This window comes from Lithohypha guttulata (genome assembly GCF_036872675.1).
Source record: "Lithohypha guttulata strain CCFEE 5908 chromosome Unknown scaffold_7, whole genome shotgun sequence".
Taxonomy (NCBI): Eukaryota; Fungi; Ascomycota; class Eurotiomycetes; order Chaetothyriales; family Trichomeriaceae; genus Lithohypha; species Lithohypha guttulata.
The window spans coordinates 1-136,456 of record NW_027042756.1 but is presented as its reverse complement, the minus strand read 5'-3'; the positions used below and the strand labels follow the sequence as shown (position 1 = coordinate 136,456).

General features: G+C 48.4%; 44 protein-coding genes across 44 annotated transcripts in view; 24 read left to right on the top strand and 20 right to left on the bottom strand.

Annotated features, from left to right (window-relative positions):
• The window catches only part of LTR64_007894 (uncharacterized protein), a gene marked incomplete at both ends in the record, with an annotated part of 1,149 nt that extends 67 nt beyond the window's left edge, over positions 1 to 1,082 (top strand). Inside the window, 2 exon segments of the mRNA XM_064902210.1 lie at positions 1 to 513; positions 529 to 1,082. The exon segment at positions 1 to 513 is cut by the window's left edge and continues 67 nt beyond it. Of these exon segments, the coding sequence (XP_064751184.1) occupies positions 1 to 513; positions 529 to 1,082 (1,067 nt within the window).
• An 897-nt stretch (positions 1,083 to 1,979) lies between these two features.
• On the top strand, positions 1,980 to 3,248 carry LTR64_007893 (uncharacterized protein; the record flags this gene model as incomplete). Its single annotated transcript, XM_064902209.1, has 2 exons — positions 1,980 to 2,083; positions 2,135 to 3,248. The coding sequence occupies 2 exons, from the start codon at positions 1,980 to 1,982 to the stop codon at positions 3,246 to 3,248; spliced, it is 1,218 nt and encodes a 405-aa protein (XP_064751183.1).
• Positions 3,249 to 3,468: 220 nt separating this feature from the next.
• LTR64_007892 (uncharacterized protein) lies at positions 3,469 to 5,086 on the bottom strand (the record flags this gene model as incomplete). The annotated part of the gene is made up of 2 exons (XM_064902208.1): positions 3,469 to 4,963; positions 5,025 to 5,086. The coding sequence occupies 2 exons, from the start codon at positions 5,084 to 5,086 to the stop codon at positions 3,469 to 3,471; spliced, it is 1,557 nt and encodes a 518-aa protein (XP_064751182.1).
• A 1,602-nt stretch (positions 5,087 to 6,688) lies between these two features.
• LTR64_007891 (uncharacterized protein) lies at positions 6,689 to 9,559 on the bottom strand (the record flags this gene model as incomplete). Its single annotated transcript, XM_064902207.1, has 1 exon — positions 6,689 to 9,559. One exon carries the CDS (start codon positions 9,557 to 9,559, stop codon positions 6,689 to 6,691), a length of 2,871 nt encoding a protein of 956 aa, XP_064751181.1.
• An 876-nt stretch (positions 9,560 to 10,435) lies between these two features.
• LTR64_007890 (uncharacterized protein) lies at positions 10,436 to 11,359 on the top strand (the record flags this gene model as incomplete). The annotated part of the gene is made up of 2 exons (XM_064902206.1): positions 10,436 to 10,633; positions 10,700 to 11,359. 2 exons carry the CDS (start codon positions 10,436 to 10,438, stop codon positions 11,357 to 11,359), a joined length of 858 nt encoding a protein of 285 aa, XP_064751180.1.
• Positions 11,360 to 11,789: 430 nt separating this feature from the next.
• Positions 11,790 to 13,573, top strand: LTR64_007889 (uncharacterized protein; the record flags this gene model as incomplete). The annotated part of the gene is made up of 2 exons (XM_064902205.1): positions 11,790 to 12,519; positions 12,579 to 13,573. 2 exons carry the CDS (start codon positions 11,790 to 11,792, stop codon positions 13,571 to 13,573), a joined length of 1,725 nt encoding a protein of 574 aa, XP_064751179.1.
• Positions 13,574 to 14,203: 630 nt separating this feature from the next.
• LTR64_007888 (uncharacterized protein) lies at positions 14,204 to 15,181 on the bottom strand (the record flags this gene model as incomplete). Its single annotated transcript, XM_064902204.1, has 1 exon — positions 14,204 to 15,181. One exon carries the CDS (start codon positions 15,179 to 15,181, stop codon positions 14,204 to 14,206), a length of 978 nt encoding a protein of 325 aa, XP_064751178.1.
• Positions 15,182 to 16,110: 929 nt separating this feature from the next.
• Positions 16,111 to 18,324, bottom strand: LTR64_007887 (uncharacterized protein; the record flags this gene model as incomplete). Its single annotated transcript, XM_064902203.1, has 2 exons — positions 16,111 to 18,109; positions 18,161 to 18,324. The coding sequence occupies 2 exons, from the start codon at positions 18,322 to 18,324 to the stop codon at positions 16,111 to 16,113; spliced, it is 2,163 nt and encodes a 720-aa protein (XP_064751177.1).
• Positions 18,325 to 20,696: 2,372 nt separating this feature from the next.
• LTR64_007886 (uncharacterized protein) lies at positions 20,697 to 23,747 on the bottom strand (the record flags this gene model as incomplete). The annotated part of the gene is made up of 2 exons (XM_064902202.1): positions 20,697 to 23,268; positions 23,332 to 23,747. 2 exons carry the CDS (start codon positions 23,745 to 23,747, stop codon positions 20,697 to 20,699), a joined length of 2,988 nt encoding a protein of 995 aa, XP_064751176.1.
• Positions 23,748 to 24,841: 1,094 nt separating this feature from the next.
• On the bottom strand, positions 24,842 to 26,485 carry LTR64_007885 (uncharacterized protein; the record flags this gene model as incomplete). The annotated part of the gene is made up of 2 exons (XM_064902201.1): positions 24,842 to 26,228; positions 26,331 to 26,485. The coding sequence occupies 2 exons, from the start codon at positions 26,483 to 26,485 to the stop codon at positions 24,842 to 24,844; spliced, it is 1,542 nt and encodes a 513-aa protein (XP_064751175.1).
• Positions 26,486 to 28,827: 2,342 nt separating this feature from the next.
• On the bottom strand, positions 28,828 to 30,412 carry LTR64_007884 (uncharacterized protein; the record flags this gene model as incomplete). The annotated part of the gene is made up of 2 exons (XM_064902200.1): positions 28,828 to 29,048; positions 29,098 to 30,412. The coding sequence occupies 2 exons, from the start codon at positions 30,410 to 30,412 to the stop codon at positions 28,828 to 28,830; spliced, it is 1,536 nt and encodes a 511-aa protein (XP_064751174.1).
• A 3,816-nt stretch (positions 30,413 to 34,228) lies between these two features.
• Positions 34,229 to 35,467, bottom strand: LTR64_007883 (uncharacterized protein; the record flags this gene model as incomplete). The annotated part of the gene is made up of 2 exons (XM_064902199.1): positions 34,229 to 34,491; positions 34,651 to 35,467. 2 exons carry the CDS (start codon positions 35,465 to 35,467, stop codon positions 34,229 to 34,231), a joined length of 1,080 nt encoding a protein of 359 aa, XP_064751173.1.
• A 1,069-nt stretch (positions 35,468 to 36,536) lies between these two features.
• On the bottom strand, positions 36,537 to 39,158 carry LTR64_007882 (uncharacterized protein; the record flags this gene model as incomplete). The annotated part of the gene is made up of 1 exon (XM_064902198.1): positions 36,537 to 39,158. The coding sequence occupies one exon, from the start codon at positions 39,156 to 39,158 to the stop codon at positions 36,537 to 36,539; it is 2,622 nt and encodes an 873-aa protein (XP_064751172.1).
• Positions 39,159 to 39,745: 587 nt separating this feature from the next.
• Positions 39,746 to 40,799, bottom strand: AQY1_2 (Aquaporin-1; the record flags this gene model as incomplete). Its single annotated transcript, XM_064902197.1, has 2 exons — positions 39,746 to 40,664; positions 40,774 to 40,799. The coding sequence occupies 2 exons, from the start codon at positions 40,797 to 40,799 to the stop codon at positions 39,746 to 39,748; spliced, it is 945 nt and encodes a 314-aa protein (XP_064751171.1).
• Positions 40,800 to 41,938: 1,139 nt separating this feature from the next.
• Positions 41,939 to 43,498, bottom strand: PRP21 (SF3a splicing factor complex subunit; the record flags this gene model as incomplete). The annotated part of the gene is made up of 1 exon (XM_064902196.1): positions 41,939 to 43,498. One exon carries the CDS (start codon positions 43,496 to 43,498, stop codon positions 41,939 to 41,941), a length of 1,560 nt encoding a protein of 519 aa, XP_064751170.1.
• A 2,146-nt stretch (positions 43,499 to 45,644) lies between these two features.
• PMT1 (Dolichyl-phosphate-mannose--protein mannosyltransferase 1) lies at positions 45,645 to 48,512 on the top strand (the record flags this gene model as incomplete). The annotated part of the gene is made up of 2 exons (XM_064902195.1): positions 45,645 to 47,969; positions 48,018 to 48,512. The coding sequence occupies 2 exons, from the start codon at positions 45,645 to 45,647 to the stop codon at positions 48,510 to 48,512; spliced, it is 2,820 nt and encodes a 939-aa protein (XP_064751169.1).
• A 1,277-nt stretch (positions 48,513 to 49,789) lies between these two features.
• LTR64_007878 (uncharacterized protein) lies at positions 49,790 to 50,890 on the top strand (the record flags this gene model as incomplete). Its single annotated transcript, XM_064902194.1, has 2 exons — positions 49,790 to 50,183; positions 50,289 to 50,890. The coding sequence occupies 2 exons, from the start codon at positions 49,790 to 49,792 to the stop codon at positions 50,888 to 50,890; spliced, it is 996 nt and encodes a 331-aa protein (XP_064751168.1).
• A 288-nt stretch (positions 50,891 to 51,178) lies between these two features.
• CDC45 (DNA replication initiation factor cdc45) lies at positions 51,179 to 54,536 on the bottom strand (the record flags this gene model as incomplete). Its single annotated transcript, XM_064902193.1, has 2 exons — positions 51,179 to 51,988; positions 52,116 to 54,536. 2 exons carry the CDS (start codon positions 54,534 to 54,536, stop codon positions 51,179 to 51,181), a joined length of 3,231 nt encoding a protein of 1,076 aa, XP_064751167.1.
• Positions 54,537 to 59,764: 5,228 nt separating this feature from the next.
• On the top strand, positions 59,765 to 61,329 carry LTR64_007876 (uncharacterized protein; the record flags this gene model as incomplete). Its single annotated transcript, XM_064902192.1, is given in 2 exon segments — positions 59,765 to 59,837; positions 59,855 to 61,329. The coding sequence occupies 2 exon segments, from the start codon at positions 59,765 to 59,767 to the stop codon at positions 61,327 to 61,329; spliced, it is 1,548 nt and encodes a 515-aa protein (XP_064751166.1).
• Positions 61,330 to 67,146: 5,817 nt separating this feature from the next.
• On the bottom strand, positions 67,147 to 68,384 carry LTR64_007875 (uncharacterized protein; the record flags this gene model as incomplete). The annotated part of the gene is made up of 3 exons (XM_064902191.1): positions 67,147 to 67,696; positions 67,749 to 67,980; positions 68,057 to 68,384. The coding sequence occupies 3 exons, from the start codon at positions 68,382 to 68,384 to the stop codon at positions 67,147 to 67,149; spliced, it is 1,110 nt and encodes a 369-aa protein (XP_064751165.1).
• Positions 68,385 to 69,721: 1,337 nt separating this feature from the next.
• On the bottom strand, positions 69,722 to 71,026 carry LTR64_007874 (uncharacterized protein; the record flags this gene model as incomplete). Its single annotated transcript, XM_064902190.1, has 1 exon — positions 69,722 to 71,026. The coding sequence occupies one exon, from the start codon at positions 71,024 to 71,026 to the stop codon at positions 69,722 to 69,724; it is 1,305 nt and encodes a 434-aa protein (XP_064751164.1).
• Positions 71,027 to 77,348: 6,322 nt separating this feature from the next.
• Positions 77,349 to 78,356, top strand: LTR64_007873 (uncharacterized protein; the record flags this gene model as incomplete). Its single annotated transcript, XM_064902189.1, has 2 exons — positions 77,349 to 78,030; positions 78,058 to 78,356. The coding sequence occupies 2 exons, from the start codon at positions 77,349 to 77,351 to the stop codon at positions 78,354 to 78,356; spliced, it is 981 nt and encodes a 326-aa protein (XP_064751163.1).
• Positions 78,357 to 79,015: 659 nt separating this feature from the next.
• On the top strand, positions 79,016 to 80,707 carry LTR64_007872 (uncharacterized protein; the record flags this gene model as incomplete). The annotated part of the gene is made up of 2 exons (XM_064902188.1): positions 79,016 to 79,578; positions 79,615 to 80,707. 2 exons carry the CDS (start codon positions 79,016 to 79,018, stop codon positions 80,705 to 80,707), a joined length of 1,656 nt encoding a protein of 551 aa, XP_064751162.1.
• A 1,156-nt stretch (positions 80,708 to 81,863) lies between these two features.
• Positions 81,864 to 82,745, top strand: LTR64_007871 (uncharacterized protein; the record flags this gene model as incomplete). Its single annotated transcript, XM_064902187.1, has 1 exon — positions 81,864 to 82,745. One exon carries the CDS (start codon positions 81,864 to 81,866, stop codon positions 82,743 to 82,745), a length of 882 nt encoding a protein of 293 aa, XP_064751161.1.
• A 3,689-nt stretch (positions 82,746 to 86,434) lies between these two features.
• On the top strand, positions 86,435 to 87,205 carry LTR64_007870 (uncharacterized protein; the record flags this gene model as incomplete). The annotated part of the gene is made up of 1 exon (XM_064902186.1): positions 86,435 to 87,205. The coding sequence occupies one exon, from the start codon at positions 86,435 to 86,437 to the stop codon at positions 87,203 to 87,205; it is 771 nt and encodes a 256-aa protein (XP_064751160.1).
• A 589-nt stretch (positions 87,206 to 87,794) lies between these two features.
• MRL1 (Cation-independent mannose-6-phosphate receptor CI-MPR) lies at positions 87,795 to 88,903 on the bottom strand (the record flags this gene model as incomplete). Its single annotated transcript, XM_064902185.1, has 2 exons — positions 87,795 to 87,980; positions 88,031 to 88,903. 2 exons carry the CDS (start codon positions 88,901 to 88,903, stop codon positions 87,795 to 87,797), a joined length of 1,059 nt encoding a protein of 352 aa, XP_064751159.1.
• Positions 88,904 to 89,367: 464 nt separating this feature from the next.
• Positions 89,368 to 90,846, top strand: ERG24 (erg24, C-14 sterol reductase; the record flags this gene model as incomplete). The annotated part of the gene is made up of 1 exon (XM_064902184.1): positions 89,368 to 90,846. The coding sequence occupies one exon, from the start codon at positions 89,368 to 89,370 to the stop codon at positions 90,844 to 90,846; it is 1,479 nt and encodes a 492-aa protein (XP_064751158.1).
• A 2,181-nt stretch (positions 90,847 to 93,027) lies between these two features.
• Positions 93,028 to 93,423, top strand: LTR64_007867 (uncharacterized protein; the record flags this gene model as incomplete). Its single annotated transcript, XM_064902183.1, has 1 exon — positions 93,028 to 93,423. The coding sequence occupies one exon, from the start codon at positions 93,028 to 93,030 to the stop codon at positions 93,421 to 93,423; it is 396 nt and encodes a 131-aa protein (XP_064751157.1).
• A 719-nt stretch (positions 93,424 to 94,142) lies between these two features.
• On the top strand, positions 94,143 to 94,766 carry LTR64_007866 (uncharacterized protein; the record flags this gene model as incomplete). Its single annotated transcript, XM_064902182.1, has 1 exon — positions 94,143 to 94,766. One exon carries the CDS (start codon positions 94,143 to 94,145, stop codon positions 94,764 to 94,766), a length of 624 nt encoding a protein of 207 aa, XP_064751156.1.
• A 3,055-nt stretch (positions 94,767 to 97,821) lies between these two features.
• Positions 97,822 to 99,777, top strand: LTR64_007865 (uncharacterized protein; the record flags this gene model as incomplete). Its single annotated transcript, XM_064902181.1, has 3 exons — positions 97,822 to 98,262; positions 98,321 to 99,113; positions 99,164 to 99,777. 3 exons carry the CDS (start codon positions 97,822 to 97,824, stop codon positions 99,775 to 99,777), a joined length of 1,848 nt encoding a protein of 615 aa, XP_064751155.1.
• Positions 99,778 to 100,395: 618 nt separating this feature from the next.
• LTR64_007864 (uncharacterized protein) lies at positions 100,396 to 100,891 on the bottom strand (the record flags this gene model as incomplete). Its single annotated transcript, XM_064902180.1, has 2 exons — positions 100,396 to 100,470; positions 100,517 to 100,891. 2 exons carry the CDS (start codon positions 100,889 to 100,891, stop codon positions 100,396 to 100,398), a joined length of 450 nt encoding a protein of 149 aa, XP_064751154.1.
• A 441-nt stretch (positions 100,892 to 101,332) lies between these two features.
• LTR64_007863 (uncharacterized protein) lies at positions 101,333 to 103,015 on the bottom strand (the record flags this gene model as incomplete). The annotated part of the gene is made up of 1 exon (XM_064902179.1): positions 101,333 to 103,015. The coding sequence occupies one exon, from the start codon at positions 103,013 to 103,015 to the stop codon at positions 101,333 to 101,335; it is 1,683 nt and encodes a 560-aa protein (XP_064751153.1).
• Positions 103,016 to 104,750: 1,735 nt separating this feature from the next.
• LTR64_007862 (uncharacterized protein) lies at positions 104,751 to 105,392 on the bottom strand (the record flags this gene model as incomplete). Its single annotated transcript, XM_064902178.1, has 1 exon — positions 104,751 to 105,392. The coding sequence occupies one exon, from the start codon at positions 105,390 to 105,392 to the stop codon at positions 104,751 to 104,753; it is 642 nt and encodes a 213-aa protein (XP_064751152.1).
• A 312-nt stretch (positions 105,393 to 105,704) lies between these two features.
• HIS5 (histidinol-phosphate transaminase) lies at positions 105,705 to 107,018 on the top strand (the record flags this gene model as incomplete). The annotated part of the gene is made up of 2 exons (XM_064902177.1): positions 105,705 to 105,775; positions 105,824 to 107,018. 2 exons carry the CDS (start codon positions 105,705 to 105,707, stop codon positions 107,016 to 107,018), a joined length of 1,266 nt encoding a protein of 421 aa, XP_064751151.1.
• Positions 107,019 to 107,662: 644 nt separating this feature from the next.
• Positions 107,663 to 110,158, top strand: LTR64_007860 (uncharacterized protein; the record flags this gene model as incomplete). The annotated part of the gene is made up of 2 exons (XM_064902176.1): positions 107,663 to 107,759; positions 107,802 to 110,158. The coding sequence occupies 2 exons, from the start codon at positions 107,663 to 107,665 to the stop codon at positions 110,156 to 110,158; spliced, it is 2,454 nt and encodes an 817-aa protein (XP_064751150.1).
• Positions 110,159 to 110,960: 802 nt separating this feature from the next.
• On the top strand, positions 110,961 to 111,659 carry BLI3 (BLI-3 blue-light-inducible Bli-3 protein; the record flags this gene model as incomplete). The annotated part of the gene is made up of 3 exons (XM_064902175.1): positions 110,961 to 111,004; positions 111,048 to 111,198; positions 111,240 to 111,659. The coding sequence occupies 3 exons, from the start codon at positions 110,961 to 110,963 to the stop codon at positions 111,657 to 111,659; spliced, it is 615 nt and encodes a 204-aa protein (XP_064751149.1).
• A 1,078-nt stretch (positions 111,660 to 112,737) lies between these two features.
• Positions 112,738 to 113,748, top strand: LTR64_007858 (uncharacterized protein; the record flags this gene model as incomplete). Its single annotated transcript, XM_064902174.1, has 2 exons — positions 112,738 to 113,022; positions 113,068 to 113,748. 2 exons carry the CDS (start codon positions 112,738 to 112,740, stop codon positions 113,746 to 113,748), a joined length of 966 nt encoding a protein of 321 aa, XP_064751148.1.
• A 581-nt stretch (positions 113,749 to 114,329) lies between these two features.
• Positions 114,330 to 116,210, top strand: SPB4 (ATP-dependent rRNA helicase spb4; the record flags this gene model as incomplete). Its single annotated transcript, XM_064902173.1, has 1 exon — positions 114,330 to 116,210. One exon carries the CDS (start codon positions 114,330 to 114,332, stop codon positions 116,208 to 116,210), a length of 1,881 nt encoding a protein of 626 aa, XP_064751147.1.
• A 3,408-nt stretch (positions 116,211 to 119,618) lies between these two features.
• Positions 119,619 to 123,232, top strand: PMC1_2 (plasma membrane calcium; the record flags this gene model as incomplete). Its single annotated transcript, XM_064902172.1, has 2 exons — positions 119,619 to 119,657; positions 119,705 to 123,232. 2 exons carry the CDS (start codon positions 119,619 to 119,621, stop codon positions 123,230 to 123,232), a joined length of 3,567 nt encoding a protein of 1,188 aa, XP_064751146.1.
• An 830-nt stretch (positions 123,233 to 124,062) lies between these two features.
• On the top strand, positions 124,063 to 125,372 carry LTR64_007855 (uncharacterized protein; the record flags this gene model as incomplete). Its single annotated transcript, XM_064902171.1, has 3 exons — positions 124,063 to 124,305; positions 124,349 to 124,680; positions 124,727 to 125,372. 3 exons carry the CDS (start codon positions 124,063 to 124,065, stop codon positions 125,370 to 125,372), a joined length of 1,221 nt encoding a protein of 406 aa, XP_064751145.1.
• Positions 125,373 to 125,924: 552 nt separating this feature from the next.
• LTR64_007854 (uncharacterized protein) lies at positions 125,925 to 128,628 on the top strand (the record flags this gene model as incomplete). Its single annotated transcript, XM_064902170.1, has 5 exons — positions 125,925 to 126,396; positions 126,442 to 127,354; positions 127,403 to 127,513; positions 127,563 to 127,870; positions 127,919 to 128,628. The coding sequence occupies 5 exons, from the start codon at positions 125,925 to 125,927 to the stop codon at positions 128,626 to 128,628; spliced, it is 2,514 nt and encodes an 837-aa protein (XP_064751144.1).
• An 11-nt stretch (positions 128,629 to 128,639) lies between these two features.
• On the bottom strand, positions 128,640 to 129,813 carry LTR64_007853 (uncharacterized protein; the record flags this gene model as incomplete). Its single annotated transcript, XM_064902169.1, has 2 exons — positions 128,640 to 129,331; positions 129,378 to 129,813. 2 exons carry the CDS (start codon positions 129,811 to 129,813, stop codon positions 128,640 to 128,642), a joined length of 1,128 nt encoding a protein of 375 aa, XP_064751143.1.
• A 1,309-nt stretch (positions 129,814 to 131,122) lies between these two features.
• LTR64_007852 (uncharacterized protein) lies at positions 131,123 to 132,124 on the bottom strand (the record flags this gene model as incomplete). The annotated part of the gene is made up of 2 exons (XM_064902168.1): positions 131,123 to 131,288; positions 131,337 to 132,124. 2 exons carry the CDS (start codon positions 132,122 to 132,124, stop codon positions 131,123 to 131,125), a joined length of 954 nt encoding a protein of 317 aa, XP_064751142.1.
• A 3,559-nt stretch (positions 132,125 to 135,683) lies between these two features.
• Positions 135,684 to 136,404, top strand: LTR64_007851 (uncharacterized protein; the record flags this gene model as incomplete). Its single annotated transcript, XM_064902167.1, has 2 exons — positions 135,684 to 135,835; positions 135,891 to 136,404. The coding sequence occupies 2 exons, from the start codon at positions 135,684 to 135,686 to the stop codon at positions 136,402 to 136,404; spliced, it is 666 nt and encodes a 221-aa protein (XP_064751141.1).
• Between the last annotated feature and the right edge of the window lie 52 nt (positions 136,405 to 136,456).

The window sequence follows — 136,456 nt, the reverse complement described above, 5'->3', positions numbered from 1 at the left end:
TACAAAAAATCACCTCTCAGTTCGACAACAACTACTGGCAGGAACACGATCAGACATCAACAGATCCACATGAACTACACGCTGCACTGGCCAAGGACGGCTGGCTAGGTATTGCATTACCTGAGGAATATGGCGGTGCGGGCCTCGGAATAAGTGAAGCCACTTTGATGATGCAGACGATCGCGCAAAGTGGTGCTGGAATGGCAGGTGCTCAATCGATACATGCGAATGTCTATGCTACACAACCACTTGCGAAATACGGGAACAAGAAGCAGATAGAGCGTACGATTCCGGGAATTATCAATGGGCAGTACAGGACTTGTTTTGGTGTTACGGAGCCGAATACGGGTCTCGATACATTGAGACTGAAGACTTTTGCGAGAAAGGAAGGCGACAAGTATTTCATTTCAGGCCAGAAGATATGGATCACCTGTGCTCAAGTGGCATCGAAAATGATCTTGCTTGCCAGGACGACCCCGGTCGAAGAAGTGAAGAAGCCGAGTGAAGGCCTAAGTATGTTCTGTATAGATCTGCCGGAAGAAGCAAAGAGGACACCAGGATCTGGTCTTGAGCTGAGGAGGATTAAGAAGATGGGCGGTCGTGCTGTGGACGCGAATGAAGTCTTCTTCGACAACTACGAGGTTCCTGCTGACACACTTGTTGGGAATGAAGGTCAAGGTTTCAAGGTCATTCTACATGGAATGAATGCTGAGCGTTGTCTTCTTGCTGGTGAAGCGCTGGGTTTGGGCTATGTCGCGCTAGAAAAGGCGGCGGCGTACGCGAAAGAAAGGAACGTCTTCGGTCGACCGATTGGCAAGAATCAGGCGATCGCGCATCCATTAGCCGACGCCTACATGAACCTGGAAGCAGCGAAACTAGCAACATACCATGCTGCAAGACTCTATGATCAGAGTGGTAAGGATAGCTCGATCAGCCAGATCACTATCGGCGCCATGGCAAACGCAGCTAAATACTTGGCTGGTGAGGCAGCCTTCAAGGCCTGCGAAAGAGCTGTGATGTGTCATGGTGGGATGGGAGTAAGTGACTTCAGCGAGATAATGGTCCGAGCTAATCTTCGATAGTATGCGGCTGAATACGACGTTGAACGATGGATGCGGGAGTGCTTCGTACCACGACTGGCACCAGTGAGTCGAGAGATGATACTGAACTATATAAGTGAGAGAGTGCTGGGACTGCCGAAGAGCTATTGAGCTATCCTGTGTTGAATGGCATACATAGCACGCCTTTGGAGTGTTTCAAGCTTGTCTCTTAAACTCGCGTCAGGGGGATGACAAGGAGATCTCGACGACGCCGAGAAAGACGCGATCCCATGTGAGCAGCGGTGTTGCGAAACCAGTGTCAGGAAGGCGTTTCGACCACCAAGCTTTTAACCGAATTAGACTCAGCTCATGAGTGCTTGGCATTCATCACACCAGATCTCACGACCACGCGTACAAGGAACGCGTTCTATGCTCTAAGGGACGCGAGAAGAAGTCCGTTCAAAGACCGTCTCTGACCCGTTGTCCATACAACGTGAATATTTGGACATTTCGCATGCGCGTTGCGACTGTCTAAAAAAGAAATAGACGAACCGTGAATGATCTGTGATTACTGAGATCTTTTTAGCTTTTTAAGCTTTTCACTTCAACGTAGTGCCGTCACAGGCTCGGGAGAGTGCAATGGTTCCTGCTTCTGCACCAATCGAAACACTTCCCAGCGTGCCGATATACGAGGTTATGTCATTGCGCTATTAGTATCTCCGCTGTCCGTGTTTATCAGCAACAAATGACAACGTGGGCATCATCACTTTCATCACCCAAACGTTGATCGACAAGTGTCGTCACGTACTTGCAAGAAAGCAATATGGTTGAAATAGTGCAGCTGTGCGTCCAGGCGCATGTGTCCCTACACAAGGGTATCAAATCTGTCCTGAGCTGCTGGTCTCGTTGCCCATAGTCGACATCAACAACAGACTCATCATGAGTGAAGAGGACAACAAAACTCTGCGCGAGCAGGAAAGGCAGAGCGAACCCCGAGTACGCCCAGCATGGAGAGCATTGGTTCAGGATTTTGAACCATTATGGTATGGTAGCCAACTCAACTGGCTGAAGACCACGCACTGACTGCAGAACAGGTTCACCGAATGCATGAACGCAGGTATTATCGCGATCCTGCTACACCAGCTACCTTACCAATTCCCTGGCCTCGGTATATTGTCGATTATCGCCTTCATGATTGATTTCCTCATCTTCATCGTCTTCTCCTTGACAATGCTCACGCGATTCGCGCTGTACACTCGGCAAGCATATTGGGAAATCACAGACAATGTTCAACAACTTGCCCAAATGGCATGCTGGACTATTGCGTGGTTGACACTTGCAGCCCTGGTCAATCTGATTGTCAGCCAGGCAGGTTGGGGTGGACATGCTTTCACGATCGTAGGATATGTCATGTGGTGGTTCGGTGCGGCATGGTCTATACTGACTCTTCTATTTGTCTTCATTATCGTCATCCGACGACAAAAAGGAGAAGCTGAAGGAGGACAGCTACCACCAATGATCCTGCTGCCTATCGTCAGCATTGCGACAACAGCGACAACTGGTGGCTTGATCGCATGCTATAGTGCCGGCATCTCAGCTCGCATGGCTGTTCCCGTCATCATCGTCTCCTTCCTCTATGTCGGTATCGGCATGTTCATGGCGACCTTCCTGTACACACTCCTACTCCACAAACTCCTCACGACTGGTTTCCCGGCACCTATGCAAATCGCGTCCATGTTCTTGTTCGTCGGACCTATGGGTCAATCAGCAGCAGCACTTCAGCTTCTCGCTTCAGCGGCAAGCACGTATGGCCGTTTCGGAGGCTATAGTCAAGGCATCTTCTTGCAAGCTTCAGCAGCGACACCTCTCAATGCTGCTTGTGTCCTTCTCGCACTGCTGCTCACTGGTATGGCAACTGTTTGGGCATTTCTGGCACTATTCGCAATGCTTGAAAAGGCTTTCAACAAGAATTTGTCCTGGTCACCAACATGGAACAGCATCATTTTTCCTCTTGGCACACTGACCACTTCGACATTGCAATTGAGTATTGAGATGGACTCGCCAGCATGGAGGACGATCACTACTGCCTTGGTAATCATTCTCGTGATCATGTTCTTTATCAATTTGGGCTTTACCACTTGGAACATTATTCAAGGAAAATTGCTGATTGTGAAGGAGAACCCAAGAGTTGAGGAGAAGTCGGAATAGGTCTCATCATAGTCTGATCGTCTCTGTCTCTAGGCCTTGACTCCAAATGCTGGGGTAATGATCACCAAATTTCTTCTTCTTATCTCTGCTTGTTCTCGTTGTCGTGTATTAATCCAGAAATCTGTATATTCAAGTTGATTGACAGTTGCGGCGGAGCTTACAATACACATCTCCAAATGATGTGAAGAGCGAATCGTAACGCACGCATCGTATTCCCACGTTACGCAAAGGCCAGGACTGTTCTCTTGTGAACGCCAAACATGTCACCGCCGATCCATGTTTTCACTTGTGGATCTTCAGAAAATTCACCGCCTACGCTGTTCACTGCAAGCACAAAATCTTCCTGCTCGTGCGATAGGCCAGTTTGCGTCAGGGATTCCGTGAGCATCTTGTGCACATCACTTCCATTTCCACGTACGCCTTCCATGTCAACTTCTGTCGTTTTTCGAGGGACAAATGAATCTTCGTCATTGATCTTGATGCCCTCCAGGCTGGTCACAATAGCATGTAGCTGTGTTCTCGAATGCTCGGTCTTTCTGTACTTCATCAGTTCCAGTGCTCGTTGGCGAAGAAACGGTATCGGGGTAATGATGGCAACGAAATACGCAACGGGAGTGATGGTCATGTGATGGAAGTATGTTGATGACGATGCTGATGGATAGATTATTGATACGGTGTTGGAGAGATGGACAAGGTTGGCAAGAATCTTCTTTAGAAAGGAGGTGCTGTCAAGCCTCGTGTCTGTTGCGTTGATAGTGAGATCTAGCCAATTGAGAGCGATATCGCAGTAGTCGGTCAACGCAGGAAGCCGGCCAGCGCACAGCCTATGCGATTGTGGTAGATGTGCTCGAGTAATGTTTCGTGCTGATTGGAGATACGCCTCTACCTGTTTTTGCTTTCGTTGCAGCCTACGCATTGCCGTCCTGAGCTGCAATTGCAATGCTAAGTATGTATCTTTGAGTGTCACATATACTGCACAAAGTCCGCGAAAGACTGGTACCTCCATATCCTGGTCCGAGAGACGTGGTAATGTCTCAGCATCGAGTTCGTCCAGTGATGTAAACAGTAATCCAACAGTTCGCATGCCGATGGGAAGAATAACTTCGAGAGTCTCGTCGTTCGTGGAGACGTTGCCGTCGTGACCTGCAGTAAGCAGTGGGGCCAGGAAAGTGAAGACAACTCGTAGTAGTCGTATGCCAGCACGAATATTGTTCTGCATGAATTCTAAGGTCGAAAGCAATACACACATTACAAGCACGACTTTTTGGTGGTCGAATGATGGCTTTGTTTCTTCGCGACGCAGAGCTTTTGCGTGCCATCGTAATGCTGTCAGGTGTTCTTGCGCTGGAGTCGGAAAGCCATGCTTACGTTCTTGTACACCATACTCGAAAAACTGACCGATTGCGAGGAGCCCATATCGGACATTGGCGTGATAATCGGCTAGTTTGGGTATCAATATATTCCAGAAACTGTGATCGAAGGTGCCGGAAAAGACTGGAGCGACTTGGTCGAGATAGTACGCCCATGCACGAAGCTCTGCAGGAGAGTCAGTCCAAGACACAGAGGTAATAGCTGATGGTAGCTTAGTTGGATCTGGGTTATTCCTATGCTCAATCAAAATGATAGTGGTCGGAGGTGGTCCGTCACAGACACGTCCAGTGCTTGAGCACCGTTGACATTGCGGCTTGGTCTCATCGCACTTGATGCGCCGTATCCTGCGACCGATCAATCAGCGATGTGTGGCCTCGGTGTAGTTAGGCGATGTGGCCTACGTACTTGCAGGTCTTGCAGCCTCTTATCGACTTTGTGTGTTGAGCACGTCTCCGCTTCGTAGCCATTCGCCGCCTGAGATAACGTGATTGGTTGGTTTGTGTCGCACGTCGAAACGAGTAAGATGTTTGGAAAGAGTTCAGATCTCAAGCTGGGTGATAGTAGCGATAAATTGCATGTTACTAAAATTGTCTTGTAGTATCCCTGTCGTAGGATCCACCTAGGTCAAAGGCGGAGCACGGATAGACGAGACTCTTCTCCGTGATTGGCTTGCTCGTGTTGGTATCTTCTTTGAGAATAGTGTTAGATACAGGAATGGTACTTACCAGCAAAGACCAGGCATCCGTATGCCAAAGAGCATAAGTAATTTTCCAAGGCCAGCAGCTCGGCACACATCTCAATGGTACATCTCATTTGAAGGATAGCCGCACATGTGCCCAATGTCTCCGAGCTGCTGTACTTGGTGGCTGGTATAAGATACCCCCTCCTGCACAGTAGGCATTGTAAATTGTCTTCTTGTAGTCCCCAGCAAACTCCATTATTCGTTCGTATAACAAGGCGCATCTTTCCACCACTTTTTCGACTGTCATCACACTTCTCGACCATGGCCGAAGCGTTGGATCCCTCGGTGGTGATTGTCCTCGTTCTTCTTGCTGCAGCATTCCTGGTAGCCATGGGCTATGGTGTTCACCGAACCAGTGCAATGAAGGTCTTTAGCAAAGGCACTTGGGGAGAGACGAAATTCAATGAGAGGAATGCTGAACAAGATCAGTACATGATAGATGTCAGGATGGCATATCGTGATGCCATGCTGAGAGAGAACAGGATGCAAATGTCGGGGCCCATCAAGCACGAAAGCTTCGCCAGCTCTAACCCTTAGGCATAGTCGGCAGCGATCTGCCGATCGAGAAAAATTCTCGCTACAGTGTCGTCGCTTAGCATTCGACCGTTCGAGGCAGTGTCTCACATCGAGTTGAGCATATCTGCATCCTGGAGGTCAGCAGAAGTATGATTGTCAGTTGCCTGGCACAGCCTGGCCACAATTCGGTCCATTGGTTCGCGCGACATCGAATATGCTCATGGATTACAGAGGCACTTCTCGTGATAAATCAAGCAATCGTCATGATCGTCGCTGAGGGCTGTGGCAGAACGGGAAGGGCTAGGAACGAGATCGCTGTGCTGCTAGGCAGAGTCAACAAGTCGATAAGAACTTAGCTTGAGTATCCAGGCAAATGGATTAAGCTGATACACATAAACGCACACCACGTTCTCGAGCAATACGCGGGGCTAGGTCAAATTGCTGGCATCAAGCTCAACACGATCTTTCATGAAGTGTGATGATACATCCTGAAGGACGAAAGTCGAGGAGGACAGTTTGACTTAGAGGAGTGCAGCTCGGTCCACTTGCCATATAGGAATCTGGTGAACAGTGATGTAAATAAAATAGCAATGATTCACTTTGGGGAAAAACCAACAAAGACGATCAACTTTGCAATCGTAGCAGAGAACTCCATAGTGTAATTGCGATGCTCGTCTCGCCAGCAGCGCCATCCTCCCGTTTCGCTATTCTAACATCGACCATGCCCAAGATAGCTCATGCTTCGTCAAATCAGATACTCTCATCACAAACATCAAACATCAGGCATACATCGCAGCTCTACATACTTACGCTATCGATTGTTGAAAAACCAGCTACTCCTCTTGTTACCTGTGTTGCCCACTTCGCCCGCAGTCAAAGAAGATAAGTACGGTATCGATGGTCCTGTAGCTCCGTTTGAGCTTCCATCCGTTGTGGTTGCAGCACCACCTCCTCTCAGTGGTTTTGCAATCCTCGCACCGAAGCTCAATCCACCGTATCCAGCATTTCCTGCAGCAGGCTGTGCCATCATTTCGTTCCTGTTAGCCTGGCTTGCTTTGGCAGACTCGAGCCGTTCCTTCACAGCTTGCAGTTGTGCTTCGAAGCGATGGTTTGCCTGAGTCAATTTCTCCTGACTCTCGCTTAGTAACTGCTCCAGACTCACGATGCGATCGTTGCGAGCGAGTAGCTTGCGCTCTGCTATAGCGACCTCCTTCTTCAGTGATGTGTTTTGATCTACGAGCTGTCGCTGCACCACAGTGAGTTGCTCGAGATTTCTCTCAAGGAAGGCCATTTTCTTCTGTTGTTGCTTGTTATTGCTTGAGCGCAAGACGTTGTTGTATTGTTCACGTGTTTCGTCCAAGGAGATCTCAAGCTCAACCACTCTTTCACACCGGTTTTGGAGGTCGCGCATAAGGTTCTTCTTCATCATGTCAAAGTCAGCCATTTGTTGTTGAAGGGATCGAGAAGCACCATTGGCGGAACCATTGGTTTGTGCATCTAAGATTGACTTTTGTAATTTGACCATTTCCTCCTCTTTAGCTGCAAGCTCATTCCGAAGGTCGTCAATCATATCACTTTGTGTCTCGCCTTTGTCGGCGTACAGACGTGTAAGACGGTCTCTAATCTCGTCGCGATCAGTTTCACTCAAGTTTCGCGAAAGAAGCTCTTCGTGCTCTTTCTCAAGATCCATCAGCCTCTCCTCCAATTCGATGCGTTTGTTGTCCTGCTCGAGAGACATGTCATGCCTTCGGTTCAGAGACCACTCAGCCTGCTTGGATAGTGCTTGCGACTCCATGATCTTTGCTCTTAAACTGGCTAGTATTTCTACTGGCAGACCTCCATTTCTTTGGTGTGTTTCTTCTAGGCTGTCGACTTGATCGAGCATATCCTGCATTCTGCGCTCGTTCTCAGAGAAGGCATTGTCACCAAGATCGAAACCAGCAAGCATCTTGGCCATTCGTTCTTGCTTCTTTTTGTCCTTCTCTTCAAGCACAGCAGTTGTCTCTTTCGCGCTCATCTTGAGGGTTAGCAGGTCTTGTTGTACAGCATGAAGGTCTCGATCCAGTTCGTCGTTGTCGGCACGTAGTCGTTCCATCTCGATCTTCTCGTCGCCACGTTCGAAAGATATCTTTTGCAGTTCCATCTGTGCTCTATTGAGTTTGTCTGCGATTGACTCGTTCTCTTTGCTCATTCGGGCTTGCGTTTCGTGGTACGATCGCATTTCTTCTTTGATCTCCTGTAGCGCACGCTCAGCAGCCGCAGCTTGATTCTCTTTCTCGGTAAGCTGATCCTGCAGCTCATTTTCACGTCTTATATACTCTTCCCTTTCGTCTTTCTCTAGTATGATACTTGGTGTGCTAGCTCGATCGCCTGTTCTCGAGTCTGGCCTGGACGGCGTGTCGGATCTGAGATGGTCGGAGAGGAGGCGTGAAGGGGTATCAGGTCGCTCGGCTTTCGACTTGGTTTCGGATTTCGTACTTACACTCGATGGCGCACTTGGTTTGGCCCACTGCTCTTGCGGGACAGTCTGACCACTACGCCAAAGAGATACTTCCGCATCAAGTGATTTGATATACTGCTTGAAACTGAGGATCTGGTGCTGAGAAGCTTTAAGTTTCTCCTTGAGCTCTTCGGGACTCAGCTGAGTATTGACCTTGGCCTTGTTCTTGATGCTCTTGGCTCGAGTACCAAATCGGAGGGTACTGATGGTTTCGGCGTCGTTGTAACTGCTCGGCGAACAGTTGATGATGAGAGATGTCCTTGCGTTTCCACCTAACGATTCTTTCAAGATCTTGGTCAGTTGAGAATCACGGTATGGGATGTGTGAAGATTTGCCATCTGTAAGTGCATTGATGACATTTCCAAGACAGCTCAAACTCTTGTTGATCTTCTTTGCTTCTTCCAGCGTCTGACCGGTTGCACCAGTTTTGCCTACTTTTTCTGAGCCAGCCAAATCGACCAGATATAACATGCCTTTCTTTTCCTGCTGCGTCGATTGATGTTTCTGGTTGACGGTCAGGGAGAAGATCGAGTGGGATCGAGAAGATTCGAGGTTCATATTCGTAGAGGCAGTCACTCTTGCTTTCTGGCCGTGAGTCATTGCCTGAAAGACTTCGTCGGCTGACTGTACGTAAATCTCTCGTAGACCCTTGACTATAAATCCACCACCTTCTTTCAGCTCGTTTATAGGGAGATTGTTGTTGACTGGGTTGAGTAAATCTTTGACTCTTTCCATGTAGATTTCCATGTACGACACAGCGACAGTGTATAGGATGTCAGGGTTGCCCCAAACATTGATCGCCTCGAACATCTGTTCGGCGATTCGTGGGATAATACCCATCTTTTCAGGATCGGTCATGTCTCCCATCATGGTATACGACTTTCCAGCACCAGTCTGACCATACGCAAAGACGGTTCCATTATAGCCATTCATAACATCTGCAACTGTTGACCTGATGGAAAAGTCAAAAATTTCGGCTTGCTGGGACTCCATGGGAAAGACTCGATCGAATGTGAAGGGCGCATTTACTTCATTGGAACTGACAGTCACGGTATCGACGCCTTCGAACTGTACCACTGTTTGGCCTCCATTTGCAAGCTCAATTTTGTTTTGCGGTCGAAAGCGAGCAACGACTTTGATGTTGTTGCCGCCTCCAGCTCCCGAGCTGCCACTAGATGCCATGTTGGCGACCTGCGCCTGGCAGGCAGACGATATAGAAACTCAGCAATGTCTATGGGAACGATCGTGGCTCGAAAGGTTGCTCTCTGGGCATGGAACTGGTGGGCCGCTCAACGTCGCAGGATCGCGGGTATAGGGAGGTTCTTTGCTGTTAAAGATGTTTGCAGGACATGCAGCCCAGATCGTAACAAGTAGAGCAACGATCGTGCTGCAAAATGCAGTGCGACGTCAAGGGACAGGTGGTTGTCGTGGTTGGCAGCGTGCTGCAATGTTGACACTCCAGTCCAATCACTAGTGGCCGACGCGCTGCGACTGGCCCGAAACACTCTCGCAAAGAGCCGCTCTTGGAGCCTACCCACCCCGATTAGGCCCTGAGGGTCTTCCCTGACAACCAAACTTTCGGCCAAGTCTTTCAGGGGAAACCACGGCTGAGCACGTATTTGCATGGCTGCCCCAGGCTCACTATTTGTGCTTTCCACTTCATTTTCACAACTCCAACTTCTCCTCCAACTCAACTCGTGAGCTCGAGTTGATGATTAGACCTTGACAGCAGAGCAGCAACATGGCGTGAGGTTCATAAGTCTAGCTCGATCTGCTTACCAAATTCCTTGCGTGGGGTTGTTCTGATCTTCCAGCAACCCAGTCAATCAGTGCCCTGCCTTTCTCCCTATATATAGCTTTCTGGCTTGCTGTGTGACTTTTACTTGTTGACTAACTGTATAGTCACCTCAAGCTGCTAACACAACATGACAGAAAGGGTGGAAACCAGAAACTTCTTTCCTGACCTAACACGAAATTCTACCCCCACATCTTCGGGTTCGCAGCTAGTCAGCTACACTACTGACCATGGCAGCAACTCACCAATAGTCATGTTTATCCATGGCTATCCTCAATCAGCTTTCGAATGGCGTTTTGTTAGCTGCCCACCATCCGCGTCAGTCTTATGCTGACAAGTCAAGGTTATTCCAGCTCTTCAGAATCAATATTCTCTATTCGTTCCTGAACTACCTGGTTATGGAATTAGTTCACCTTCCAAAGACAACACGCGGATTGGAATTGCTGGTGCCTTGGTTGAAGGTGAGCATCTACTCTTGCCTACAATTCTTCAAACTAAGGACTTAAGCTATGTCGAGCATATTCAAGAGCAACAAGGACTCTCCTCGAAACGTCATAGCTGTGGGACATGACAGAGGGGGACGTATCGTTCATCGATTGGCCGTTTCGAAGTCAAACTTTCCTCAAATCAATCTACTAGGAGCAGCTATGTTCGATATTGTGCCTACCAAAGCACAGTGGGACGAGTTCAAGAATCCTGCCATCTGTCAAGGCTATTTCCACTGGCCCCTACTCGCCAATGTCGATTCTGCTGTCCAAATGATCTCTAAGTACGGTGGTGGTCAATGGGCGAGGGACGCTCACAAACGCATCAGTGGGGGCGAGGCTGACTTGCAAACTATCTCAAAGGATGGAGCACTCGATGTGTACGCTGCATGTTTTGAGAAAGAAGAGACACTGAGGTACAGCTGTGAAGACTATGCGTATGGCGCTGCACCAGAATATCAAGATCAAAAAGCCGACCAAGAAGCTGGTCGCAAGGTCGATGTTCCATCCCTTATCATGTGGTCCAAAGCCAAGCTCGGTGCGAGAATCGATGTGGCAGGTACTTGGAAAGAATGGATTGCTCCTGGAGCTGATCATACAGCTATTGGTGTTGGTGATGGTCATGGTCACTACTTGCCCGAGGAAGCCTCGAAAGAAGTTATTGAAGCGACAACGAACTTCATCAAGAAACTGACGAAATAGTGATCTTAGTCCAGTATCAGTACTGAAGAGAATCCACACGACGATACATTGGGTATTCCCAAACACAAGGTCTCATCCACGCTCTGCTCAGTCCAGCCGTTTTCGGATTTGACCCGGTTCCTGGCTTACGTAAAATTAGCTATTTCATACCGAGGCTCCACAGGATCGTCATGCAGCGGAATTGACCACTGCCGCTTTTTACGATCTTTCCACTTGGCTGATTGCTCCTCGAAACTGTCTATATCGCTATTCTATGCTGACAAGAAGCAGATAACCACTGATACTCTTGGTTACTTGAAAAGCACAGTTCTGTCACCAGCAACAATACCTTGCACATCTCGTATATCGCATCCGTAGACCTACCCGAGAACGAGTATCACTACTGGCCAACCCATCAAAACCATTTAGCTCATGTGTATCGCCTGCAAACATGGCGTCGACGTTGAAGGAGCAAGTCAACGGTACTGATTTGCCGACCTGGAGAAAACTTGCTCTTCAGCATCGCAAAGATCAGCTGGCTACAATACCACTCGAATGGCAGTTGGAAACGACTTCAATCCCTAGTTCAATCGATCAGAAATCGGCTGTACCCATCATAGAGGCTCATTTATCCGCTGAAGAACTCCAGATTACGTCTCTTTCGACGGCCCTCCTAAACATACAGTCGTGGATCAGAGACAGGAAATATACAGCGGTACAAATAACGTCCGCATGTTGTCACCGCGCTGCTCTTCTCCAGCAGACTACCGGATGTCTAACCGAGATTCTTTTCTCCTCAGCCATACAAACAGCCAAAGCTCAAGATGAACACCTCAACACTACTGGTCACCTTCTCGGTCCACTCCACGGTATTCCTATATCCATCAAAGACAATCAAGATATCGTTGGCATTGATTCGACCTTGGGCTGGGTTGGTCTGGTCGGTCGACCAGCCAAGGCATCGGCTCCTCTTGTCGAGAACCTCTTACAAGCCGGCGCAATCTTGTATTGTAAGACAAATATTCCACAATCTTTAATGATGAGTGATAGCTACAACCATTTGTACGGCCAATCTGTGAACAGTCTCAATCGCAATCTGATTTCAGGAGGTAGCTCAGGTGGCGAAGGTGCTCTCGTCGCTGGTGGTGGGTCAGTTACAGGTATCGGTACCGATATTGGAGGTGAGTTGTTGCCTTTCAAGAGCACGAACTTTATAGCATTAGCTAACTGATCGATTCAGGTAGCGTTCGTATCCCAGCAACTCTTCAAGGTCTCTATGGCCTCTCGCCATCAATTGGTCGTGTCGGCAATCGTGAAAGCACACGCAGAGATAAATATGTCGTTCCACCTGTGAGTGGTCCACTGACTCGCGACATCGAAAGTCTCGACGTTTTCATGTCTTCCTACCACTCCACGCGGCCCTGGCTCGATGACCCTGCTATTCTTCCTATCCCGTGGCGTCAGGATATCGTAGACAGCTATGCCAGTCTGCAAATTGCTACATCATCACAATCGAGAACAACGAAACGGCTGAAGATTGCCTACATCACTAATGACTCCGTCATCCGTCCTCAACCACCTGTCGTCCGAGCTGTCGAACATACCATTTCGAACTTCCGCCAAGCTGGCCACGAATGCATATCCTGGAACGATATCGCCTCCAAGCACCACGCCACAGCATACTCTCTCTGGCTCCGGGCAGTCCTCGCAGATGGAGGAGAACGCTTCGCTGCTCTATGTCAACAATGTCCCGGTGGTGGCGAGCCCCTAATACCTGGCATGCTTGTCGGCAAACCATCAGACACCCTCGATAATGCAGGTCGTCAAGCACTGTACGATGAGATCTGGTCCTTTCAACGCACGTACATGAAACTTTGGCGCGACCAAGGTATTGACGCGCTTGTCATGCCTGTCACGCAATGGGTCGGACTGAGGCCGAAAATGTGGGTTGAAGCAGACATGTACGTTGGCTACACGAGTATTTGGAACTTGATGAACTGGACAAGTTTAGTGATACCGAGTATCAAGGTAGATAGGAAGCTGGACGTCCTAGGTGATGAGTGGAAGGCATACCAGGGCGTGAGCAAGAGTGATGAGTATAATCACAAGCATTATGAGATCTTGCTGAATGATGGAGAATTGGACGATATGCCAGTGGGTGTGCAGATTGTGACGGGAAGACTTGAAGAGGAGAAGGCGGTGGGAATTGCGAAAATGCTCGCGAATGTATCGTAGCATGCTCAAGTTTGATGCGTTGCACAATACAAATTATCTGTTGAAGCACGGTTCCAGAAATTCCAACAACAGTATCCAGGCACTAGCAAAGGCACATCGTATTGGAGTAGCGCCACCACGCGTACGGAAATAGACATGCAACTCAGCCGAGTTTCCCGATCAAGTCTAAGTGCTTGCTATGTTCGGTAGTTTAGAGACAATATTCGTAGCCCAGATCTAGCGTTTGTGCCTCACTCAATGAAGACAGGCATGATGGCGCAACTGGATTATGAGCAGCGACTCGAATTCTTGGGCTTAGCATTTACTCGATTAGTTGCATGATGGCTGTCGCAAAATGTTTGTGCTCCTTACATAAGTCAATCTACTTCACATCATTTTACATGCAAGCAGGAGGCTAGCAAGACAAATTTTGTTTTTTGAGTTTGCTAACTTGTGTCTCGACGCTATCGTCGTTCCAAAAGTGCTAAATACAGAGAAGTCTAACATAGCAAACGTCGACGCTGTCGTCGAGTCGCGGGTCAACAAAGCACAGCACCAAACAGATTCACGGCACTACAGCAGCTGCCATGCTGAAGCGGAAGAAGAGAGCATGCGCACCCACCATCGACGTCTGGATGAGCCATGAGTTGCCTATTCTTCGTGACAGACAAACTTTCTGCCTTTCATGGTAAAGGTGGTAGACGGAGCTGCGCTGGTGGAAGTGAATGAGGGAGCTGGGTTTGTAGTTGGTGGAGCATCAGTCGTAGTCGAGACGACAGCGACCTTCGTGGTAGCAGGTCTGGTGATGGAAACGGGTCTAGTGCTGGTAGCTAGAGTAGTGGATGAAGGACGTGGAGATCGAGATGAACTGCTGGGCACTGGAGGAGATCCTGAGTCGTCACTAGATCCACCAGCCATGACTGCTGGGCCAGGAATGTCGTATCCAGTCATGGTAGTATAAATATTGACGAGAATGCCTGGCTCAGTGGGACTATACAGCTGAGTTCCTGGTGTGCCGGACGAGAGACTGTTGGTTCCTGAACCACTGACTTCGATATTGATGCACTGAGGATAAGCTTGAGCACCACCTTGCGAACCAGCACTGTGCAGGGCGATAGTCTCATGTCGGAGGACATACTTTCCTGGTGCAACACTGGACGGAATGGTGACAGTCCATTTGAAGTTATCAGCGATCAAATCATCAGAAGCCCAGCGTTGAGGATTGGCCGTGATCAAACCAGCTTCGTCGATCTTTGTGAATCTTAGTTGACTCTTATCGATGGTAGCACAATCGTCACCACAAGGAGCAAGGTAGTCGAGCACAGGACCTTTGTGAGATTCTGGCCAGGTATTCCATGTGACTTCGATTGCAGAGCCTGCAGCAACTGCGACATATTGTGTTCCTGCGACGGCACTGTTGTGACAGATGATGTCTGGGCCAGTCAAGCTTGAGGCGAAGCCAGTGTCGCCGTTGTTTGCTTTCCAGCCTGGGCTTGCTTCGGAAGACCAATGAGATTGACCTGCATATGACTTTCCACCAGCTGATATGCCCTGGATAAAACCGTGGGCAGCAGCATTACCAGCGAGGAGGACCGTGCCCAGGATAGCAGCTTGTTTGAGGAACGACATTTGGTATTTTCGTGGTTTAGAGTCGATGCGAGACTGAGAGAATGTCCGGAATGGGTTGTAAGGAGTGTGAGGCTCTACCAGAGAAGCCTAGAAATGAATGTGATTGAACGAATGAAGGTCGAAAAGACTCAAAGAAAGACCGGCTTTGTGGTGAGCGATGTTGGATGAACGATGGAAATGAGTTGGAATGCAAATTCACGCGCAATATGTACTTTACCTACCTGTATGCATAATCAGATCGACCTGGAAGGCCTTCCTTGACGGACACATTACACAGTGCCCTGGGCGTGGACGCAATATTGGACAGGGAGTTTCATGATTGGAAGAGAGATGAAGGGGCAGCGTGTTGACGTTTGGCCTGAGCACGAAAGTGTGCAGGCGAGGCAGTATCGAAATTTTTACCAGGATTTCCGAACTCGGCGTCGGTAGGCCCGGCAGATAATCGTTTCAGAGTGCCGTTCAGCGATATTTAAGGAGAGGTGAGCAACGACAGGACCTTGCTTGGTACTGCGAGGTTGCCGCCTTGACTGGCGAGCCAAGACGCCAAACATTATGGGCAAGAATCTGTAACAGGATGACTTGGCAGATCTCCTGAGCAGGGAACGGAAGCGCTTCTAGTGTAGGATGGGACAACGTTTTCACACGACCATATGTCAGTCGAAAGCAAGAAGGAACAGATTAAGTCATTATGCTGTCCAGGAGGACGCCTTCGTTCATCTATACAAACGAGCGAGCACCTAGCTTCGCTGGGGTATCATCCAGAATTCCAAATCAAAACGCCTCTCTTTGCCCCGTGTAAGGCCCCAAATATCTATGCATCTTGCCTTCTCGAGGATCAAGTATTCATACATCATAACAATGCTCATGATTCATGCTTCGTAGTCCATGCATCTCAAGATGCTCCAATGTCCAATGTCTGTATTCAATATTCAGTTAACGGCACCATAAGTCCATCCGCCAGCGTTCTTAATCGCCTGGCGGCCTATAATATCTTCCACCACCTCGACCTGGTTGAGTCCATCACCAGTGCGAATCCAATTAGCACTGGATGTTCTGACTCTCAACCGCTTCAGTCTTTCCGGATTGGCGGCAAAGACGTCGTCCATAACGATGGGTCTGATTCGGGGGAAGATGCTGTCCGCATTGATTGCTTCTTGTTGAGATAGCATGCCAAATACATGGCCGGGTGTGGCCCAGGACGCAACTGATCTGTCTTTGCCAGAGTCATCACTGGAGTCTGTGTGTATTTCAGGAAGCGACATAGGAGATGTCGCAAGCTTCTGCATGTTCCTCATGGGTGCTACGACATCCATAGAAGAAGTCTTGCTAGGAGCCTGGGTTGCAAAGGGAATCTTTTGTGTAGCAAAGTGGCCCATCTGTGGCATTTGTGTTGGAGCTCGTGAAGGTTGTGGAAAGCCATGAAGAGTAGAAGGACCAGCTTGCGTGCTGGTGAAGATAGAGGGCTTCTTGTTCAAGCTAGCTACTCGAACAGGAGGCTTAGAGAGATTACTTGGGTATGCAGGCAGCTCAGGCTCTGGCTGCTTTTGAAGGCTAGGTTGTCTCAGATGAGCACCTAATCGTGGAGGTGTAGACTCTTCTTGTATCATATCCTCGTGCAGATCTAGTCTTGCAGGAGGTCGTGCAGGTATGTTTTGTGGTTTGGGTACAGCTGACTTCACAGCTGGCCTAATTTGTCGCATGGATTGCATCTCACGGAATGCTGCTTTCTTCGCGTCTGCTGCAGCCTGTTCACGCTCTTGACGTTCTTCAGACTTGCGACGCTTGACTTCAGCATAGTCAAGATCTTCCAAGTGGCTTTTTCTTTTGCCAGCGACATGGTCTTTTGCTTTCTTGAAAAGCTCTGCTTCTTCTTCGAGCTTGTTACGTTTGAGCTCCTCGAATTTCTGGTCACGCCTTTCCCTGAGTTGCTGTTTGATAGCAGCATCTCTAGCGGCAGCTTGTTCGTCAAGCTCTTTTTTCTTTTGAGCAAGTGAGAAGGCCTTTGCTGCATTAGCTTGGCCTTTAGTAGTGGATTTATTGAAGGTGTTGATGGATTGTATGCTAGCTTTCTTGCTGAGCTCGGGTTTTACGAGACCTGGTCGAACATTCTCCAGGTTGTGGGCAGCAACAGGAGCAGAGTTGACAGGTTTTGAGGTCGACAGTGTCTTGATCTTGATGGCAATAGGTTGTGGTTGAGTCTTAGATTTGGCAGCAGCCATAGCAGGTCTAACTGGGCGTCCAAGATTCTTTGGAGCTCTCAGTAGAGAGGAGGCAGGTCTTTTGATGGATGGTCGTGGAATGACAGGAGCAACAATCTCTTCATCGACCTCTTCTTGAGGTTCTTCTTGAATTTCTTCTTCAGTGTCTTCTTCGACATCTTGTTGAGCTTCTTCGATGGGCTCGTCCTCGGATTCTTCTAGAGGATCTTCCTTAGGCTCTTCCCAAGGGTTTTCTTGCAGCTCTTCTTCGATAGCAGCTTGAGGTAGTGTGGGTGACGAGGTTTCGTAGGCAGCCATTCTTTGCTCATGGGCGTCCAATTCTGGAGCACGCAGATATACCACGTCTGACTCGCTGGACAATCCAAGGCTCATCTCTGAGACAGGCTCAATATCCATAGGTGTAGTGGCTTCGCCATCTTCATGTATAGCCGCGACATTTTCTTGTGTCGTGCCATTGTCTTCTTCTGCGGCAGGATCGTAGATAGGAGAATCGTGCATAGGAGTGTCTTGTAGAGGAGCATTGTCCGGAATGGCAGCTGGTGTAGCAGTCTCTCTTGTTGGAGTGCTATTTGTAGAGGTATCACGCGTAATCGTGTTTTTCAGAGGAGATGAGTGTTCGATGCTGTTACGGATGGCTTTATCTGCCAAAGGACGTGCTACTGTATCGCCCTGGCGTCTACCAGGGGTTTTGAAGTGTGCAAATACGTTGCTACTACGCGTTAGAGACGTTTTTTCAAGCGAATAGCGGGTTAAAACGTACCTGGCCTCATCTTTGAGGATGCCAGAGAGGTGTTCGTTTAGCCAAAGCAATTGTGCTTTGACGGGAAAGGCGGATTCTTGCTTTTCTTGCACGAAAAAGGCTTCTGCTGCAGCTTTTTCATTGGAAATCCAGGGAACGGTCGCGACAAGGAGGTTTGTAGCCATTTTAGCTACTGGCAAGAAGAAAGCGGGAGAGAAGGACAGAAATGCCTTATAGGCAAGCAAGAAGGAGAATCGGGAGAATGTCTTCCATGGGAAGACGATAAAGAGCTTCAGAAGAAGCAAGGCAAACCACTAGAATGCCATTTTCGTTTGTTTTTTGTTTATTTTTAGTCTAAATTCAGTTAGCACGTGCAACTGAGGCTCAACTGATTAGGAAGTGCTGACTAACAGAGGCGGAACAGAATTCGAAGTGAAACTTCGCAAATTGGAAGGTGCGAGTGTCGATGAGCAGGACTCGAAAGTCAAGGAAGTCACGACCGAGAGAAAAGCTCGTCGGGCGCGTCGCGTAGGGTGGGGCCTAAACAATGGAAACACGTTATCTCCACCACGGTTACTGTGTTTTCGTTAATCCCCAAGGCTCTAACATCCTGTGGAAAGCTAGCCGAGCATTGACGATGTGTTGCGTGAACAGCACTCCTGGGAGGACGCCCGTAACCAAATCACGAACTCAATAATAGCATATGACTACCACGAAAGTAGTTCCGGGAGGGCACCTGTGCTGGATTTATGAATTTTGAAACATGCTATATCTCGTTGGAATAGCACTCTCGGGGGGACGCCCATTATCAATCTACGAATTTCGAAATCGTACATCATTGTCACACAAAACAGTCCCAGGAAGGTATCCGTTGTTCATTTGTCAATTCTGAAATATAGTACCCTCTGGCCTGAAAATATACTAGGGAGGGCACCCTTGATCAATCCGTGAATTCAAAAACATGGTATGCTTTTTCAGAACAGTAGTCCCTGGAGGACGCCCGCAGTCTATTCATGAATTCTCAAGATGTGGTTTTCCTTAACACCTGCTGGCACGAAAATATTCTTAGGAGGGCACCCGTGATCAGTCTATCAGCCTGGAAGTGTGTTGTCAAACTCAGCAATCCTAACTCCTCAAACAAAGTCTGGGGAGGACGCCCTCACTATTCTATGTCACTTTCTTTCACCTTTTGTTTGTGCTCTACTGCCTAATCGTAGGGACCTTGTTATCTTCGCGATTAAATCAGCCCAGTTCCTTTCCTCCTTTTCATGTTTCCAAATTTCTCCCTCAATCGCACCAAATATGGCAGTGAAAGACAATATCATCGAGGCACAGACAGAGTAAGTGTTCGGATCAATAACGATCTTTCCAAGTCATTTGAAGGCCAAACCGCTAAACAACCAGACTCCTCCGATATCCTGAGTCGAGCGACATCACAGTCAAATGCTGTGGCAAAGAGTGGAAGACTTTCAGGGCCTATTGCTAGAGCACCCCGGCTTCAACATCGCGTTGATACAAGAATTCATAAGGCAATAACAACATGTCTGGGACAAACGGGCTCAAGCTGCACAACTATTGGAACGCCGTAATCGACACGGAAGAGTTATGGATTAGAATTGTGTTGTTGCACTTGGTCTTCACGTTGCTCCGTCAACACAACCTCTACTTGACTGAGACTAGACGGAGGCACATTACCAGCAAGAGTAAACGGTTGCGGACACTTGCGCCAGGCTAGTGCAGGCATGGCATAGAGAGGATGCGAATTATCGTTTCCTTGAAGTTGAGGACGTGGCAGTGGTGGGTGAAAGCCACCAAAACCTGTTTACATCTTGGTTAAGCGAGCAATCTCGTCTCCCACTGGCGCCATCATGTGTGCCACGCAGAGGGCGGGAGGAGTGGTCACCCAAAGTACACAAATACACCAAAGTGAGCGGGGGCTTCTTCCGACCGTCACGTGTATGCCTGAGGCGTTTCTCGTTCGCATACTAGTATGAGCAACGTGCTCGCAGTAACGTCGAGGATACCTTCTCTATGTAAAACGCGAATGAGATACGACTTGTTCTTGGAATCACTGCTCTATGCTATTGATTTTCATTAGGTGTACCAAGTCGCTACAGTGGTTTCGATTAATCGGTGTGACAGCGTTGCCAAGACCCGTGCTGTGGTGCGACTGTGATAACATTCACCCTGCGATTTTATTTGCTGCTTCAAAGTGCTTCAAAGTGATTCAATTCTGATTCACCACATGCTACTCAATGCTTCTCATTTAACTCTCTACCCTCTGGACGAAGTAAAATTAGCCTTAAGTTAGCTGGCAGCAAAAACAGCACCGACATTCGGTGCCACTGTTGCAATCCACGTCGTAGCTATTTGGCTATACTACGCAAGGCAGCCTTCGTCATGCTGTTGTTCTGCCGCATCGGTAGCCGGTTTCGGCTCGGGAACAGTACGAAAGTAGCGGCCATTTGACTGTGATCAAATGTATCTGCTGAAATGTTCTAGGATATACAGCTATTGACTGTTATCCTTAGCACATGATGCGCTACACACTTTCTCATCAGATTGTCAAGCTCCATCCTGATCTCCACGCGTGACCTCCAAGCACACTTCGCAGCCCGCGAATGACTATCTTTTCGTTCTCAGCGACATAGTCCATCGCAGCCGTTGTGCCTCTTCCATTCACGACATTTCCATTGATCAACACGTCCTTGCCTGCCGGTGGTGCATTCACTCCCAGCACTGTGATGTTCGCTATTGGTAGATCCAAGCCGGTGTAGCTTCCTTCAACAAAGACATCGAGTCGTATCTTTGTAACATTTTGTCCATTGATCTCGGATACTGCAGCCTGTGCACCAAAAGTGACGAGCTTCGTAGCGCTGGGCTCGATACTGACTCCGTCGTCAAGGTACAGCGTGCCATTAGCACGACCAGCGTGATCCATGACAATGATGAGACTCCAGTCACCCGTTCGAGCATCGCGAGTTGTCATGCGCATCGCCTGGGTCGCGAGAACGTGGCCACCACGTATGTACACCGGGATATGACCCAGTGGTGCCTCAATAGTAGTGTTCTTCCTGGCTGTGCCGGGCACTGAAGTCTGATTGTACCAGTCGTAATAGACCTCTGTTCCTTCCATGAGACCAGGGAAGACACCGTCCACAGTAGTATAGCCCTGTGTCAATACAGGTATGACTAGGATGGCAGGACCGAGGAAGAATTGTCGGTCTGCATCGATCAGGTATGGATCATTTGGAAATTCCCAAGCCAGAGCTCGCATGACCGTATCGCCACGAGAATGAGCATAGTGAAACAAAGTGTACATGTATGGTAACAGCTGGAAGCGTATGTCCATCGCAGTCTTTGTCGCTTCGACAACACTAGCCCACTGGTATGGTTCCTGAGGTAGACTGCCAATGCTGTTGTGATTGCGATAGAAAGGAAAGAAGGCTGACAGCTGCATCCACCTATTACAAAGTTCTTCGTCTGTATTTCCAATAAAGCCACAGGTATCAACGCCGAACATTGGAATACCAAACAACGAGAATGATAGAGCCTGCGGAATTGACCAGTACATATGTCGGAATTGTGCTCGATTATCGCCACCCCAATGGCCAGAATAGTTTCCACTGCCTACGAAGTTCGATCGGCCGATGATGAAGGGTCGTACAGTAGGATTGGTATTGAGGATGGCTGAGTAGGTATTCCTGAGTAATAAGTGACCGTAGAGACTGTGAACATCGTACTCTTGAACACCGTTGTAGTGAGTCGCATTTGGTGCGACTGCATGTACCGCAAGATCGCCATGGACATGGTCGATCACATAGGGTGGATGGTCAACATTGCGAAGTCCCGGAGTCGGTTTCGTACGGAGGTAGTTTGTCGTGGTTGAGGTAGGAGCCGAAGTCGATGAGCACGATGCAGCTTGTGCCGACGATGCTATCGAGGCCACTGCGGCGGCGGTCACATTTGTCACGTTGAAGCCCTCGGGATAATCGTAGACAACCTCACACTCTTCACCCTCAATTTTAAACCATGGATGTACGGGGTTCCTTTCCAACTGTCCAGATCCGCAAGAACCAACACAGAACGAAGACACTTCGCTCATGTCAATCCACAGCCCGTCAAATGGAATCTTGTTGTACCAATCTGACACCGACTTTTGCCACCACGCACTGGCACGAGAGGTGAGCCAATCCGGAAACACAGTATAGCCGGGCCAAACTTGTCCAATGTACAAGGAGCCATCGGGATTCTTCAAGAAACAGTCACTGTCTCTGCCATCCTCGAATATTTGGTATGCATCGGAGACGTTCTCGGGGTTGGGTATGTAGATTGCCGCATCCACTATCGGCACGTAATGCTGTCCGTTCTTGTGCAACTTGCTGAGGAATCGAGCACCATCAGCGTATGGGAAGCGTATAGGATCGTTTTCGAAGTCTCGATAGCCCTTCATGTAGTCAATGTCGTTCCAAATAGTCTCCAGTGGTAGACCAAATTTAGCAAAAGTGTCGACAGTCTCTTCTGTCATTGACCAGTTAGCATATCCCCATCTACATTGGTGGTAGCCGAAAGTCCAATACTGTTGCATCGCAGGTAGACCGATCTGGTGTAGGTACTGGCTTGTGACTTCGGGCTGCGATGGTCCCGAGAAGAAGTAAAGGTCAATTTCACCACCTAGAGCCCGCCAAGTTGTGTTCGTGTCGTGCATGAGGATTTCTTGAGCGTGAGCATTTCTCAAATAGACCCCGTGGGAATTGGACGTGTATCTTGTCGCTGCATCGATGTGGTCACTGCTGGTAAGGAGACGTTGTGTTCCGGTAGCTGAGTCTAGTTTGTAGTATTTGGTCTCGAGGTAGAAGGGATGGCTTCCATACATGTTTCTGTCGATCGGATCTGCAGTGTCGGCGGCATAGATTGTTCTGGTCAGACCAGGTTGCAGACGTAGACCTCGAAAAGCTTCACCAAGACCGTACATGTTGTAACCGCTATCCATGGATGTGACAAACTCGATGAACTGATTTTCATACACCAAACGAGCACCGTCAGTTGAAAAGACAATCTCATCTGTGGCTATCCTCGTAATGTTGAAACCAAAGGTAGGGTAATTAGTCCAGCTAAAGTCGAAATCGCTTTGGTCAAGGGTTATGTGCTCGGAAGATGGTCGTGGTACTAGATGCTCAGGTAATGCATACCAAGACTCGTTCACGGCGGTAGTGTAGGATGGCTTGATGTTGATATGCAGTCGTGACTTTGCTTGATACTCGACAGTAAGGTCAAGGTCGTGGATATCGTCGCCATAGAGGTTGCAAGGCTCGCCGGCCAGAGTGAGGTGTGCGGTCAAGCTGGATGGACTTGTATCGAGGCGGCTGAGTATGTAGCCAGGACAGACTGTTTGAGCATCAATAGCAAGGGGATCTTCGATGTTGGGTATCAGCGGGGCGCCATGGTCAATACTAGCAGGAGGAATGTATTGAGGTTGTGGAGGATCCAGTGAGAAAGCTGCCATTGGTTCGACATCAATGACTGCTGCGATATTACTACTATTCGCGAGTAGGGATGTCCACGTTAGAACTCGTTGCCACCATTCTGTCGAGCTTGAGGTCGCCATGTTTATGTTTCTGATTAATTACCATTGACGGATAAGGGCAACCAGGTCGCACGGCCGACGTTCAAGCCGTACGGCACGGCAAGCATAGATGCGCGTAGTCGGTATCAAGTTTCTCGTGCGGTTGTCAGGGGACGTAAAGGTGAAAGTGAAGGCGAGAAAACATCTCCATAAGAAAAAACCTTGATGGTTTCGTCCAATTGGCGGGAGCGACACCTATTCGAGCATACGAGTAGCATAGGCAGGTACGAATCGCTCAGAGATTTCGAAAGGCGACAACTCATATATACCATGCTATGGAAGTCACTCAGAAGTCAACACAAAGCGATCACAATACTTTATCCGATTGCTCGTTTGTAGAGAGCCTGTAAGTGGCTGGAAAGCTGATACAAGACTTGAACAAGCTCTATTGGCCCATTTAGCAGCTTCACCACGGCCTTAGGAGCCACTAAAAACACCTAGAGGCTGCAAATTTTCATGCCTCAGGCAGCCTATAAGTAATCACGACCAACTTGAATGTTCAAAGCCTGTCCGTGCTTGAAGTTGAGGACTGCAACAAGCCTTGTTCCCATCGACCAAGATTTGGTATCCTCAAAGATGCGACTACCATCGCAATCTATCAGGAAGCAATATCCGACCCTGACGACTGCCTCCTCCACGCGAGGAGAGCCCCACTAGCAGCATCATGACCCGAACGACTCAACAAGCAATCAATCCTGATACACGAACGATACAGGCAATGACAGGCCAGCAGCTCGAATGATTTAATACCGTTGATGAGCTAAGCCTCTTACGTTGCCATGTTGCCTACCAACAACCACCTTGTGCCTTATTGCACTCCTGCATATCCATCATGAACACGAGAAATGCTCTAAGAAACGAAATGGAGAGCTATAGCCTGGAGGTGAAGAGCTATGGACGCGCCGTATCATTATGACATGATTGCTGCGGGCCATATATGCTGAGCCTGCCAATGCTTGTTTGCAGCAACAAGTGCAAGTGTCGGGAATATGATGGTCCAAATATGTCAATAATAGCGGTGCTCAACTGCAGGCCTAAAATACCTCTCTTTACGCTCTTTGGGAATCCTACGTACCTCAGTTCATCGCATGTTGATCTGCAGTGGCAGTCAATGATCCCGCTTGCGCCTTCAACGGCACCTGCTCAACCAGTTCTGACTTCTTTGAAGGCTTCTTTCCACGCCTCGACCAGCGGAGTCCTTGTGTGAATTTCTGCCAACTGCTTCTACCAGGGATTCTCTCCTCCAGGTCCTCTAGACGAATTCGACCACCGACCTCATCTGTCCGGTGTTCACACCAACACTTTGCGCTTTTGACATCCCAATATTTCTCGATATGCTCTCCTGGCTTTTCTACCACAGGATGTTGAGCTTTGAAATCTTCCACAAAAGTCATGAGGTCGCTACTGCTAAGGATCATGGCCCACCAAAGCAGACCTCGGGGCTCTTCCTGCAAGCTGGATTTTCTGCGCTCGGCATGAACGAAGATACCGATTGTCGACAGCATCATGGAGAAGAGCAAGAAAATTAGCACATAAGCAATCGGCAGACTAGCAAACAGCCTCGTAACATCTGAGAACAGTTGAGCATCGAGCATCCGCACCTCCCTTGGCTGTTGCATGAGCTCAGTCGTAGCGAGTGCGGCGAAAAATGTCGAATACACTGTTTCGGTAGCCTGCAGTAGCGCTCCACGATCGATCAGTACATCAGGCCTCAGTCTCCGAGCATACCCGTGCACCACTCTCCCAAAACTGTCTGCCTCTAAAACACCTGAGCCTTCTTGTGTCCGGGTCAAACTCAGACCGTCATGAAGCGCACGAAAGGCAGAGCTGACTGCGCCTGTCAGTTGAATATCGTCCTTGCCCTCTTCATGCTCGTCGCTCACGATATGCTTGGCCACAGAGTTGTCAAATGACATTGTCAAAGCCCTGCTTGTACTCCAGTACGTTGGGAAGCATGAAATTACTGTCAGGTTGGATAGCTTGTTTCCGCTAGCAGCATCAAAAGCTGCTGCAAAGATGCCGATACGATCTTGCGCATCCGAACTGCCGGTGCAGTGCTGCTTCCAGGTGTATGTATACAGGAGACGTGACGACGTAATTGGCCATGGGTCGATATCATCAATTTCGCAGCCGCGATCGGCGAAATTGATTAGGATAGAACCCAAGACCGAGTTGGCTGCATACGTAGCGTTGACCTGAGAAGACGGTACCAACACGCACTGTGGCTTGACGCCATACGCCACGTTCGACACCAAGATGTCGCCTGTAACTTGGTGTGAGGGTACCAATGTTTCAAAACTTCTGTTTGCTGTCATCCATACAGGAAGACCTGCTCCATATCCCCAGATTGCGTTGGAGAGATCTAGCGCAGCCAGGATACTGGTGTCCCGTGTCAGAAGCGATAGATCCAGTACACCCGTTGTTTCGAGTTTCACGTCCGATGGCACTCGTGCTGTTGCTACACTGAAGAGATTGGAAGTAAGTGGCACCAGCATAATACTGGCAAGTAACTGAGTAAGCAAGGCCGCGCATAGGTGAACATGACGGTTTTTCCCAGCAACCCACCAGCTGTAGAAAATTGGATAGGACAGATAATCCAACAGGATGGTGAGCTTAGCGTTGGACCTGGACTCCTGCTTATCGGCCTTCAGCTCGACGAATGGTTGGCGCTGAGCAGCTGACGTGACTATTGCACTATAGAGCAGACTGAAAAGAGCCATAACAACTGCAGGGACCGCTGACCACTCTAGCCGACTGCTGATTGGTATGCCCCGTAAGGTACCTATGGGATCTCTGCTCACATTTACGAAGCCATCCCTTCTTTTGGTGAGGATTGCGGTAGTAGCAATTCCAGCTATCAATCCTGCTTCAACGCACAATGCCAAAGCCAATGTCGGACGCTTCAGCTTCCATGACCTCCAATCACGACGCATTGTGCTTTTGGCAAGAAGAATTCGCTGGCGACTGGGGCGGATAGGCTGTTTCACTAAGAAGACGTGTGTGATAACAATTCAAGTGCAACATGAAGAGAATTGAACGACACAGGCGGAACCTTCCTAATCTGCGTCTTCAGACTGTATTCTGTCCCAGATGTCTGGAGCTGTCAGCCTCGTCTGTGTGATCTGCCCGATCTGCACGTTCGCGAACGCTCTGGGCGAGCCTCTTCCATCATGCCAAGCAGAAACACGAGATGTCGTGCGAGTGCGACCAATTAGAAAGGTTGCCTATGCACGTACTACCAGATTGTCACATTCAGCTGTACCAATTCGGCACAGCACAGCTTTGAGATACAGGACAAAAGCAGGCACGTATCTCAATTAGGTGAACTCTAGGTGAAGACATTCGGCAGGGACCATCATCTGATAGCTTCTGCTCAAACCTGACAGGCCAGTCATCGCGAACGCCACAAAACTTGACAGCTGTCGTCCCATTCCACCGATTGATCATGATTGCGGAGAAGATAAGCAGCTTGAGTGGTGCTCATATATGGCACAAGTCTCAGCTCATTGCTTGATTATGCTACGGTAGTTGTCAAGCAAGATCTTTCCTCACTTTTCCCATAATTTAGCGAACCCCCAATTTGAGCCGTCATGAGATACGTGTGGCCGATTTCATCCTTTGTTGTGTACGCTGGCTATGCAATGTCACAGCACACGCAAGACCCAAGACGGTGTGTGGCCGGTAGTGGTATAACCACATTTCAAGGCTGCCACGAATGGGATCGGCTCGTCTCATCGTGTAATCAAGTCGGCGCGTGCACCATCAATCCCACGACGACTGGGTGCAACAACCCATCGGCCTTTTTCAACTGCTACTGCGGTCAATCTTACCTCAATGCCATATACCAGTAAGACCTCATCTCCCTTTCTGCGAGGACATCAGTGGCTAAGCTTCGATGTTGAACAGATGCAACAACGAAGAGCGATTGTGTCTTGGTAACGACGAACTAGATAAAGACTTTATGACCGCCTCCTCGTTGTGGCATAGCTGGTGCGATCCGATAGTGAATTACTCACCAACCACACCAATTATCTCATCAATTACTGCGCCTTACAGCCCCAGCTACTGCCGCACGGCCTCTTCAGCATGCTATAGTATGATTGTCTCACGAAATCGCTGTACAGGCGACGGCAGCGACAGCGATAGCAATCTTCTCTCCGTCAGCTCTTGTCTGTGCGCGCCAGAGGTTTTGTCGATGGAATTCACCTGCAGCGTTCTAGGGAATGTATCATGCATCCAGATACCTGGCCACCTGGATCAAATGTCTGGATATAGGTATTGCAGCAACATCAACCAGGTCTTGACCCTCGAACCTTCCTTGACAGCAAGTCTGGGATCAGAGACAACGGTCAGAATTCCTTCCGATATGCTGTCCGCTGGAGTCACTTCTGGTCCTGCAGAGACAGGATCTTCACCGACTTTGCAGGTCTCGGCTTCAAGCACAATGTCGTCCTTGCCTAGCACATCCACGTTCAACGCGGCTGCTCCGATAAGAGTTGGTAGGGGTTTCTTGTTACTGAGTCTGGTGCTTGGAACTGTGTCAATAGTGGTATCACGGTGCTAGCTGTGCGGTCTGGAACAATCGTGTAGGGGCCGATGTTCGTAGAGGTTCGAGGTTTCGCTATGTGTTCTAATCTTTGCGCGATCTGTCAGATTACGGAGTAACGCAAAGTGCCAGGTACGTAGTGAATAGCTGGGATGGTAGGAACATTACGTATACGTAGTCGCCGGCAGGTATTTTGTGCTGCGATGTCTTCGAGATTGAGTTCGCCAAGGACGGTGCCGCAGCGTGTTGCGTGCAAGCTCATTCCCATAAGATGCTAAATGCTTGCGAACGCAAGCTGTCTCACTGTAACACTGCATGATAGGTACTTTACCAGCGCTAATAAACACACGACGGGCCATGATGCACACGTCCAGCATAGCCATCGCTACATGTACGTAGTTTGCACGGGTGAAAGCAGCATGTTGACATGTTATTGAGGATCATGCGTCCGTAGTCTTCTTTCCTTCCACACGTATTTAATTCTACAAGAAGTTGTTATAGCAACAGATCTCGAAACTAATATTGACCCTCAAGTGTGAATGTACCTGTCTTCTCGACTAGATATTCTCTTACAGCGACATCCTTGCCCGACTCTTTGCCATAACCTGACTCTTTGATACCACCGAATGGGGACTCGGCAGCTGAGCTGTTTCCCGTGTTCATGCCGATCATGCCGGCTTCCAGGTTCTCGAGGAGGCGCCACATGCGATCGACGTTCTTGGTGAAGGCGTAAGAAGCTGTGGAGCATTAGCAGTTGTAGGCGTAGGTTTTGTAGAGTAAACTCACCAAGTCCCATACTTGTGTCGTTTGCAGCCTTGACGACCTCATCTTCCGTCTCGAATTTGAAAAGACCAATGACAGGCGCAAAAGTCTCCTCTCGTGCCATCAACATCTCATGAGACATGCCAGTCAGCACAGTGGGAGACATGAAGTATCCACCAACACCCTTGCCCTGACCCGCACCTTCATCTTCAGTTGAGTTCTTCTCGGCCTTACCAGTACCAAGGACCATTTTAGCACCATGTTTCACTGCATCCTCAGCCTGTGACTGAGCTTTGGCCAAACCCCTCGGCGTGGTGACCGGACCAAGTGTAGTGCCTTCCACAGCACCGTGACCCATCTTCAGGGTCTTGGTCTTCTCGACGAGCATCTGAGTGAACTTGTCGTAGACACCAGATTGTACATACAGTCTGTTAGCTGTGATGCAAGCTTGTCCGGCATGTCTCCACTTCAAAGCCTGGAACTGCTCAAGGGCCTGGTCGAGGTTTGCGTCGTCAAAGACGATGAACGGGCAGTTACCACCGAGTTCAAGTGTGCACTTCTTGAGATTTCTGGCGCAAAGACCTGCGACAAGCTTGCCAACTCTAGTCGAGCCGGTGAAGGTGACTTTCTTGGTAAGAGGATGGAGGATCATAGCTTCGGACATGGCTGGGGTGTTTTCAAGCGAAGTTGTGAGGACGTTGAACACACCAGGAGGGAAACCAGCTTGACTGGCGAGGTGAGCCAACGTCAAGCATGTAAGTGGCGTCTCTGGGGATGGCTTTACGACCATGGTACAACCAGCGGCAAAAGCTGCGCCCGCCTTTCGCAAGATCATAGCAATTGGGAAGTTCCATGGGACAAGTGCGACAGCAGGACCAATGGGCTGCTTGACGACAAAGACTCGTCGATTTGGGGCTGCAGGGGTTTGGACTGTGCCTGTTATTCTTTCTGCCTCTCCAGCAAACCACCATGTGAAGCCGAGGGAGTATGTAAGTTCACCCTGAGACTCAGCCAGAGGCTTTCCAGTCTCATGTGTGAGAATCTTAGCTATATCATCTCTGTTGTCCGTGATGAGTTTGTGCCATGCGAGCAGAAGTTCAGCTCTTTTTCTTGGATTCGATATCTTCCATTGATCGAATGCCTTTTGAGATGACTGCATGGCGGCATCGACATCTTGAGCGTCATTGTCTGGGCATGTTGCCCATGCCTTGTCAGAACCAGGGTCAACAACCTCAAAGGTCTTGCCGCTTTTTGCCTTCTTCCATTCGCCGTGAATATAGGAGTCGTACTTGAGGAGATCGGGGTTCTTGAGCTCGAAAGGAACCTTGTGGGAGGACATTTTGATTGTTGGGTAGGAATTCCAGCTACTGCTATGTGATAATAACCTGAGAAAGTGATCTGAAGACTTCTACGCGAACCTTTTGTAAAAAGTCATTACTCTCATAGACATCACACAGCAGAGTGTGAACCCCTCACTCGAAACCATGTTGCTTCTCCATGTTCCCCACTCTAACAATTGCCTGGGGATAAAGCACAGTTTCGGACGCATCGAAAACGTTGCTGACAGATATCGGACCTCCACACGAAGCGCCCTGCGATGTGTATGGATCGCCTCAGAGTAGAGAACGACAAATTCGAGGAGTGAGAAAGACCTCGGTTACCGCTTTCCTATTTTCGAGACGCGTCATGACGTATTCTTTCGCGTTTTGTGAAACATCAATAATGCACAGCTCTCACTACTCTTCACAACTCGCATCGCACCTCACGATTGGCTAAGCAAGTTTAAGTGGTCGTGAAGCAACCGAGAATATCTTGCGTGCCAGTTGCTGCCTTTAGTCGAGAAAGATCGAGACCCGTCTTGCTGAGTAGAGCGACCAACAGCCTGCGGTATGCCACCGATCTCGGCCAAGCTGAGCTCCGGTAGCTTTCCATCGGCGAAGACCCGATTGTCCCCGTCTGATCAGCCAGGACACATTCACAAGCAGCTCCAATACCTGTACCTCTCAGCTGGGTTGCTGATTGTCTTAATTCCGAGACAGGATGATACTACCAGTCCGCTTCTAGCGAGCTAGAGCGACAAACCTCATTACCACTGTTCATTCATGCTGCTCTGTTGCTTACGCCTCTGACCGTTGTGACTCTGTCGTTGGACCACAGCAATCAAACCAGTAAGTGGTTGCTTGAATAGCTGGCAGCGAACCCAGAAGTGAAACAATGTCGAATCGGATGCCGCCATCAGCACCTGAGAAGGCAAACATATTGCCTTGACTCCGTCGAATCATTAAAAAGCTACGAGAGTGAGTATCAGCAAGTGCCACGACACGTCAAGCCAATCACATTTGCCTTCGCTTATGCAAGTCATCAACAAGATAGAAGTTGAAAGACCCCAATATCCTAGTACAGCACTCCACCACTGTCTTGATCGTGAAGTTGAGCATGTATTTCTACATCCTTGTTGAAGTCTCAACATCTTCGGGCGATACACTTGAAGCTGGTGGAAGACAATGGCAGCTCGAAAGACACGACCTCGACCGATCAAAGCTCGAGGAGCTGACTTACATTTGCGTCTCCTATACCTGGGGAACAGGCCGTGAACCTAGCCCAATCCATGCTGACTTTCACATTTCTGATTGCACAATTCCTGCACTTGATATAGTAGCACGTCTGCGGCCTAATATTAACCGAATATGGATCGATGCTCTCTGTGTGCCTCAAGAAGTCGATGATCGTTATCACAATCTAGAAAGCATGGGCTATATCTACTCCCAAGCTCAGGAAGTCATCGCAGTCCTTTCACCTACTGTGCGACCAGTCCTCGACTATATGTTCGAGCACCAGGCCCTCAATCGGGACCATATCCCGCTTCTGGAAGCAGAAGATTGGGTTACCAGAGCATGGACTTATCAAGAGGCAGTGAACGCGAGATCTTTGTCCGTCACATGCCGCGGCTATGATCACGACGCTCTCCCAGCAGACCAATTTCTCAATCATGTAGGATATGCAATATCTCAACTCAAACTTCCAGCCTCAGTCCTGCGTCAAAGATATCCTCGACTAGATGCGGTGGAAGACCTATGCGATTATCTTATTGCTGGTTATGCAGAACGCTCAGCCCTGCAAATCATGGCTATGATGGATAGACGAATGCAGCATCATCCTGACGACCACTTCTTCGCCATGATTGGAGCATTGAGTCAGATAAGAGCCAGCGAGGTGGGAACCCAGAACCCGTGTGAGAGCTTTATGACTCTCTGTGAGCTTAAAGGCGATTACTCATTCATTTTCTCAGATGTACCCAGGGAGACCGTTGCGGGATGGAGGTGGAGGCCAACAGCAGACCCAAGTCACCAATTGCCTGCGATCTTACCGTGGCAGGTACATGGCGCCAGGCAACCTGGTCATGTATGTGGGGATGGACTCTTGACTTTACAGCAAGTAAGCCAGCTCGAAATTGGTACAATAACAGTGGAGGCACAGGAATTCTCGAAGCAATGGCTGACCAAGCTGCTGCCTGACGCCGAGAGTCCGAACATGTTCAAGGCCCTTCGTTCATTAGGCTTCCATGGCTGTTCGCAACAAATATCCTGCAAGAGAGGCGTTTTCCACATAGGTCAAAGAGGTCAAGATCTGCTTGAGCCTCTTGTCGATGCAGACAGATCTATCCAGGACCTGGTTAAACGCATCTTTGTATCGACCTCGTTGCGTTGGACATTTGGAGCACCAGGTATTGCCTGCTACAGCATTGATAAGCAGCCATATTACATGGCAGGTGTTTTCGTGGGGATCGTAAAAGGTCTGGACGCACAAGATGTCACTATCGGCTGACGCAGCTCTGCGCAGAGCGCGTATCAGCGAACCTGGCTACGCGAACACAAGATTCGGAGAGGACACCCATTGCCATGAAGTCAAGACCTTGCTGCAAATCAATGCATTGAACCAGGATTTAGTTCTCTCACACTGGCTGAGAACATCTGTTGTCCGAGTGCGAGCTGATACTCGAACTTGCCAGTCGATCTTGCGCTAATGCAGCGGAGTGCTTGGAGCTTAGAATGGCACAGCTTGTTTCGGGCTATAGGCTCATCCACAAATCCTTCTGATCCACAATGATCGACGACTTCTCCACTCCACGGTCGCCTTGCTCGCAAATTTGTCCCAACACGGAAACGAAAGCGGTAGTGGGGGCGATCTATTTACATACTGGAATTGAAGCTTTTCTTGTCTTGTTATTCACGCCTTGTCATGAGAATATTTGGTCAGCCTCAAACGTGCGCGTAATGACGGACTATATCTACAGGAAGCATGGCGCAGCTCATGTTCTTGTTCATGCTACGATATGGTAGAAAATGTCCCTGTACTAGATCGGGACCCTTATGCTTGATCATCACGACAACTTGTAAGTATATATTCCAGTTCGCTGAGACGTTCAAAGTACAATGCACCGAACCACGTCCCGATATCTTCACCACATCTCTATTACAGTCAACAGTATCTCAAGATTCACTGCAGCCTGAAAAACACTACTGCACTAGCCGTGTGAACTTAATCAGTCATACACAAATCACCACAGTCTTTGTCTTTTCTTTCCGAACATGAGAATGCACCTCCAAGACCTTCAAGACCTCCTCTCCCGGACCAGCCACAAAGCTGTCTTCGCTCGCGGTTATCAGCAATACAAAACTGCTCAAGCTGCGGTCAGACCTACCACCACCACCACCATCGCTTCTTCTCCAGCCACGCCTCCGGCGCAATTATTGTCGACACTACCACGACAGTCACGAAATGCAGAAGGAATGCAATCCCAGCCCACCATCACGACTGGAATTCGGACAGCCCATGGTTCACTAGGCTCACTCCACAACCAGGAGGACTACAGCCATGGCGATTTGACTATGTTGCCGCCCATGCAGATGGTATTTGTCGCGCCTACTCGTGATTATTCTAGTGTGAAGGAGCAATGGTTAGCAAAACAAAGAGGTCAAAGGAATAGGTAGTCTGCATGATGACGGAGATGTACTCGTCCAAGCCGGGGTCCCGAAGACGCTGGTCGCTATAGTTTGTCTACCTGGCTGATAAATCTATGCTAAATGGATTTGCCCTCTTCTATCATGCTTCTTGTGCCTCTCTCAGCTACTCATATACGCATACATTTTTCAAGTCACTGAGGATGTCTCTCCATTACGTGGTGGATAGGGCTACCCTCAAAGTTGAACAAACCTTGAGGTCTATTCACAGCTCCAATTCCGTTTCCTTGAGAATCTTCCGCATCGAATCGAAACCCACCTTTCTCGCTCTCGCGTGTGTTCATAAGGATGGCCAGATCACGACCATCGCGTCGGTTCCAGATGAAGGTGCTGGCACCCCATGTTGAGCCGGTCCGTCCGTAGCCAGCGTGCATGTTTAGACCACAGAACCAGGCAGCTGGGAAGGGATGTGTTAGCTAGCAGTCTCGATGGTATAGATGCGGAGAGAATTGCACTGAGGGACAAAGAAACTTACTGTATCTACCAGAAAACTTGACTAGATCACTGGCACTGCAAGCAAGACTGCATGGACCTATACAAGCCTCTTTGACCATACCATCGCCGCCATATACGGCGGGCACCGTCTTAGTCTGCTCTTTGTAATCATAAGACGGCAGTCCCTCATCGTAGGAGTAGGGTGGTGCTCGAATGAAGTCGTAGCCATATTCCGATGGTCGGGTATCAACAGTGTATAGGTTCATAGAGCCCAAACCGTTCTTCGCCAGGACGTCTTGAAGCAGGAAATCAAAGTAGGGCTTATTGCTCTTCTTAGCGACAATCATGCTTAGAACAACATAGCCAATATTGCTGTATTTCCACATGTCATGCTTCTCGCTGTCAAATGGTTCGTAAGCTAGTGGTATGGTACGGACATAGTCTACCAGGTCTTCAGGTGTTGTGACATCGCGTTGCAAGTGAGCAGCAGCTTTGCGGGCGAGATATGTCCACTCATTGGGCGATGGCGATGTCTCGTCATAACCAAACCCGGCCGTGTGGTCGACGAGCTGTTGCACTGTCATCTGATCATAACCTTTATCGACGCTGCTAGACCCCCAGCCTAGAACATCAGCTGCCTTTGTTGCCTTGCGTACATTCTCGTCCGGGAAGAGTTCATAGATGGCTGCACAGCAAAAGGCTTTGCTCACGCTGGCTAGGAGAAAAGTATCGGCGTCTTCAGTGACGTGTTCTCCCCATGACCACGAATATGATCTGCTAGTGAGGACCTTGCCGTTCTTACCAATTGCTAGCTGAGCATTGCGAACATTATTGTCGACCATGAACTTGTGCATTTCCTGGTCGAGATCTGCCTCGATTGAGCCATGAGGTGGAGAGGGGCCAAGAACGGTCCATTGTCGAGGAATGTTCTCTGCCATGTTAGCTGGACAGTGTGGAATGCTGAGGACTTGTGAAGACAACCAGAGGAAGAAAGATCAGAGACTTATCCACCATGGAATTCTATCTAAGGAAGTTGTTGATTATATGGCGACCTAGTAACATTTCTATCCAGTCCAGCTGAAAGAGCTGAAAACGTTTTTGACTTTGTGGCTTTTGATTGCCAGCAGAACCGTCTTATGTCGAATTGGCCTGCATTGAGAAATTACCTCTGGTTACAGAATCTAGCACGGTTGTGATGTCAATCGTGCTTTTTGCTGCTGTGTAGTATTGTAAGACATCTAACAATGCTTGAAAGACTGCTGCTGCCTCAGCGAAATCGTAGGTGTGCGGCGCGTAGAACAGGATACACGCGATCGCGGGCGGAACTGCCCGCTAGCCAGAATTCTACAACGATACGACGAGGTTTGTAACGAGCACCATATCACGACAAAATGCCATGCATATTCAGTCAAGATTGCAGACAGACAAGGGGATGATGTACAACGTCCCTGCCACGAGTCTTCATGCTAGCCCGCAGAAGCAAAGACTGTATACAACGCTGTGATGGGTACATCGTGGATAGGTATGCCACTCGCGATGAACTCGATGGCGATCCTGCTACTGACCTGCTCATGAATGCACCTTTCTTCAAGGTCACTCTCGAATAGTAAAACGGATGGATTCAGTCCAAGGTGTGATCTTTCACGTACACTCGAGGACGTATTCGAACGACGCGCTGAAAGAGCGTAGCATGACCACCTTATGAATGTCTCTCTTTGCCAGTGTGGCCTGTCACAGCTGGTGATTTAGGTGAAGCTCCTTTCAACGTTCTCTAGAGTATGAGCATTTGTCGAGGTTCAATGATTGAGCTGAAGATCAGAAGAATAGTTTGTGGGTATCTAGATATGGAAAATGATTTCTGTCTCAGGGTTGTTTGAGGAAAGTGAGTTGAATGAGTATCAGGACGATGCCAAGGTCGTTCACGACTTCTTACAGAGAATACCACCATGCATATTGGATAGTGGTCTGTGACACAACAATAACGAAGACATAACATGCCATACTGCGCTACCTGTTTCGGTCTTCTGAATTTGCCCTCCATAACGTGTCGCCACTCAAGTTTGACAGACTTGCGTTGATAATGCCCCGCCACCTACTTGCAACAGGGCGTGAGGTGCCTGCTTCCGACTCTTGATGTGAAGTGTCATTGCCTCTTTCAATGTCTTCATCCATCAAGTTTTGTGTGTCTTGACGTTCAGGTATTGGTATCGCTGCTACAGCTGGGTCTTCAGGTACGGTAGTCGCCACTCTTTCCTGTACATCATCTGCCGTCTGCTCGCCTGGTTCACGATTGTCCTCGGATTCTTCACCGGAGGCATTATTCTTCTGCATGGATCGTACGACATCACCCTTGCAGATAGGACATGTTCGTCGACGATTAACCAACCACGGGGTAATGCATTCAGCATGGAATTCGTGACCACATGGTAAAGACATCACTTTGGACTCCCCGTCAACATATTCTTCGAGACAGACAACACATTCGACTTGACGGCCACGGTAACGTTTCTGTTTCCTCACCTTCTCGGTTGGTGGCGGGCTGTGTGATTGTGAGGTATTAGCACTGGATCCCACGACACCAGTAGTGGTCTGGGAACGCTGTCGAGATCGAATAGACTCGGGTCGCAGTTGTGGTGAACCAGCTGGAGACCTCTCAGGTGTCGCAAGAGACGACGTTGTCGTTGACGATGCAGGAGAAAAGGTGTGGTAAGTCCTGACAGGCAGTTGCTCAACAACAGATTTCGGCGCCCTCCATCTGCGTCGTCGAATGCGAGAACGCAGAAGCAGTAAGCCATAGACAAAGGTCAATGTAACCAAAGGACTTATGACCAGGACGAGCAGGGTGTCGAAGAAAGGACTTGTCGAAACACTAGTTGGAGTGAGTGTGATCCAAAGACCTTCTTGTTCCTCATCATTGGGTTTCTGGTGGGACTGCTTCTTCGAAATGGCTGCTGGACGTGCAGAAGCAGGCTTTGCAGACTTGGTGAAACACGATCTTATCTTGGCCCAGAATCCAGGTGATGATTTCTGTTCACTCTTGTCTTTCTTCGACTGTTCATCGTGCGTTGCTTTTTGACCCTTGTCAGGTTTCTGATATTCACCACTTCCGGGAATGATGCTTCCACCTTTGAAATTTGTCTCCTTCGCTGCTGCAGTCATAGTATTGGTTGAGTCATCCTTGGTCTTCTCATTCTTGCCTCTTGAGTCCGTGGAAGATGGAGTTGATTTCGGAGCAATCAATTCTGTATCCCGCCAGTCTTGAACACCAATCACGAAGTCGTCACCTGGCCTGCTTGTGGTTGTGAATTGCTTGACTAGCTTGGTAGTGGTCGAGGTCATCTTCGAGATGGTCGATGGCTTTGTACCGGTGCTGGTAGTATGATCGGCATCTTCGTCCCAATCCTTGACTTGCACCCACTCAATGTTGCCACTGCCCGGTGGTCGGCGGCTATCTTCGCCGTGGGAGTTGGAGTCATCTAAGCCGACGACCTGCAGGACATTCTGCATCCAGCCTTGATCTTTTTGAGTCGCAGCTGTGCCTGAATCAGGTTTAGATGTAGGCTCGACCTTTGCCGTAGTGGAGGTAGTGAAGACAGGTCCACTGTTCTTGTTCTTTGCATTGGCTTTGGCCTTGCCATTATCCGATTTGCTATCTTTGCCTGAGGTCGCACTGATTTTGTTGGCCTCGGAACTTGTTCCCATATCCAGCTCGGAGGGGACGAGGGAGGATAACAGGTGAGCTGAAGTATAGGAGGTAAAGATAGCGGGTATAGTGATGTTGGAGGTATCGCCCTTTGCATACATGATAGTCAATTGTCCATTGCGCTCATTGTCGCCAACGATGAGAGCGACTCCGCCTCTTCTTTGTGTCCACTTGACCTTCTCGAGAAAGCCGCAGCCACCACGGCTCAGCATAACAATCTTGCCAGCAATGTCTGCGCTTTCCTGTAACGACTCTATATCGGCATGAATTGGATTCTGCTGTTTGTCCTGCAGATTGACATTAGCAGGCTGTCCATGCTTGACGACAGGAGCAGGGTTTGAGTCTTGTAGTGGTCGATGCAGATGATCATCAGTTCCATCTTCAAAATCTGCCAGAGGTGAACCGTCACCAGTCACACCTTCTGCCTTGTTCAGGTCGGATAGGATTTGACTATCTGGCACATCGACTGCTGCAGAGTCGTCTGCCGTTTTCTTAAATGATCTCTCGTTCAAGGCGGGGTTATCTGGTGTATTCTTCTGATCGTCGCCCCATCCTGGCACATCTGAACAACCGAGTTCGAAGCCACTGATCTTGAGATCATCTTCAGATAGCAAGGCATCGTCACCAAATCCTCTTCCAACCCATAGTCGACCAGTCAGACCCTTTGAAGGTAGTGCCGGACCAAAAGCAGCGGGTCGGGCTAAGAAAAAGGTAGAGTTTTCGGTCGTCAGGCTGATGATTGCTGATGGAGGGAACAACGCAGAAGGAGTTGAGAAGGAGAAGAGAGCCCGGAATCTACTGCGCTGGGGTCGTTGAAATACATCAGCGTTATCATTGTTGCCGCTCCCGAGTAATGAAATACATGTTAGGAAGACAGGGATGGCGATGAAACATGCGACAAGCAAGACAAATCGGTGAGGTCGCATTGTGGGCGATTATTGAATTGAATGCCACATCGGCGTCGAGAGGAAGAATGAAGGTGTGCCCATCGGGAAGAGGCAACGAGGCAGGTGCGCGGCGACAAGGTGGTGGACAGGCAGGCACGAGTTGCAGTTTCGATTTGCAGGTGATGATGCTTGGATCGTTCGTTGATGTCCTGTGCCCAATTGCTACCAAAATGTCCCGCTGACGCTTGTGAGAAATAGGCAAGGTTGTAGAGGGTCTGGCCAGCAAAGTGCTGCTTAAAGAAGCCACAAGCGGCCGGAAAGGTTGTCTTCTATACACACGTGATTTACCACTCTTCCTGACCACACAATCGTTCCGATCACGAAACTTAGATATCACATGTGACGCGTCAAGGGGGATATGAATATGGTTCCAATTTCATTCGACTGCAGACAACCGTGGAACTCTGTCAACCAGGATGTACTCATACAAGCTTAGATTGTGAACACTACATAAGAACAATCCAGTCAACAGTTCTGCCTCTATTACCTAAAAACCCTATCCCGGATGTGTGTATGCCTTGAAACTCCACGCTAACTTTTGGGTAAACAAACACAGATCAAGTCTCTCAGAGGCGAGGAGGCTCACTCTTGTCACTATATCTTCCCGAGTTGGCATTACCGAGTGTCTGGGACGAACGTCTGCCTTCCTTGCTGGCTCTCGTCCTTTCAGGTGAGACACTTGATCTCGTCTCCTCCTGGTTCAGTTGCGCCAGTACTCTTGCTTCAGATCTGTCGACAACTGCATTTGGTGATACCACAGGCCGTGAAAGATCCTCATCGGGATTGAATGCATTGTGCTCCAGATCGTCAAAGTCTTGGCCAGGGTTGGTGGTCTGAAACTCGAGTCCCTTGATGAACCAGTAGAAGCCTGAAGCCATAAGAGCACCTAGAGCTGGACCAACCCAGTAAATCCAATGCTCGCCTGGGAAGAACACGTTTGCAACACATGGTCCAAAGCTGCGAGCTGGATTGAGGGAGCCACCAGTATAGTAGACGCCTCCCAACTCGGCAATAAATAGTGAAAGACCAATACCAACTGGTGCCAAGAACGTGCCCTTGTGCTTCTCTACTGCCAGCATCAAGATAGTGAAGATAAGCTGAGCAGTCAAAAACATCTCAATGAACAATCCTTGAGCCACGTTCGTATTTCCAGCTAGTGCAGTTGTAACAGCCAATGGTCCCGGAAAGAGTGCCTTGACAACGCCAGCGCTTGCCATGGCACCCAACATCTGGGCAATGAAGACGAAACCACCTCGTGCGAATGGGACTGCTCCTACCAGGCATAATGCTAGTGTCACGGCAGGATTGAACAGCCCACCACTGACTCGATAGAAGATCCATGCATTAACCGCAAGTGAGAATCCAAACGAAAGACTGATGTAGAGAAGAGCTATCGGGTTCGGTCCCTGTGGGATAGTCGAGCTTTGGTTTCCTGTTGTAGTTTGTGGTGTATTGGCTACCTGTGTGCCAGCAAAAGCGAAGAATCTAGTATGTATTAGCATCAAAAATGGTGGCTGTCGACAAGGCTGATTCTCACAGAAACATACTAATACGCGTTAGCAAATCTTCGTTTCAGACGAGAGTAATCACTTACAATGTACCAACAAATTCACCACACATAGCAATGAAGTGGTTACGAGGTCCAGAAGGAATTTTTCCCACAAACCAAAAAGACCTCGGCGTCACTTTCTCAGTAGCTGTTGTTGATGTCGTGCTACTGCCATCACGCTTCCTGTGGCCAAAAAGGCCTGGTAGGAAACTGGTCTTGTTCTCGAGCCTATCCATCGCGTCGTTGCTGAGTGATAACGATCACGTTAGCGAAGATGAGCTGTCAGGCTCAGCCGATGACAACTGTTCGACCACTATTGAAAAGTGACCAACACGACAAGGCTGAGACAGCAATAGCCCCAAGCAAAGACAAATCAGAAAGCAACAGACCAGGATATGTCCTTGGTAGAGGTCGAACTCAAGGAAGTGATACGAAATATCAAACAACTTCAACACAAAGGAATGAAAATTGTAGAAGAGGAGTCGCAAACCCGCGGCAAATCATTAGCAATTCATCAACACCTTGCCTCACCTCACGACTTCTGACGATCATAGACGCCACGACTCTCCTCAAAAGCGTTGGTGGTAAATCGACTCGGGACCTTTCGCCCTCTCTTTCTCCACACTAACACCACAAGTAGAAGCAGACGCGAGGCTCGGCCAATAAACTCACTCCGTATCGTCATAGTCTCGAATGTAATGGCTGGCCGGCTTACTCACTATCGAGAAGCAACAGCCGCATCGAGAGCAAAACGAACAACCCTTGCTCGAGTTAGCGAAAGAGGCGGGCGTTGCTTGATCGTCTCCAATTTGCTCGGTGTGGTCAAAGCGTGCAAGAAAGAGGAAAAAGCCATCCCGGTCGGGGCGTCGATTGTGGGAGAAATGGATGGTGAGCCATGCCTGTTCGGGAATATCTAATGGGGCTAATTGATGCTTGATGACGATTGTACTCGAAGACGGGCCAGAATGTGTCGAGGATAATATGCTCGTGCCACAATCGACTCCTTGAAAAGTTTCAGGCTCGGTTGCATAATTGCCCACGGCATTTTGAGGAGCACGAGCATTGATCACTTCCGGAGGGAAATGGTTGAAAGGAGATTTTGGCAATGGCACGGAAGAAACGCGTATTTTAAGCTCGGGAATTAAAGTGTCAAAGTCAAAGTAAATGCCTAGTCCGAAATGGGTCGAAGCAAGGACATGTGAAATTATCTCTACGTGCCATATCTTGATCGTATGTGACTGAGCTGTTCTTCGACACTCAACCCCTTGCCTTGTTCTCTGCCTGCTCCCGCACCGACTGATGGTCCAGGATAGACTATAGCGTCGCCCGATGTTCCTTTCATTCTCTTCCTGCGCTCTTCCTCGTCATCGAGAACTCTAGCCGCTGCAGCTGCAACGGGGTCAGAAGTACCACCATCGACTTGTGCACGTAAGCGCTTGAGGTTCGAAGCGACATCGATACCCGCAATTCCTGTCGACGAAAATCGTTCTGCGTTCTTTCTCTGCTGCTCCTGCCATCTTGGATCGAGAAGTTCGATACGCAAATGTTCGTCGAGCTCAGAATTTGGTATACGTTGGTGACAATTGGGACATATCGAAGATTGTGCGGATTGTTGCGTTCTCTGTTGTGCACGCGGAACATAATCCTGTCGTATACGCATTGGAGCAGTCTGTTGCTGTACGGGTTGTGATGGAGCTGGACTAGGTATTGGTTGCGGCTGCGGCGGAGGCGTGAATGGCACATAATTTTGCTGCGCTTCAAAAGGCTGAGGTACGCCTGGACTAGGTACAGGAACATAAGGATTGCCATATGGTTGCTGGTAATTGTATGACGAATCGTAACTGTCCTGGTATGCGGTGTAATTGGTCATATCATCATCTGGCATAGCCTCTTCGATGCGCATGTCTGGTCTCGAAAGACTCATCATGGCCTTTTGTTCCAAACTTGCACTTTGTAGGTCATTCAAGGTCGTAGGAGGAGGTAGCTCGGCTTGCTCGTCAGCTTCGGTGAACAGGACTGTCTCAACGACAACAAAATCGTGCCAGTCGACTTGAGCATAAGCAATTCGTTCTGTTTCTTCGGCCTCTTCTTTCTGCTGTTTCTGCTTTGCTTGGTGCTTTACGTATTCTGATCTCTTCTTAGCCTTTTCCAACGTCCTGAACTTGTCCTGTATATTTGCTTGGATGTCTTGTATCCTTGCTTGTTCCGCCTTTTGTCCTTCAGGTCCTGTTTGTAGTAGTAAGGAGTACTGATCAACCATGCGCTGGAAGAAGTTGTACAATGAATGCTGCGGCCGGAGAAAGTCAAATTGAAAGTTCCTAGCCTCTTTCTGCGACAGATTGGTCATCCAGCTCTTCCCTTTTCTTGCGACATGTAGTGCTGTCAGCTTCAAGACTTCCAGATCCAGCGCACTGATGTTTGGCATTCTTGCACTGAATAAATACTCTGGCGGTGGTTCAGGTCCTTTTGGCTTCGCAGGCGCCGCGGCTGCATTCCCAATGTTCCCAGACAGATCTGCATTGCGACCAGCCCTTACTTCTGATAACCTCCACTGGTAGAAAGGCGCGTATGCATCGTTGGGAGTGAGGAAAGAAAATTTCGAGTTGTTTTGTTCCTTATCACGAATTCGATCCTCAAAGACAATTCCATTTCTGGCCACATAGCCAGCAGTCTTCTCTACGATGGCTCGGATGTCCTTTGGAGGTAGTACTATGCCGTCAGGTACTTTCCCTGTGGTATCGATCGCTGAAGTTGTTCCATTTTGTGCCATGAGCGCGTCGCTGACAGACCCTAAAAGCGTGGTACAGAGAGCCTGAGAATTCCGATAGTAGAGAAACGATTTGTACCGGAATGACCTCAGGATTCTCTTCTCAAGCGTGGTGCCTGGCAGAAGCTAGTCGTCGCCTGTATAGAATATTGTTGCAGGCAGAGCCTCGTTGAGCGGAGCCTTGTCGCATGTCTGGAGCTTTGGGAAAGTACGCCGAGCAAGAAATCTTGTCAAGCTTCTAGCGCGAAGTGCAGCGACTCTTCGATTCTTGCAACTTGCTCGACTTTCGACTTTCGACTTTCGACCTTGACTTTCGACCTCCGCCAAGTCAATCATTGACTCAGCATCGGCATACGAGCTTGCACACCCAGGTGACGCGACAGGTGACAGCGAACCACTCAATCTGCCTGCCATGCACCAAAGACATCGTTCAAAATTGCTCGTAGAAAGAAGTCAATGGCGGAACAATCTCACGTCCTGATCATCTCGAGATTTATTGCGCAGACACGCTATCACGTCAGCGAAAGCAGTCGTATGCCGACTATATACGTTGGAATGTGATATTGAAACTGAACGCTCCAACGTGATTTGGTCAACAAGACCTGGGCCACTCAATTCTCGTTACATATACCAAACATCTACCCGTCAGTCCGGTCAGCTTGCGAACATGGTCCCCGTCTCTGGTATGTCTGGTTTCAGGATTTCGTCTCTTATTCAGCTGCATAGGATGCTTTCAAATCCACGAATGATTTCACTGCAACGTCTATCTTCAGCACGTGGCCATGATGCGTGCGCCATTGCCGTTCGAGATGATCAATCATAAGTTTTTCCGTAGTCGCAAGTTCGTATTCGTCTTTCAGACTTCCTGCCTGCCAAAAATTAACTATAGATCATATCTGGTCGAACACTATGCTCAATGTGTGCGACTTCGATGTTAATATTTACTATAATGGATCGCGAAACTCTTGTCCAATCTAGGATGACGGGTTGCGCTTCAACTCCTACATCGAGCGTACAAAGTACAACGAGCTCAGAGACAACCACGATGTTGTCGTGTGCTGCAAGCTCAGAAGCCGGTACCACTACGGCAATCACGACGAGCTTCGACACAACTACAACGACTACCACACCGAGCACAACAACCATGTCTACAGTGGCACAACCTTTATCCGCATGCAACGCTCTCGCATCCAGCTCGGACACAGCAGCCGACGGCGTGCGACCGCGGACCAGAAAGGTCAGTGCCTATGTCGCGTCTTTCAATGCCGGGACAGGCTTGGGTTGTAGCACATTCAACTTGGACCCGGTTAGTGGCTGCATTCGTTTTGGTACTTCCTCTAGACTGGGGGCTTGCACCACGTCAAACACTACTCCCACGAATTCAGCGACTGTGGGTGCTTGCGATTAGAACAGTCATTCAGAAAGGAATCTAGCGGCTACTCGGTCACCCTTGACGTGCGTTGTTGTTGGCGAAGAGTTGACCCGTGGTGCAGATGTACGATGTACGATATGCAATACATTCAGTCTGTCCTTGGGAACGACGAGACAGACTCTGATCCTGGGGACGGCAGTGGGTAGTGGTCGCGTGCCAGTGACCCTTCTTGTAGCTGTGGTCTAAGTTATAAGTTCATTCTAGCACTACCAGTACAGTACCTGAAAGGGATGTTGAACAGGTCCGATACAGTGTGCTGCTGACTCGATCTCCGCTCGCATATAAGAGATTGTGGTTTGTACAAAACGAGCGAACACACTGCTCATGGACATTATATCAAGACGGCTATTGAGCCTCACAAAGATTGATAATTGTCTGAACTTCCAAGCGGATATCTTGATAGAACTATCAGTGAGAGTTAGCCAACTACAGTGACCTTTCTGTCTAGCCACAGTCCAGGGGTTCAAATTAAGCTTCCTTTAAGGAGAAGACAACCTCCCACTTGATGCCAAGACCATCAGCCCATCGTAGCCTCGTGCACTGAAAGAGGAAAGTGCGGCCCCTGTGCAAAGGGGTCCGCTGAAGGGTTCACATGTGTGACATTAATGTGCAAAGTGTCCTGTCACTTCGGCCTGTCCATGTTCCCGTTTGTCCTAGTCATTCCTTCACCACTTCTATAATTCTAATTTTGTCTTTTTCGTCAAGCCATTTGCCAACATGGCACGAAAAGCAGGTAAATCTCCTGCTCCTCCTACGACTCGACCTGCGCCCGGCCCAGCGATGCCTATAGAGCCAACCTCGTTACAGCCTCAGACCACAATTACAAAGAAGCCTAGCAAGAGCAAGCTTAAGAAGAAGAGCTATGCCTCAGAAGGAGTCAGGGATAATGATATCTTTTTACTACCAGGATCTGACTACCAGATACTCGGTCTAATCACAATCATCGGCGCACTTGTCAGGCTGTTCAGGATATATCAGCCTACTAGTGTCGTCTTCGATGAGGTACACTTTGGAGGCTTCGCTTCGAAATACATCAAGGGCAAGTTCTTCATGGACGTACATCCCCCTCTGGCGAAGCTATTAATCACACTTGCTGGATGGTTGGCTGGATTCGACGGAGACTTCGACTTCAAGGACATTGGCAAGGATTATCTCGAGCCGCAGGTTCCGTACGTCGCCATGCGAATGCTTCCTGCTGTTCTAGGTATTGCCACGATTCCATTCATGTTCTTGTCTCTGAAAGCTCTCGGTTGTCGGACTTTCACAGCAGCCATGGGCGCTGCGCTTCTGATCTTCGAGAACGGTCTTCTTACACAATCTCGTCTCATCCTGCTGGACTCTCCTCTGGTGGTGTGTACAGCCTTTACTGCTCTGGCATTCATCTGTTTCTCAAATCAGCATGAGTTGGGTCCTGACCGTGCCTTTGACGCATCGTGGTGGTTCTGGCTGACTGCGACCGGTCTGGGCTTGGGCGCGACTGTCTCAGTAAAATGGGTCGGACTTTTCACAATCGCTTGGGTTGGTGTAATCACACTGCTGCAGCTCTGGGTTCTCCTTGCGGATACTCAGAACGTTACTCCCCGCAAGTGGCTCAAGCACTTTTTTGCCCGAGCCTTTTGCTTAATCGTTCTGCCAGTCTTCTTCTACGTCGGCATGTTCGGTATTCACTTCCTCTGCCTTGTCAATCCTGGTGATGGCGATGGCTTCATGTCGTCAGAGTTCCAGGCCACCCTCAACAATAAAGCAATGGCCGATACTCCTGCGGATGTCATTTTTGGAAGTGAGATCAGTCTGCGTCACTGGAATACTCAAGGTGGATATCTGCATTCTCATGCACACATGTACCCTACTGGCAGCAAGCAGCAGCAGATCACTTTATACCCACACAAAGATGAGAACAATGTATGGCTACTTGAAAACCAAACTCAGCCAGTGATTGGAGAGAATCAGACAATCGCCGGACCAAGGGCATGGGCAAACATGACTGAATACATCAAGGACGGTGATGTCCTCAGATTATACCACACTACGACCCACAGACGACTACATTCCCACGATCAACGCCCACCAGTCACCGAGGCTGATTGGCAACAAGAAGTCACCGCTTATGGTTATGAGGGTTTCGAGGGTGACGCCAACGATTTCTTCCGAGTCGAAATCATCAAGCACATGTCAGACGGCGCTCTCGCTAAAGAACGTCTTAGAACGATTCAAACGAAATTCAAGCTTGTTCATATCATGTCTGGTTGTGTTCTTTTCTCTCACAAGGTCAAACTGCCAGATTGGGGTTTCGAACAGCAGGAAGTAACCTGCGCTAAAGGTGGCACTCTTCCTAACAGCGTCTGGTACGTTGAGCAGAATTATCATCCACTCCTCGAAGGCGATGTCGAGAAAGTCAACTACAGAAACCCTGGTTTCTTTGGCAAATTCTGGGAGCTTCAAAAAGTCATGTGGAAGACCAATGCCGGTCTTGTTGAATCACACGCATGGGACTCGCGACCTACATCCTGGCCAATTCTCCGAAGAGGTATTAATTTCTGGGGCAAGGACCATCGCCAGATCTATCTTCTTGGTAACCCAGTCATTTGGTGGTCATCCACTTTGGCAATTCTTGCGTATGTCGCCTTCAAGGCTCTAGCTGTAATCAGATGGCAACGAAGCTGCAACGACTACTCGAATGTCACCTTCAAGCGATTCGACTATGAAATTGGTCAAACAGTGCTCGGCTGGGCTTTGCACTACTTTCCGTTCTTCCTTATGGCACGACAACTTTTCCTTCACCACTACTTCCCAGCCCTCTATTTCGCAATTATGGCATTATGCCAAATCTACGACTTTGGATTTCATCGTGTCTCTGGTCTAGGATTGAGAGAAAATCCGATGATCGGAAGAAGCTTGGCCGTTCTGTTCGTTGCTTTCTCTATCGGTGTATTCACACTTTACGCTCCTCTAGCCTATGGCAATAGATGGACTCAGAACGAGTGCAAGATGGTCAAGCTTTTCGATACTTGGGATTTCGACTGCAGCACCTTCCTTAATGATGTAAGTTACCAGGCTCTATTTGCCAGAAAACATAGCTAACATTACCAGTATTCTGAATACGCCAATATCGTCCCTGAAGGCGATGCCAAACCCACTGTTCCATCGCTCCAAATTCCTTCGAACAAAGGTGCTGAAGAAGCAGTCACACCTCAAGCTCAGCCAGCGGCAGGTATTCCTCCTCCAGATGCCGAGCACCCCAATCAACAGAAGGTCCTGGGTCGCGAGGAGCGCGTTGAGTATCGTGATCAAGATGGTAATCTACTCGACGATGCTCAAGTTTCTGCTCTCCTTGCGGAAGGAAAAGCTTCTTTCAGCACAAAATACGAGACAGAAACCAAGGTGGTTGATGAGCATGGAAACATTATCCCTGAGAGTGCTGTCGCTCCTGAACATCCGGATGCAGAAGGTGCTAATCCTGATACCAAGGGCAATGTAAAGCCGGGGACGGAAGTGCCAAGAGCGGAAGTCAGTCTGGATGATTCACGAGAAGAGCAGTTGAGGATGGCCAAGCCAGCTAGTGATGCTAGTGAGGCGACGAAGTAAAGAGAGCAATCTATGGTGGCTATTAAATGTTGATGATGATCAATTGACACAATGTACCATCTGTGACGAGCAAAATGTGATAGTAGACATGGTAGAATGAAACTGACCATGACGGATTTACTTTCAAGCTCGACATGATGCCCCTGGCATTTACTGCGCTATAGTGTCACCGCCCTCGCATGTACTTTGCAAGGTTGTCTGTTGATGGTTTCATGCAGTAACATTTACCTGCAAGTTCCTCACCACGAAGATGCTCTGCTGACTGCGCTGTTCTATATGTATTGAGCTGCATGAAGCGTTTGAATAAAATAGCAGTTTGTGGACCCGCAGCACAGTCATATCAAGACAGACGTTGTCAGTTGTTCAATTCTCTCAAAAGTTCGACCATTCTGGTATGACCACTCTCGACATGAGAAGTATTGGACCTGAGCGTGTCCGTTCCGCAGTCCGAACAGCCAGTGTGGGTAGGCTGATCGTATTAACGATTATCTCTTTCTCAGTTACAATACCGAATTGTGGTGTGTATACTACGTAATGCTAACTCATGGCGTTAGGAAGCCGTCAGTCCGACGTGGAACACACTTCTCCATCATCAACGAATATCGTACACTTTGCTGAGATATGCTATTCATACGCGACACTCCATTGTAGACGTGTCTGACGTGAGTCCGTCACCGAAGCGAAGGCCTCATTCCGTCCTCCAGTCATTATATATGCACTATTTCTGGGTGTTTTGAGCCACGCAAAAGATTGGACAGCTTTTGACAGAGCAAGGCACGACACAACATCGATATAGAAGCCCATTGATGAATGACAGGCTCTATAGTACTGAGCAGGCACGAAGTCGAATCACATATCTGCGAATTGAAATATATGTTCGCTACTGTCACTACCAACGGCCCATGCGTCGGCCACACCGTTGCAGGTATGAACGACGGTCTACCTTTGATAGGCTCTGAAGAAATCTCTTGTGTTGGAAAACCATGTAAGCCGGGGCATTACGATGTCGAGTCAAAAATCGCGTGATGCTCGAACCTCTCGGAGACATTTAGATGTGTCCGAAAGAGGTAACATTACAACAGCCAGTGCAATTGCGGCCTAAAGCCAACGATAAGTCGAACACAGCGCGGGGCCATGAAATGCCGAGCAGACTTGCGGGTATAAAGCCTCGTAAGATTTCCCGTGGTAGTCGAGCACATATGCAGGACACTCAGTAACAGAATCTATCTTGTCTCAAAGAGGAGACCTCAACAACCTTTACGAAACGGATACATAAAATGTCAGCCTCGAAGGTCTACGATTCATTAATAATCGGTGGTGGTCCTGGTGGTCTCAGCGTGGCTCTGGGACTCGGTCGTCAAAACCGTTCCTGCCTCGTCATCAGTCACAAACACTTTCGCAACGACGGCATAGAAGCTTCGCATGCTGTTCTCGGTCACGATCATGTTCATCCGCAAATCGTACTATCTCGTGCTCGTGATCAAATAGCACGTTATCAAAACACATCCTATGCCCTTGCAGAAATCATCTCTGCTCAAAAGGTAGCACTCCCACAATGGAGAGGCCATGAAGGATTCAAAATCGAGAGCAGGGAGGGGGAAACTTGGTATGGCAAGACCTTGGCACTAGCAACTGGCGTTCGCGACCTGTTCCCCAGCCTGGAAGGCTATCGTGAGAACTGGCCAAGGAATATTTACCAGTGCCTGTTCTGTGATGGATGGGAGAGGAGGAGAAGTGAAAAAGCTGTTTTGTGCTATCCTGAGCTGAAGATACAAGATGTGAAGATGGCGAGCATGGCTTTGGGACAGGATACTACCAAGAATAAAAATGGTACAGCAAAGGTCACGATCCTTACTAATGGCCCGTATAAGAGCAATAAGGTGGATCCTGCTCTGGCGAAGCAGCTGAAAGCAGTCATGGCTCGCGGTGTCAAGCTCGACCAACGGGGAGTAACCAGGCTCGAAGACACGACGAAAAAGAACGAAGGTCTATATGTCCACCTCAAAGACCACGAGACTGGTGAAACGGAGAAGGTGTTCTTCGCCTTCCTTGTTCACAAACCAAATACACAGCTCAATGCTAGAAACCTGATAGAACAGCTGGGTTTAGAGATCACGCCTGGCATGTTTGGAGACATCATCGAAACAAAACCGCTGATGCCCGCAACCAACGTACCCGGTGTATACGTCGCTGGCGATGCTGGAAATGTTCTGACGCATGTCACTACTGCGTTGAGCACTGGTATTGGTGCTGCAGGTGGGATTGTGCATTATCTGAATGAGAAGGACGACGAGGATGCTCTAGAGTCTATCGGGCAAGGTGGCATTCCAGATAACAGGAAACAAATTGATGGCACTGGTTGCAGCACAGACACATAGAAGATGGTCACCACGATAGAGCAGTTGGTGCACACGCTGAGGCGAAGTCAGAATCTCATTTTGATACAGTCAGATTGTGGTAAATTAATGCTACTGCACATGGGAAACACCTGATGCGTTACTCGTCATTCAATCTGAACGTGGAGCCTTTCAGACAAGGTCAAGACTTGGCCGACTTCTGCTCATTTCCATTACTCTCCTCCTCGCCCGTTTCCTACGTTCTGTATCCTCATTCTTGATGTCTTCCTCACTTTTCTCCTCGTTCAACCGACACCAGGTTCCGATCCACTAGATTAGTCCTCGTGCCATCGTCCACCTCATCCAATTACACTCCCTGGAAGCCAACACCTTCCATCCTTCAACGTCTCCACTCGTGTCGACTAGCACCAATCGTCCACCCATGGCCAACGTCCCCCCGCAACAATCGAAAAGACTTCCAAACTCCCAGCCCAGCTGCAACTCCACCAGGCCAACTTTCTTCTGGACCTCGGCTCTCTCCAGATCAGCATACATCAGACTCAGATGAGGAGCGTATTCACTTTCCGCCCACTTCTTCCCTTCTTCGTCGCTAATGCCCAAACCTTGAGATCTACACGCGCTCGCAAGTTTGACTAGGTTCTCATCCTTCTTTGCGCGTAACGTGAGTTTTCTGAAGAAGACGTCCCCCACCTCTATTTCTTCGAGCTCGATCGTCGGCTCGACCTTTTCCTTCTGAAATTCAGTCGGCAGGGACAAGTTATCTAGCCAGGACTGTGCATCGGAGCCGTATGTTGACGGTGAGATCTCAGAAGTTACAGTGACATGAGGGAGAAACCTGAAGTTGGATTTCGGCACACGAGGGAAATCTGAGGGGATGGTTTCTTGGATTAGTGAGAGGAGCGATTTGTTGAATGGGTGATCGTCACGAGGTGGGATGACCCAGAGGGATGATTGTGGCATTTTGAAGAGGTTGTGAGATATGTAAGAATGGTAGTAGGCGGATGTTGATGCTAAGAAGTATAGTGAAGACTGAATGCCAAGGTTGATGCCCCACTTCCGCTGGACCGGGGTTTGATTTGTCAGGGACGAATCTTGTCCAGAGCCACATTTGACACTCCGCTACAAAGGTTTGAATGTAGATCTATGACTGATACCTTTATTGCTTACACCTCGCAAAGACCAGATCAACGAACTCAACGCTCACTAATGCTATGGTAACCAAATATCGCTTCGCTCATTTACCAACGACAATTTTCAGACTCAATCCTTCCAGAAATCCGCCTAGATCCTCCTTCTTTACCTCAACAACACAATGATCAAAACTATCTATCTTGACTCGTGCTTGTGTTTCCTCCACAACTTCCTGGAAAGCAATACCAAATCTGTTCCTTCCATATCCTCGCTTCTCTTGTTCTCTAGTCCTTTGCTCTTCCACTTCTTCATCATCAGACTCCTCTTCCTCCTCGCTCTCCTCCTCGTCGTCACTCTCACCATTGAGCTCGGCCTGTAATCGTCGTGCTGCTCGTTTCTCCTCCCTAACCTTTTTCTTAACTTCTCGTTCCGCCTGCTTCTTAGCTTTCCTATCAGCTTTCTCCTTACGTGCTTCGAGGTCTTCTCCCGAACCAATACCACCTCCGGTGCCAACAACGACGTATGTTCCCCTGGCTTCATCGAGTGCAGCTAAAACGAAAGGTATTGCAGCATTTGTACCCTTCTTGTCTCTTTCGCTTACAGCCACAGCTTCTGCTACCCACAAGGCAAGCTTGACTAACGCACCAGGTGAGTTTGCGAAAAGACTCAAATCAGGCCCATCCTTGACAACACCCATACGAAAGGCTCGGAGATGGCGAAGTTGATGCTTGTTCAGTAATTGCGATCCAGTTCGATGAATTGATCGTAGAAGAGTTTGGGCTTTTGGTACAGCTGCCAGGAGTAAATTAGGATGATTCGGTGCAAGAGCATCGAATGCCTGGAAATACTTTTGCACAAGAGCTTCCGATCTGTCAGCCACTTCATCAACGTCCGTCTGCTGTGTTGATGAATCACTTGTTCTTGCTGTCTTTGCCGGAGTGACGACTTCAAGGATAGCGCTCACAATGATACTGACGTCGACAGCACTAAGTTGCGCTTTCCATCCCCAAGTTCGAAGAAATCCCCAGCCTTCTTGTTCATATGTGGCTGATCCTTCTCCAACTGGTACGAGCTCTTCAAGACCATACATATTTGCATATTTCAGTAGCCGTTCCCGCAGATCAGCCCTAACAGCCACGTTCATATGCATATATCCTTGCTTACACTGTTGCAAGCTGATGCCCATCTTCGCCAGTAGTTTGTGCAATCTTTTGACTCCAGATTCGTTCCATACGTGCAACCGTGACGCGAGGTAGGGTGAGTGTAACATGCTTTCGTACAACGACCAATGTCTCAGAAGCATAAACCTAGGATCGGGAACAAGTTGTATTGAGGAATCCGTCGCTGATGTGACTGGTGGTCTCGAGCTCGAAAGTGATTGTCGTCCGTTTGTAGGAGGATTCAAACGTCTTGTCTCATCTCTGAGCAAAGCGTAAGTCCTCGATGATCTATTCATTCGCCAACTGTGTGTCAATCCGCGCGAGATATCTGGTTTAGCATGCGGTGTACCTAAACCAGTACTAGTGTGACCAGAAAGTTCGAGAGATGTGACTCCAACAATTGCGAGCCATAAAAGGTCATTGTCCTCCCTACCTAGCTCAGACGCCAGAGAATATGCTAGTGATGATATTGGCTCGGAGTAGGATGTGCCCAGACTGTAGTAGTCTTGCAACACTTTTTCATGTGATATTCTTAATGATTGTAACTTCTTCCGTAGGTCTTTGGCCGACGGCTCTTTCGGTTTAGGTTGTAGTGTTGGTGATTGTGAATGACTTCGGTGTGAGGCAATGGTTGAGTTTGAATTACTTCTCCGTCGCTGCTGTGGCCTTTCTTCATCGTCCGACTCGTCTCGATCTGACCATGATTTACGTTTCCGTGACTGAGAACTGCCATGCGAATCATCGTCCTGCACATCCTCACTTTCCTCATCTTCTAGGTCATCATCCACTTCTGGCATTTCAGCCAACGAATAGAAAGCATCTTGCTCAGCTGAAAGCTCATCGACAATATCGCCGTCGTCAAAGACAATAATACCACCTCTTCCAGACCTGTAGGATTTTTGAATGCAGCCTTTCTCTACTCCAGGTGTTCGTCGTGGTAAGGAGGTCGAACTCGTATTGCTTGCGTAAGAAAGGCCTCCAAACACGTTGGACAAATTCCACGGTCTTCTTGCGTCCAATACCCAGACTTCGACATCTCCCGTGTCATCCTCCTCTTCAGATTCCAATCCAAGCTGACTGGCCAAATCGACAAGTCCACCTACACCAAGACATATCACCACACCACCAGATCCTCCTTCACTTGTTTTCATAGGTCGGACTAGTCTCTCTCCAACATTCTGCAAGTCTGCGTATCCTGCTACTGGCTGGATTCGATAGGAGACGTAGTCGCGTCTGAAGAGGCTTGTAAGGACTCGACACGCACATATCGCGTCCGTTTCGAGAGAAGATATGATCAGAACAGGGGATGAAGACGGTTGATGAGATCTGAGTAGATTGTTGTACAAGTGCGAGATCAGCTCGCGTGGGAGATACATAGTGAAATGCGGATCGTGGGACCAGGTAGGAAAAGGTGCATGCTGTACAGAATCTGAATGGTTATTGCATCGTGACTGCTTTTTGACTTGTAAGAATCTTGTCTTCGTGGTACTATAGCTCTAAATGGGTATTACTGCTGCTATGCTAGAAGATGAGCAGACCACGACGCGCACCGCATGGTATTTTGGCGCGTTTCGACGCGTCCTGAAATGCCTTACAACCTTAAATTACATCATGAGGTGGGCTCGTCGTCATTGCGTGGATGACTGATCTCGATTGCCGTACTATCAACATGGCAATTACCGCTCAGTTTGCAGTTTCGGAAAGCAGCTTCCACGCGAGAGCACAGCCAAATGAATCTCTACCTTCAGAATGACTCTTTGTCTGCGCTGTCTTCTTCAAAATCATGTAGCATGCTGGCACGTTCAGGACGGTGCCACTGGCATCGGACACGTCCTGACTATACGTTATGCCTTTTCTTTGGACCGAAAATACTGTCATCAGCATGCTCTCACATCTGTCTTCAAGCAGCAGTCGCACGTCTTCGCCATGATATCCCCTCAACTCTCGAGCCATTCCACAAGTTCAGTTAACCACTCATCGTGTACTAGCAATATATTCCATTCTCCGTAAACACCGCAAACAAAGTGTGGGGTACTGTGCGGTCTATACCAAGCTGCTCTCGACACTGCAAGACCTCGGAGATATCCCTCTCTAGGTCCGTCACACTACCCCTGCTCAGGCAGAGACAGCTCCCGTTTGGTGATCGTGGGGATACCACCTTACAGCTAGACCCTGTCCGGGAGTGGGCGTACCTCCCTTCGTCTCTCTAGCAGGCCCGACGAGTTCAGCCCAGAATTGCCGCAAGATGAAACGCTTTATCAACAAAACACAAATGAATAAGGCACACTGGGCAAGCTGCGATACGTTCAGACTTTCTCTTCACCCATTGTCAACACATCCACACGGACCTCATGAAGGTCTCGCATTCGACTTGATCGTGTTGTGCGCTGTTGTTGTTAGTGTTCGATAACCTTCGATCCCTCGCATTTTGCTTCTGCCTTACCACGTCCGTCGCAAGAAGGATTTCTGATCTATGAGCGTGAAGGAGAGAGGTGCTGCACGTTATGGTCAGTTCTCTTCTCTAATACTCAAAGTGAGCTCAGGTTACCTACCTGGGCTTCTGTGGTTACAGAACTTGCCGTACTTAGGCAGACTGAATATCCTGTGGAATAGCTGGAGTTGCTGTAGGGAAAAAAAGCAAGAAAGAATCTCAAGTCGCAGAGAAGAGAAAGCACGATGCATGGCCGTGTTTCCAGCTAACATTTGTGGGTCCGATTGTCACTTTTTTTGCAGTCGAATGTGTTTACACATTACTTGTCACTTACAACCTTGCAACGAAAAACGATAGTGAAGGTGCCGCCCGCCTCGAGCGATCGCGGCATGGTTGACGTCCATTCACTGACCATCTCGTGCGCGTCTCTGCAACCTCTCCGCAAGTCATGGTCAAGCATAGTCTTCCACCAGTCTTCTCGTCTCGTTCACACGACTTCGCACTTCTGATCTTGATTTGACCCATGGCAGCGACCGATACGTGCGAAATAAATCGACGGCGTCTTCACGGTCAGGAGCTCCAGTTTCGGGTTCAACTGGTGGACCTTCCAGTAATTCAGTTGATAAGTCACAGGCGCATCAATGGCCCGCAAGCGAGGGCGAAATACACACTCATCACGAGGCTCAGACACTAGTACTCCTGTCCATCAGCGAGAGATTACTACTGGTAACGATTCAAACACATATACCACCTCAGCAGACAGCACTGTCAGATTGCCTGAATCGCTAGAACTACCGAACAAGCCGATCAAATCGTGCGAAATACTGGGGGCTGAGCTGAACCTGGATTCAGCTGAAAGAGAGATTGTATATTCTGAATGCGCGGCTGATATCTTTTATGGTGAAAATTATCATCACATGCACAGGCGTGTGGCAAAAGAGGACGTGAAGATGTGGGATATATGTGGTGAGACCCATCAGAGTGCCAGAGAGGTTTTCTATACTGATGGCTCACGACAACACCACAAACTTCGACCTGAATTGGAAGAAGCTAAGAGATGCACGACTGCTGCAGAAACGATTAAGGTCGGTGATTCCTTCTCGCTGCTGACCGCAGATCAAGTACAACCTCCGTCTGGGCATTTCAAATCACCTTGTCAGAGCCACGAAGCTTCGGTAGAGTCCAATGTTTGTGTAAAGGTGCGCTGTATGCAATCAAGTGCTGAGGAAGATACTCTCAATCAAGTATCCAGAAACGATGTGTTGCTGGTTCCGACGGCAGGTTTCGGCGTTGTCTGGAGAGAAGATCGCACTCAGCCCGAGCATTGGTCCGAGCTAGGTTGCCGACTCCTTCCTCCGCGTTTAGACAGCAATGTAGCTGAATTCATGGCTCTGTGTAGGGCTACGCAGTTGATGTACGATCGTTGCTTGGCCAATGCTACAATTATCGAGATTGTCGTCTATTGTGACAGCGCCGGGGCACTCAGGACTTTCCACTACAATAGACAAAGACCCGCAGGGCGAAAGAAAATTATCCCCTTCTTGAAGGAGTTGATAATCGCAAAGGTATTGTTGCAGTGTTTGAAAGATCGTGGTGTGAGAATACAGTTTCGAAAAATTCCTGCTCACACAGGTATAGCTGGTAATCACCATGCCGACAGATTAGCAAGAAAGGCCGCGAATCTCAGTCAGCATCATCTAGTGCCCGTCTATAAGCCCTTGGCAGATCATCCAGTGCTTGCGGAGTATAAGCGCAAATACCAACTGAGAGGTCAGACGCCAAGTATCGATGGAGAACAAGACCCAAGCCTTAAGACATATGTTCCACCACAATGTACTTGTTCCAAGAAACGAAAGCTGATGGCTGAGATAGACGGTACAGTAGAGGGCTACGATTCAGTCTTGTGCCAAGGTTGCCGGGAAATCAGAAAAGAGCAAGGCGATCAGCAAGGTAATGTTGCTTTCTCTTCAAATGTACTATCAGAAGACGGCAGTGTCCTAAGGACCGAGGAAGTCATAATCACTCCGACACACTACATGACCTGGGAAGATGGCAAAGTTATTGGCTTTTATGAGCACTTGCCTTACGCAGAGCAAGAACGGGAATGTGCAGCAATCACACGCCTATTCCAATATCGGGCCAAGAAAATGCTGATCTGCATCTGAGCACTCCGCCTGCACAAACAGAGAAACCTGATCTATGTTTAGAAGGACCACCAGCAAAGAAGCGAAAGGTTACGAACAAGTCATCCAGCCGCATCGATATGCTTACAAACACACCAAGTCAAGACTGTGGTAGGTCAGAAACAGAGAGAGCAGCACACTTTGACGGCTCGATCGCTCTGAAGGCAAGTCATTCCTACCCGAAGAAGAATGTCAAGGCTGTCAATGAACAATCAACGAGCAGTGAGCCAAATGATACTGGTACAAAGGTAGGCAGCCATCATCCAACTCTAGTGCAGCCTTTCCAACCTTTTCGCGTGTCCATAGGATGTCCCGGGCTTCAACGCCCTCCACTTAGCTGGCGCCACTCTCTATGAGTTCTGTCGTGACCACGACTTTTCTTGGAAGCTATTCATCTACCACGGTCGAGCTCCGTGCACATTTCGACTTCAGCGTGTTGTGTATTGTGTCATTGAGGCACTGTTCAATCTTATATCGCCAACCCTGTGCTACCGAGCGGGTCGGTTCAGTCGCCATGCTTTCCAGGTGGAACTTGCATCAGTACTCGAGCAGGTACAATATATTGAAACTGTTCTCAACACAGTACTAGTCACCTACGTGGCACATCGCGTTCTAGTGTAAGGTTTAGGTGCGTTCCTGGCGAAGGACATGTCACTGGGATTCGAAGTAATCAAGCAAGGAATGTGAAAGAAGTCGATAACAGCGCGGTGAACTGGGGACGCGTGGAATGTTTGAGAATAGTGCACAAAGTCAGTAGTCAAAAGTCGCCCTTTGTGCTCTACATCCTTGTTGTGTCTGATCTCATTCTCACCGTTCTCGTCTTTGTTCATCTTGTAGTCTGCTCAATCTTCTCTGCTATGGCTGCATGTCCCTCGATGGTAGGATGAAAAGTCCTTGTCAGACCCGCAAATCTGCTCAGCGGATGCGCTAAGACTCTCTGCTGCTCACTTCCATATGTAGGGGATAAACCCTGTTCACGCATTTGCCTGTTTCTCGCTGGGGCTTCTCTGAAGAACCACGTTCCCTCCCCGTCAGGTCGAGGCTCAACAGCACCTTCTTCACAGAATCTGTGTCCCTCGAAAAGAGCATCGATGTCAACATAGACCGCACCATGTGCCTCAGCACTTCCCCTGATCACGTCATTTAGCATTACCACGAGCTCATTCAACGATCGTCGCAACTCATTCGAAAGCACGTTGACAGGATTCGTCACACTAAAAGACACACTATTACATTGACTCGTCTCAGCATCGAAAAACCGAGCATAACCCAGGATAAGTAGTCTAGCATCCCTCTTTTTCAACCTCGTCGTAAGTTTGACCGTGCGATCGAAGTGTTCCATGAAATCTGTTGACTGCAACGCTTTTTTAGCTCGATTCAGTTCACGATCACAGCTCGACAAAGGGTGCCATTGTTGTACACATTCATTCAGTAGAGGAAAGAAATCGACTTCGTTTCCACCAACTTGTATCGTGATCAGATCAGCGGCGAGGATGTGATGAAGCTGATACCATATCACTGTCTTTGTAGTAGCGCCTGAACAGGCCACGTTCTGGAAATGAGGATGGAACCAGTGATTGGTAAGGCCTAATGTCTCAGCAATCTGGACTGGATATGCTTCTGAGAAACGACCACAGGTTGCGTCTAGGTGAGGAAGGAGGCGAGATGAGCCGGCACCATCACCCGCTGGATATGAGTCACCAAGTGCAGCGTAGGAGCGAATTGTTTGTGCTGTTGAAAGTGTAGATGTGAGGCTCGTGAATAAAATGATACAATAGTTGATGAACCTCATTGTTGCCGGGGTCACTGCCAAGGTTACATCTCCAGATGGTATTGAACAAGACGACTCTTGCTCAGCTCTGTGCTAGTGTTCCCATAGAGAAGGCAATAAGAGACTCCTCCTCTTTCGAGAGGATGACTGATCACCAACACTCGTGTAATTGATGTTCATCGAGGTCGTCGCCCAAACTAGTTTAGCTCTCTCTTTCACATGACATCACCACCAAATTATACCCAAACGCGTGTTGCGAACTTCGACTTCGAACATTCACGTGTAGCTACATGTATGCACGCGTTTTAGGGAGATTGATTTCGCGCCGAAATGTACTCATGAACTCTTCACCATTAGGAAATGCTCCTCTACTATCTTCATCCAAAGATCCACCACTAAGACTGACTCCCCCATTCAAGGATGTCCATTTGTTACCACCAAACGGAGGACGAGGCATGAAACGCGCAGCAAATGGAAAGCCGAAAGCACAGCCGAAGGCGCAAGTACCTGGCTATACCGATGTTGAACCTCGAAAGCGTGATGATGGGGAGATAATCTGGCCTGCTCCAGTCGAAGTGCTTGACAGAGCTCGTGCATTCTTGAAACAATGCGCCAAGGCAAACAAGAAAGTGCTAATTGTGCCGGACAAGGATGCTGATGGTTTGTCTTCTGGTGTGATCGTACATCGGACACTTACAACTCTGGGACTTGACAAGAATCTCCTGGATGTGCACCTTCACAAACGCGGTAGCAGTATTCATGCTGAAGATGAACGTCAAGCTATGTCCGATAAAGATCCTAGCTTTGTCATCGTCCTGGATCAAGGCAGTATCAAAGCGCCACCGATCATCGACAATCCGGAAACTCAAACCCTTCTCCTTGATCATCATCTCAGCGACGTCTTTCCTGATCGTGCTCAGGTAGTCTCAGCCTGCCACTATCCACCTGTCGCGACATCGTCCCTACTCACTTACGAGATATGCAAAACGTTACATCCTTCCTTATCCGAGAGTCTCGCATATCTCTGCTGTGTTGGCACTCACGGCGACCTCGGCAATACTCTCAAATGGTCACCGCCCTTCCCAGACATGTCCGCCACATTCAAGCAATATACTAAGAAGTCGATCAACGATGCGGTCTCTCTCGTCAATGCACCTCGTCGAACGGCGAAGTACGATGTCATAACAGCCTGGAACGCCCTCCTGCAATCAACTCAACCGTCAGATCTCCTCACCAGTGGCCGTCTCCAAGCAGCTCGTGCTGAGATCAATGCTGAAGTTGAAGCACATACACATACCCCGCCGAAATTCACACCTGATGGCAAAATTGCAGTTCTGAAGATAAACACAAAAGCTCAAGTCCATCCTGTCATCGCCACAAGATGGGCTGGTTACCTCTCCTCGAAGAAACTCGAAATTGTCATGGTCGCAAATTACGGTTACCTTGAAGGCATGGTCAACTTCAGCTGTCGTATAGCGAGGACGGCTCGATCACAAGACCCTCCTGTCAATATCATCGAGAGTCTCAAGGCCGCTGCCGATTTGAGTACCGACGGTTTGCGAGAGCGAATGGGTGAGAGTTTTGCAAGAGGTCACAAGGAGGCTAGCGGTGGTGTTGTGCCTGTGGAGGCGTTTGAAGAGCTGTACAAGGTTATGAGGGTTGGTGAGAAGGTCGAGAAGACGGAAAGTGAAGAGGAAAGAGAAAGGAAGACGAAGAAGACAAAGATGATTGAGAAGAGTCCTCAGAAAAATACTTTGGGCAACTATTTTGCGAAGAAGGCATAATTCAGGTCAGTGTTGATGGGAAGAGATATCCGTTACCACAGATTGTTGAGGAGATGCCTTTTCAAGTCGGGCGTCCTCCTGAGATACTGGATGTGTTGAAAAGGCACATGCATGTTAACATGGCCCAGCGTTTTCTTCGGACGTCAAATCCTCATTCCCGTGTCTTCCACACATTCTCAGCATATCTCTACCTACAACAAATCTACCTTGAAACCAGATTCGTGCCTGACGTCACTGTTCGGTTTTCGTCAGCATCAAATCGTTCTGGTACACGGCCTTCCAGATCTTCTGAGTGCCAGAATCCAAAACTTGTCAGTATCCCACCGTGGTCAGAGACACATCGAGGTCTTACATTTGAACTGTGGCTGTGAACGGGAATGCCTTGAATAGTCCTCACAGTTTTCTCAGAGTATGCATTCAATGGTTCCTGCGATGTTCTCAGCTCGTTGCAAAGCTGAGTCGGTATGCATACACACGCAGCTCTCATGTCTCACACTACGGAATATTTTGTGTTGGAGCATTATACGGGAGACCTATCTATTTGGGACCAAACTTGGGATTCACACTGCACGAGCTCAGCTTCGGAGTACTTATACTCCATTGGGATGGAGTTTCTCAAGCAGTGCCTCATTGTGATTACAGATCAACTCTCTGGACTTTCTGGTATCAGGTTCTGCGAATTGCTGGTGTTCTAATATGGTCTTGTCGAAGTCGATAACCCACATCTTGTCACGCTTTGTGGAGAGCATACTGCATTATGATCAGAAGTTGTAAGAGGTATTGTATTGAGGATATAGGGTTAAGTATGCACCTATATATGTGCAGAACTATCAGACCATAGCCTCTCTTACTACATCGGAGCATCAACGTCGAAGGTCCATGCTTGCCATCATTAGGGAAACTCGAGACAATTACCATTGACATCTGACGATCTCTTCTAGCACACGTCAATTCAGCCACTAAATAGCGAAAGATTGCAGGAAGCCTCAGTGCGCTCTCATCCCATCGCATATCTAGGTTTCCACGAACACCTTTCCGTTCAGGATCATAAGGAGACCACGACAAAGTCTTAAGGTTTAGAGCAACTTGCGCCATCTAAGGGAGGTCATGTCTTCTGAATAGGTCTCAACCAAGATCAGTACTGTCCAGACTGAAATGTTTGATGTAGGATTTTTCCCGAGTTCGATGCAAAAGGGTATGGAAGGCGGAAGGGCTTCCGGGACAAATAGCCAACTATCATGAAGGAGGCTTCTTGGAGGACGTATCTCCCTGCCTCATATTTGACAATCCTTTCTGGCTTGTTAGCACAAGACTGCTGCCGTGTTGAAAGACTTACCAAAAAATTCCACTGGCCTTTCTCAGTATATGAGAGCCATTCGTTGAACATGTTCTCTCTGGTCACTATGTCTTCACTATGATAGCCCCAGATTCTCCAGTGAATATGATGGGACAACTCGCACCAGACCATGCTGGCAGCTGCATGTGGAGGAGGCTCGCACTTTAGAGGAGGACCTATATCGTCATGTTGCACAAGATTCAAAATATCGAGCAGCAACTCAGCTCGAAGGTCATTGGTGTTCGTCATAATCAAGAGGTCAAAGACAGTAGTACGAAGTGACTGATCCCGGATGGTTGTGTTTGAGCCGATATTGAGCACATGGGTTGGATGAACACATCATATATGTACCTATTCTGCATGGTTACAAGTCAGGAATTTCTCTTCCTGTGGCGTTGAGTGATAGACGCGAAATGAGCATGTGCACTAATGTATACCCTGGAGTGTCTCTCAACTTGGTAGCAGGTTGCCCCCTACAGACAGCCTGTCATATTTGGGCCATCTTGCTTACAACTTGGGCCATGAGTCATTTCATCCGTGATGAAAGGTGTACCTTGGGTCTTATTTCCATACCTGTTGCTGTATGCGTTCAGGTTCACGCCGCTGTTCTTGATAAGTACATTACAGATACGCCAAAACCGTTGCTGATTGCTCTTCTAAATCAAAGATCAGAGTTTAGAGCTCGCTTCCTCCCATCCCGCATCAGGAAAACGATTCTAAGGACGGATGCGGTAACTGCACTAGAGGTTCTGGAGAACTTGTTTAGCCGACCAGGAATTGCGTTGTAACCACTACTGAGCTTCCACTTCGAACGTCTGAGCTGAAGGAAGAGCTCCGTCTATACAGCGACCGTCGGCACAGTATTTAAATTCTGCACAATTGTCCTGAGATACGATGTCGTTGATTAGAGCTAGGAGGCACGATGTTCTTGGCCTTGTCTCTGGGTAGTCTTCTTCAAACGCCTTCATGCTTCACATTGAGCTCAGAGAGTGGTCCACAAGAACACTGAACGATTCTTTTATCGTCAATACGGTCCGAGGACTTTACATTGCAATGTCTAAACTTTCGGCGGTACAGAGATGCTCACGAAAAGGACTCAATCAACAGCTAAACTCGACAACCACTGACACTGTATGAGATCTTCACTTCATGGCATCTCAAGGCTTCAAAGTGACAATTCCAACTCTTTTAAGTGATGAGGATCCACCTTTACCTGGACAGACCTGCTTATCTGTCACAAACCACAAGTTTCTGCATGCGATAAACAGCCGCCCAGCAGAGAGCAAGACATATATGACTGTCCAACTCTAGGAATGATTTCTCATGCTTCTAATCTCATAACCCTAGTATTGGGACAGCCGGACATAAGCATCCATTGCAGCCAACGCCATGATCATGAATTCTGAGGAGGCGGAGTTTTCATATGCCACAGGTTGGTGCCACTTTACTGAATCAAGTCGAAAATAGCTGATAGCTACGTGCACCTCCACCATACTAGGCCTTACCTCCTGAAGAGACGTTGTCAGCTCTCTCGCCCGATGAGCGGCTCTTCTTGTACAGAAAGTCCCTTCACGTCGACGAAGAAGCTGTTTACAGTGAAGCTCACCCCCTCTCTAAATTCGAATTTGCCGCCAGCGATATCCTCGACAACCCTTGCAGCGAAACCTTGCTATACCTCGCTACGTCTAATACATGGATTCAAGTCGTTGTGTATGCTCACGAAAATGAACGACTAGACAACACCGTACTGGAAATTTCCGAACCTTTCTCCGCGCCAATTGATAAGCTCTCAACATCGTACATTCAATACCTCGAGCGGCAAACTGCTCCGACTATCCATCTTGGACGTGATTGTGGGACAGAAGTTTCAGCTTCAGCTGGCATGGTTCTTGCAAGCGTGTTCTTCGTTCACAACAAGCTTGCATGAGTCTGCTTCAGTGGAAGATTGCAAGATCTCGAAATGGACCATGGTTTCAATGCCACCTTTCAATTGAGTCACAAGTTTGATCAAGACGACACAGTGTACTCAACTTTGCTAGCTGATCTCTTACTACCGTTGTCCTTTACAAGGATTCCAGATAGTGTATGCTTCATGAACACTTCTAAAAGACCAAAGCTGCAAGTGGTAGCAAAGAACATGGTCAAGGTGATGAATCGTCCTGCTAACTGGCACAACCTCTTCCTCGGCATGAAGAAAACGGCGGACTGTCACCTAGCAAACGAGCAAGTCGAGTTGGGACTAGCCTAGTATAAGTGTGCTTTCGTCTTCAACTTTGGTCAAAAGACAACACGAATTCACAAAGATGACGCAGAATGGAAATTTGCAGGCCCAGAGTTGAACAATCTGATGTCTTCAAAGCTCGATGTCACCATCAATCACGCTTGAGCTTTGGGTCGAAAAATCAAGGATCTCGCATCTACAGATGTCTACCTGCCGAGAGCATGTTCCAATTTGGATGGACAATATTGTCTCCTCCATAATGCCTGGGCATGGCCAGGGATGTCTGACCATTAGCGCATGTCACTGCACTACCTGGCTGGCAAGAATAGACAGTATCCGAAAGCATATATTATGCAGCACGCTCAGTACGCAAAAGACAATTGCGATGCAGCTATCTATCACGGCAGGTCAGATGGGGTTAATCTCTCCTTCCAGTACAGCAGAGAAGCTCAGAAAAATTATTCTATGCCGATGAAATTGATCGAGAGTCCAAGCTTGCGCGTGAAGCCCTGGAATGCTACAGAAAAGAGGTTGAGCTTTTCCACCTTGAAACACAGGATCCGACGCTACTCAACAAGAAACCTGAACCCCATATTGTAACGTATCAATTCGACTATGGTTTTGTATGGCGCGACGCTCCTCTCCTGAGCTCGTTGTGGAAAATAAGTCCAGATCGGTCCCCTCTCGTATCCTTAGCAAAACACGACAAACTGGCAACCCAGGCCGAGCTGGTGACATTGCGAGGATCTTTACACCTACCTCAAGATTTTCAGCCACTCACTATGCTGCGCCGCTTGATTTGAGACAGAATTGAGACAATCAAGTGTGAGAAGCTATAGCAACCTTATTTGCTGGCCTTTGAGAGGGTCAGACAAACGCGTGGTAATATTGAACAGATGACTTGCATAGCTAGAGGGATAGTTGTTCAGATTGCAAAAACTGTGTCAGTTGGCCAAGCTCTATTTCACATTCAACATAGCTCTCAGTGTTAATCTTCAATAACATGTTGGACTCAGTCCAGACACGCTTGTCTCCTCGAGCTCTTATTTCTAGTTCATTCATTAGACATCGCTGAAGGTAGACGATAGCCCGATCCTGGACTGTGACAGGTCTATTCGAATGGCCGTGGTCAATGGCAGATAAGCGCTCGTGCATGGCCCAGCTGTAACCCCGTAGACACTTCGACCACTGAATCGCCTTGCATGACATGCTGTGTCATCTGAGGTCCACTAACATGGCATAGGCTCTTATATGTCCCTCGACTTGCGCTATCTTTTGTAGAACTTGCAGGTCTCTGGCCACCCATCGAGTGCATGAGGCATGATTTGAGGTCGTAATTTGAGGTAGACGTGTGTGTAGGACGGATATTCGCTCAAGAGGTTTTGAGGGAGGCTGGAGCGTAGCCACCACCATCTATACCTGCTGCGCGATCAGTTGTAAGGCAGACGTCAGCTGTGTCAACCACTGGAACGAAACACTTGGACTCGTTCGCGGTTTCCGATGCGACTCTGTGCAGACGATTGGTCGCTTTCACCACGGGATCAAGTAGTGACAGAGGCAGATAAGCCAGTCGTTGGTGCACCCTCCGCCGTGTACGTTCTATACAAGTTTGGGCGCTTGACGAAGGTGCATTTCCTTTCATGAAGCCAGAAAGACGAGTCGGTGAAGAGAACGGAATGATCGGCTAGGCGAGCTCAGAGAATTGCCTGCTGTCAGATATTGCTTCCAGCTAGACGCAGTTTCGTCCATGATTACAGTAAACCGTCTCTATTTCAGCATCAGGAAGACGGCGCACGAAGGTTGAGCATTCTGGTCCCAAGGCAAAGGTCTTTCGAGGACAAAGGATGTGTGATGTTGACACCTGCATTTTGACAGGATCATGAGGTCTGCGAGTCGGGTTGGCCACGTCTGCAGTCACGAATTGATCGTCGACGTGCGGAAGAAACACAGTCTGGTAGAGGAAAGTCGGCAGAGGCCGCACCCGCGGCGATGGTGCCACAAATAGTATAAGACCGCATTTCGCGACACGATGCTTTTGCCTACGATTGGCAGCAAGCCTGCTAACAACTACGACGACTTAGAAATAACGGCCTGAGAACAACAACGAAAAGCAGACCAGATGTGCAATGAGATGCTGATCCAATAGCCACCTTCCTTTTCTCTTGCCAACCAGTTCTCATGTCACATCGAAGCACATACATCATAGTCCTGGCATCGATCGAGCTACGAACCGTTGCCTGGCCATGTACATGGTAAGTCCCTACAACTTTGAGTCCCTCCCAACAGTTTTGAATCCCGTCCTTGTACTACCACCATCAATCTCTTGTACTGTGCCAACCATATGAGCTCCAGCACGTCCGCTGAGGAACAAGACTAGACCTGCAAAGTCCTTCGGTGTTCCTATTCTCCCACCTGGTTGTCGGCTTACCAACGCATCCATCGCTGTGTCCATCCCAAACCTCGTCATTCGGCTAGGAAAGACTCCTGGACATATCACATTAACGTTGATGTGCTGCGGTGCCAGTTTGGCTGCTTGCAGTCGGGAAAGGTGTACGCATGCTGCTTTTGAAGGGCCATAGCTGTACGTGCCTGATCCTACGGCTGAAAGTCCTCCGCTCTCTGTCGTTGTTACATCGCTAGTGGATATAGCTGCCATACTGGCGATGTTAATCACACGAGTTGGATTGTCGGCAGTGGCACGTTTTAGGAGCAGAGATTCGAGACCAACAGTGGTGTAGAAGATTGACTTGACATTGAGTGCCATGAGTTTATCCCAGCCTGACTCAGGGAAATCATCGTATGGAGCGCCCCTAGCATAATTAGCATCGTCAGGATGTGTTTGTGAGAGACGAAGCGACTTACCAGGTGGCTCCAGAGTTGTTGATCAGCACATTTAGGTAATCGACCTTCTTCTTGACCTCCGATACAAGCTTCTCGCAACCAGCCTTGTCCTTCAGATCAGCCACAACATACTCACACCTACCGGGTCCAATACTGTTGAGTCTGTCTGCCGTCTTCTTAAGCTCGGACTCTTTTCGGCTGGCTATGATGACTCGTGCTCCATTTTGGACAAATGCTTGTGCTGCCATTTCACCTGCCTACAGTCAGAACAGGTCGAGGGAACTCATCTTGCGAGACAAATGAGCAATTTGGAGAAGGTTCAAGCATACCTAGACCTGTAGCACCACCTGTTACGAGGCAATTATAGTCACTGAAAGAGAAGAGAGATGCCACACTCAGATCTTCTGTGTCCGGCGAAACATATCTCCTTTTGGAATCCTTGACACCTGTGCTCTCAGCTCCCTTCAGGCCGTATGAGTTATGAGGTTCTGCTGGTGCTGTGTTGCTGCCAGAGTCTTTGGTCCCCGTATCCTCGGCACCCTTCAGACCGTATGAGTTATGAGGTTCTGCCGGTGCCGTGTTGCTGCCAGAGTCTTTGGTCCCCGTATCCTCGGCACCCTTCAGGCCATATGAATTGTGTGCATCTTTAGGAGCCATGTCGGAAGATTTGACGTTGATGCTGTCAAGACTGTCACGCTTCTTGCAATTTAGAAAATTCTACTTCACAAGCTCAGCTCCTGTGGCATGACTCAAGCAATGCAAGTCTCATCTCGACTACATCTGTCGAGAGGTCAACCACGCCATCAAGCTTAACGGAAGTCGGAGCCGTCACTTTTGAAAAAGTTGCCTCGGCACCAGAGCGATGAAACGTTTCCTCGATAGGCAGGTGCTGCTTGATGCCTGAGGCAGTAACTGCGACACATCGCTGCTCAGGATCGGTCTCACCAGAATCTCTACAACGTAAACCTGCAGGCCAGTCTTGAAATGGATGGCTTCGCTGCTTCAGGTATATCAGTCCGGCCCAGTCGATGTTCATGACTCGCGTTCTATGATTTCTCCTTGAGTTTGTGTGTGTCGCTGGGATCCAACCTGGTAGCTGCGACGCTGTGAGATGCGCTTCCTTACCGTGACGATCGAGTTGCAAGAGTGAAAGTTCAACACTTAACAGAAGATGTCGAGACTTTGACCGCTGTTCCAGAAAGATGTGATCGAGAGGGGCAAATAAGTCGGTCGTGATGCATGGAGTTCTACATGGCAGGTGTGATACCACAATTGAAACCCTCGAGTCAATCCTGTGTCCCGTCATCTCTGTTCACGATCTAGTTTGACCCAGGACCACGTTTGTTGCGATTTGACTCTTCCTGCTAATCAGAAGATATTCCTGTGACAGAATGGTGTTCGCGAAGAACTATCTAAGCAGATTATGGTGGTGTGGACTCAGCTTTTCGAACTCGGCATCTTTCCTTTGGATGTGGGCGCTAAAACGTCGGACACTGCACTGGCCATTGGTGGGATGTGCTGATATGGTATCGAGAGCGCGGAAGCTAAAGGAGGCGGATAGAGCAAACTTTGCAGAGCGAGGCTTGCTGGTCGATGAATTGCACGCGGAAATGCAAGCAGCATCAGAAGCGTCACTCTCACGCTGAGCTAGTTGAATGCTCACTCGCCTCTGCTCAGAGAAAGTACACAGCCAGCGTTTGAGCAGTTTCGAGCAGTATTTGCTCGAGCTAAGGCTAGAGTCGTTGGATGCGACAGGTAGTTATCGACGATATGTTCACATATTTGCTTTTAGTGGATAAAACGCTGTACAAGCGAAGTGCCTTGAAACTCTTGCGCAACGTGTCTCTTTTGTCTTCCCATCTTCGCAGACTCTCCACGTGGATTAACTCGACTTACTTACAGCCTGCCAGAACAGCAGCATTTTAATTCTAAGAAACCAAGCGATTTAGAAATTACAATTTTGAACATGACAACTTTATTCCCTCACTACAAAACTACACAGACTCAATCCTTTGCACAATCATAGCAGTCGCAGCACCACCACCGTTACATATCGCTGCACAGCCATACTCGCCAGGCTTCAGTTGATGTAGCAGAGTCGTCAGTATCCTCGAGCCAGAACTTCCTAAAGCATGACCCAGACTGATCGCGCCACCAAGTAAATTCACATTAGCATTCTCGAGGCCCAGAATACGAGCGTTGGCTTCGATGACTGCTGCAAAGGCTTCATTGAACTCCCAGATGGCGATATCTTCCTTCTTTAATCCTGCACGTTCTAGTGCAATAGGCACAGCTTTGGCGGGTGCGATGGGAAAGTCAACAGGGTCAACGGCCGCGTCAGCCTGAGAGATAATCTTTGCAAGCACACGACTACCGCTTCCGTACTGTTGAGCAATCGCTTTTGAGCCCAGAACCAGTGCACTTGCACCATCATTGAAAGTGCTGGAATTTGCTGCTGTTACTGTACCTGTACCGTCTGAGACGAAAGCAGGTTTCAGTGTGCTGACTTTGTCTTCTCTCAGATTCTCGAATCCTTCGTCCTTGGAGATGACAGTCTCTCCCTTCTTGCTCTTGACTGTGACCGGAGCAACTTCTTCGGAGAATTTACCCTCTGCCCAAGCCTGCTGAGCTCGTTTGAATGAGCGTATGGCATATTTGTCCTGTTCTTGTCTGGTCACATTGTAATCTTTTGCGGTCTTCTCTGCACAATTGCCCATGTGAAATTGGTTGTAAACATCCCAGAGTCCATCTTTTATCAAACCATCCTCAATCTTCATGTGTCCGAAAGCTGGATTCTGTGCGGCTCGTGGTAGATAGTAAGGTACACGAGACATGCTTTCCATTCCACCAGCAATTTGAGCTTCTGCAACACCCAACTGAATATTCTGTGCTGCAAAAGCCACTGCCTTGAGTCCCGAAGCGCAGACTTTGTTTATCGTTACACATTCCACGGTTGGAGGAAGACCTGCGAATATGCTTGCCTGTCTGGCTGGTGCTTGACCTACATTCCCCTGCAGGACGTTGCCCATGTAGAGGTCTGTGATCTTCTCGATGGGGACTTTGGACTTTTCTAGGGCGGATTTTATGGCTACCGCGCCTAATTGTGGTGCAGAGACTGTCATGAAAGAGCCGTTGAATTTTGCTGTTGGTGTACGAGCGGCACTGAGGATGTAAGCATCTTGAATCTCTTTTCGTGGGACAGGTGTGCTTGAGAAATGCCGTTGAACTTGAGCAAGGCGAGCTGTTGAGGTAGAGGACATTCTCGTGGCGCTTCGAATAGTGGACGCCGTCAATGGCATACTGGCCTTGGAATGGACTGACTGTGCACGCGAATTTCACGGTTCCTGACCTTGATTCGGTGAGTTATGCTGCTTATTCTAGCCAACCTGCTGTTCTTGAGCTCGAAGGTTTAGTAATGAAGAGCTCGAAGGACAATAGCGCTTCAAGATCAGCTTGTTACGACCTACGAATTGCAGAACAGGAGATCGAACACGACTTGGAATGCGACGGAAAGCAACGGTCGATAATAGCAAGGACTGTTTCCGAAGCATGCGCTCTTCACTCCAAAGAAGACAAATCGTAGCCTCGGCAAGAACAACGGCAGCACTCACCATCGTCAAACTTGCTCTTTGAGGACACTGGCGGAACGTTGCCGCCATCGTCCGGACTCGGTCGAGCTTCCTACTTAAGCTGATGATCGCGTCGTACCAAACTTGAGGTAGTTGGTTCATATAGCAGCACCTTCGGACAAAGTGAATAAGATGATTTGAACTAAGGTCGCTGCTTGCGACGCCGACGGACAATCTGTCAAGGCCACAGCTAGCACGAATGACGCCGAGTCGTAAGGCCAAATATGTCCTAGAAAGGGTCGCGAATGACTACAGCTGAATGACCATTGCATTCCTTCATACACGAGCATCAACATAAAGAACTGAATACATCACTGACAGTTATTGTTCTACAATGTTGTGAATTTAAAGTAAGATTTTACGTTGAAGTTTAACCCGAAGAGAAGAAGTAGAAAGCCGCCACTCAAACTAAGGTTCGTCGTCCCGCAATATTGCAATACGCCTTCTGCTTCTAACGTCTCAGTGGAATTCTACTCACGGAGCAATGGTTCGAACACAAGTTCAACTGCTCTCCTCCCCACGCGATGAAACTAGATAGTGTGCATACGCATCAGCAAACTCAATATACGCCTTTCACTAGCCCTTCCGAGGGGATGTCACTCCGCACTCTTTTGAAAGTCCTTCTAACATGATACATCACAGGATCTCATTTGAGTCACACGGCACATTCAAGAACCAGATCGAATAAGTTCTATGCATCATACTAACCTGGTTAATACCACATCTCGGCTCGAAGTCTGGCACCTTTCGTTGCATGGAGTCCTGCCTGTCGCCGAGACACGACGCACTTTCTTTGGCTTCACCAAGATACACCAAAAGTACGATTCTTGGTGTCGTCGAACGTTCAAGCTGCAGCCGAGCTGTCAATGTCCACATTGAATCAACAGCCATATCTGGACATGATCTCGCCAGACATATCGAAAATACAGACCAGCTCAAATTCTAGCATAGTGGCCATTCATAAAAACATCAGAAAGGTCCTGCTTCTACCATCGAGGTTCACTCAATCAGGCTGTCCTTGCTATGTCGGACAAGTCTGCAGCCCGTTCGTCATGAAATGTTAGTCGGGGCGTAGCGTATAATTGGTTGGATTACAACTGTTAAGATTTCCTATATTGGTAGTATGAAACTTACCGCCCCGCAACAGTGACACGATATTCACTCAATGTATCGACCACCACAACAAGCAATGTGCCTGGATGCGTGAGCTGTTCATGCCTATGTCTAACCTGACGTCGAGTAAATTGCCCTGCTGGCCAGAGTGTCGATATTGCCGGCGATTGACATATGTTCTAATGACTCTGCATTGGACGCCTTCCAAGCTGTCTGTAAAAGTAATCATCTCAATCCGGTTTCGAGACTGGACAGTTTGCAACCCACAGCACTCGCGATCCGATGGATGCATAACTTGGTTCTTGTGTCTGTGTCCAAGTTTGAAACTATCGTTCGTGTGGCTTGTCCCTAATGGGAAGTACATGTTATATAGTCTGCTCGAGCGATGAGGGGAAGAGCTAGTACAACAGCACGATCAATGGTTCTCGGTTGAGCCTTACTACACCATTGCTTATCCGATGATTTCCACCAATGTGACCTTCAATGTGAAGAGGGTGACATCGAGGACAATTACCTGGTCTTCTGTCCCCGCGCTCAAACTTCAATTTTGGCTGATCATCCTGCTAGTTTCTGCCAACAATGCAATTGCTCAGCCAAGTAATACCTTCGACACTTCTTGCTGGTCACAGAGAGCAGTTTTGTGTTGTAAAGACTTCGGATATGCCATAGCATAGTCGCCCAGTCTAGTGACAATTTCTTGTTCTTGAACATAGTCAGTGCAGACACTTCTCAGTAATTCGGCGTCGGGATCTCTATGTTTTCCAACATAGACAGCGCTGTAGTCATACGTAATATTTGAGCTCGGAGCAGAAACGCATACACTTGGAGGCCATCCGACAGGGCCTGAGTTTAGGTACCGAGCATCTTTCACTGTCGCACAAAGCATTGTATTGCCCTAACAGTGTTGTTTTCTGTGTCCTCGGTCCATACCGGATGTTTTTTTTTTTTTTAGATGCTTCACGATGGTCGAGGTACTCAGTTCATGCGCAACTAGTGAAGTTGGGATTTGCCTGCGCTAATTTGTCCCGCAGCCGAAAGTGAAAGGAAGGTTAAGCATTAGCGAATAGATCTATCACGGGACGCACCTGTGCGAGTGGTCAATACCACAAAGCCAATCTTGAGCTTACCTCTTCAAGACTGAAAGTTATCGCCAAGATATTGGTCGTCCACGAGTGTACAAACTCCCTGGTCGACCAGACTCAAGACAGCATTAGACTATAACATTGACCAGCCATGCGATTTGTATTGTTCAGATCGGAAGTTGTTTCTGAGTGGAACTTGTTGGACTTGACTGGAGTGGGTCTACGAAACCATTATCGATTTGTCTCCGGCTCTTTTCGCCCTGGTAAACGATGATGGTTAACAAGTCGTCAAGACTGCATGGTCCAGAAGTCGAACAAACACAAATTGTTCCGCGGAACACCGAAGTAGGCATCACCTCCTTCTGTTCGATGTCGTTCGACACCGTTGGGCCATGCATCCCTGCACGAGTTCGGGCTTTTGGCTGCAGCAGAAATTTCGCGATATTGACTATCGGCCAATTTGTATGCATGCAGACAATTGGAGCACGAAGTCTCAGTCGAGATGGTCACCACGAGATGATGGTCGTGTAGCAGTATCTACCTCTGCCGAGCATGCAACCAGGGAACTAGTCCCGTCCACTTAGAGCTTACAACGTCGATGTTCAAGTGAGTTATCACCAGCACAATACATCCACATTGTTACTTTACAATATCTGCTTTTACCCGGTTGGGACTGCTGGTTGACCGATCAACTGCAAGCGTAATAGGCATTTCAGCAGTCGATCTTGGTAATGACGAAACAACAAGCTAATGGGTGCAAACATCCTTGCACGGTACAGTCAAAATCGTGACCTACATGATTTAGCATCGGTACCTCGAAGTTTTGTGCTTCATGGTCCAGGATTGTATGCACGAAGTCGCCTATCTTCAAGCAAAGTCGATCTCATCTCGATTCCACGCTCTTTCCGTCGCAATCTTTTTGGCCACTTCCGAAAACAGCTGTAGATGGAGATTCACACGATCTAAATAAGTAGTTGAATCTCTATGCGGTGAGCGAGCCAAATAGACAGCCATCTGGGGCCTTTTGAAGTACCCCGTCCGTCCCGCCGTAGCCACATCTATCCTCATTTGGCAACGACCTTGAAAAGACTGAAAGTGCCATAGTCTAATCGCGCCCAGAAACATTTCTCTGATTTACACACCTTCCATATCTGACTGGAGTGTAGAGGAGTCAAGTTCTATTCAGAGACCATTTGCCACTTGAGATGCTCCTTGCAATTGTGCCACGAAGACAAGCAAAATCGCTGCAGCATCTCGCGTCTCTTTCAACATCAACGTCGACTGCAATATCACATCATTGTCACAGATTCGACCAGGGTAGAACTTTTATCATCACATCGCTTCTCTAGCTCCGCGAGCCGACACCGGCAACTCATTCTCCGTAGTCAAGAGGAAATGTTTGCCGCCATAGATCTGGTGGCAATTTTACGTACAGACTCAACGTTCGCGTCATTAGTGCTTCCCATGACGACGCGATTTCTGAGACGGTTCGAACCACTCATCTTTGGAACCAGTGCTTAGTATTCCGTACCTGACACCCATGTCCAAACATGTCACTCCCGTCCTCATACTGGCCACTAGCCTGGTCGGGTCGCTGTGGAAATACTCTGAATAATGTAAGATGTGGTTCTGTTCGGACACTAACAGACATCCACTTGGTACATGGCGTTCCGGCACTCGAGCAGCAAAACTTATTCCAGACTCCAATGTATACGGATCGACATCAGTGATATGTTGACAATATTGGCGAATCATCATGTCATGGTGGAAACCGATGCATAATTTTGCATGAGGAGAATTATGGCAAAGATGAAGAGAAACGTGGTGGGAGGGTGTGTTGTTATTGAACTCTATCTTCGTGAGGCCTCCGATGGAGGTGTCGTTCTTGAAGAAGAAAATGGCATCCTCAACCTGTAACGTGCTGGGGAGGGTAAATATACCTGACATCAACGCAATTCTTCCGACGTGTACTCGACAACCATCTCCATGACAATGGATGAAACACAGTCACTGGCTGAAGGAGATACTGTTGGTGGCAACCTTTTGATACCTGCTGGACTTCTTCGAGGTGTGAGCAATCGACCATATGATTACACTCGTCGACATAATTCAACCACTGAAGCAGCAGCAGGTGCTCTAACTCAGCTTGTTCAACAACCAACAGAAGCTATCCTTGCAACCCATCCAGTCCAACGTTCTAAGACGATTGATCTTGGTCCAGGAGGAAGAGCTCAAATAGGGTTTGGAAGCCAGCATACAGATGGTCGTCTTTCAATAGTCCGTCCTTCAATATCTGAACGACTACGAGCTGGATCGAGTGCAATAGAACGTCTCAATTCACTGCGTGAGGACATTCGTACACCTTCGCCAGTACTTGTACGACCAAGTCAGCGGGACAGAACACTGACTAGATCGAGATCAAATAGATCACCATCACCAGTACTTGTACGACCAGCCAGACCGGAAAGTGTATTATCTGTTTCTAGTCTATCGACAGTATCAGGCTATTCAATCAGGGGAAATGGCAGAGAAACACGCTTGGGCTTACATCCTTCTGCGGAGGAAGAAGCTGGAAAAGTGAGACAGATTGACTTTCAACCTGTGACAAGTAATGCTAGTCGACCATCTGGTGTCCGATTCAGTCACATACCCTCACCAGAGACAGTGGACCGAACAGCGACAAATGATACGACAGGAAAACAATCATTCCTGCGCAAAGCAAGTGTTGCAATTGCTGAAAAGCTCAAACCATCCACTCGTCGAAGCAGCGTCCGACAGACTTACGAAAAAGCACAACAGCGGCAGAAACAGCTACAACGGAGCAAAACTTTTCAAATTGTCTTCACCTATACTTGTTATCTTCTACTGCTTACATTTGTTTATTTTGTTCTTGTTGGTCGGCCATTATGGGGTGGTACAATATGGTATATCTATATTTTGTTCCAATCTCACCTTACCTTTGTCGGTGGTACGGCTATTTTCGTGGGTCTTGCTACTTTGTGAGTTCAGATTCTCAGATTTCTCGGAATGTACTGACACTTCTCAGTTATGCCTTCGGCCCACTGCTTACTGTTTTCGAATCACCAGCACCAGATGTACTGACAGCAAATGGAGCGAATGACGTACCTCGATTTCCTCCGGCACCTTTCGTTCGACCCTCTATGGAGCCAATACGAGATGCTGTTTTCACCGAGAAACCACTGCTTAACCAAGATACTGCACTTCTAATACCTTGTTACAAATCAGCAGGACTCTTGCCCGCCACACTCGAACACGCTCTCAAAGTCTTTCCCACATCATCCATTTTCATTCTTGCTAATGGGAACTCACCAACACCACTCGACAACACAGAAGAGGTTTGTAATACTTTTGGCGTCAACCATGTTTGGATTCCGGTGGGCTCGAAGATTGTAGCACAATATGTTGGAGCATATGTTGCTCGTTCGTTTCCCTATCAACTACTCATTGACGATGATTGTCTCCTTCCACCAAATTTTCCTATCGTTTCGGAGCGACTGACTGGAAGAATCAAGTGCCTAGGCTATACATTGGCTAGTATCGGCGAAGGTCGTAGTCGTGGAACATGGTGCCAACAGGCTCAGGATCTGGAGTACAAGTTATCAGGGTTACAACGACTTTTTGCTGGCAAAATCGGCAGCGCAACATTTCCACACGGTGCAATCGTGCTATGGGATACCGAGTTCTTGATTCGAACGTTTAAGGAGCATCCTGGATTCTCAGTTTCGGAGGACTGGTTCTTTGGTCACGTCGCTCGAATGCTAGGATCCCGAATCACCATGTGCAGCTCTGTCTTTGTTGAGACTGAAACTCCATCGTCGGTGTTCTTCGCTGGTGGTGGTAGTCGAGGTGGCTTCGGTGAAATGACAGTATTCAAACAACGATTCAAGAGATGGAATTTCTTCTTCGTGAATGGCTGCTACTACAACCTTGCTTACATTCTCTTCTCCTGGAAGTTAGGATGGTGGGAGATTGGTGCTAAGCTGTTCGTGCTTCAGGAAGTTTACGAAACATTCCTGTACCTCATCACACCGATCGTCCTGCCAATCAGTTTTTTCGTCCGACCTACATACACATCTTATCTGTTTGCTGCCACACTAGGCCTATACTTCCTCAACGCGATGATCTTCAACGAAGTACATTTGAGATTGGCAGGGAGGATGGTCAAAAGAAATATGTTAATCTTCTACTACATGCCGTTCAAATTTGTGCTTACCTTTGTCAACGTTGCCAGCTGTTGGTGGAGTCTTTGGCAGTATGCAAAATACTTTGCAAAACGACATCCTCGAATCATAGAAGATGAGAAAGCCGTTGGCGTCGTACTGCGCATCGAGGAAGATGCTGAGAATAGACAGGGAGAAAAAGAAGTATTTGCTTCAGGTGCAGTGGGAAGACCATTGTCTCAAATCAGTACCAGAAGTTATCAATCAAGTCGGTCTTCACACAGAAGCGGGAACAGCGGTAGGCCTAGGAGACTCACAGTTACAGCGATTCCTGTCGATATCGTTCGCGATCCATTCGACGTCGACCCATTAGAGCGAATCATGAGTGCTGATGGTGCTCCGGATGTTTGGATTGAGGGAGTAGAGACTCCAGATGTAAATACTCATTCAAAGCAATTGGACGTGAATTCCACAGGGTGGGTTGGAAATTGGTCTTTAGGCAAGACTGGCACAAGAAGAAGACCACGTCCACAGTCCGAGGTGTTGCAACCTGTCGTTGAACATGAAGACGAGGACGACGAGGAAGATGAGGCTTTGGCTGGATATAGCTATTACGGCGTGTAAAGTACTAGTAATTATAATTAGTGGGTGTATTTTTACTGTTAACAACTCTTTTGTCGCAAGGCGTTCAGAGTTCGAAAAGCGAGCACGGTGGTCATCTGATTATCATCGAGACTTCTAAGGGCTACAATCCTCTTCTCAGCCATCTAGTCGTTGTCACGCTCGTTATCTCATGTTGCTTCTTGGCAATGACTAGTATTGGCGATGTGCTCGCGACAATTTGATGGCTGGAAGATTGCCAGATCTCGCTGTTAAACCACTTTTGGTTACTCGACGTCGAAGCGAAAGAGCTTTCGGCACACCTGCTCATGCACATTGAATTGTTTGCTCCGTGGTCCAGCATTTAGAATGGTGTATGGGTGTCCACTTACTTGTATCACTGCCACTGTCGGAATGTGCTCTCTATTCTCTGACCTAGATTTCTTCTATTTGACCGACTCAGTTCAAGATGTTGACGGAGAGGAGCTGTATGGCTCCGGAGCCTGCTAAGAGACTAATGCAGGTCGCGCGCTTATGCAGGTGTCACTCGAGATGTGATCTCTTTTCACCTTTCTGGTCTCTTCCTTGTGCGGACCTCAAAGGCCATAACTTCTGATCTTCGTGAACGCGACTACTTCGCGTGAGCCAGAAAATTCAGATCGATCTCCATCGCAGTCGCAGTGATGGATCCTTTATCAATCGCTGCAGCATGTGTTGGTCTCCTAAGTGGGCTCACAACTGTGTCAACCAAGATTCGGTCTTTGACTATCGAAGCGAACAATACCAGTGCCGAAGTGATCGCTCTTCAAAAAGAACTTGACTTATTCCAACGCAGTCTAGGAATGTTCTACGGAAGTGGTATGGCTGACAGTTATCCGGAACATCTTCGCCCTGACCTTGACACCATCGTTCGTGAATGCCAGCATGTGGTGAGGGAGATTGATACGCTGCTTGACAAGGTTAGATCGGCTCATATCGCGGAGCGATTTCAGTGGTCGTTCACTATTCGGGACGAAGTCGTCCGCTTACACCGCAACCTAGAAGGCCATAAGTCAGCTATCACTATTGCAATTGCTTTCGCATCGATGTCAATGACCAATGGCATCAAGTCTGACACCTCGAGTATACGAAGTAAGACAGCCCGTATTCCAGAAATTCAGAATCAGCTCGCTCTCTTGATTTCAGCTATCCAGTCCTCAGATGATGCCAATCCATTACGGAGACAACCATTGAATCTTGCTATGGAGTGATTTTTGCAGGAGGCGTATACTGAAAGTGTCAGTGGTACACTCAGACGGGCCGGCAGTGCAACATCACACGGGACAAGACTGTACAGCAACGAAGATCCATTTCAGGATCAGGATTCAGTCTTGGACGTACGGGTAGTAGAGCAAGCAGGACTCGAGGTCGTGCGCAACTTCAGTGCTGACGACAAGTACGGGGCTTCAGCGTCGCGTTCCCTCAGTCAAGAAAGTTTTGCAGAACAAAGACGAGAACCAGCATCTGCGAACACTTCACGCGTTCTTAAGCCTCTGTCCTATTCTCAAGTCGAACAACATCTACAGAAGCCAAATCCTGAAAATGTGCTGCTCAAGCTTCCAGCAGTGTCGAGAAAGAACTCCGCGCTCTCGATACCTTTTCTGAAGCCCAGGGTATTTTCCTCTTCATCTGATAGTGTGACGATACTCAATCAGATCTCTCCAGGAGTGACCAAAGAGTGGTTGAATGCGTTGACAAATCAACTTCAAGCTGTACGTGTGGTACTCGATCATCATGACAAGGATATTCTTGAACGCAGCCGCACCTATGCACCCCAGAACAACAACGCGAAAACTGTCGACGCTTTTCAAGAAGCCATGCGACTTCGAGACGAGGGTGATATGTTTTCTGCGACAGAAAAGCTGAAAGATTTAGCTGAGCTGGGCAATGTTCCTTCACAAAACATGTATGCACTGTCTCTCCGTCATGGTTGGGGTTGTCCAAGAAATGACACGTTAGCGTTGGCATACCATGTTACTGCTGCAGGTCTGTCCATTATGCTAGAAACGAGCATACAAAGAGAAGAGAAATGGTTCACAACTTCGACAAAAGATCAACTTCGGTTAGCGTTGTTCGAGATTGCAAGCTCAAAGCGTTGGGGCTGGGGTTGTGCTATTGATGCGAAAGACGCCAAAGCATTCTATGCTGCAGCCTCAAATCTTGATGATGTTGACGCGATGCAGGAATTAGCTTGGTGTTGCCTGACTGGATTTGGTGGGAAGAAAGACAAATTCGTCGCAGCTCAATACCTGAGACTGGCTGAAAAGAGTGGTTCAAAAGTGATTGGCAATACGTGGATATGGAAGGAGAAGTACGATCTCAAGTCGTCCGGCTGAAAAGATGTCACAACACCAGCTCTTGTGTTCACAGAATATCAAGGAGAGTGAGCACGATTGTTTTCTCCGAATACAAGGTTATTCCTGATACAATCAAATTTTTTGGAAACCTGTCAAGTCGGCAAAAGCATCGAAAGAGTACGGATTCGTCGCTTCTCAGGATAATTGTTCTCCTCGACGAGCGCAATCAGATCCCTCAATCATTGCAATATGCCTTCGGTTTGAGTTCAAGCAAGAATCAATCCTGTTCCTGCAGAATACACTACTGTTGAGTAACATGACACTCCGGCCGCCTTTGCTTGCCAAACAGCCAGAGAATGAACCTGCATGGTGTACTCCTTTCGATCGTGACGCTGTTGATCACGCAAATATTGATCAGCGCCATTGCCCCACTGAGCTCTTTGTGCAACTTCCCTGCATTCATGGACGATATTGACCAGCAAGTATTCGTCGGTGAAGATGGTCAAGACCTTGGACACTACATTTGGAGTTCAGGTCAGTTTGTGGAGGCCTCAATGTTACTAGTCCTGGCGGCGTTGAAAGGGGTCGTTCGACTGCACCACAGCCACCGATTCCACAATAGTTGACCCATGCTAGAACCCAGCGAGTCACTGGTTCGGTCACATGGCTAGGCGCACTTCGACCATTCCGGTCATCAGAATTGAAGGATCATGTCGGCGCTTTTGATCTCGCAAGAACCACTTGCTGCCTTTTTTGGCTAAATCGGTTTCTTGATTGCACTTGCTCGTGCTTGATCGAGCAGCAATCATGAGGACAATCTTACACTGTCATTTGTCCGTGCAAACAGACGGATAAGTACATCGGCATGAACCCGGCAAAGCATCGCACTAGGATGAAGCACATCGATGTCATAACAAAGGAGGTCCTCCGTACCTCTGGTCAACAACTATCTGAGTCGGACCGAGTCTCGGCGTGGCGCCTATACCAAGAAAAGACCCATTGTCCAAGTGCGTTGCGACGAACAATCAGCTGTTAAATATACATGAAGCATTATCGCTAAGAACAATGCCTAGGCCTTGTGCAGGCTTGGCCACAGCCCCATATGTATCATATAAACACCCTATAACTCTCAGCATACAAGCACGGTAGAACTACGAAGACTTCCAATCAGATTGAGGTAAGCAAATAAAGAACCATGTCCAAAACACCAACAATCATGCCAAACCTAAAAGCACCATTACGCTGGGCGAAACGAGACGAGATACTCCGTATGGGTCTTATCAGTTACGTAGGTTTTCAGTCAACTCCTGACTTCACTTGGCTATCTCCTTATCACAAGCAATATCCCGAAGATGCACTGATGTTCGAGAGGGTCATGACTCGACAATATCTTGAGGATACTGCCACCGCTTGCATAGTGATTGAGGACACTCCCATGGCAGACGAGGCTAGCTTTTCGGATGCGATAGTTCCTGCTGATGACCCTGCTGTGGCATCATCCGTTAAAGGTAAGCAAGATAGTGAGAACGTCGTGGTAGGGTTCGCGATATGGTCCCTCGAGAACGATAGTGTTGTTGAACGAGTCGAACAATACAGAATGAAGCACGAAACAGATGACAGTTCGTGGCCTAATATTCCCGCTACCCCGTTTGAATGCCTGAAACGAGACCAGCATCAGGATCATGGTCGTATATTGGGTAACCTGCAATACAATTTGGTCAGAAAACACCTTACAGATTGTGGTCTTAGGCTGCAAATGCTCGTTGTCCATCCAGCATATCAGCGACGTGGCCATAGCAAAGCACTTCTCAATTGGGGTATGGAGTTCGCAAAACTCGATATCGAACCAGTGGGGGTGGTAGCTGCAGACTCCGGAATGCCACTATACGCAGCCATGGGTTGGGTTAGTATCCATCCGTACGAGGTAGCAGGAGACGAAATTGCACCCGAGGGAACCAAGGGCTGTATCATGAAGTTTTATCCACAGATAGAGCAGGGAAGCGAGATTCTGCTGAACAGTGGTAGGTCGAGTCGAAACAGATCGTCGAGTCGAGTAGCTGTTAGAGCCAATAATTAATATAGAATGACAGCCGAATTATCGATACGTAAAACAGAGCATATCAAACATACGAAATAGGTGACCACTCTGAACCGATGTCGATCCATTAACCACTAGTGAGTCGGGCTTGCGATCGCATCAACAAAGGCTGAGAAATTTCGTTTTGTCATCGTGAAGGAACGTACCCTCTCGCATTCGTCACGCTACACAACGGCAATCCATGATAAAAAACAGATCTGGAATTTTGCACAGTCATTGTTTCCTTTAATTCTTTTCCCCCAGTTTTGGTCTGTTTGCTTCACTGTGCCCAAGAACACTTCTTGCTTTGACTAGACTGAACCGGATTCCACGAGTATGTGTCAACTCGACCAGCAGGGTGTGTGATTTCGAGATTGGAGATGGAATGAAGATTGGTATATGTGTCAAGTCCGGCACTACCGTTGACGTGACGAATAAGAGGCACAATTCAGCAGTCAAACATAGCACTTAGTCTGGTATTTCTCACCATTTCAGCTCTCAACAACAAACGTAACGAGGATTGCTTCAGAAAGTTGATAGTCGGGCTCCAGTATTGACTCGAACGACATTTCAGGAAGACACATCACGATGTTTGGAGAGCAATCTCAAACATGAAAAGCGCTCGTTGGTGACCCTCTGGCATGATTGAGGTCGGTTTAGCTAGCAGACTGAAATGAAGGGGTTTTTGTAGAATTTCCGGACAACCAAGTATCGCGATGAGGGTGTCAAAATTAGCACCTATAATAGAACGTTGAAGCGGACTGCACGGCCATGCGGAGTGCATTGCCATACTCTTGAGCACGGAAGACTGAGCTCTTAACCAGGTGTACAACGTGAAAATGCGAGTTCTAGTTTCAACGCCGGATACTGAAGCTCGTTAGCCGACCGAGCTCGCAGAATGCTCAGAAAGGGGCCACAGTCAAAGTATTTGGCTCGTAGACGTTGTCGTCTTACAAGCTGAATGTTGATTATGGAAGCGCGACAAATCTCGTCAATACCAATTGTGTCCTTTCTCTCCAAGTCGTTCCCCGTTCGGATTTAAATTCACCATCCTTGCTGGCGGGATCTGCTCCAGGTTGAAGAAGCTTTCAAAGGTCCCACTGATAGCTCGTCGTCCAAGTGTCTTGAAAGAGTCGTACCTTTGTTGCTTGGGCAGATTGTCGAAATGACCGTTGACGGCAGCCCACTCTGATGTCCATGGTGCACTTCCATCACCCAAATCTGACCATCTCGTTACGACAATGGCATGCTTGAAGAGTTTGGTCAAGTCCTGTTCTCCTCGATCTTCCTGCATCTTCATCTCAATTAGGTATTCAGTTGGACATTCAGGACAACGACGCATAGGTTTGCAATTTTCGCACATTGAAACCATTTGACTTTGAGGTCCTGTCAACCATTTTGCTTGTGCCTCTTTCATTACTCGATTCAAGCCACTACCAGATAATGGAGCAGGAACATGATCAAGAGCACATCTGCAGGCCGGCATAAGCTCACCATCTCGCCAATGAGCACAGACACTGAAGAATGGGACAAAGTCTTCTCGACAGTATAGTAAATGTCTTTTTCCTGCTGGTGGTAGATTTGGTGTGACGAATGCAGTACTAACAACGCGCATGTAAAGATGATCATCGATAATTGCCCATCGAGTTTGATGTAACCATTGTCCTAGTTCTGGTTTGTCTTTGTAACGACGACCGAGTTTGTCGTAGGGAAGGCCGTAACTCGGTCCATGATGATGGTAACGTAGTGCTAATTGAACAAAGGAGTAAGGCAGATGTCTGCCGAAGGTGATTCTGGTCCTTGACATTTGTTCTGCTGGGTCATTAGAGGTAGCGTAAGGACATATGAATAGTGGATTTGCGATATTTGTGGGTCGTAGAGTTTCGTCGCCTTTACTTGTACGAACATGGTAAAGTCCACAAATATAACAAAGCAGATGATGGGGAAGTGCATAGTTGAGGTAGTATAGGAATTGACATCTTTCACGGAAGTTCTTCGGATCATTCAGTTGTCTCAGTATGTCGTGAGAGCAGATATCTCTGAAGGGTTTGCAAGATAGAGATAGGCTGGCTTCTTCAGCTAGCGAGAGAGAAGAAAGGATTGTCGTCCAGATCCGAACAGGTATTTTCGAAACGATCTCAGATGCTGGCCTAGCTGGCTCGCCAGTGTCGATTATCTCAACCTTACCTGCCTTGGGTACGTCAAATTCATGGGCGAGGCTGTGTATCATATTCGTTGGGTCTTTCCTTTCGCCAGTGACTTTGTCTCGATCCCAGCCATCGTCTGTGGTTGTCCTAGTATTCTCGAGGGTTAAGATTGATTTCTTTCTCAACTTGTTGCCTCCACCACTTATTGAGCTGTCGGTCCTGGTTGTTGTACTGCTCGTTGAGTTGGACGGTCTGCTGAGCTTTCGTGGTTTAGCATCACTTTGATCAAGGTCGAGACTAGATCGTGAGGCTCCTGTGTCTATCGAGTTTCGTGGACTGGTATTCCTTGACGATCTGAATGGAAACACTGCACGGAATAATGAACCTCTTCTCTTCTCCGGTTCTGCCGGCGAAGCACTAGTACCCTGTTGAGCGTCAACCATGGCAATCAGTAGAGATGCAGACGCTCCGAATGATTAGAGGTTATAGTGTCTTGAAGTCAAAGGCTCGTAAGTCTGTCAAGGCCCGGCTGCTAACAATGGTCGGCGATATGCAGGAAACAACGAAAGGCTCACAGTGGTCTCCGAGTTGTAGGCAAGCCAAGGGAGAGGCGGACGACTTCAACACAACAACAAATCGGAACATCAAATACGCGGAGCCAGTGGAGCCCACCTTTGGATCAGTAAGCCACAGTTTTCGAAGCTTGTCTTGTCAACATTAAGCAGCTATCAGTCAGCTACTCCGGCGGTTCTGATACCAGCATCAGTATGTATGTCGAGATTAGATCGAGACCAGGCTGCTCCGCCGACTTATCCGACTTTGTCTACTTCGTCAATTGACCACATGTCTGCCGCTTTACGATAGTCTGACTGTGCCACTGGCCACCTCATGCGATCATGAGGTACGACAGGAACAGCGGCATGACAGATAGATCCGAGCCAAGCTGTCAGAGATCACCACAATCCTTCTCAGCAAATCTACGTCACGCGTAAGCAACTACATCGTGTAGGGACAACAACCATGCTCATAATCAGGTGATATTGAGGTTCGCCATCAGACTGCTATCACGAGTACAAACGTCTACATGGTCGCAGAATGATGCGCAGTGCACGTCGTTGCCTCGTTCCAGCGATTGTAGTCAACCTGCCCGAGTCGACACAGCCACGAGGTATCATGGCGGGAGCGTTGGTACTCCTCACCCGTCTGCTACGTTGCAAAGGTCTGAAACGTGAATCTGTTCTCGAGTGCGTTGACCAGCAGCAGCATCGATCCATTAGTGAGGACTCTGAGGCAAAGCATTCGCGTACAAATCGTGAGCCTCGTAGTCACCATGCTCTAGTGTACGACTCGTTCGTTTCCACGTTCCAACAAAGCGCCTGCTTGAGTATATCTTGCAGCCCCTACAATACAGCTTCAATCTAAGAAGGTACCTCCCTCTAACTTATCGCAGTACTGCGGCATCGACTGAGACTGATCGTCGACTTCCACTACCCGTAACGAACTCGAATCTTTGATCTACAAAACACATCTTCGTTGGACAAGATGGGGTCTTCCTCTTCAAAGCCAGTAGTCCACCCTCCATGCTCCTTGGACTCTTACTTGGGAGATTTGTGCCATCAAGGCGGTCAAGCAGGATTGATCAACGGCGTTCCTATTGGCACAGGCACAGCACCCACTGTCACTGCCACAGCTAGCAATGCAAGCCCTCAAATCTCGAGCGCCCTTCTCAGAACATCGGCGGGAGACGTAAATCTTCCACAAGCAGTGTACGTTCGTAGCTACTTGAACACACATAGCCATATCCATCCCAGCAAGATCGCAAACCCACATACAGACGCACATGACGATATCGTCGAGTCACTGAGTCTCGGACCCACCGACCCCGGCACAGCTACAGTCCTACCTGATGCTATCGAGACAGCTCAGTCAAAGGAAGAAAGAGAAGAGATGGCTCAGATGGCGTCGTATTCTACAATATCTGATTTGTGGTTGGCGGACGATCAGGTAAGCAACCACGTTGATTCAATCATCGAACCACAAGTCAAACCTGCTGGTCCTGTCATCGTCCCACCCTTAGCCAACTCCGCCTCTACTCGATCAATTCCTGTGTCAGCTTGGGTCAAGAAAGTATCAGATAGTGCATCGTTAGCCTACCGACATCTGGTTGTTCCTCAAATCAAGCCTGGTCCTGTTACAACAACCTCGCCAGGCGTTCCACATTCAGGCTCCAGCCCCTCGGTCACTGTCCCACCGTGGATGGGAATAGCTTCTCTTGGGGCCGCCATTGTCTACGTTTATCATTCTGCCTTCTGAGGGATTGCAAACGTCCACATTCGCTACCCGTTCCTCTGTCGAGAGCCCAGTCCATCTCTATGGCTAACAACAAATTAAGCAGACGATTTCCTGCAAGCACATTTCTCAAGATGCTCAATCAACGTTCGTGACCAGCTTGATCGACTCAAACGACGAAGCTGTCGACGACTGCAGCAAGTGAGAGACATGTCTTCCGTTGCAAACACGGCTACGTGAGTCCAATCTGTCCTCGTTGCAGAGCGACACTGACAACCCAGAGAAGAAAAGATCTTGTTGCAACGTTAGCATGCCTACTTCGCACAAGCCACAGTTGCGTGCTGACGATACTCAAGATTTGGCTGTATTGCTAGCAACATTCATAGAGTTCGTTGATCGGTCTGCGGAGGCATTCAGCATCTAGTCCTCTACTCGACTAGTCAAATGATTTCCCAATCAAACGGACGAGATGGGTTTCGAGTTTAGCATACTCAATATGGTCGAGCAGGGGATGAGCTGCAGGTTCGATTCGTGAGACACGGCATTTGAAATGTGTTGGAATGCCTGTCTTTTCTATTCTACTTAATATACAGCTGTTGTGACATCAAATGAATCAATCGTCCCATTCTTCGTTTAAGTCGTCTATCAACCTGTTTTCATCGTCACTCGTACGACCTCTGCCTACATTTCTCCTGTCATCTGCTCCAACTCTTACATATCCTCCTCTTTTTGAATTGAATAGACGTCCTGTGCTCGGGAGTCGGCTGAGGCATGGACCTAGGATGATCTGGAACATGTCCTAGAGATGGTTAGTAATGTCCAACGAATTGTCATGTCTGTCATGCTTACCGAAAAGAAGTCCCAGATTCCTGCCCATAGACCATAGTTCGGCAACTGCCTCCAACCTCTTTGATGCATCACATTTCGCTGGTAGACGATGCCTCCAACCAGGTATGCGAGCACACCAATTGCTAGAATCATCCCAAATACACCCGCAGGACCCAGACTTCCCTTCTCATGACTAGGTGTTGCACCAGCGCAGGCGTAGCGTGACCGTACTTCGAAGGTATATGTGCAATGATCCATCGTGCCGACGAAGTTGATACGCGGTGTCGTAGAAAGGGCAGGGGAGGTGTCGCAAATGAATGAGAGGAGTGCGGACTTCCGACGGGATGGCTTTGATTTACTACCTCTTCCACTACCATTACCGCCTCCAACGATTTCCCTTACATTCAACAACGATCGTGACTCGATGACAGGGTCTCCGTACTCGTCCAACTCCGGACATGGCGAACCATTGGTATAGTTTAGCAGGAGTTTCCTGCCTCGTATCGTGAGGTTCTGGTTGACCTCGCCCAGACTGTAGATATCGTCTCGATCTGTATAGAAAGCGCTGACATTTGCATAATGGCTCTGACTGATTCCTACCACATTGTCGAGTTCTTCAACTACTGGTCCACATATATTCAGGGTGAAGTTTGCGCCGTAATCATAGCCGCGACTGTGGTAGGATTCGTTTGTACCGGCACTTTTCGAGAGTAAGGAGGATTTCAGGGTGAGAGGACGGACATCGTAGAAGGATCCGGAGAGAGAGGAATGAATCGTGCAGCCTGCGAACGTGGCCGGGGTTTTGGAATCGTCAGATGAGGCTGCTATCGAGGTTGAGGAGAGTGATAGAATGAGTGAGAGGAGAGGCAGTCCGTTATTCTGCAAGGGGCGCATTCTGACAGTGGAAGTCTCGGAAGTGTATGGAACGAATGCAGGCTCAGTCTTCAGCGTGGGATATGACCGACAATAGACTGTTGCGTATGGATGAGGAAGGACTATCGACATTCAGATTTCATTGACCAGCCATTAGAAGGAGTCGAAAGTTCTGCAGGCTTCAAGGCATCAATGCCTATTCCTTACCCGCAGCTCGGTTGCTTCGAGCTTGACTGCAGGATTCGGGAAGTGGTATGATTGGCTCCCATTGCGGCTTCGACCGCGGCTGACCTCACTCGGGCAACTGCCATCCGAGCTCAAATAAATTTCCAGAGACAGCTTAGGGTAGGTGCATTCAGCTGCGCCAGCCATGTCTTTCCTTTACACCTGAGCCGTCGACGTGGTCAACACTCATTCATTCAAACTCGTCACCACTGGTCGACCAAGACCAAGTTTCTCTCTCTCTTTCCTCTAACGAACCAGCTATGTCTATACGTCCTCGCAAGCCTTCGATACCTGAACCTCCACACGGGTACGAGTTTTTTGGTCCTCCTGGTGCTTTTCTGATCACCTTCGGTCTTCCTGTTCTGGTCTACGCTACGGCATTCCTCTGCAACGATGTCTCTGGCTGTCCTGCACCAGCTCTACTACACCCCAGCACTCTCACCTGGGCCAAACTGAAACATCAGATCCCATGGCCACAAGATGGCATACGAGGTGTACATTCGTGGGAGGTTACTGCATGGGTATCGGCATACTACTTTCTCAGTCTATTCCTACAGCTGCTCCTACCTGGTGAGTATGTTGAAGGTCTACAGCTCTCCTGCGGTGGTCGACATACCTACAAATTCAATGCTTTCAATAGTGCTATCCTACAGCTTGCGGGACTTGCATTCGGCACTTTAATCCAAGGCAGTGATTTTGTGGTATGGACATATATCTGGGACAACTTCATTCAAATCCTCACTGCCAATATGCTCATTGCAAGCACAACCGCCGTCTTCGTCTACCTTCGTTCCTTCAGTGTCCCTCGCGCAGGTCAACCAAATCCTGAACACAGAGAACTCGCAAAAGGTGGACATAGTGGGAATATGCTCTACGACTTCTTTATTGGTCGTGAGCTCAATCCTCGTATTACATTTCCAGAAGGACTGCCATTCGGAATAGGAGGACAAGTACTTGACATCAAACTCTTCAACGAAATGCGCCCGGGTCTTACTGGTTGGCTCATACTCAATCTTACCTTCGTCGCCCATCAGTACCGAACACATGGTTTCATCTCAGACAGCATCATCCTCATCACAGCATTTCAGGGTCTCTATGTCCTCGACGCTCTGTACATGGAATCTTCAGTCACCAGTACCATAGACATTACCAACGATGGTTTCGGATATATGCTTTCCTTCGGTGACCTGGTCTGGGTCCCTTTCATCTACACGATCCAGGCCCGCTATCTTGCTGTCCACCCACATGTCCTAGGTCCTTTCGGGATTGCTATCGTCCTAGGCGTTCAAGCTCTGGGCTACTGGCTATTCCGCTCCGCCAACAATGAGAAGAATCGTTTCCGCCAAGATCCCAATGATCCACGTGTATCTCATCTCAAGTATATTGAGACTGCTGCTGGTACCAAACTGATTACTTCTGGCTGGTGGGGCACAGCTCGTCATATCAATTATCTTGGCGATTGGACTATGGCCTGGAGTTACTGCTTACCGACTGGTGTTGCAGGATATGTTATCAACAGATACACAAACCCTGTGACAGGCACTGTTCACAAAGAGGTTGAGCAAGGCGAGGCCAGAGGTTGGGGAATAATATTCACATACTTCTACATCGTCTATTTTGGCGTGCTGTTGGTACACAGGGAGATGAGGGACGAGGAGAAGTGCAGGAGAAAGTATGGCAAGGATTGGGATAGGTACTGTGAGAAGGTGAGGTGGAAGATCTGGCCTGGTGTGTATTGAGACGGACCTGCTACGCTGGGATGATTTTGTTGCTGCTGTCGTGCACAAAGTGCTGAGGCAGTCGCTCATGTGTCTTCGTGGCTAGCTCTACACGGAACCATCAAATATGGGTGCAATCGTCCGTTCAGTGGAAGATAGTGGTTTTCGACGTTGCATTTCTGGCCCTTACGAAGGTCCTTCCATCTGCAGCACTCTCAGACCCGGCAATTACGCACTCATCAAACCAATGACTTCGGCTACGTGGTTATACTTTGCGCTGTGCTCGAAATAGATAGGCTTTTGGACAAGCCTTTAACTTAAAAGTCAAATAACTATTCCTGATGGAAAGAAGAAGAGAGTGGATATGATTGTATTATTCGAGTATGAGTGGTATGAAAGAAGATAAGATAATTTCCAGTCTTGAAAAGACAGGAAACCGCTGTAACCACGCTAAAAGTGGGAAGTCGCGCCCCACACCGACGATGTCGCAGGCGGCCATTAGCCATCCCATCCGAAATAAGTCCGAAGTCACTCGAGAAGTAGTGCACTGCTGTCAACACTGTCGCACAGAATCTACGCCATATAGACACCCCAGTTTCTAAGCTCGAAAAGACAGATTGTTGGCCTCGATATAAATTTTGCGGAGAGCGCCTGCTGAAGCAAACAACTCCAAATCGACTGATTGTCAAGCAGGACGATGCGTCCTCGTAAGCCAATTTTTTCGGACCCAGTGTGACCTTTTGGATCTCCTACTGGGTGGTGCAGGAACGCTACAAGTGTAAATCCTTTGTACTACACCAAATCCAATACCAAAAGCTGACTGACCACCTCATCGACATAGCCCATACAGCCCGTTTCCAGGCCAGTGCTGCTTCGACACAACCCACAGTCGATTCTGTTTTTCCATACTTATAGCCGCCATCTATACTAGCACCTATGAAGGGCTACACTGCAGCAGCGTCGACGCACTTGCAGAAGCAGCTTGTCTCTTGTGTCCTTCGTACAACCTCACATCACCCCTAACATAGTTGTCTCCGATCTAGCCGATATCGGTGCTGGTCTACTTGATTTCGAGCCTCCAATCTTCCACTATCTTGAGCCATCACTCGCCTCAAACTTTAATGGTCCTGCAATCATCGTTGCTCATCAGAGCTCAGATCGTTTAGTGGAATTGATTGACAGACAATCAGAAAGTCATACTGACACATCGTGTTTGAGGTAGACATACGCTGAGATACACCATGCTGCCTTGAAGGTAGGGATCGGTCTTCATAGGCAAGGCATCAGATCAGGATCAACGATCGTGACTCTCACTTCTAATGGAATCCTATAGGCCCTCCTCTTCTGGGCATCAATTCTCGGCAAATTCAATTTTAGCGCACTTGACGCTGGACTTCTTACCTAACCTCGATCATTGGAGCTAGGTAACGTTCTGAAAAGACGACACCCAGATGTCATTGTAGTAGCCGAAAAGCAGAGCGGAAATGTGGTGAGTACTGCCTTCCTTGAACCGACTCGGTCCGTTCGAATATGTCTAGCATCTCATGTGCAAAGCACCGATTGGACAAGCCTCCGAAGTCTCGCATCACATCTGGACATGACTTCGAGGGCAAGAATCGAGGCTGAAGCAAAAGAAAAGTGACCCCGATCGTGTTCAATTGATTTCATTAACCTCTGGAACCACGACAGGTCGCCCAAAGGGTTGTCCACGTACGGTCAGAACATGATACATAGCATCATTGCCCAATCCTGGGCAGCCAAAATGATGCAACATCCCGCAACATGTTAGAGACCGCCAACTTTCGAATTATTGCTCCAGTCGTCTCGGTCGGAATATTGGCCAAGGGTGGTTGTGTTGTGATGCCAGGTTTCGCCTGTTCACCTTCAGACATGCTCGAAGCTACCAAAAAGCACGGCATTAGGAGAATTGTACTGGTCCCTTCAATGGTCCACAAGAGCGAGCAGACCTTGCCAACGAACCCATGCAAAAAAGGCTCTTGCATTCACACCTAGAGTGGCCCAGTCGACGTGTGTGGGCGATCTGGTTGATTTATGCGCCGTTCTCGATGTATATATGATAGCTCTTGCTGATTGTTTGCAAGTCTCGCTCTCTATCAAGCAACTCAGTTCCATCAAACTCATACGTACAAGAAAATCTTCCATCTATCCAACAAGTCAAACTCCTCGACCAATAAGATAATCATGCAGTCCAAGTTCATCCTCAGTGTCCTTGCTAGTGTAGCAGCTATGGCTGTTGCACAGAACACCGACAATGATAACTCCAGCAGCAACTCATATATCAGTTACGACACTATGACCGTCACTGGTGTTTACACTCCAGTCGAGACCACCACCAACGTCATTGTCTCTTCCACCTCTCTGCCACACTCCTTGGACACTGTTACCACTGCTATCGTCGTCAGTAGCACAAGCCAGTCTGTGTATACCACAAACACACTTAACAACATGGGCTCCTCCGCAACGAATGCTGCTGCTGCTACCACTACCACAGCCGCCTCCGCAGCTGGTGCCGGGATGGTCACCGCTGGCGTTGGTGTTGGATTCGCTGCCCTCATGGGTGCTGTTGCCCTTCTATAAGGTCATCATCGAAGTCTTTGCAGATCGAAAGCGAATTCAAGACTACGAAAGATGGGAAGTACGCCTTGAGCGACGGAGAACTTGTAACTGCCAGCATGTTGGCGATGAACGGACACGAACCGTGGCGTATTACTCACGAGACAGGCGTCAGAATTAGCTAGTGTGATACAGAATATAGCTATTGGAGCAAATCGAGCCATTGTTCTACTTTCATCAGCTCCTGTCTCTCCAGATATCATCTATTGAGAAGAAGCAGGATTTACGTACTTAAGGTCTTGGCCAAAGTTGTCCCGTGCGACACCCTTCGAATAGGGTGATTTTGATAGCAGATGGAGACTGAAAACATCAATTCCCTTGGCTGTGCTGCATGTTTCTTCCAACTCATCTATCCTAACTCGAATGACGTCGTCTGTGTCAATGCCAACACACCCACCAACGAGGTGGTTTATTCCTGCATGGCTGTCGTTTGACAAGCTGACGCGGATGTTGGTATGCGAAACATTCTGCGCAGTCATCACCTACCTTGCAAACAGGTTCGCACCCATAAATAGTCCTTCCCGCGGCAATCTGCTATCAATCGTTTTCTCAAGCATCCACACTTTCTTCTAAGACCTAGAACCCGAATATATCAAAGAGATACAAAACCACATCCCGTCCTCAAAGAAGCACATCAGTCTGTTCTGACGTTGTAGTTCACCTTCCACGATAGGACCGCCACTATGAAACATGCAAAAGCACCAGTCTTGAACATGACCGGCATCTGCCATATGGTCATCCTTCTTGGATTTGTGACTCTTGGCACAAGCTCACCATTGAACATCCCATCCTCTACTCTGACCTCGCCGCGAACTACTGTGGCCTCTACCTCCACAGAGACGAACACCATGGTTCAGGATGCCCAAAAATGGATGCCAGATCTCGCTTTCCAGCAGGAGAAGTCTGAAGAAGAGAAATACATGTATATCGAATTTATTACCAACGAAGACGAGCGTTCCTTTACCAACGTGCCTTTCATAATTCGCCCGGCAGAGTGTCATCTCATCGACAATCCGTCCGTGTTCGGCGTCGGAGACCACCAAGTCCGCATATGCCCATACAATTTAATGAACGATATACTCGAGTGCCAGGTCTTCAAGACTCTCGACTGCAAAAATGGCTCGTGGGCTTTACGAGCCGATGACTATTTGCCTAAGACCACCGATGGAGGACTGTGGCTGGGCTATAAATGTTGGGCGACAGGTGAAAATTGGCTGTCGAAGTCCAAGCAGCTTATCAACAGCCCGACACTGTACCCAACGGCGACGCCTATTGTTACAGCAGTAGAGCCTTCTACTACAGACTGATTACCTGGGAATGGTCCTTTTTGTGCCCAGGCATCTTCCAGCATAAAGAGGTCCTAGACTCCCAAGGCTAGTGCCTATTGTAAATGACTCGGAATGAGCTCATTATGGATCAACGGAGCATGGAGCTAATAACACATCAGCGGCATCGTGGGCGGATCATATGACATTAGTGCTATACAGCGAGGAGGGTTTCGTTTTTCTTGTTCTTGAGCAGAATGCAGCACTTGAGGTCGTTATCTATATATCGTTTAGTTTCGTGCTTAGAGCTCGAAGTTGCGCAACAACAAGAATTCATGTCTATTCTTAATGACCACGCTAAGGTCACCGCTTTGTGTGTTCCGTGTTGCTTTCCTCTATGATGTGTTACGAATCAAAGGAGAAAGATGTCGTCCCTGGATGAATCGTGCCTGAGGCATAAATTGGTGTTGTTCCACCTCCGAAGCTGTTTCCGTTCTCCCTATCATGGACGGCCTCGACCTTTCGTGGAATTGTGCTTTGGCTTTTGTCATACCTGATCAGCTGCACATCTTGTCGAAGTATGCAAACATCCTGCCGTTGATAGACTGACAGGATCGAGGTCTGTGCTACCTAACACCCTCAGCGTCGTTGGAAGGGGTGAGCTCGACTTTAGATTTCAGGTTGCGATGGCGCTGAACTATGAACGACTCTCAGACTTTTCATATACAACGACCGATAGCCATCCTCGACAAGTCCTCGATCTCTAGATACTAGGATCGGAAAGTCGTCCTGAGAAACTTCCAGTAGGTCTCTATGTTCATGGCGGCGCATTTCGTATGGGCGACAAACAGTTTCTACTTCTGTCATTTCGACAGATAAATGATGGCTATGCGATCGCAGAAATAAAATACCGCCGAAGTGGTGAAGCAATCTTTCCTGCCATGGTAGAGGATTGAGCGTCTGCATTGCGCATTTGAAAATCACCCAAGGTTGCAGCGAGGTATAGGTTCGATAGCAGGAGAGTGGTTGTGTGGGGCGAGAGTGCTGGTGGTCATGCTGCTGCTATGCTTGGAACGACAAGTTCTTGGACTCCAGGTGGTCACCTTGATGTTGGCGATCGTCTAGAGGTGAGTAGTGATGTGGTCGGAGTGGTAGATAACTATGGACCGACAGACTTTCTGCAGATGGATGCACATTTGCCTGAAGGATATCAGACGCACAACGGTCGTGATTCACCTGAGAGCATATATGTTAGCGTCCAGATTACGCAGATACCGGAGAAGGTGAAAGAAGCTGACCCTTGCTCCTATGTACGGAATACGGCTGAAAATTGTGCGAGCCGCAAGTAGCCAGAATTCTTCATAGCACATGAACGGCTGATAAAATTTTGCCAGCGTATATGAGTCGACTTAATGCAGGAGCTGGAGGAGTCCGGCATCAGGTATGAATATCTGCCTGTTGAAGGAGCGGATCATGTATTCAGTGGTATCACTGAGGAGCAGCAAAGAGAACTGGACAAGAGAACGGATGCATTCCAGGCGAGAGTGTTTGAGGAGTGATCGACGTTCGCGAGTACAACATCGATGATTCGAAGCTGTCAGGCAACCAAGATTACATCACGTCGAGGCAAAGGTTGACTTGTTCAATCGGACCGGATTAGATACAAGGTTCTATTGACACAAAGCAACAGTGAGTACATGATAATACATTGATTCTCGTAATATAGCTCGTTGAATTCGTGTAGCTCTGATGTACATGTTCATTATATCAGGATGCCTGTTCTCATTCCCATACCAGCCCGGACTGTTGACTCTCCTGCATGCGTGAGTCGTTCTCTTGGTCAAGCAGGCAATATCCTTGGTGCAGCTTAAGTCGTGCAGCGTAATATTCCATCACTCTTTGTTCATCCCATACAATGCGACTGTTACTGCTGCACAATGATGACGACAGGCCTTTGTTCCCCATCAGCTCTGTTCAAGTTTTGTCGCTGAGTGAATGATGAGACTGTCGACTCTCGGAACATCATCACCTATCTGTCACCATCCACTATCTTCATCGTTTCCAACTGGATCGAAACATCCTAGCTCGGAAGAAGTCACGTTTCCGGTCACGATCGGCCTTGCCAGCGAGCAATTTCACAACACTTGGATCTTTTACTTCAGGTTGTTTTGAGGTTTGTTCCTGTTTGAGCTTGCGAGCATTGTCGGCTGCTGCTTCCCTAACCTCAAAGCATTCTCCTCTGCCTTTCCAACGGTGACCTCTTCTAGCTCCTTGGCCAGATCATCAATCTCATCTTGCTCCATCACCGCGTTGAGTCCAGAAGCATTCATTGCAGTCATCACGGATGGAGGAACGGGCATTAGGTCGCGTGTGCGGCACGTTCGGCAGCCAAGTTTCATGCTGCAAGCCATTTTGTGTTCTGCACACCAGCCAATGTGACCTTTCCAAATGCATCTCTTATTGGGAGCTCGGCCACATTGATTGCAGTGATGAGGTAGAACTCTTGTTACAGCGGAGCTACTAATGGATATTGGGGCGTTTTGCTTGATCGGTGCGCTGATGGCACCCTTCAGATGATTTGTATTTGTTGACGCTGGCATCTTGAGCGCCACGATCTCTGGCAAAGTTAGTGATTAGCCATGTCGAGACTACCATCACGTACCTCTCGACACCTTGATCAATTGTATATTGGAACCAATACAACAGAGAACTCGGTTTGCAGATATGTCAGGAAGATGAGCACAAAAGATGGTGAAGAGAGACAATTCCAGTTCAAATCAATGTGTACATCCATACAAGGTATCAGAACGAACTATCGTGCCGCCGAAACACGTGAATCTGCTGTTGCTAAGCGACTCGAGGTAAGTGAAGCAATATCACCACAAAGTATAGCAACCACACTCCACAAAGACATTGTCACCCTTCTGGACGCGTCCGTTTGCTTTCTAGCAGTAGGTTTGATTCTGCACCACAACAAAGCATTCACCAGAGAAAGTTTGTTACTGTAAAGCCATATTACTTACATATGATAGACCTTTCCCAGGACACCTGTTTCCAAGACTTCCATATCGTTTATCTCGAAGGGACTGCTGTAAACATGCCGTTCTGCAAACCTCTTAGCCTTCGAAGTAAGGTCAAGAAACAAGTTGCAAAGGCTCGTCGTGTCATGGAGGGCAGATTCAATAAAGTGTTCACGTTTGGTACACGAATTTGTGGAGACGATGATGGAAGCAGTGTCGGCGCAGATCATGGGGTCAGCGAGCCTCGTTATCGTGATGCTGACGTCGACTCGACAGCAGTGTCAAACGATCCGAACACCTTCCTTGCTAATCCCGACAAGCTAAAACTCAAACTCCAACCGACCGACTTAGAAGTCATCGATAGCGGCATTCACACAGTCGCCATTACAAGATGTGGTGCCGCATCATGCTCGACCACTCCATCGAGTGCAAATATTGCAGAGGCTCTTCCAAAGCATTGCTCCAATACGTCTCTGGCACGACCACTGGAGGAATACGCTTGGACGGATGAGAGAACTGTGAGTACTCGATCGAGCTCGATTGTCAGTTGTCGCAATTGTGATGAAGATGGAATAGGAGGTAAAATGGTCCTTAAGAGAGAATGAGGACTGCCAAGATGTGGAGAGTGACTGCCACGGCTGCACATACGACCTGCTTGCGCCGTTCCGGTGCGTCATTGCTGCTTTGGACCTGGAGAAGCTGCGCCAAATTGCTCTTGCTCAGCGACGCGATATTGTTTTCGATGCCGACCACTACCTAGACTGCGAGATTGACCCTACACCAAGATGCGGCAGCTACAACTTTGTATATATTCTAACCTTCTCAGATGGCGTGAAGTGGTGTGCTCGAGTGCCCGGCTGTGGCAGGCATCCTGTCAAGACTTTGGCTGAGAAGATGAAGATCGAATACAACACCCTCCAGTACATAAAGCACAAAACATCAATTTCTGTTCCAGCAGTCTACTACTGGACTACGGATGTCACTGAAGCAGGTGTTGTATTCGGCCTCATCGAGTTCATCGAAGGACGACCACTGTCAGAGCTCTGGTGGGACAAGGAAACTTTCGGCGAAGAACAACGCGTGGTAACACTCACGAGCATTGCTTCTCATATGCAGCAGCTCTACAATATTCAATTTGACAAGACAGGCATGCTACGCTGGGATTCGAGCGACCCAGACCTTCCTGCCGAAGTCAGTTACGAACTCGATTACTACGCAAACGAGGAATGTCTGTGGGCTGGCACAATCAAGCGAAAACCGCGAGAGGATTTCTTCGAGGAATGGATCAGAAGAGCTCTAAAGGGAGCCAAAAAGGGTGAACTTGTTGGTCACGATTTGCGAGCAGAGAAAGCCCCCGACGTCTGGCTAAGTCAATGCCAAAACAAATTGTACGAGCACCATTCTCACTCTCATTAGCAGATCTTGACCTGCAGAATGTCTTCGTGGACCCTGATACAGGTACGGTGACTGGATATATCGATTTCGACGGTGTGGCCGTCAAAGATGTCCAGATTGGTGCTGCAGCGTATCCCAAATGGCTGATGCGGGATATGGACCTGACCCGGTATTCGCTAGATCCACGTCAGGGATACCACTCACCATTCGAGAACACCCTTGAAGAGCTTGCAGATTATAGATCGTGGTACGAGTATTGCTGGACTACTGCTTGGAAAGAAGGTAAACTAGGAGAATACGACTCGCGTTGGACTGGCCAAAGTCATATTCTTACGTGCATTCAAGATGCGTTAGTGAAACCTCTGACAAGAGAGTTCTCGATTTGGGCTCTTGTGGACTATGCTTATAGGGAAGCATATGCTTTCGATGATGAGGAACGAGGCAAGCTTTGGGATGAAGACTGGCATAACTATGATCTCTGGCGGTTAAGGTATGCAATCGCGCACGGGATCTGGAACAGCACAGCGAGACGCGCTTGGTGCGTCATTTCTGCAGAGGAGATTGCCGACGACATTCGTTACTATGCAGGACGTTCAGTCGACTATTGGAGAACTGGTCGTGCGTTCTACAATATCTGATGCTGAACCATGGGAATCTCTACATCTTTAGTAATGGTCTGCTCAGCTTTACAAGGCGAAGGCCATTGCACCAGCCATGTGGTCAGCGACTTCGCGGTTGTGGAGGGCAGAGTCGACCACACGCTGGTAAGATACGGCGGCTCTTCAAGTGTGATACTAGGCGATCAGAACGAGCTCATGACCGATTTCTGAGATTTTTTTCAGTTGACCAGCAGTACAAAATTGTTCGAGCCTGGTTTCGGAGACACATCTTGGTGAAGTCGCCGTAGGAACAATGCACGCACTTAGACCAGGATCCAGGGAGAGATGCAACGGCACAGTGAACATACGTCGCCACCTTGGGCCGTTCCAACTATAATTTTCTGTCCGTGGTAGCGAGGGACAACACAGTCGCCACTGATACCATAAAGACACAACCTGAAAATGGTCGGCTTCCAGAACGTGCTTCAACCAGAGTCATTTGCTGGAAGGAAAGCATGTCACGCGGCAAGGAGATGAACGAAGTTGAAGAATTCGAAGAGACCTGCTCCACATAGCCATCTTCACGCTGTATAAATTCTCACAATGGTTATATGTTCGACAACACCCTCGGCCATGACTTGCAGTTTAATTCACCGCTCACTGACCACTCGTCGAACTTGCTGGCTTGCTGCGCGGATACGATCCCATGGCTTGGCTGAAGTTGAGCAGATTCTGTTGTCCTGATCAGCGACTTGCCTGCTATAGGCCAAGGACGTACGCCATCAGGGTCCGCAATTGTCAAGTCCTTCAAACCCCAAGGCTTCACACTCATATCATTCTTCAGGACTGCTCCTCCCTTCCTACACTTCTCCAGCAATCCATCAAGCTCATCTTCCTCACCCTCGATTCGGATATAGATCCTGCCGAATGCTGCATCTTCAGGCAAGTCTAGAAAGCCACGTCGACGAAGGTAAATGTTCACAGCTACATCGTCGCGTGGAGCTTCGGAGTCTGAAGTCAACTGAAGCCAGGTATGGTTATCGCCATCTCGACCTGCAACACGAAAGCCCAAGACGTTGGTGTAGAAGTCGATTGAGGCGGGTACAGAGGAAACAGGCAGAGATGGGGTAATTTTGGTGAATGTTGGGGCCATCTCGCGTCAAGTTTGAAGAAGACGAACTGTAACCCAATTGAGCAGACGAGATCGAAGGTGCGAATTTGTGGGCAAACAGTCAGACATAGCGTGTCAGGCTTTTCAAGGGCAAACATTTGGTTGCACCAGTAAGCACAGGCCAGATTTGGAGTATCTCAACTCCAAGTAACCTTTCGATCTGGAGGACCACCACTGCTGTCGTCCCTAAATGGAATCGTAAAAGGGCACGATTCATTTGATCGAGAAACCGAAAGTTACATTCCTCACTGCAGGACGACGTCACCTCAACCAACTATTCCCGACGGCTAAGCTCCAGATACAGCGACTATTCACAAACCAGGGATGACCAGGAGACTGGTAACATGTCGCAGCATTGCAGAAATCTCGACTCAGTCTCAGATGAGTGTACATGAAAATATTTTCCTCTACCTCATCTCCCCCTCAGTAAACACTCTGCTTACTCCACTTACTACTCGCTCTGATCCTCTTACCGAAGATGTAGAACACAAACGGTACTGGTATTAACAAGGCCGAGAATCCTCCTGTTATGGAACTACTTGGACCAGTCCCAATATCATGATACATAGGCCCAACAATCAGCGGGAACGCTGCAGCAAAACAACTTCGCAGGAACGTATTAGCAGCAACTGCACTGGCCGCATACGTTGAAAATGCGTCAACGAGATAATTTAGCGCAGCCTGGAATATCGTGAAGAAACCAACACCCAGCATGAGAGTTCCAAGACATGGTACTGCCCAATTGATGGAAACAATGTCACCGGTCCAACCAGTGATGAATTGCCCGGCAGCAAAAATGACACTCCCAACCATCATGGGAGGTAACCGCTTCTCCGGTACTGCTCTGTCACCTGCTGCATGATAGGCTTTATTGTACAGAGTCTGATTGTACACATTCGCACCACATCCTAGGATGGCGCCGATGAGCAAAGACAGGAAAGGCAGTTCAGCTCTGAGCATAGACCATCCACGAATCTCCCCGAAGATGATTGGTATGGCACCTAGCTGCATGTATAACATTCCATAGCAGAATGAGGCATACAACGCGATGAGGAAGCAGATTGGTGTTGTGAGAAGTTGTATTGGTCTCACCAAAAATTTGTGTGCAAGTCCACTGATACTGATGTCCCACTCCTCGAATTTGGCGTGAAGGGCCCAATTGCCTGTTTCATGTCTGAGACGTCTTGCTTTGTAGACAAGAAGTCTAGGTGGATATGATTCATCAATGAAGATCAATGCTAGCAGTGTGACAACGACCTGCAAAATACCTGTGAGGTACTCTGTCCACCTCCATCCAAGACTCGGTTGAATCACAACTGCAGCGCTCACGATAGGACCGAGGACTGGACCACCAACTACAGCCATTGCATATCCGGCCATTGCAATTCCTCTCTGAGTTGGTGTGAAGAGATCTCCAAGTACGCCTCCAGTATTTGTAACAGGAGCGGAAGCGAAGAATGCGCCGAAGAACCGTGTCAGCATTAAGGTCTGAAAGTCCTTGGCTGTGGCACTGCCAAATGAGAAACATATTGCGACAAACATTGGACACAAAACGGCGAGCTTGCGACCATAAACTTCAGACAACGGTGCCCAGAGAAGAGGTCCAATACCGAAACCCATTAGGTAAAGAGTTGTGCCGAGAATGGCAACTTCACTACCAACGTGGAAATGTGCTGCGATCTGTGATGTGCCAGCTGAGTAAGACGAGGAAGCCCAGGTTGCAGACATGGTTACTAGGCCATACAACAGGGTGGTCATGCTCTTCTTCTTAAGTGGCCAATTGATTGGTCGGTAGGGGTCATCGGGACCATCGAAATCGACAAGGACATCTTCTTTGGTTGAGATGTGCGACAATGGATGGTTAAAGGTTGTATGTGGTCGAGAGCGGACTTTTGAGAGTGTGGTTTGTCGTCTTGATATTTCCTGGGTCAGAGTATCCTGATCCGTACGTCTGCTAGCTGTACGGGAAAGCGTATGGCTGATTTCACGACGTGTTGGTCTATGGCCATCGTGATCACTCTTCTCGTCGTCAGTGCTTGAGAGGGAGTCGACGTCCGACATGAGTGCTGATTGCCGCGCATAGTCTGTTGCAATTGGCATTGACATTGTGGTTAAGCTTGATTGCTGAGTATTTGCATAAGTGGGCAGCAAACGACTTTGTATCTGACAAAATTCTTGGATACATCCGAGATAGTCGTCGTGTTCGAGGCACAGTCAGCACGGGATGACATAGCCGAGATGATAAAGCTTCGATAAGGTTATGTTTCTCGTGCCTTGCAACCTGAAATTCGCCCACTACACTATCGTTGTTGACTTGCACAGCGACGTCCTCGAGCTCACTGGCGCTGTAGAGACTCTCCTTCTACTCTCCGAGTCCTGCCATCGAGGTCGAAAGATACACAAGTGCCTTTCGTACAAATTGAGGTCTGTTCTTCGCGTTTTGGACATGTAGGAATTAAGCTTTGATGTGCCGTTAAAGCCGAGCAACTTATCTGCTAGCGTGAGCGTTGATAATATCTGTGCAGAAGTACATGTTGAGGAGTCCAAGATGTGGTCTTTGCCTATCTATGTCTACACAGACGATGTTGGGATGGAGCCGGTCAAGCCTGTTCAATTGACGAAAGATCCTATTGTGGGTAGATGGTTGAGTATGGGTAGTATGATAAGTTCTTGATGAATAAAATTATCATCCTCACTGTGGAGTACCAGCCTGTCACTCAGCGACTATGATCTGCGTATAATCCACGTAGAACCAGAGTCTCGTGTCCTAGTATCCACCGTTGATACAAAGATGGTTGCCATTGTGCGTCAGTGCCTGGCGAGCCTCCAGAAACAAATAGCTTCTGGTCCCAGACTCAGCTTCCTAGTCCTCTGAGCATATATACAACCTAACCCGTGCCAGCCCCAAACATTCCTAGTCCATCCATACCCCTCCAGCCCCAACAATGACCTAACCGCCAACCCAAATCCCTGATTCAGTTAAAGGAAAAGACCATGAAACATCCAGTTACCAGGAGTCGCATCAAACCTATAGTAGATGGTGCTATGGTGGGTCTCACTATTTTCAAGCAATCTTCTGCTCCTTTGCTGTGAAGAGGAGATAGGACAAGTCTCCTTCCAGGTACCAGGATCCATCCACATAGCCCATGTTCTCCTTTCGATCTGATCTTCCCAGCTATATCTGTGCGTTGTGTATGAAGCGTGACCGGTTTCCCCTTTATCACTAGGACTTTGGGTTGGTAGTTAGGTTCTAGTTTGATGCTGGCTGGTTGCGGAATGGACCAGGTTTGGTTAGGGCTTGGGTCAGCTGCCTGCTGGTTCTAAGTCATGCATTTCTCGTACATGGCATGAAATCATTGAGTCGAACCATAGTAGATCTGCGACTTGCACAGACTGTGATCCCGACATAAATCAGTGCTCGGAAGGGCAAAGAAGATCCGTTTCACCTCAACAATATGTCGGCTGAGGTGAATACTGTTTAGCAGAACGAGCTCATGCCTTGGGGTGCTCATTGTGGCCAAACCGCTCATTGCACATTTGCGTAGTGCTCGACAGCCCATCCAACTTTGGCAAAACCCATCTGTAAGTCGCGCCCGCCAGCGCCAAAGCATGTAAGAGGCCTCCTCTCGTTTGACTGAGGTGAGTACCGAATTATTGTGTTTGGCCGATCTGTGAGCAGCATGACTGGCTACCGCGTGTTTGTTGCCGCTGCGAAGTCGGATACGTTACAATGGCGGACGAGTTGAAAGCAAGTACAGTCGCTGTCGCCATGCTTCGCTGAATTTTGTGGGCATTGTCTCGTCAAAAGTGTTTTGACTTCAATCACTCGAGTCTTATCTCGTCACGCAATCACCCCCAACCTGCCCTCCCAATCGTCCTCCTGCTTGATACCTCCCTTCCGTCTCTTCTCATTGCGCTTTCTCCTCTTTTCGTCCCTCTCGGCCATCTCGACCTCTTCAGCTTTTTGAATCCTAGCACCAATGTCTAGCTCACCCAGCTTTCTCTCCTCTTCCTCTCTTTGTCTCTTTCTCGCCTTCAACAACTCTATCCTATCCTTGACGTCTTGCAGGGTAGCTCTTTTGACCTCTCCACTTTGCCCAGTATTAATCAGATGCTGTTTGGAGTTCAAATGCTCAATGTACTGCACGTTGTCCTTGTATGTCAAGTCACAAGCCTCACAGTAGAAGCCTGCACCTTTTCCCCTTCTACCCACACCAGCACTTGCGGGAATGATTGTCGTCTTACCGACCATGCTGGCAATGTCTAGACGTGAACTGCGAGCCGATGTCGTGTCCAGTTCTGACATGTCGACATGTTTGTGCCATTTCTTTCCTTCCAGTTTCGCCTCGTATCGGGCTTTGGACTCCTCCTTTCGCTTCTCATCTTCAGCTTTGGCCTTGGCTGCGTAAGCTTCTCGGTCCCATGTTCGACGAAAGTCTGTGTCAGAGGCTGGAGCGCCGTAGGCGGATTTTCGTTCTGCCATGTTGTTCTTCTGGGATGCTATCGAGGATAGATGAAAGTCGGCAGAGCGCCTCACATGGACTGTAGTCGAGGTGGACACGAGTCGGACAACCACATCAGCACGCGACACCAATGCTCGTACTGCGTCTAACGTGCTGCAACAAAGTTTGAAGAGCAAACGCTGCGACATGTGTTAGGTGCAGATGCAGGGACTTTTAGCGCTTCGAGAACCGCGTTAGGCTGCATCATTGCGGGGTTAACGAGCCAAAGAATTCTGTGTCACAACTTTTTCTGTACACAACCTATTCAACCATCGTGCTACGCGGACCTCAACATGCCGTTCAACCTTTCGCAATGCGCAAGGCCAAACATATTGAAACTCCACCCATACCGTTGTGCTCGGGAGTAAGTTCTACTCTCAACGATTTGCGCCCTCAGCTGAACACCAACCAGTGACTACAAAGACGATGGAACCAATGTCCTACTCGATGCGAATGAAAATGCCTACGGTCCTGGTCTTATACTCAACGGCAAGAGTGGAAATACAAGTTCGACAGACATCGACTTCCTCGGCCTGAACCGATACCCAGACCCTCACCAGCATGAATTGAAAGAGAAGTTTTGCAGGTTGAGGAACACATATACCCATACTAGCAAGACATTGAAGCCGGAGAACTTGTTCTGTGGTGTTGGGTCAGACGAGGCTATTGATGCTTTGCTGAGATGCTTCTGCAGGCCAGGGCAGGACAAAATACTGACTTGTCCTCCTACCTATGGAATGTATGCTGTCAGCGCGGACGTCAATGACCTTGAAATTGTGACTGTACCTCTGAATGTGGAAGATGGGTTCTCGTTGCAGGCAGAGAAAGTATGCGAAAAGCTATCCGACTCATCGATAAAATTGGTCTACATATGTTCACCTGGTAATCCTACTGCAAGCCTGATTAAGAAAGAGTCAATACAAAAAATACTAGAACATCCGACATGGAATGGGGTAGTTGTGGTTGATGAAGCATACATTGACTTCTCTCCCGATGGCTCGAGTCTGGCTGAATGGGTATTAGAATGGCCAAACCTTGTCGTGATGCAGACACTGAGCAAAGCATTTGGTCTTGCAGGTATACGTTTGGGTGTGGCATTTGCTTCTCCAGAGATTGCAACATTATTGAACAATATGAAAGCTCCATACAACATCTCCTCACCTACCAGTGCGATTGCCAATGCTGCATTAGAAGAGCGGAGTCTGAAAGTTATGCGCGAGAACAGGAAGAAAATCATTCAGCAAAGAGAAAGGTTACAAAAAGAATTGCCCAAAGTCCCCGGCATAGGTAGATTTCTAGGAGGTGCCGACTCAAATTTCCTGCTGGTTGAGATTCTGGACAAACCAAAAGACCAAGGTGGAAAGCCGCATAATCCAACTGCCCTGGAGGTGTACGAAACAATGGCAGGCAAAAGAGGAGTGGTTGTTCGATTTCGAGGTAAGGAATTGGGCTGTACAGGATGTTTGCGTATAACAGTAGGGACAGAGAAGGAAGTCGATAGGTTTTTGCAAGAGTTGAAGGATGTATTACGAGAGATATTTGCTCGAGGGACGAGTCTGACCAACGGACAAGCCCACCAGGAAGAAGCAAACGAAGTCATCGCTTGAGATAGAATAGAACAAGGATCATTCCTGCATTTCTAGGCGTGGTCCTTTCGAGGCAAAGTTTTAGGCGGATACAGGCAGGAGGCTACAGCCGCTTTGCCCTAAAGTTAACTGAAATTGGGAAAGTGATGCCTGGTTCATGCCCCACATCTGCCGTGACTACCCAGAGTAACATAATGTCAACATGGTACACGTTTTGAAGCACATCAACGAAAGTGCAACATAACACCAGCATAGTCGTGGCCTGATCTTAAGAGGTCTTCCTATCGATGGTGTGACCAAATGCAGGACCAGTCAGATTACGAATGAGAACACGCTTCTGCATGCTCTTCTGGATTCGAACGAATAACAATCGATCATCTCATCGAACCAGTCAAACACTTCACCTACGGTTCCATGATTTCATCGCTTCTGACATTCTTCGAAGTGCGACAAACCGTACACAACTTTCCACGTTGCGCCGTCCTACCTCGTCTGTACTCGATCTCAATCCTGACTACCCTCACTGACGTACTTGGTCATTGTTCCGTTCGAATCATGTTGATGGAGGACAAAAGAGGAATTGTTATTGGTACAACTATATCCTGTTGATTAGCCTGACGGGTCAGATTGTCTGAACCTGCATTTTATAGAAGCAAGGCGCAAACATGGTCAAGGCAGATTACAAGCGTGACTATTATGCAGACTTGGATCTACCTAGTACTGCCGATTCGGAAGTTATCAAGAAGAGGTTTCGAGAGCTAGGTATGTTTGCAAGTCTTTAGTGGGCTGACTAACATGTGCTAGCAAAGCAATATCATCCTGATCGAAACCCTGGTCGAGAGCTCGATGTCGTTCCCAAGTTTCAGGCAATTCAGGCAGCGCATGAGATATTAGGAGATCCCATGCAAAAGGCGAAATATGATTCAGAAAGAGCAAAATTGAGGGCTACAGATTCACCCTTATTCAAGAAACCACCAACACCACGAAGGACAGACTCAGCTTATCAGAATGGTGCTTTTCCTCCACGACGAGATGCGAGTACAAACAGATATGCTCCTCAAGCCACGAGACCACGACCTAATTCTGCTTCTGCTTCTACAGCTGACAAGTTTGCACAATTTGCAAGAGCTGCGCCACAACAATGGGATCGATCCAAGTTCGAACAGGCTGCAAGAGATGAGGGTTTGAGAGGAATGAATGCTATGAGAGGGAGTCACGCTCAGACATCTCCACTACGAACACGACATCCTACTGCTTCGAGACCTGATCCATATTCTGATTCTCCTGGTTTTCCTGGACTGAATAGGACGACTAGCTCGAGACGATATACTCCTGGAGATTCTGCTTATGCTCATGTCTATGGATCCGATCGACCTTCAAGTACGGCACCATTCAATCATGACCCAAATTCGAGAGTTCGTGAATCGCTGAGTCCTCTCCGACAGACAAAATCTTTTCATACTGACGACTCACATCTAAGGCCAGGTTTGGCTAGAAATCCAAGTCGATATGCTCAGACCAGCGGAGAAAGGATTAATGTCAATACAACTAATGTCGGTCGATCTGCAAGTGTTCGAGTTTCACCAGTAGATAAGGTCTGGGAGGATAGAGAACAAGGACCATTTGGCAACCAAAGATCGCCCAATGAAAGAGCACCACGACCAAGACATAGAAGTCATAGTCCCAAGGCAAGGTATGAATATGCTTCCGAAACTTCTAGCGACGAAGACGACATTCCACCACCACAGGACAGGAAGAAAGCGTCATTACGAAGACCACATACTCATGCGCCGAATAGCAACAGTCCAGGTTTGACAGATTACTTCCCGAAGAACAACTATACTCGTATTGTCGAGGAAGATGCCGATACTTACAACTATCCAGCACCAGACAATAAGGGACCACCTACTCGAAGACCATTTGCATACGTTTCTTCTCCTGCTGACGAACCTGCATCGAGTGTTGACGAAACGACGTCCGGGGCTCCGAGTGAGGAGGATGCAAGGAAAAAGTATGTATACCCTGGAGAATGGCCCAATAGCTACCCGAACATTGAGAGGTTACCGACTATCCATGAGGATACTTTCCCTTCTTACAGATTTGACATGTCGCCGCTGCGAGGCTCAAATATAGCTAACGTTTACTGTAGTGACGAAGCTCAATCTGCGAAATTCTCAGCGGAGAGATGGCATGAACATTTTGAAAATCATGCAGATCTGCTACATCCTCCCGAATCGATTTCACGAAAGTCGCCTACAAAACCATTTCGTACTTCTCAAAGGGGTCAAACTCGTGGGTTTGTGGGTGTTGACACGGGCGTCAGGTATTTTGACCCTTCAGACAAAGGTGCTGCTTTCCAGCCAGGCAAGCTTGCCCCGGACTTTGCGAGTCAGGTAAATGGTGCTCGACGGAGTTCCAGATCTGAACAGCCATCTTCGAACGGGACAGCTTCAGATGAGATGGACGTGGACTCACCTGCGCCGGCAAGTACTGAATCACCTGCTGCATCAGAGGCACCATACAATGTTACTGTCGAAGAGGAAACATCACCAGCATCAGAAAAGTCACCTCGACAACATACTCATCGTCACCACTCTGATCCTCATGGCCGAACTAACGGTTTCAACCTTACTGACCTCGAATCAACCATCCAGCCCAAAACGGGCTTGAAAGATCTTAATTCTCTCAGCGATACACTTCCATTCACATCTCGTCCAGCGCCAGGTCTCGAAACTTTCCCATCCTCTGCTCTCCGAGACCTCAACCTTCCTCGGCCTCCTAAGTCACCTTATTGTCCTGTCGACGCTGAAATCTCGCAGGGCACGTGGGATCGCTTCGGTGCCGCTATGACGACTTACATGCATGAATGGAACAAGTTTAATGCTGCTATGATCGAGCATTTTCGTGCTAGACAGGAAGTGATAAGTCATGGCATGTATAGGAATTGGGTCTGTGCGCAGGGTGATGGTGCAAGTGCTGAGAGCTTTGAAGCAAGTAAAGGTAAAGAAATGGCTGGGTATGCAACGTATATGGCTTGGTTGGAGGATGACAGAAAGTGTCGAGCATGGTGGGATGTGGCGTTTGAAGACCATAGAGTTTGTATGGAAGGACTGGGTAGGGTCAGGAGGCGGGTGAAAGAGTTAAATTCGCAGGGAGTATGAGAGAAGGAAGTGATAGCGATGGCGTTTGGCGTAATCAAAACAGGTGAGGGATTTGACAATGGATGATGCTCAGGAAGAGGAGGAGATTGACTTTTCATCAAGGAGGAGCTAGAGCTGGACAGAGAGGACGAAGATGATGCCTACGACGTGCGATGAAGGCTGGGAAAAAGGAGTGCATCGACGATTTGTATGAACATTGAGGCCGTTCAAGTCAGGCAGAGTTTCTTCACTTCTCGGAGCTCTACTGCTGCACAGCCAGCACTGATATTGATATCGTGCCCTCCGCATACCTATCCTATCCTATCCTTCTCCAGCTGTCGCATACATGGCGGTCCATTGCTTTCTCTTACTCCATGATACTTTGGCTGATCTGAGGCGTTCCTTCGTCCCGCTGTGGCTTCGTGTCCACCTTCCTGACCTTCTCGGCAACAAGATGATGACGTCAATATCGTCGCGTCAACGCGAAGTCGAAAGCTCCGTCCACTACGAAAATGTTTGGACGGTGATCTGCAACAGCACTTACGGGCAGCCAGCAAAGAGATCGACACGTGTCTGAAGTTGTCGGAACGACCTTCACCATACGAGTACTTGTTCTGGTAGATAAGCTGCAGGTTCAGTCAAGATGCAGAAACTGTGTTACCGGCGTGTGATTGCCCCGCAGTCTCATTCATTCATTCTCCAACAATTCCGCAGTTTCTCTAGCCGACGTCACTGCCGGAGTACAAACATATTTGATTCTTCCACTTCATCACACAGGCAAACTCATCAATCTCGCATACAACACAGATTCTACTCAGACAAGATGTCTTTCTCAAACGCAGATACCGGTTCCAAGAATGCTGATCCGTGAGTGATCTCAGGATGTCAGGACTTCGCTAACACTTTGCAGATACAAGGAGAAGAACTATGAAGACCCAAGCACTGAGGAGAAGGTTCAGGACCTCGTCGACTACATCAGCCGAGAGAAGTTTGGTATGATGACTACATACTCTTCTCACTCAGGTACTCTCGCCTCTAGGTGCATGGCAATTGCTGCAAAGGTAAGTTCAGCCCCACCCCCACGACACCACTGACTTGTTAGGAAAATGGTGGCATCGACCTAATCTTCCATACAAACACCGAGTCCGGCAAGACCGACGACCTCAAGCAAGATAACGCCATCAACATGTCCTTCTACAACAACACCGGCGAGTGGGCCTCAATCTCTGGCGAAGCAGAAATCGTCACGGACCGAGACACTGTCAAGAAATACTACTCGCAGGAATTGAAGACTTGGGTTGGTGATCTAGGAGATGGTGTACATGATGGAAGTGAGAATGATCCAAGAATTGGTTTGATTAGACTCAAGACGAAGACTGCTACATATGCTCTTGCCAGAAGCAATGCTATCAGTCGAGGAATTGAGATTGTACAGGGTGCGTTTACTGGAAAGACTGCGCAGGTGAACAAGTTGAGGGAGTTGAGTGAGCAGGAGGTTTCATCCTACCGAAGCAGTCATTAAAAAGCGGTGGGGAGAATTCAGGCCGTGGAATTACTATCGCGACGGAAGTTGTTCCTCTTCGTTGCTAGACAAGATCCAGTTGCTGTTGTCTGTAATCTGCAGGTAATGGTCCAGCTTCGTCGCATCCCTATACAGATATCCGACAAATGTAAAGAGCTCGTTTGGAAATCCTCTGCTCGTTTTCGCAATGCTCATCAGGCCCCTTGGCCAACTTACAGAAGGCCTCACAGCACATGTTGATCAAGTAGTTGTCTTTCCTTCTGTGAATGGGACAAAGGTAGACGGGTAGGTTATAGCATTCCTTGAGATGCCCAGAGAACAACACACACCTTTGGGAGTTGCGTCTCAGATCAACGCAACAGCTAGGAACCGTTCGAGTCTTAGCAGCAGTTATAGTGGTTTTCGAACGATTGTGTTGTTCGAGGAAGAACGATCGCGCTATAGAAGAACTGCCTTGGCTCGACGGTGGACATCGTCAGACCTTCTCCGCTCGCTTTCCACTATTCGAGTGACGATACGCAAATTTGTCGTTATCTCCTCTGGACGTCTTCGTTCTATCATCTCACGGTGTGCAATGAAGTTCGAGTCGTCTCTAAAAGACTTTGTACTATGCAAACGCGAAGCAGCTGAAGCCACTGCAACTTCGAATTCGTATTCCGTTGAAACTCTATGTATATACCTCCACGAAACTACCGCTCCAGGGAGGGTGTGACCGTGTCATCGAACTTCCACGCTCTTCATCTGAGGGTTCTGGTTGTCTTGTGAAAAGACTCCTGCAAAAAGACCTTCACATCACGTCTCCCACCAAGTCGACAATGAGACATCGTAAGCGCCACCATAGCAATTTACCATTCGAGTCTGCCTTGGCTACTGCTTGATTGGTCAGCTCACGACTAACGACAGCCACAAAGCTATAGTCGGGCTGATACCACAGCCACCACCATGTTCGCATTGACTTTGGGTCAAGTACCTCTTCATTTCTTCTGCTTTGAAGTAACGACATGATTGACCGTCAAGATTGTAAGAGCCTTTCTGGAATATCCTGCATTGTACAGTACTGACACAGCGACCGTCCAAGATGGGTCCTGCACTCTTGCAAGTGGTGTCTGCTGTCAGCCAGAGCTTCAAGGCCATCGTCGAGATATTCTCGTTCAGCTATCTTCCCATACTCAACGCTTTCAAACCTGGAAATCTCTACAGACAAAACCGATTTGGCTATTTCGGTCACTTCTTGTACATATCTCGTCTCGTTGATACAGATGCGCTACAAGATTTACACTGGAACATCAACACATGGACCGATGAGGAAGTAATGGCATGGAAACAGTCTCAATTGAGCACCTACAATGCAATAGCTGTAGCGGTAAGTAATGTGAACCAGGCTTCATCTGATACTGATATTATACAGGGCGCGATCTTCGCCGGTATCGGCCTGACAGCACTGCAGATACCAAACATGTTCAATATTCACTGGACAGCACGGGCTCTATGCTCTTCCAGTATGCTCCTAGGTATATTCTCCGTGTCCGTGGCTACATCAGGTCATCAAACCATCGCCAGACTCAACAGCGCACTCTCTGTCCGACTGTGGCTCAGTCGTGGGAAACCAACACAATACCTCGGACGCTCGGTCTGGACGTCGAGCCGAGAACATTTGATGTCGGACGAGCCTGGCGATGAAAAGTACAAGAATTCACTTTTCGAGGATATGCCACTGGAGAGCTCGATCAGTTCACTCAAGGTTGCTTCTTTACCTCGACACCTCTTGGATCTTGCTGTACTGCTATTCGTTGTCGGTTTCGGTTTGTACTACCTGTTTATGTGGCTCGACAATATCGAGGAAGCCGCTCTCGCCCATCGTAATTTCTTCATTGCTGTGATGGTTACTGCTGGATTGTATGTACTGTATGCCTATCAGCTGTGGAAAGCACAAGACGCCACTAAGACTAAGAGACTGGAGGAGTTTGGCTTTGGTGCTATACATCAGAATTTGGACAAGGTTGCCGAGATCATGCGATTACAACAAGAGTTGCGGAGGTGTCAGAACGAGCTGAATTTTCTACGTGGAAAGGAGGATGGACCTAGCTGATGAAGGACAGGAAGGAAGATATCTCTTTCGTAGCCGAGTCGCAGCAGCAAGCAGTTCTTGAAGTACGGCAAGTCGACGGACATGAAGGCGCTTGTAGGTCCGCAGCCTGCTATGAGTGCTAGAGTCTGCGAAGCTCTGCAGGTGTCTCTGAACCCCTCAGTCGATCTGCGTACCACCCACTCCCATCGTCCTTCCATGCCACAATTCTCAATGAGCAAGATGGATGGTTGAACATGTATGGTACCACTGTTGATGACGAATATTCGATGCATTGCCCACGAGATCAACACACTTCAAAGCGCCGTTCGAAGTGAATATCTTTCGGGTATTTTTATTCCGCATCATGTTTAGCTGTTGTATCGGCTCATCTTGCTGCCGTGAAATTGCCCAATATACCCGACTCAAAGCGGCAATATTTTTCATCCGGCAACATGCACTTTCGAGCTGGCCCGAGTCGCCGTACGGAGTATGCTACGGCTACGGAAGTGGCCAGAAGCACAATCGCAACCTCTTGAGAAACTTTTGTCGCTCTGCCAACTTGCGAATCTACTCTTGGTGCCATTCACTTACAACTGCACACAATGGCACCAGACAGAGGCGCAACTGTTCCCAAGCCTTCCTCTCGTGCTTGGGATGCACTTACACCCGCGCTCTCAGAATGGATCCTGGATGCGACCGCCTCGATGCATTTCTCGAAAATGACCCCAGTTCAAGCCTCCACAATCCCTCTCTTCATGGCTCACAAGGACGTGGTTGTAGAAGCCGTAACAGGCAGTGGAAAGACTTTGGCATTCCTAATACCTCTTGTGGAGAGAATTCTACGAGCAGAAGAGGCCACCAAGAAACATCACGTCGCAGCAATAGTCATTTCACCCACTCGAGAACTTGCTACTCAGATTCATGGCGTGCTTACTTCTTTATTGACATTTCATGGTCCTTCTGCTGCTGCTATGAATGCTGCCAAGAGATTGACTGACCCAGAAGAGACTGAAGAGCCTACAGAAGTATATCCTGCGACCACACCGAAGGTTCAACCTCAACTATTGCTTGGTGGTTCAAGTTCAGCAGCACAGGACCTCAGTAAATTTCTCAAGACCTCCTCAAACGTCCTCATTGGCACACCTGGTCGTCTTCTCGAAATACTTTCTTCTCCTTATGTCTATGCACCTCAATCATCCTTCGAAGTTTTGGTCCTCGATGAAGCTGATAGATTGTTAGATCTCGGTTTCAAAGATGACCTTACCAAGATATTATCACTCCTCCCGAAACAGCGACGAACCGGTCTATTCAGTGCCAGTGTTAGCGAGGCAGTGGATCAGATCATTCGAGTCGGTCTACGAAATCCTGTACGAATCGCTGTCAAGGTGAAAGGAGGTAATGGAGTACAAGACAAGATGACACCTGCGAGTTTGAAGATGGCATACCTGATTACACCTGCGTCACAGAAAGTGGTTGCATTGAAAGAGCTTCTGCACAAAGTCGAACCTCGACCTCTACGAACAATCGTATACCTCTCTACCTGCGCCGCGGTCGACTACTTTCAGCATTTGCTCCCTACCATCCTGCCAACAAATGTGCTCCTCGTCCCGTTACATGGAAAGCACCCTTCGAATGTGCGGGACAAGAACTTCACAAGATTCGTCAATGCTGCTTCTCCGGCTGTACTGTTGACTACAGATGTCGCAGCTCGTGGTCTCGATGTCCCTCAGGTCGATCTCGTTGTCCAAGTTGATCCTCCTTCCGATCCTAAAGCCTTTATCCATCGATGCGGCCGAGCTGGAAGAGCTGGCAGGAAAGGGCTGGCAATCATATTCCTGCAACCAGGACACGAGGAGGACTACATACAGTTCTTGGAAGTGCGAAAGACACCAATCGAGAAGTTGGAGATGAACCTGCAAGTCAGTGATGGAGCTGCAAAAGAAATGACTCAGGCTCTCCAGAAGCTGGTCCTTACAGATCGTGCCATCCATGACAAGGCGCAGAAAGCCTTTGTGAGCTGGGTGAGGAGCTATAGCAAGCATCAGGCTTCTTCAATCTTTCGAATTGTGGATCTGGACTGGAATGATTTGGTACAAGGATGGGCATTGGTGCGATTCCCGAAAATGCCAGAGGCGAAAAAGTATGATCGCACGCAGATTGAGGTGCCAAATGTGGATTGGGAAGAGTATGCATACAAGGATAAAGCGAGGGAGAAGCAGCGCAGGGAGGCTGTCAACACGGAAGTCGTTGAGAACGTGGACAAGAAGCGAGTGAGCAATACTGCTTGGAGTGAGAAAGCGGAACAGAAAAGTGCTCGTGAGGTGAAGAGGACGAAGAGGGAGGCCAAGAGAGTATACCTCAGAGGAACGCAGTTGAACGAGAAAGAGAGAGCGCACGAAGCTGAGACACAACAGATGATCGAGCAAGTTCGAAGGCAACAGTTAGCAGCGGCGAGAGATGTTGACTTTGAAGGATTCGATTGAGTTGTCGTAATATCATCTGCGACTTGGTGATGGACATATTGCATCTGCCGAAGCTGACAAGTTGTGCGATTCCTTTTCTGTTGCGCCTCTCGCCTGGCAGACGTGTTCAGTCTTCGATCACAAAAACCAGGTCGCAATTGAGGGCACGACCACTCTTTCAAGTTCCTCGAAATGCCTGGAAGGTGATTCTGATCGTTATTGCATGCTTCAGTTGCCACTGAAAAGCTGTTCTTCTGATGCGGCACTCCTGTTGGGGCGGAGTCTGAACACCAATTTCTTCGACCGAGCCTCGTTGGATTTTTGGCTGAAGACAATCCTGCGTTCATTGGGCGAAATGCGATCCAGAGAGCGAAACAGCCTTCCAGTAGCGGAGTGGCTGGAACCCAAGTGACGACGTCATTTTCGAAGAACGCCTGACGTAAGCCAGCAGGTAGGATTCTTGACTTGGTCTCGCGCACGATCATGCGCCGTGCATCAGAAGTGGTTACACGAAGAGAGTCTTGGCGCGGACCAGAAAGTTGACTCAATCCTTGTCAAGGTACTTTCTCTGCCGCCTTGCATACCGATATGGCTGAACGTCCCTTGCATGACCATTGCTCATAATGGCTGCCAAGTGTGCTTCCAAGCAGGAAGGCGAGATTTACCTGTTATGCCTGATGTTTCGTTGGAAGTGTCGCGTTCGAGATATCGACAAGAATACTTTCTCTGGGTACAAGTTATGGTGGCGGACAATCTCATGCTGGCTACTCCGGACGAATGCTGGACGGACCAGTGCCGATCTGATATCTTGCAGCCTTGACACAGTCTCTGGATCTCCATCGAGCACGTTCCTCAAATTCGCCCGGCTTCGCTCAGGGCTAGGATTTTCGGGTTGACGGTTAGGTTTAGTTTGAGGCTGGATGGATGATTCTAGGATTAGGAAGTCTGGGGCTGGGTATGAACGAGTTGCCCACTGTGCCTGAACCACATTTCGAGTGCACCCTTCGCCACGACACGGCTTTATTTGACTAGCCGGGATATGGACAGACAATAATCTTCACGTTGAGCCAAATCGACAGTACAGCTGTACAACGATAAATGTCTTCGCAAATACACCTGACCCTCGGGACCCTGCCAGCACAAAAGGGATCTGACCACTCACACAAAATTCCTAGTCCTAAAGAAAGGTTCAACAATTCTGTAAACACGTCCGTGAGGTATCTCGGTAGGCTGTGGCAAGGAGTCGGTGAATGAGTCTTCGCGCTTAAGGAGCCATTGGCGGTAGCAATAATGGACTCGTCCTCACGACTGCGCCAAATTCCTGCATCTGCGACAGCTAGGTCAGCCACCGATTAGCGTGACAACAACCTAGCTTGTGGTTCGAAGACTGATTTCTCGTCGGTCTCACCGCATGACAAGTGTGATATGTCGAAACCACAGCCCTCAAAGGCGCAATGCAGTGCAGTCCTCCCAGCGATCTCTTTCGTGCGGCGACAAGGTCATCAACGATTGGCTACGACGTGAAGGAGAGCTTGAGAGTCCTGCGGACGAGCAAAGACTTACCTTCCTTCCATCTCAATAGCGAGTCTTGGCCTGACAGCGCTTACCTGTGTCGTGAAGCGCTCAGCCATCGTATAGACTGGTCGCCTTGGACACCTACACAGCACAGCCTCAGATGTTGTTGAGGTCTCCTGAGGATATACTTCTTGAAGCTCGTCTCCGTTAGTCCTTGTTGTCAGCAGAATCCGCTTTGTTGACTGATGTTATCGTCGACCAGCACAAACATGCACAAAACGAAAACGATGCGGAAGCAATCTCAAGTATGAATGCTGCGCCCTCTTCAGGCAGTCCAGTAGTGTAACTCGATAGTTTGTGGTACATCGCGGAGTACATTGACTTCCTGACCGGTCCATATCACGTTTCGAACACGATGTTCCTCAGCATGGGCGCTCAAGCATTGTAGTGCCAAAACGTGGTCGGCAGGAACTCAAGCACTGCCTCGAAGTCAAGCTTTATCGTTCCTCAACCAATCGGCCGCGTCGTTGATGCATGTCAGGAACCGTACGGCATGATACCGATATCTTATCTTCGAATGCTGGAGCTCGAAAGATGGGATAGATCTTGCATGTGGTGAAAATATGGGGAAGAAATGCAAGTTGAGGGAGTAAAGTCTTCCGAGTTGCAGGTCTAGTTCGGGTGTACTATGCCTATATCGTATTAGCTTTGAAACTGCGCCTCTCGGAGTCTGTCGAGTCTTCGGGTAAAAATCTTTCTAGAACACAAAGAAGGTCAACGCGGAATCAGATAGCAGACAGGAAATGTTTTGCTTAGCGGTACGGTGATTGTGGCATGTCATCGATGGTGATTTGGTCGATGGGCACGTGCTTCGACGACGTTGACCGCCTGAGTTGCGGACGGATAGTACAGTGGCGGCTACTATCCTAGTTGCCACGAAGCGAAGGTATGTGCAACGAACGCTGGGCAGGTCAAAACTTGTAAGCTACAGCCGTCACTCTCCTTCACAGCTGTCGAAAACGCTCGAAGTGTGGCTCATGTAAAGTGTGGCGAGTGAGTAGAGTGGCAGTTGAGCTACGGTTTACCTTTTGTCCGCAGCATGACAGTGATGACATCGATAGGAAAGTGAAGAGGAGAGGAATGCCAAGCACATCCCATAGCCTCCGCTGTCATTCATTGTCTCGCTTGGACGAATCATTGGTTGGATCAACATAACGAAAGCAGGACATGACCTCGGGATCGCAAATTGCTGTTGTATCGGATAATCATCGCAATCCAGTCAGGATGCAGACTAGAATTTTAGCTTCTGTATTGCCAAGACCATCAAGAAAACTCATCCTGCCAAGAGAAATGGACTAATGCGTTGTTGGAGGAGAAAGCTGTTATGCGCTCGCGGCGAAAATGTGAATGTGGTGAATTGGTACGTTTGGCATACACGTCTGGCTGAGTATACTCGTTGTTGTAGCGCCTTCAAGTTCTTGACCAGTGAAAAGAAAGCGGAGTTTATTTGTTACAATCACGAAACAAAGAGATTTGCTTCTCTTTCTACTACTTCTCCATGAAGCGACCAGCATGAAGATGTGATGCGATCAGTTGTACAAGTACAATGCGGAGACACAAGCGTTGCTGGGCAAATCCGCTTTGCAGGCGAAGCTGCATAGAAAACACTACCCCACTCAGTGCCGCCCATTGATTCCTTGGCGGGAGGGCTGTGCAAGATCATGTTCTACGAAGCTCCTTCGGAATGGCGAAACTACACTGCCTTCCATTGCCTTGCTATATGATTCTTTAGTATTCAGTCATGTACAACGTCTTCAGCCCACTATCATCCTAACCTGCAAGGCAACACAAAAGGCCTCTCGCTTGGATTTCGACCCCAAACTCGTACAATCTTACGAGGTGCCTGATTTCACCATGGCAGGAACAGCACCAGCTATTATGCTGGATACCTCAGTTAGTACTTGAGTATGATCGCTGGAACTTTTGCTGACAATTCTTAGAACGTTTCATCTGACCACACAGCTCCATCTACAACAGCACAAAGTCAGGATATGTTATCACCAATGACGCCAACCAAGTCGAATTACGATGGACAAACATTACATTCTAGGTCGCCGTCCGTACAGACCAACATTTCTAGAGATCGATCTAATTCCAACAGAACATACGTTCAGCAATCCGATTTGCAAATAGAATCTCCAGAGGAGGCATTACGACCCGATCCTGGTAACGAGAAGGATTTCGTTCGTGAAAACAACCCTTTCGCGTTCACACCAGGTCAACTCAACAAGCTACTCAACCCGAAATCGCTATCAGCTTTCGTCGCACTCGGTGGTCCACAGGGTATCGAGAAGGGTTTGAGGACGAGTCTGACTGCAGGTCTATCTGTGGATGAACAGAAAGTTGATGGTCGTGTCACCTACGAAGATGCGACAACCATCGACAAGAAGTCCGCTTACTCGGCAACACCAGTCGCAGCCGAAGGTGTTACTGCTAGGGAAGTCAAAGGTCAATTCGAAGATCGACTACGAATCTATGGCGACAACAGATTACCTGAGCGCAAACCCGACAGTATTTGGGTCCTGATATGGAGAGCCTACAACGACAAGATTCTGATTCTTCTTTCGATCGCCGCCGCTATCTCTCTAGCTCTTGGTCTGTACGAGACATTCTCTGTTGGTCATGGTGTCGAATGGATCGAGGGTGTTGCTATTATCGTCGCTATCACTATCGTCGTCACTGTTGGTGCTGCAAACGATTGGCAAAAAGAACGACAATTCGCCAAACTCAACAAGCGCAAAGATGATCGAGAAGTCAAGGTTATCAGATCCGGTCGCACAATTCAGGTATCAGTCTACGATATTACTGCAGGTGATATCATGCATCTCGAACCCGGTGATGCCGTTCCAGCTGATGGTATTTTCGTTTCTGGTCATGGTGTCAAATGTGACGAATCATCTGCAACTGGCGAATCTGATCAAATGAAGAAGACTCCAGCTATTGAGGTTTGGCAAGCAATTCAAGACGGTACCGCAACCAAGAAGATGGATCCTTTCATCATTTCCGGCAGCAAGGTTCTTGAAGGTGTTGGTACATTCGTCGTCACTTCAGTTGGTGTCAACAGCTCTTTCGGTAAAATCATGATGTCGCTCCAGACCGCAAACGAAGATACACCTCTACAAGTCAAGCTTGGTGGTCTTGCTAACTGGATCGGTGGTCTTGGTTCATCAGCAGCTATCCTCCTGTTCTTCATCCTGCTCTTCAAGTTCTTGGGTGCTCTATCTGGCAATCCAGGTACTAGTGCTGAAAAGGCTTCAGAGTTCTTGGATATTCTCATCGTCGCAATCACAGTCATCGTTGTGGCTGTTCCAGAAGGTCTACCATTGGCTGTCACTCTAGCACTCGCTTTCGCAACCACTCGAATGTTCAAGGAGAACAATCTTGTTCGTGTTCTACGAGCTTGCGAGACTATGGGTAACGCCACTACCATCTGTTCCGACAAGACTGGTACTCTTACTCAGAACAAGATGACTGTCGTTGCTGGCACAATTGGTGTTGATCAATCATTTGCTTCTTCCCACACTGAGCAGGAGAAGGCTGTCGCTAGCTTCAGCTCTGTCTTCGGCAACCTTTCTCGCAAGGCCAGAGATCTCGTTAAGGCTTCGATCGCACTCAACAGCACTGCATTTGAGGGTGAGGAGAAGGGTGTACCAACTTTCATTGGTTCAAAGACCGAAACTGCTCTTCTCAACATGGCAAAGGAACATCTTGGTCTTGATGGATTAGCTGCTGAACGAGCCAACGCCAATACTGTCCAACTCATTCCTTTCGACTCCAAGAGAAAATGCATGGGTGTCGTCTACGAGATCGAGGGTGGCTACAGAATGCTTGTCAAGGGTGCTGCTGAGATCATGCTTGGTAATGCTACCCAGACTGTCGCCGATATCTACACCGAGAACCTCGCCACAAAGCCAATGACCGGTGAAGACAAGGAACGACTTGCTGCTACAATCGAAGACTATGCTCAACACTCTCTACGAACCATCGGTATGCTCTACAGAGATTTCCCACAATGGCCTCCAGCAGGTGCCAAGCGCATGGAAGATGACAAGAACATGGCTGAATTCGATGATGTCTTTGTCGATATGACTTGGGTTGGTCTTGTCGGTATTCACGATCCTCTCCGACCTGGTGTCATTGAAGCTGTCAGTCAATGCAGAACTTCCGGTGTCGTTGTCCGTATGGTTACTGGTGACAACATTACTACCGCTCGAGCCATCGCTACTGAGTGTGGTATTCTCCGACCTGAAGATAATGCTTTGGTTATGGAAGGTCCTAAATTCAGACAACTCAACGATGCTGAGATGGATGAGGTTATTCCAAGACTTCGTGTCCTTGCTCGATCATCACCCGAAGACAAGAGAATCCTCGTCGGTAAGCTGAAGGCTAAAGGTGAGACTGTTGCTGTCACTGGTGACGGTACCAACGATGGTCCAGCTCTCAAAATGGCTGATGTCGGTTTCTCTATGGGTATTGCTGGTACTGAAGTCGCGAAGGAGGCCTCAGCTATCATTCTTCTCGACGACAACTTTGCCAGCACCATCACTGCTCTCATGTGGGGTCGTGCTGTCAACGATGCTGTCAAGAAGTTCTTGCAGTTCCAGATTACTGTCAACATCACTGCTGTCGTACTTACATTCATCTCGGCCATCTCCAGCTCAGAAAACGCTTCAGTTTTGACAGCTGTGCAACTTTTATGGGTCAACTTGATCATGGACACACTTGCAGCTCTTGCCCTTGCTACTGATCCACCAACACAGAAGATTCTCGAGCGACCACCACAGAAGAAGAGCGAGGCACTCATCACACACAACATGTGGAAGATGATTACTGGTCAAGCTGTTTACCAACTCGTGGTTTCACTGGTCTTGTACTTTGCCGGTATGCAAATCTTCGGCTATGGACCTGAACGACGACAGGAACTCGACACTATTGTCTTCAACACTTTCGTATGGATGCAAATCTTCAACGAGTTCAACAATAGACGACTTGACAACAAATTCAACATCTTCGAGGGTATTCATCGCAACTTCTGGTTTATCGGTATCAACTGCATCATGGTGGGTGGTCAAGTCATGATCATCTTCGTTGGTGGTGCTGCCTTCCGAATTGTCCGACTTGACGGTATTCAATGGGTCATTTGCATTCTGTGTGCACTACCTTGCATGCTATGGGCCATTCTCATCAGATGCCTGCCAGACAAATATTTCGGTGCTGCCTTTGATGCTACCATTAACGGTCTTGCTGTTGTGCTCAGACCAATCAACAAGGTTTTGCACATCATCTTTCATCCAGTTGCCCAAGTTTTCAGAGCAATTGGAAGAGGCACTAAGAGGATGTTTGGAAAGGGCAAGAAGAATGACGTTGATGATTCGGAGAAGGGTATCGGTGCAGTGTCGTCTACACCAATGCCTACTGTATTTACTACCGCGCCGACAAAGACTGTGCCGGAGGTGAAAATTAACTGATGAGTTCATGATACATGAGATAGATTAGACGGCAGGGTGTTTGGTGTTTGGGATATGGAAATACCACGTGTATAGACTTGATAGTATATATTGAATGCAAAAGAACATTCAAAGTTATGATACGCTTTTGCAAGTTGTTTAAACATGCTCATCCTTGTTATTCAAATAGCACGCATGGTCCCTCATCTCCTGCCGTTCCATCTAGGTTCGGTGCGAAGCACCTCATGCATCAAAAGACACTCTCAACACCCAAGCTGGTGACAGAAAGATTCGAGGCTGTCAAGCAAATCACGTAGACTTGCGGTCACGTAACAGGCACTTGCTTGCCACACCTTCTTGACAGTGAATAATCGCGATAATCGGTGACTTGGTACACATGAACACGAACACCACGGCTGAAACTCTTATGCTCCTTTAACTGCACAGATTCAACTGATTAGGACCCAACACCGGAGTTGTGCACAAGCAGTCCAGCGTCTGGACACGAAAGGGAGAGGCCCCCCACTCTTGCCTGCTTGCTCCGATCACGAGTCTGTGGCTACGAAGCCTCTTGTGATGGAGCTATTCAAGTAAGCGCCTGATGGGTGCGAGTTCGTCACACCAGAGGGATTTGTATTGTTACCTCCACGATTGTTCTATGATGGGAATAGTACCCATGTGCAGGTGTACTAGAGTCCCATGACCAGCGTCAATGTTGAGCCTTAACTCGATGCATTAAACGTTCAAGTACCCACTGGAAACAACTTGAAAAACAGGCAACACAACCTGAGACTTCTTGAGCACTATTTGTCAAACCTAGCAATTCTCCTGCATTTGTCCTTTCCTGCAATATGCCTGCTCGAGCATCGCCAACTGGCTTCAAGCCGTTAGAAGACACAAAGCTCTTCAGCTCGGTCAAGTTAGGCCACTTGAGACTCGAGCACAGAGTTGTGCTAGCTCCCTTGACGAGAATGAGAGGCACAAAGGAGGCGGATGGCGTATGGGTGCCCAATGACCTGATGGTTGAATACTACTCACAACGTGCGAGCCGAGGTGGCTTCATGCTTACAGAGGCGTGTCCTATTAGCCGACTGGTGAGTCTGGAATATTTGCTGAAGAAGGAGCTGATTTTAGCAGGCATGTGGCTATCCTGGCGTTCCTGGAATCTTCACTTCCAGCCAGATTGCCGGCTGGCGACGTGTTACCGATGCCATACATGCCAAAGGCGGCTTCATCTATTGCCAACTGTGGCACGTTGGTCGTGCCACAACTCCAGGACTACTTGGTGGAGAGCCAACGCTTAGCTCTAGTCACATACCCATCACAGGCAATGCTCTGGACAATTCAGTTTATGCCTCGTACCCGCCAGCACCTATGACCATTGAGCAAATAAAAGATGTTACGGAAGAATTTGCTGCTGCTTCTCAAAGAGCACTGCAAGCTGGGTTTGACGGTGTCGAGATTCATGGGTAAGCTGAAAACTTAGTCGTTGTTTCCATCACTGACAGTCGGAAGGGCGAATGGATACTTACTCGATCAATTCCTTCACGACAATGTCAACATTCGCGATGACAGTTACGGTGGATCGATTGAGAACAGATGTCGATTTCCATTAGAAGTCATTCAAGCTGTGACAAGAGCAGTGGGGGCGGACAAAGCTGGCATCAGACTCTCACCTTTCAACTACTTCCAGGATACCAGGGATTCGAACCCAGTTCAGAATTGGGCTTACCTGTGCGAGCAGATTGCATCTTTGCCAGAAGCTAGCAGGCTATCTTATGTGCACATGGTTGAGCCAAGATTCGACGAAGTTCTCGAAGAGGCAGCTAAATTGGACTCGCTCGAACGTGATACTCAGTCCGGTAAGACAGCAAACTCGTTGATCCCATTCCGCAATATCTTGCAGAAAGGGGAGGTCAAGTTTCTTGCTGCGGGTGGGTTCAATCGTGATAACGCTGCTCCCAAGGCCGACTCGGACTCGGCGGATGGTGTAGTGTTTGGGAAGTGGTTCATTGCAAATCCAGATCTGCCCAAAAGGTTGAGAGAGGGTTTGCCATTGAATGCCTACGATCGTGCGACCTTCTATGGTGCCGATCCTCCGAGCAAAGGTTATGTAGATTATCCTGCTTTCGAGCCAGGATCTATAGCACCAACGGTGTAAGCATGGACTACTTACGTGCTTAGCACAGCTACGTCCCGGCCAAAGCTCGCGAACCAGGAATGAAAGACAGCGGTGGGCGTTGAAGGCGAAGTCGTTCCAATACAGAAAGTAGTTCCTTGCTGCATCTGCACACGCTGCAGTCTCCACTCCGACATTCCGCCATCTGTGGAACCGCTAAGCTATCAGTGCTGAACCCTGCTTATCAGCACATGGGGTGATGTCGCATTCCAGCAAATGTCCATCCATTTTTGACCAGCAGTAGTGCTGATATCCCCTTTGTATTTACCTGTATGCCCCGTTCTTTCGACCATGGCAGGTCGCTTCTTCTGGATCAGCAGCGGTTACGATACCATTCTATCAGGTCGAGTAGAGCATGCCTCAATATGCAGACAAGCGACATCCTTGTCCTTGGTCTGGGTGCACCAAGTCCTTCACAAGAAGTGATCACCTGAAGCGTCATACTTTAAACCACGACAACGGCAACAGCACCTGCCACCGATGTCGTGCACATTTCAAGAGGCCAGACCTTCTCAGTAAGTCACATGTTGTAAGATGCACTTCAAATTCAACCAACAGGTCAATGCAGATCGTCACATGGCACGGCATAGACAAAAAGACGAAGAGGCTGGAGGTGAAGGTCTTGGTCATGTTGAAACTCGCAAGAAATTATGGTGCGACGACGATGGCAACATCGTTCAGCAACGACCCTTGACGCAGTCCGCACTTTCGGAGCAGCAACAAGATCATGCACAACAGCACGAGGCCATCTTCGACGACCACTACGATGACCTAAGCAATCTAGAACCTGGTCTGATGCCTATATCCCCACCAGCCTCGTCACGGAGCAACGAGCTACAAAACTTGGGGGAGCTTGATCGTAACATGGACGTGGACACTTTCATCGAGAAATATGACGATGCAGTCTTCACTAACTTCCTGGCAAATTCTGCTTGGGGCGATCAGAAATCCGAGGCCGATGGGCTGAAAAAATGGTCCTTTGACAACTTGTTCAAGCCGGATACCGGTAAGTCTAGTGAAAAAGCAGTGGGTTTTACTGAATCGGCGTCAGCTAGCTCGTTCAACATGCCGTTCACCACAATGAGTAACTATAATTGGCTCTTCGAGACTAGCAATGTCGACCCATGTTCTCTTGTCATAGGAAGTCCACGAGATATGCAAATACCACTACCACCACCAATACAGTCCTCTAACAATGGTTCGGAATTTCCGGAGAGCCTAAACCAGCAAGTAGTGGCACGGGGTCTACAGCAACCTGGAAATCTATATTTACAAGGTCATACGAGCATTACGCGGGGTAGGCATACTCAACGAGATCAAGGTTCAAGCCAAGGCATTGGTACGACCGAGAAGCAGACCGAATCAAACCAACCAGTGGGAGAGTTGGTCAACCATGAGAGTGCTCCTTCACCGTCCTCTTTTTCAGCATTCTCTGGGAATGACAAAAGTCCTCACAACTCCGCTGTCTTCAACGACAATATCTTTGAAGAAAATGAAACAGTTCCGTCTGCAGGTAGGCCAATGATAACTGCACTGACACGACAAAAGCTTTTAGACTGGATCATAAGTGCTAAACCTACTACTCCCGAAGGCAATCTCATTTCACAAGATCACCCGCTACTGAAAATATTGGCCTTACAGTCGTACTGCGATGCTTTCTTCGACCACTTCAACACAGCATATCCGCTCATTCACCGAGCCTTATTCGATCCAGAACAAGTCGACACTTCGTTCTTGCTCTCAGTTCTACTGATAGGAGCCACATACATGGATAAGACGGCTCATATTCTTGCTGTTTGCATCCACGATGTGATGAGAGCACAGATCTTTTCTCATCACGCCTTTTCCGCGACACCACAACTGTGGATGCTGCAAACGATATTGCTTGTAGAGTGTTTTGGCAAGTCGCGCGCTGGACAAAAGCAGCACGATATGGCACATCTTTTTCATGGTTTGCTAATCAAGTGCGTTGTTGAGACGTGGTCGTTGTAAATCAGCTGACATCACGCCAGTCTCATACGCCGCAGTGACTGTCAGACAGTCATTGCACCAGATCGCAACCCACACCCTCGCAATCTTGAGGCACAGTGGAGGTTCGCTATGGATGTTGAACAGCGCAAGAGGTACGGCCCTACTCGTAAGTCGTAAACCTTGACTGCTGACATTCATCAGAGTGGCCTTCTTGTGTTTCATGTGGGATACACAGCATGCAGTCCTATTTTCCCAATCACTATGTATGTCTGCTTTTGAGCTGAGATCTACGTTGCCATGCGACACAGCATCCTGGGACGCTTCGAATGCCCGGGAATGGTGGCAAACGGCTAGACATGAGCAGCCCAAGCTATTCCTACCCGTCCTCAAGTCATACATGACCTCTGAACCACAATCCATTGATCTCAATTCCACATCCAGACTACTGATTCTGCATGGCTTGATGTCTATATCGTGGGACATGCGGAGGCGCGAACAAACGTCCTTAGGTACGTGATGTCCCACGAATGAGGTCAGCTTGCTTATCTTGAACATAGGTGTCGTCAACAAAGAGAGCGATTGGCGTGCTCGAATTGGCCAAGCATACGATATATGGAAAGCAGACTTTGATACCTTTTGCATGAACGAGTCATCGGACCTGTGGAATGACTATGATGCAAAGGCAGCTTTCACGCAATTTGCAGTCACAACAACGGCGATTTATCACGCAGCACACATTATACTGAATGCCGACGTCCTGGACTTGCAGATCAACGCTGGTGCGAGACATATCATTGGACGACCTGTCAATGAAGCCGATCGTCAACGCTCCGGGCAGGCAATCGAGAAATGGTTAGGCCTTACATCGGCCTCGGCAGCTACAGCTGCTTGGCATGCTGCACATCTGCTTCGTGCCAGCATACTGCAGCACAATGGCTCCGATACTGGCAATACGTTCCACTACCCTTGGTGCTTGTATCTCGCGACTTTGGCTATCTGGACTTTTCATGCTCAAGACAGTAGCTTGAGGGCACATTCGCTGGCGAAAACGGGAAAACAATCGGATGCGGCAGAGATGAATGCGCTCATCAGTAGCATGAGCAATGTTCCAACTGATAAGCTCAGGCAGACCACAAACAAATACTCGACACACGGGCTACTCCAGACAATGACTAAACGTCTAGGGAATGTTAGATGGGCAGTGATACATGAGGCGGTGAAAGTGCTACAGAAACTTGTCACCATAGATCACGAGGATCAAAGATGAAATTTCTCGTGCTATAAGTTTGACGTGATCCTCGTCTCTGCGTCAAATGCATTCGTGTCTGACAATGCCGGCGCAACCTCTTTCATCATCTTCATGGACTGCTTGCTCCATACCCTTGCAACATCGTCTTCAACGTTGTAACCCAATAGCCAGTCAGAAAGAGATTTATCCCTCCAAGCTAGAGCCTCACCTGCCTCCATGGCCTTCATGATTCGATCACGTTCTTGCTGCTCAGGTCCATCGTGTAGATGATACAGCCATTGTTGCGTGTTTCCTCGTTCTACCACACGTTCAGTTCTTGGTTTCCTGCATTCCTCGTACATTTGCAGCAGAAGCCTTTTCTCCTCTGGAACTCGTGGATTCTCGGATCGTCCAAAGAGCTCTCCGAGCACTGCAGCATCTTCTAATGCCATACCAGCGCCACTTGCCAAGTAGGGTAGTGTGGCATGAACCGCGTCTCCCAATAACGTGAAGGATCCAGATGGATGTGACCACTGATCCATTCCTTTTCGAATACATAATCGCCACTTGTAGACACTCTCGGAAAGGGCTAACAGTTTGGGGATTCTAGGATCCCAGTCTTCGAACAACGCTTGCATTTCCGTAACATCGCCAGCTAATGTGCTTGGTCCGTCTTGAGGCATATCATCAGGCACTAGCAGCACCATGTTCAATAGCTCTCCACCTCTCAAAACATAATTCACTGCCATCAGTCAGTGGATTTTCTGTGCAGGTCATCGTAGACTTACCTGCATGTTTGTCGGGTCCCATCCAGTAATTTACTTGGGGTTTCTCTACAAAGTCTCTCAAAACGGGATCTTTTAGCATATCTTTCGTGGAAAGCAGTAATCGAAATGCCAGATCTCCGGTCAATGTCGGTGGATCTGCCTTGCCCAACATCACTTCCCTAAGCTTTGAGTTGATCCCATCCGCTCCTACTACCAGATCCGCCGCAATGACTTCCCCATTGGCCAAGTCGATGCTCGCACTAATGCCGTCCTTATCACACCGTACGTCAGTAACCCGACAGCCTAGCCTCACCTTCGCACCTAGCTCTAGCGCTCTTTCTACAAGAGCATTATGCAGATTTGCCCTGTGAAAGTCCCAATAGCATGTGCCAGGGTACTTTGCTGCACTCTCTGCGAAGCTCATACCAGAGATAAAGTTGCCCTTCCAGCCCAGCATATTCACGTGACTCGGTGAAGTGCAATGCGTCTCGAGGCGAGGTCCTAAACCCCATGACTGGAGGACACGGGAGCTGTTTGGAAGAACTTGAATGCCGGCACCAACTTCACAAAGTGTTTGAGTGGCTTCAAGTACCGTGACGTTGTGCCCAGCGAGAGACAGCGAGATTGCAGCGCCCAAACCACCAAGTCCAGCTCCGACGATTGTGATCTGGTAGAACAAGTGAGGACAGGCCATATCGAGTAGCAAGAAGACTTACATTGAGTTGAGTGGAGGATTTACGCTCGCGTTTCTGTTTGAGAGGTATTGAAACCATTTCGGCTTTCGGCTAGAGAATTAATGGGAGGTCTAAAGCATAACCATGATCACAAGGACGTGGTGTCGAGTTAAGTGTTGCTGCTTGTAAGGTGTCTTCGTGATGAGGTAAGGTCATGCTCCTTCTGGTATGCCATTAGTGTAGATACCCACATCTCTACACCTTCAACTCAAAGTTGTAGCCTTGCCATGCTTAATCCAGCCTTCATGACTGGACATATGAGACTGTTCTCAGCATTCGTACTACATGGAGTGGGGAGCGCGATAGCCGGCATAAAGGACTGATCCTGCCTTCACGAGTATTGCAGAGAGCCTCGCAACAGCGACTTGATACCGTACGATTATCGCTGTGCCGGATGCATGACTGACGGGTAAAGGCGGATGAGTCATGATTGCCCAGGACAATCTCAAAAGTGGGGGATTATGCATGAGCGTTTTAGACCGTGCACCGTTGATTTCCGTGTAGTAAGCTAAGGGCCCCACATGTGAAGGAGTCGACGCTTGGCAGCGCCGAATGTGAGCCGAAAGAACGTTGTTCTTCAACAATCAAGTGCATCGGGATGGGATATCGTTTGATCCTAATGACAAGGTACAGTGAAACAAGACCTCGAAATGCTTGGTGTCTAGGCTGAGCAGAAGCACTCATGGACTTCGTAATTTGTGGACTAGGCATGCAAAGATAGGCATTAATTAGCTGTCAACATTTTGTAGGCCTTCTAGGTGATAAGTGCCTGTAATAGCCAATACTTAGGCTTGATTGTAGGCTCTCAACACATAAATCTGTTCGTAGTCTCCTGCTGCTACGATGCTTCGATCCACGACTGCAGTATGATGACCCCTGTTTAAGCACTGCAATTCATCGCCATGCTCTTTGGTCTCAGAAAAAGATGCAGACGTCTAGTATTCATCAGTAAAAACTGCAAGACAGTTCACAAGAGGAATAGATTTGTGTAATTTTATCAATAGGGAATAGGATGATCGTGATTGTTTTAAATCACATAGATCTGTTGGCAGTAGTCTTGCCTTCCCCTAAGATCTGACCGGCAGGTGCTGGCATTAATGCACCTTCAGAGGGTGTATTCTTGGATTTGAAATCATCGCAGAGCTGCTCCATAGTCATCCATTCCACACCTTCGTGTTTGTTGATGTATTCGATCAGTCTGGTATAAGTGTCAGTACTGAATCTCTCATGCAGATTTGCCACATACCTTTCATGCATAAGTAGGACATGGGGTCGCCCTGACACATCAGGATGAATGGTCAGTGGGAAAATAAACTCATCATATTCTCGATAGTAGTAGTCAAAGTGATCCCTCCAAATATCCTCAACATCACGAGGGTTGACCCAACCATGACTGTTTGCGTTGTTTTTGATGAACATCATAGGTGGTAAGTCATCAATATACCAGCTGCCAGGTATCTCAACGAGTCCAGTTTCCTTACCTCGAACTAGAGGCTTCATCCATTCTTTCGCTTTCTTACTATAATCGATCTTCGTCCACGTGTCACCCGTACGGAGCCAGTACATATGAGCATCATCATGACCCATAGAGTGATCGTACTCGATACCGTAGCTTAGCAACAGCTCAACACCCTCCTGACTGCATTCCCACCATGGTGCGACACTGCCTCGAGGTGGTTTGCCGCAAAATTCTGTAAGTAGTCTGTATGTCTTGTCTAGAACATCACACTGCTGCTCAAAGGACATATCGGCTGGGTTTTCGTGGGAGTAACCATGGAGGCCTATCTCATGGCCTTGGTCACGAACCATCGCACATTCTTCTGGAAATGTTTCCAGCGAATGACCTGGAATAAACCATGTCGCTTTGATGTTGTACTTATTGAAGAGCTTCAGAAGTCTTCGTGTACCATGGGTGCCTGCAAAAAGCCCACGAGAGATATCGCTGGTCGAGTCTTCACCACCGTACGAACCTAGCCAACCGGCAACAGCATCAATGTCAACACCATAGCTACACAACACTCGCTTCTTGCCCATATTTCAATGTGTACTAGAGACCCAAGCCCTAAGTCGATACGATTGTGCTCGATACCCCTGGACTTGGACTTTTGTTTAAAATACTGGCAGCCAATATTGATGGTCGTCCAGAATGCGGAGCGGAGAAGTCCCTGGTATCGGCAAAGATATCGTACTGCAAGATACGAATTCAGACAGAGGCCCGGATGGGGCTTGGCATTGTGGAGCTGGGCAGATCGCCAGTCGTGGGGGGGCGTGAGAAAGCTAAGACAAGGCTACCCCTGATCTGGTCACTGGACACTGACCACATCCACGATTTGTGTACTGCAGCCAATACTCGGATCACACATCTGAAAGAATGAGTAGAGTAAGTTGCAAATGAGACATACTTAGTTAGACACTGAGGAAGGCGCAGTTCTCACTGAAGGGTCGAGCGGCAATAGTAACAGGAGGCGCACGAGGATGTGGACTTGCTTTTGCTGAAGGTCTTGCTGAAGCAGGAGCTGACATAGCAATCTTCGATATTATCGATCCAGCACTGAGCTTCTTCACAATTGAGCAGGAATATGGCGTGAAGACCAAGTACTACAGGTAATTCAACCCACTCAGGCATAAAACACGGCTAAAACTGCCCAGAGTGGACGTCAGCTCCATTGAGAGTCTTGCGCAAGCCTTCACAGCTTTTAAAGCAGATTTCAATGGGAAGTTGGACATTTGCGTTGCGTGTGCTGGCATCAACAAAAATGTTGCTTTCCTTGACACAGTGTTCCAGGACCATCAGAAACTAATCGGCGTCAACGTCATGGGAGTGTATCACACTGCTCAGCTTGCTGCCAAGGCTATGATTGCAAGCGAGACTAAATGCGGTAGCATCATTCTTGTCGCCAGCATAGCTAGCCATATGTGCATCAGAAGTCAGATGAGCAGTGCATATTGTGGTACTAAGGGTGCAGTCCGAGCTATGTGTCCTGCTATAGCTGCTGAACTTGTGGAATACGTTAGTTGTCCTTTGTGTGGCGATCAACCAATAGCTAACGGCTGCAGGGTATAAGATGTAATAGCATCTCACCAGGGTACGTAAGGACTGAGATGACAGCTCCTTTTCCACATCTTCTAGAGAGCTGGAAAGACGAGATTATGAACGGCCGTGTGGCTGAACCAGATGATATAAGAGGTGGTTGTGTATTCCTTGCTAGCGACGCAAGCTCTTACATGACTGGTCAAGACCTTCTTCTCGACGGTGGAGTTACAAAATGGTAGTCGTTCATAGCTCCTAGATCTCGAGATTTATATCTGTGCAATTGAGTTCGACATATCTTTTGTGATGTTTTCAGCATTGGCGACTACCGCGTGTTGCAAGAGCCGCTACTATGCTTTGCGCCACTGCCAAAACTTTTTCCTCATCGAAACGACGACCAACAATCTGCAGGCCTACCGGATGGTTGTCCATAGTGTCAGCATCGTACTGCTTCCAGTTCCAAGCATCCAGTTCATTTCTTGGTGTATAATCTGTAGGTAATACATCCGTCCTCTGTGAACATTTGCCTGCTGGAAACGACAAAGCTGTATAGTCCAAGAAATTCCATACTTTTGTATAACCAACCCAGCGGCATCCTTTATGGGGTAGTGCTGTGTGTGGCATGGTTGGTGTGAGGAGAATATCGACAGATTGTCCTGACGGGCTTTTTGTGTCTGTCCACTTGTTATGGTACGCATCCTGTAATGCAATTTTCTGCTTGTTCAGCTGCCAATATTCATACACGGATATTGCATCACCTCGACTCAGCAGTGCTTCCACGTGTGGAATGAAGGGTTCACCACCCGCCTTGATGGCTCGACGAATGTCTTCGCCACCATCGGCGCTATAGTAACGGTCCTGGTTCGGTCAGAGACATCAGGAATCAGCCAAAAGATTACTCACCATTACTGATACACATTCGGCGTGTAAACTCGGTTCCCAGGTGATAATCTCGTGACCAGCCTCTTTGAGCTTCGAGACAGTCTCATACAAGCAACGCTCAATGGGAGGATGAACTTTTACAACGCCATCGTCAATCATGACGCCTATAGTCAATCGCTTACGCTGATACTCTTGGAAGATCGCATCTCGCCAAGGAATGGGCGGACATGCAGGATCTGAAATCCATGGCCTTGCATCGATCAAAAGCTTCGTGATTTGCGTCATTCCAGATAGTGAACGTGTCAGTGGTCCTATCGAGGACGGTACATGCTGTTGACCTTCTGTGGAAACTGGCACTCCTTGATAGGATAGGCGGCCACTCTGTCTTGCATTAGCAACCGGTTACCAGGTCATCTGTACCTACGCTTGGTTTCAGGCCCCACAACCCGTTCATATGACTCGGGATCCTTACGGAGCCACCAATATCTGTGCCGAAGCCGATGACCGAAGCATTCAGTGCAAGCAAGACCGCCTCCCCACCTGTCGATCCTCCAGGCGTAAAGGCTGGATTGACTGGATTTGTTGTCAGACCCCATAGAGGATTTTCAGTCTCACACCACTGGTACCGTCAGCATATTCGGCATGGAAGCAAGCAGGTATTACCATAATGCTTTGAGGAATGTTCGATTTAGCGATCACAATGGCGCCGAGCCGTCGCAGGGTTGACACCAGCCAAGCGTCAGTCACTGCAACTTGAAATGCTCTGGCAGTGTAGCCCAACGTAGTATCGTAGCCAGAGACATTGAATTGGTCCTTGAGTGTTACAGGAATTCCGTGCAGTGGACCAACTACCTTTCCAGAGGTTTTCAGGATCTGATCTTGAGCTTGTGCTTCTCGAACCGCTGCATTGAAGCATATCTCTGTCAAGCAATTAGTCTAGACATCATCAGTTGATCGTCATGTGCCAGTTGAACATCGTACTTTCTCGTGGGCTAGTATGGCCCTAATAGGTTGTCAGCTGCGAACTTTCAACCCGCGAAACTTGCCTTTTGATATAGCCGACCACAACTTGCTCTGCAGTCAATCGACCCGTAGAGATACTGGCTTGCAAAAAATCGAGGTCTCCTAAGTCGGGCAGATCTTGTTCAACCACTCTCGATGTTTGTGTTTCGGAATCTTGTCCATCGCGTCCAGCCAGAAACGACTTTATGGCAGCATCTCTTTCTGCTCGTTTCTTTGCAACAACATCAGTCCATACTATTTTCCCATGCTCATGCTTCGTCATTGTATTCTAAGATCGTGCCGCTACCTACAGAACGAGCTGTGATCGGCAGCCAGTCGTCAGCACATCGGCGGCGAACTCGGGCTGGATTGGAATGTTTGCTCCCTTTGCACAGACTATGAACCTTGATCTGGCAAGTCCAGCGATCCCTGGATCTTCAATATTCGAGCTTATGGCGTGTTCATCAAAGGTGGGGGTTTATCTTCTCGAAGGTGCGAATGTGTCCGTATCTGTACCCAGGCAGAGAATTCTGGCAGCTCGCTAGGCGATGCCACGAATAATCTCGCGGCACTGAAATCCTGCTCCGACGATGAAATGGCCAATATGAGATGAAGGTCGCGCCATTTGCAAAACGATGGTGTTGACATCTTCATCAATAATCGCAGCGGGTATCAATCATGTCGCCAGCCCTTACCATTGATGAAGCATCGCTTCCGCCACGTGCGGATGCGTTCCAGAGACAACAGGATGTCAACGCACAAGACGTCAACGAACAAGACATGAGCGATGTCGTTATCGCAGGGGCTGGTCCGGCTGGGCTAATGCTGGCGTGAGTGCAGTATCCTTGGCGAAGCAGTCACGTGTGCAATGCTAACAGCAATCAGGTCGACGCTTGCAAGGTATGGCATTAGACCGACCTTGGTCGACGACAGAGCGGACAAGACGACTACAGGTAGAGCAGATGGCTTGCAGCCGAAGACTATTGAGACTTTTCGGCAATTGGGACTAGCAGATGACTTGCTGCGAAAGGGTGTCAAGATTTACGACATATGCTTCTGGAATTCGACGGCACTACAGACGCTACGGCGCATGCGGAGGGTGGAGCATTACCCAAATTCGCTCGATGTCCTTGATCCCTTCATCCTTCTTGTGCATCAGGGTATGGTAGAGGATGTTTTCCTGAAAGACATGGCACAACGAGGTGTGCATGTACTTCGATCATTCGCATGTACAGGCTTTACCAAAAGTTCGAAGCATCTCACAGTCGAAGTTCAATCTCAAGGTATTGAGCAAAATACGAAGACGCTAAAGACACAATATCTTGTTGGCTGTGATGGCGCTCACTCTAAAGTTCGCAAAGCCATTTCCGGTGCAGTCATGGAAGGGCTTAGGGCTTAGGGCTTAGGGCTTAGGGCTTAGGGCTTAGGGCTTAGGGCTTAGGGCTTAGGGC